The sequence below is a fragment of the Oncorhynchus gorbuscha genome, linkage group LG11 (assembly GCF_021184085.1).
Source record: "Oncorhynchus gorbuscha isolate QuinsamMale2020 ecotype Even-year linkage group LG11, OgorEven_v1.0, whole genome shotgun sequence".
In the NCBI taxonomy this organism is placed as follows: domain Eukaryota; kingdom Metazoa; phylum Chordata; class Actinopteri; order Salmoniformes; family Salmonidae; genus Oncorhynchus; species Oncorhynchus gorbuscha.
The window spans coordinates 66,801,198-66,945,376 of NC_060183.1; the positions used below are offsets into that span (position 1 = coordinate 66,801,198).

The 144,179-nt window shown below is 42.5% G+C and overlaps 3 protein-coding genes across 4 annotated transcripts in view; 2 read left to right on the top strand and 1 right to left on the bottom strand.

The window, feature by feature from the left end:
* Positions 1 to 15,222, top strand: part of LOC124049141 (5'-AMP-activated protein kinase catalytic subunit alpha-1-like) — a 19,407-nt gene extending 4,185 nt beyond the window's left edge. Inside the window, exons 3-9 of the mRNA XM_046370510.1 lie at positions 4,211 to 4,304; positions 6,155 to 6,299; positions 6,534 to 6,621; positions 8,898 to 9,122; positions 9,501 to 10,011; positions 12,379 to 12,505; positions 12,756 to 15,222. Coding sequence (XP_046226466.1) covers positions 4,211 to 4,304; positions 6,155 to 6,299; positions 6,534 to 6,621; positions 8,898 to 9,122; positions 9,501 to 10,011; positions 12,379 to 12,505; positions 12,756 to 13,084 — 1,519 coding nt within the window. The 3' untranslated portion in view covers positions 13,085 to 15,222. The remainder of the gene's footprint in view (positions 1 to 4,210; positions 4,305 to 6,154; positions 6,300 to 6,533; positions 6,622 to 8,897; positions 9,123 to 9,500; positions 10,012 to 12,378; positions 12,506 to 12,755) is intronic.
* A 2,090-nt stretch (positions 15,223 to 17,312) lies between these two features.
* LOC124049144 (tetratricopeptide repeat protein 33-like) lies at positions 17,313 to 56,653 on the top strand. Of its 2 annotated transcripts, none has more exons than XM_046370512.1 (5): positions 17,313 to 17,378; positions 17,824 to 18,042; positions 45,862 to 45,943; positions 49,328 to 49,459; positions 54,372 to 56,653. In XM_046370512.1, the coding sequence occupies exons 2-5, from the start codon at positions 17,825 to 17,827 to the stop codon at positions 54,744 to 54,746; spliced, it is 807 nt and encodes a 268-aa protein (XP_046226468.1). In that variant the 5' UTR covers positions 17,313 to 17,378; position 17,824; the 3' UTR covers positions 54,747 to 56,653. The 2 variants fall into 2 exon arrangements, with proteins under 2 accessions (XP_046226468.1, XP_046226469.1); XM_046370513.1 differs by lacking the exon at positions 17,313 to 17,378 and adding an exon at positions 17,417 to 17,743.
* A 3,042-nt stretch (positions 56,654 to 59,695) lies between these two features.
* Positions 59,696 to 66,722, bottom strand: LOC124049143 (prostaglandin E2 receptor EP4 subtype-like). Its single transcript, XM_046370511.1, has 2 exons — positions 65,534 to 66,722; positions 59,696 to 60,313 (listed from the first exon to the last, which is right to left on the bottom strand). Exons 1-2 carry the CDS (start codon positions 66,314 to 66,316, stop codon positions 59,834 to 59,836), a joined length of 1,263 nt encoding a protein of 420 aa, XP_046226467.1. The 5' UTR covers positions 66,317 to 66,722; the 3' UTR covers positions 59,696 to 59,833.
* Positions 66,723 to 144,179: the final 77,457 nt, after the last annotated feature.

Genomic DNA, 144,179 nt, shown 5'->3' on the forward strand with positions numbered 1-144,179 from the left:
CTTGTAGCCGGTATCTAGCTCTTGGAAGGCCCTGCAGGAAAAGCTAGACTAGAATAGCTTGTTGGACATGATTTTGAATGTGTTATACCTATAGTATAGGTATAGTCTTTCTTGATTAATGTTAAATCCAGCAGCCAATAGAACTCACGGGTGGTTTTGAACGCGTGATGGCAGTAGGCTATGGCAGTTATTTATTCAGACCAATAACCATTCATTGTTTGTGAAGAGAAGCGAAAGCCTTCTGCATCTAATTCTAGTCCTGATGATGAGGACAACTAAACTTATTTAATTGTTGAAAGCGAGGAAGGAATGAAGCAACAATAGGTAGGAAAATAACATTAAGGGAAATATTACAGAAGGTACAAAGCATCATGGATTGTCATTTCTCTTTGCTTATTTTAGCTGTTCCCGCCATAATATGGACTTGGTCTTTTACAAATAGGGTTGTAATTCTGTATACCAACCATACCTTTTCACAACTGATTGGCTGAAACGCATGAACCTTTCTGGCGCAGGCATTCCGCAAGCGACCCACCTCGACAACATCCAGTGAAACTGCAGAGCGTGAAATTCAATGAAGTCGACTATTTCTCTCCAAACCATTTGTATTTCATATACCTTTGACTATTGGATGTTCTAATAGGTACTTTGGTATTGCCAACCTAATCTAGGGAGTTGATAGGCTTGAAGTCATAAACAGCACTGTGATTCAAGCATTGCTAAGAGCTGCTCACAAACACAGTAAAGTGCTCTTTGAATGAATGCTTACGAGCCTGCTGCTGCCTAACACCATTCAGTCAGACTGCTCTATCAAATATCAAATCATAGACTTAATTATAATAAACACACAGAAATACAAGCCTTTGGTCATTAATATGGTCAAATCCTGAAACTATAATTTTGAAAACAAAATATTTATTCTTTCAGTGAAATACACAGTTCGCAACGAGCCAGGCGGGGACCAACCTGTTGCATATACCCTGACTCTGCTTACACAATTTCCCTTTTTAATACTGCCTGCTAACATGCATTTATTTTAACTAAATATGCAGGTTTAAAAAAAAAATATACTTCTGTGTATTGATTTAAAAAAAGGTACATTTGTGCAACGAATGTGCTTTTTTCACGAATGCGCTTTTGCTAAATCATCACCCGTTTGGCAAAGTTGAAGTAGGCTGTGATTCGATGATAAATCAACAGGCACAGCATTGATTATATGCAACGCAGGACAAGCTAGTTAACCCAGTAATATCATCAACCATGTGTAGTTAACTAGCGATTATGAATACTTTTTTTATGAGTTTAATGCTAGCTAGCAATTTACCTAAAACCTTACTTAAAAGGTCCTTTTGACACTGGACTCGCGTAATAGGTGGTCAGGCTGCCACGCAGTTTCCTCATGGATTGCAATGTAATCGTCCAAAAAGGCCGAATACCGATTTGTTATGAAACTTGAAATCGGCCACACACTTTCCCTCTTTCTCACTTTTGATGGCACATTGTAGAACAGATGTCCACAGGCAGAAAGTGTACAATGTAATAATGTGCAGTGTAGCCCAAATACAGTGGGGCAAAAAAGTATTTAGTCAGCCACCAATCGTGCATGTTCTCCCACTTAAAAAGATGAGAAGCCTGTCATTTTCATCATAGGTACACTTCAACTATGACAGACAAAATGAGAAGAAAAAAAATCCAGAAAATCACGTTGGAGGATTTTAAACAATTGATCTGCAAATTTATGGTGGAAAATAAGTATTTGGTCACCTACAAACAAGCAAGATTTCTGGCTCTCACAGACCTGTAACTTCTTCTTTAAAAGGCTCCTCTGTCCTCCACTCATTACCTGTATTGATGGCACCTGTTTGAACTTGTTATCAGTATAAAAGACACCTGTCCACAACCTCAAACAGTCACACTCCAAACTCCACTATGGCCAAGACCAAAGAGCTGTCAAAGGACACCAGAAACAAAATTGTAGACTTGCACCAGGCTGGGAAGACAATCTGCAATAGGTAAGCAGCTTGGTTTGAAGAAATCAACTGTGGGAGCAATTATTAGGAAATGGAAGACATAAAAGACCACTGATCTCCCTCGATCTGGGGCTCGACGCAAGATCTCACCCCGTGGGGTCAAAATGATCACAAGAACGGTGAGCAAAAATCCCAGAATCACACAGGGGGACCAAGTGAATGACCTGCAGAGAGCTGGGACGAAAGTAACAAAGCCTATCATCAGTAACACACTATGCCGCCAGGGACTCAAATCCTGCAAATCCTGAAATTTGCTAGAGAGCATTTGGCTTGGTAAGAAGCATTTCAAGGTCCTGGAGTGGCCTAGCCAGTCTCCAGATCTCAACCCCATAGAAAATCTTTGGAGGGAGTTGAAAGTCCGTGTTGCCCAGCAACAGCCCCAAAACATCACTGCTCTAGAGGAGATCTGCATGGAGGAATGGGCCAAAATACCAGCAACAGTGTGTGAAAACCTTGTGAATACTTACAGAAAATGTTTGACCTCTGTCATTGCCAACAAAGGGTATGGTATATAACAAAGTATTGAGAAACTTTTGTTATTGACCAAATACTTATTTTCCACCACAATTTGCAAATAAATTCATTACAAATCCTGCAATGTGATTTTCTGGAGAAATGTTTTTCTAATTTTGTCTGTCATTGTTGAAGTGTACCTATGATGAAAATTACAGGCCTCTCTCATCTTTAAGTGGGAGAACTTGCACAATTGGTGGCTGACTAAATACTTTTTTGCCCCACTCTATATAACCTTTGTGTTGAACTTGACAGTAACACGTGTGAGGGGGATTATATCATTTTTTACTCAATGTTATTTTTGCACACATGTAGCCTTGTGCTCTTGATCAATGTCTGCTATAGTGGCCACTATAATAGAGCAAAAATAGAATGAAACAAACAGACATTCTATTTCTACTTTAAGATGTTTTCTTCCCAAGTGCAATATTTCGATGTGTGTGTGGTCACAAGCGTTCTATCATAAAGGCTGTCATGGCAAACTGCAATATTAGAGTTTTTTTTTTCTTTTTCTTGTGTGTCATTTGCAGTAAGTCTAGGCAACAAATAACATTAGATTTCTTTCTTTAAATTATTAGCTGTGATTTAGGTTCACATTAACCACTTATTTTACACAGAGACTGATTCATATAGATCATAATCTTTGTTTAATTAGTCTAAACCTGCATTTTAGTGCAAAAAAGTGTCACCTTTTTGGGTCCTCACCAGTTTGCATCCCTGAACATTACATTCTCTGGCAACGGCTCTGGTGGAATTCCTGCAGTCAGCATGCCAATTGCACGCTCCTTCAACTTGAGACGTGTGGCATTGTGTTGTGACTTAAGTGGTGGGTTTTAGAGTAAGTCACACTTTCTCTTTATCTCTGCATCTATGCTACTCTCCCTACCTCTTCAAAAAGCATCTTGATTAAATGCAGTGTTTTCATGATTTATCTCATTGGTTATGAAGGGTCAGCTTTCCCCTATGTTTCTGGCAGTTTTTTAAATTATGTATAACTAGTCCTATTACTATTCACTAAATGAAAAATCCCCTTACATGAGTTGTCTTCATGACCTGGCAGTGAGCTCATTGTGTAGGCCTAGTTGGGGCATTTCTGGGGGCCTGCTCCCTTGTGACTAGACCAGAATTTTTCCACTTTAAAAGGTCACCCCCTGGAGTCAAGTTTTATACAACACTTGTGTTGATAACGTTGTTACCAATATGTGGCACATGAGTGAAGAAATGTAGCGGTTTGCTCTAGTGAAGTAGGCCTATGTTTAACATGTTGAAGTGTTCCATGGCATGTGGCCAGTCTCCCTCACACCATCTAGTCATTGAATCCAATGGTGTTTTACTGCCTCTAGGTTAAGAATTATTTATTTGCTTTTGAGAGGATTAATCTGTCCTTAAACACCTGCCTCTTATTCTCAGATGTTATATTGCAATTTTCTTCCATTTTATTGCTGTGGTAAAGCTGAAATATAGCTGTTTAAAAAACAGGTTTGTCAAAGTTAGGCGATCCTTAACTGTTTTTGTCTGGTGTTTGAGTAGGGCCCAGAATAAATTATTATTATTATTATTTTTTAAATAAATCCTGATCAGATGGGCCGATTGGTCAGGGAAATCTCTTGGTACAATCATGACAAGCCTATTTTGTGTGTGTGACTGTTTTTCCTGTGGGGCTGTAGGTACCAGGTGATCAGCACCCCAACAGACATCTTTATGGTGATGGAGTATGTGTCTGGAGGAGAGCTCTTTGACTACATCTGCAAAAATGGAAAGGTAAGCCCCCCCCCAAGGAAAACACACTCTAATGTATGCAGGCTTTGTGACAATTATGGACCCGTTTTTAGTTCAACAACAAAACAGACATTAGGGGTTATTCTACATGAAGCCTCATTAAACTTATTACGGCTGAAAGTGCAGGGCGCCAAATTCAAACAACAGAAATCTCGTAATTAAAATTCCTCAAACATAAGTATTATACATAATTTTAAAGATTGTTGTTAATCCCACCACAGTGTCCGATTTCAAAAAGGCTTTACAGCGAAAGCACACAATATGATTATGTTAGGTCAGCACCTAGTCACAGAAAAATAGCCCTTTTTCCAGCCAAAGAGGGGGGTCACAAAAAGCAGAAATAGAGATAAAATTAATCACTTACCTTTGCTGATCTTCATCAGATGACACTCATAGGACTCGATGTTACACAATACATGTATGTTTTGTTCGAAAAGTTGATATTTATATCCAAAAATCTGTTTACATTGGCGCGTTATGTTCAGTAATGTTTTGCTTCCAAAACATCCAGTGATTTTGCAAAGAGCCACATCAATTTACAGAAATACTCATCATACATGTTGATGACAATACAAGTGTTATACATGGAATTCAAGATATACTTCTTCTTAATGCAACCGCTGTGTCAGATTTCAAAAAAGCTTTACGGAAAAAGCACACCATGCAATAATCTGAGTACAGCGCTCAGAGACCAAAACAAGCCATACAGATACCCTCCATGTTGTGGAGTCAACAGAAGTCAGAAATAGCATTATAAATATTCACTTATAAATATTCATCAGAATGCACTCCCAGGAATCCCAGTTCCCCAATAAATGTTTGTTTTGTTGGATAAAGTACATTTGTCCAAATACCTCCTTTTTGTTTGCACGTTTAGTTCACAAATCCAAATTCATGAGGCGCAGACACCTAGTTCAGATGACAGTTCCATTAAAGTTCGTAGAAACATGTCAAACGATGTATAGAATCAATCTTTAGGAAGTTTTTATCAAATCTTCAATAATATTCCAACCGGACAATTCCTTTGTCTTTAGAAAGGAAAGGGAACGCAGCTAACTCTCACGGTGCGCGTGAGACTGAGCTCATGGCATTCTGCCAGACACTTGACTCTAACTGCTCTTATTCTCTCCCCCTTCACAGTAGAAGCCTGAAACAGGTTCTAAAGACTGTTGACATCTAGTGGAAGCCTTAGGAAGTGCAATCGGACCCAATTTTACACGGTATATTGGATAGGCAAAGACTTGACAACCTACAAACCCCAGATTTCCCCCTTCCTGGTTGGATTTTTTCTCTCTGTTTTTTGCCTGCCATATGAGTTCTGTTATACTCACAGACATCATTCAAACAGTTTTAGAAACTTCAGTGTTTTCTGTCCAAATCTACTAATAATATATATCTTAGCTTCTGGGCCTGAGTAGCAGGTAGTTTACTCTGGGCACCTTATTCATACAAGCTACTCAATACTGCCCCAACGCCATAATAAGTTAAACCTATCTGTTACAATTAACTGTTGTTTTGGATTGTGGGTAATCTTTTGCTCACCTGAATATTAATGGCTTAGGTAATTGGCTATCTATTGTCAGGCTAGTATAATGGTTATGTTATAACCTGCCTCTTGTTTGTATACATCCTTCTGTATACAAACATATATCACAACTCTATCTCTACACTGCATTCTTTCTAAGTGGTTTTTGAGGACTACTAAATCATTCAAGCAAAGTCGCTGACCAAATATCCAGAGTGGTTACTTACATTACTGATATAGACACTGAATGGACATATCTCACCTCGTGTGTTCTGTGTGTCTGCGTTTCGTGTGTGTGTGTCTCCAGTTGGATGAGAAGGAGAGCCGTCGTCTGTTCCAGCAGATCATCTCCGCAGTAGACTACTGCCACAGACACATGGTGGTGCACCGAGACCTGAAGCCTGAGAACGTCCTGCTGGACGCACAGATGAATGCCAAGATCGCTGACTTTGGTAAGTCACTGCCACCCTCAACCCTAACCCTACACGAACTAAGCAGCAGCTTTCTACACCTATATCTAATTTACACTTCAAAATCGAGCCACATCTAACTGTACTGGGTTGGCTTGGTTACACATCTGCCATAGTTACTGGAAAGGGTCTGAAATGACACCCCATTTCCTATATAGTGCTCTACCTTTGGACACAAACACATAATTATGTGATGTTGTCTGGTGTTTTCTGTAGGTTTGTCAAACATGATGTCCGATGGAGAGTTTCTGAGGACAAGTTGCGGTTCTCCGAACTACGCTGCCCCTGAAGTAATCTCTGGAAGGTAGTCTTGTCCTCTCCTTTTCACACTAAAACTATGGTAGACCTGATGGGGAATGTGCTAATGTATACAAAGACCGCTGTCACATTTCAATGAGGAACACCGTTCATGTTAAAAGGACTGATCAATTTCACGGTTTTGCTTTGGTGAAAGACCCTCCCGTTCTTGATAAGGCTCACTGAATATTCACCATTCGAAACGACTCTTGGTTCATGTCCATGTTTTATGCAGGTAGTTTTGTTCTCTATTCTTCTGTGTTCTCTTTGGAGTCTAGACTGTTATTCTAAACTACTTTGTGGCAACTGTTTATGTAAAGCAGGGGTGGGCAACTGGTATTCCCTGGGCCACATGTTTTGTAGGCCCGTGGACCAATTTCACACACAACGTTTAATTTAAAATTATTTATATTTCTTTTTTTAGGAACTGTCTGGGTCTCAACTTACTGTCGAGTTAGAATAATAGAATACACAAGGTGCAATAAAGAAATGTGTTTGTGCATCATCAGTCATTCAATTAGCCCATGTCAGCTAAAATGTTTTCGATTGGTAAATTAGGCTAGCGGCCAGCTAACTAAACTTGTAGTAAGCACGGTCGAATTACAGACCGGGGTGGGGCCCATTGATCATCAGTTTATCGTATAAAAACTACAAACATGGGCCACCGAATGGCGCAGCATTGTGGTTCTAGAGCAGACATGGGCAAACTACGGCCCGCGGGCCACATACGGCCCGTTAGGCTTTTTAATCCGGCCCGCCGAACTTGTCCAAATTGTAGTAAAAACCTCCTTTTTTTCCCCTTTCCCTGCAATGCCCACGTTTCCCCAATAGATGGCGCACTCAAAACACATTGACCGTTGGAGTGGCGAATATTTCTCTTTATTTCACTTTAATTTTCACTTCGTTTCACGTCACCATTAAGCCCTTATGTGAAAATGAGTGGACCAAAGAGAAGGAAAGTGGACAGCGAATGCCGAGTGTTTAATAAGGAGTGGACAACAAAATACTTCTTCACTGAAGTCCGATCAACGGCTGTATGTCTGATATGCCAAGAAGCTGTTGCGGTTTTCAAAGAGTACAATATCAGCCGTCACTTTGCCACAAAGCATGCAAACTATGCTAGCAATAGTTAAGAGCAATGCGCATTTACGCACAGCAGCGGTACAGTAGCTTAATTAACACGCCGCACATCGCTCTTAATTTAAATTTACATTTTCAGCTGCAGGTAGGATATTTAATACAGCCTATGTCTGTGTGCTTGGCAACGATACACGTGTACTGTTTGCGCGTGAAGGCGAGGGCGTCCGTGGCGAGTTTGTAGAGCGCGCGGTCAGGACAATCCATCCATGATTTTGCGGAGTTTAACACAAGTAGATATTATTGAGCTTGAGTATTTCGTTGTGTAATAATATGTTTTGAATGTTGAAAGTGATTCCATTTTTCAATAAATGTTGATTTCTTTAACTTTGCACCTTCGATTGAAACTTATTAAAAACAGACGCAATCTTGATAAATAACAGTGCGTATGTTATTTTAATCTATTTACATTTCCTCCTCCCAGTATCTGCGAAATAGTATGTAAATGCCATATCTTGCATATTCCTTGAGACAAATTTATTAACTGATAAGGGCTATTTTTCACATTTGAAAGACAGTTAATAAATTGGGTTGTAGTGTTCTTACTGTGCTATGAGGTTTGCACACACTACATTTAATGCTTTAGTATATCCGGCCCAAACACTCCCTCCAAATGCTCCTGGCCCGGCCCCTCTGTCAAATTTTAGAACCCATTGTGGCCCGCGAGTCAAAAAAGTTTGCCCGCCTCTGTTCTAGAGGCTTCACTACAGACCCAGGTTCGATACCAGGCTGGCTGTCACTGGGAGACCCAAGAGGCGGTGCACAATTGGCCAGTGTCGTCTGGGTTGGGGGGGGGGGGGGGGTGTGGCCGGCTGGGATTTGTCCCATCACGCTCTAGCGACTCCTTGTGGCGGTCTGGGCACCTACAAGCTGACGTCAGTCGCCAGCTGGACAGTGTTTCCTCCAACACATTGGTGCGGCTGGCTTCCAGGTTAAGCGAGCAGTGTGTCAAGAAGCAGTGCGTGGCTCTCGACCTTGGCTCTCGACCTTCGCCTCTCCCAAGTCCGTTGGGGTGTGGTGTTGGTACATAGATCCACTGCGGCCCCTCATGAGTTCAGTTTTTTTGTGGCTCCCCACCCCCATCAAATTTGGCCGTACTTGATCTAAAGGGATTCATCAATGTTTGATTGACCTGTTTCCTCCCAGGTTATATGCAGGTCCTGAGGTGGACATCTGGAGCAGTGGGGTGATCCTGTATGCCCTGCTGTGTGGGACGCTGCCCTTCGATGACGACCATGTGCCAACGCTCTTCAAGAAGATCTGTGACGGGATCTTCTTCACTCCTCAGTACTTGAACCCCTCTGTCGCCGCCCTGCTCAAACACATGCTGCAGGTGGATCCCATGAAGAGAGCCACCATCAAAGAAATCCGGTAAGAAGGGGCAAGTGTTCAACTTCACCTAAATGCATTCCATTCAAATACAAAGTGTATTTAAACACCTGAATACACTCTGCAGTAGAATAATGTAAGGTAAAATACATTTAAAACTCAAATTAAACTTGCTCCACATTAAACTGTAACTGAGGTTTCATGCTGTACTACCTATCATGGGTGGAAAACTCCTGTCCTGGGGAAGCTCCTGCCTTCTCTGTGCAGGCTTTAGTTCCAGCACTAACAAAGTCAACCCACCCCTTCTGGTCAACACATTATCTAGCTGCCCTGTTAAGAAAAACCTTTTTTTCCTATGGGATAAAATACTAGTTTGACCCTGACTTTAACCAACCTCTATCTTCCCTCCCCTCGCCACAGAGAGGATGAATGGTTCAAAGAGGAGCTCCCCAAGTACTTATTCCCAGAGGACCCGTCCTACAGCAACAACATGATTGATGACGAGGCCCTGAAGGAGGTGTGTGAGAAGTTTGAGTGCACTGAGGAAGAAATCCTGACTTGCTTGTACAGCCGCAACCACCATGACCCCCTGGCTGTGGCCTACCACCTCATCATCGACAACCGCCGCATCATGTCCGAGGCCAAAGACTTCTATCTGGCGTCCAGTCCCCCAGACTCCTTCTTGGACGATCAGCACCTGACCGCCTCTGCCGCAGGCCTTAAGCCCCACCCCGAGCGCATGCAGCCATTCCTGGCAGTGGAGACCCTTCCCAGGCCGAGGCACACGCTGGATGAGCTGAACCCACAGAAATCGAAGCACCAGGGGGTGAGGCGGGCTAAGTGGCACCTGGGGATCAGGAGCCAGAGCAGGCCAAATGATATTATGTCTGAGGTGTGCCGGGCCATGAAGCAGCTGGACTATGAGTGGAAGGTGAGTGGAAGGGGAGGGAGAATCATAGAGTGGGGATGAGGATGGTGGGAAGGAAGAGTAGAAAGGGAAGGGAGAGTCTGAAGGAGTTGGTAAAGACGTCAGGTAGAAGTACACAGAAAACCATCAAGGGTTACTCATGTCAAGGGGTAGTGGGGAAATAAGGTATATTGAACAAAAATGTATGAAATCTGTTATGTTGGTTTCATTAGCTGAAGTAAAAGATCACAAATGTTCCATACGCACAAAAAACCTATTTCTCTAATTTTGTGCACAAATGTGTTTACATCCCTGTTAGTAAGCATTTCTTCTTTTCCACCATAATCCATCCAGCTGACAGGTGTGGCATATCAAGAAGTTGATTAAACAGCATTATCATTACACAGGTGCACCATGTGCTGGGGACAATAAAAGGCCACTCTAAAATGTGCAGATTTGTCACACAACACAATGTAACAGATGTCTCAAGTTTTGAGGGAGTGTGCAATGTCATGCTGACTGCAGGAATGTCCACCAAAGCTGAGCATTTGTTAATTTCTCTACCGTAAGCTGTATCCAACATAGTTTTAGAGTATTTGGCAGTACGTCCAACTGGCCTCCCAACCGCAGACCATGTGTAACCATGCCAGCCCAGGACCTCCACATCTGGCTTCTTCACCTGCAGGATCGTCTGAGACCAGCCATCCGGACAGCTGATGAAACTGTGGGTTTGCACAACTGAAGAATTTCTGCACAGTCAGAAACTGTCTCAGGAAAGCTCATCTGCGTGAATTCGTCCTCACCAGGATCTTCACCTGACTGCAGTTCGACGTCGTAACTGACTTCAGTGGGCAAATGCTCACCTTTTGATGACCACTGGCACGCTGGACAAGTGTGCCAATCCCGGTTTTAGCTGTACCAGGCAGATAGCCGACAGCGTTTATGGAGTCGTGTGGGCGAGTGGTTTGCTGATGTCAATGTGCGTTGGGGTCATGGTTTGGGCAGGCATAAGCTACAGACGATGAATAAAATTGCATTTCATCAATAGCTATTTTAATTCACACCGCTACCGTGACGAGATCCTGAGCCCATTGTTATGCCATTTATCCGCCACCATCACCTCATGTTTCAGCATGATAATGCAAGACCCCATGTCACAAGGATCTGTAAACAATTCCTAGAAGCTGAAAATGTCCCAGTTCTTCCATGGCCTGCATACTCACCAGACCTGTCACCCATTGAGCATTGGGATGCTCCGTTCGTGTACAACGGCGTGTTCCAATTCCCGCCATTATCCAGCAACTTTCTAACGGCCATTTAAGAGGAATGGGACCGCTTTCCATAGGCCACAATCAATAGCCTGATCAACTGTATGCGAAGGAGATGTCGCGCTGCTTGAGGCAAATGGGGGTCACACCAGATACTGACTGACTGGTTTTCTGATCCACACCCCTACCTTTTTTGTAACGGTATCTGTGACCAACAGATTAATATCTGTAGTCCCAGTCATGTGAAATCATAGATTGGGACCTAATGAACTGATTTCAAATGACTGATTTCCTTTTTATGTTTTTTTGTTAAAGTACTTGCCGTTATTAGTATTTTTCGGCTTGGTGTGAATTACTGGTTTTGTCAGGTTTAGTTCTACCTGACCTGGAATGGAATGCGGCTATTTCCTCCTTGGGTTCTATTTTAGTATGGCACGACTTTTACACTATATCAGCTGACTGACTCAATTTAAAAATGTATCTTGAGGAAAAATGAGAGCAATTTATGAAGGAAATGCTCAGTTTCCTGTTTATCCTTCTCTTGCCCTGATAGATTGAAAGCAGCTATTTATGGTTTTATGTGTTTGGGTACACAGTAATAAAACATACTGAGCTTCATATACAGTCCCACAAAGTTAACCACTGTTCTATCTAGACTCTAAAAGTTCTGATATGGTCATAGTGCTCTTGTAACATTGTTGCTTCCGTCCCTCTCATTGCCCCAACCTGGGACCCTCTGCACAAATGGACAATGTTCACCTCGGAAGCATCGTTACCTGTCGCACCCCAAAAGCTATGGACCTTGCAGAGCAAGGGAAAAAACTACTTCTAATAACTGATTGAAACATACTAGTGCACACCGCTAACTAGCTAGCCCTTTCACAGCGGCTACACACTTCGTATCCTTTTTGCTGTTATTCAGAAGTTATCATTTTGATGACAAGAGGCAACATGTTCTAAACGGTCACTGAAGTCACTTAAATACAGATCACCGCTGAAGCAGCTACTGGAGCCATATTTAAAAATGTAATGTTCTGTGCTGTATGTTATATCAAAAACATACTATACCCAGCTTCTGACATCCAGTTGAATGCATCACTAATCTCCATATCCTCTTCCCCAGGTGGTGAATCCGTACTACCTGCGTGTAAAGAGGAAGAACCCAGTGACGGGCATGCAGACCAAGATGAGCCTTCAGCTCTACCAGGTGGACAGCAGGACCTACCTCCTGGACTTCCGTAGCATAGACAGTACGTCAATCTGGACTTAATGAGAACATGTCTAGAACTTGGAAGTGGTTTTCTACACTGCTGACTATGCCATCACAGAAAATTGCCTATAAAATATGAGGCTGAGTGGAATGCAAATCAACTCGTCAGACTTCAAAATTGTTCATGTTTTTTTGATCACCTTAGACATGTCACAGGTCTGTCTAGTGGCTTTTGGTTGTTGGTTGTAACCACCTGTGTGTTTTAACATTCTCTTCCCTTCTCTCTGTAGATGACATGTTGGAGGCTAAATCTGGGACCGCCACTCCTCACCGGTCTGGGTCAGTGGGAAACTACCGCATGGCCCTTAAGAACGACACTGCTGAAGAGGGGGGGTCCCAAACCGAGGAGGCTAAGGACGACGCTACCCTGACCCCTGCCACCTCCATCCCTCCCACCCCCACCAAGGCCTCGGAGAGCTCCCTGGCCTCCTCGCTCACCTCCTCTGTTGACTCAACAGGAGGTGACCTCGCTCCGACGACAGTCTACCCGCGGCCCGGCAGCCACACCATTGAGTTTTTTGAGATGTGCGCCAATCTCATCAAGCTACTTGCACGATAGCTCACAATCAAGTCAAAACATTAGCCTTTTTTTCTCTCAGAGTGTCCTTATAAGCAATAAGCATACAACCGATTCATGGCTCAATTCATCCCCACCTCGGGAGGTTGAGCTGGCTAGGGTTGTTCCATGGCACTGATGATGCAGATTTGGTTTGCACCTACCCTGACTCACAGGGGGGTTGTCAGAGCAGAGGTGCGGGCGGGGCTTAGAGAACGTTGAATGACAGACCAAGCCACTTTATTATATTCATGATGACAGAATACTATTTTAGAGATGGTTTTACATTTTCACGATCATTTTATTTGGCAGACGATGATTTCTTCCTCCTTTTAGATCACATTCCACCCTTACATATATAGGCTAAGTCTGAATGATACACTGAATTTGCTTTACTGTACTCAGTGGGCTTTGCTGTCCTTTTTCCAGTAGAGAAAACAAAACCTAAGTTTTTGTGTGCAGAAAGGAGAGCTATAGGGGGGGGGTAGGGTGGCTGAGGGGAAGGAGGCACTTTTGCTAAGTAGTTTTCTTATTTCTGTCCTGCTCTGTCTGTTTCTCTACAGTAGATGTCTAAGAACGTGTGCAGAAAGACAGGCAGCTGAACTGCAGGCCTTTCAGGGTTAGCTGCACTGACCATAACAAGGGTTGTCGTGCCAACGATGCCCGCTGACTCACTGAGGAAGTGCAATGACCCTGTATATTTCTTACTCGATCGCGTCAGGTGGAAGAAAGAAGTTAGCACTTAATCCACATTTTGGATTAAAATTTAATCCAAGTTTTTTGTTAATTGAATTAAGACGTCCATGTTTTTTCTCCATTATTGTAAAAAAAATGTTTGGATTTGTTTGTCCTCTACATTTTATATAGAAATAAAAAATACATTTGGATATATTTATCAGTGCTTTAACTGGGAATTGTAGATTATATTGAGAAATGATTATGGAGTGAAATCTTTCTTGAATTTTTGCATTACGACTATTGCTGGATGACATTTTATTCCTTTTACTGCTTTCTTAAAATCAATTTCACCATTTTTAATCAGTTATTATATACACAGTTTTTCCTCACTATTGCCCAAGAGTTCTTTGCTGTTAGTCATAATGAGACGTACACTATCCTTTACTTAATTCAAAAGTACTTTTTTTATTTTACTAATTTATCTTTGAGGTTGAGGGCTATATACATTCATACATCTGAATATCTCTTGACTGAGTGACATGCCTTTTAGCAGGATTTGATCAACATTCAGTTTGTACACATGCCTATTCATCAAGTTACACATTGAGAAATTGGGACCATTGAGTGGTGATTTGATAATGTAAATTGATAAAAGAAACAATCACAACAATCATTTCACTTTTCTTGGCCCACAATAGATAACTTTGGATGTAAGTTTACATATTTTCCCAAACCTTACATTTATTTAATGTGCTCCAGGAGAATTTTTTTTTTTCTACATTTTATCTTGAGTGTCAAGACTGAGATTGAATGAGAGTTATTGTCACTTCGATTGCATCGTTATTGTCACTTCGATTGCATCGTTCTGTTTGCTGCCTTATCATTATCAGTACTGTTGATCAGTTTTATATCAGTGAATATAAAAACATCTATCTACTTCTATCCTCTTATGTGGGGCTGGTTTTGGTCTGAATAAAGGACGCGATTGGATTGTGACTGCAAGGTCTAATTTGTAGACCAAATTATCATTAAAACATTTGTAGGACTAAACTTTTTTTAGTTTTCAAAGACCGTTGCAAGTTCTATTCCAAATAATGCATACGGTGAATTGTGGGGATGTTTGAAATAAGTTAGTGTGAGACCATGTTCTTCTAATGGCTTACTGAGGAAGTGCAATTGCCCTGTGTCTTTCTCTCTCAACAATGTTCTAACGGCTTATGATGTAAGTTGCACATTTGGTGAGTAGTTTTTCACCTTTTGAGTGGGAGTGTTAAGAGCTGACTATTTGCAGGAGAAATATCTTTCATTGTATTTGTATTAACTGCTTTAATTAAGAAATCTTGTTTTAATTTTATTTGGTGTGTAAAGGGACCTTACTACTATAATGACCGTGTATCAAATGGACAGTCTGTTTAAATCATTTGTACACACAACTGCCTAATAAACAGCAAAATTGCACAGGTTTTCATGTCTTCCCTTGTTTCTGTTGGCATTGGCAAATGTGTAAAATAAAAAGTTAACAATACTATGTTGCATGGCGGAAAATATAAAACTGTTCCAGATTTAAAGAGTAGCAAAAGACCTGGAAGCATGTAAAGAATGTAGCTATGTAAAAAAAAAAATGTATTGGTCACACACATTTAGCTAGTTATCAACAGTGTAGTAATATCTAACAATTCACAATAGACACATCTAAAAGTAAAAGAATGGAATTAAGTACTATATAAATATTAGGACGAGTAATGTCAGAGTGGCATTGACTAAAAGTAGAATAGAAAACAGTATATACATATGAGACGTGAAAAGCAGAATACAGTATATACAGTTGAAGTCGGAAGTTTGCATACACTTAGGTTGGAGTCATTAAAACTCCACCTATTCCACAAATTTCTTGTTAACAAACTATAGTTTTGGCAAGTCGGTTAGGACATCTACTTTGTGCATGACACAAGTAATTTACAACAATTGTTTACAGACAGATTATTTCACTTATAATTCATTGTATCACAATTCCAGTGGGTCAGAAGTTTACATACACTAAGTTGACTGTGCCTTTAAACAGCTTGGAAAATTCCAGAAAATGATGTCATGGCTTTAGAAGCTTCTGATAGGCTAATTGACATAATTTGAGTCAATTGGAGGTGTACCTGTGGATGTATTTCAAGGCCTACCTCTGACCTCAGTGCCTCTGCTTGACATCAAAAGAAATCAACCTCAGAATGTTTGTTTTTTCAAAACGCCTGAAGGTACCACACAGCTGTCATACCGCTCAGGAAGGTGATGCGTTCTGTCTCCTAGAGATGAAAGAACTTTGGTGCAAAAAGTGCAAATCAATCCCAGAAAAACCGCAAAGGATCTCGTGAAGATGCTGGAGGAAACCGGTACAAAAGTATCTATATCTACAGTAAAAAGAGTCCCATACAACATAACCTGAAAGGCTGCTCAGCAAGGAAGAAGCCACTGCTCCAAAACCTCCATTAAAAAAAGCCAGACTACGGTTTGCAACTGCACATGGGGGACAAAGATCATACTTTTTGGAGAAATGTCCTCTGGTCTGATGAAACAAATAGAACTATTTGGCCATAATGACCATTGTTATGTTTGGAGGGGAAAGGGGGAGGCTTACAAGCCGGCACGGGGGTGACAGCATCATGTTGTAGGGGTGCTTTGCTGCAGCAGGGACTGGTGCACTTCACAAAATAATGGCATCTAGGGAGGAGAATTATGTGGATATATTGAAGCATCATCTCATGACATCAGTCAGGAAGTTAAAGTTTGGTCGCAAATGAGTCTTGCAAATGGACAATGACCCCAAGCATACTTCCAAAGTTGTGGCAAAATGACTTTTAGGACAACAAAGTTAAGGTATTGGAGTGGCCATCACAAAGCTCTGACCTCAATCCTATAGAACATTTGTGGGCAGAACTGAAAAGGTGTGTGCGAGCAAGGAGGCCTACAAACCTGACTCAGTTATACCACCTCTGTCAGGAGGAATGGACCAAAATTCACCCAACTTATTGTGGCAAGCTTGTGGAAGACTACCCAAAATGTTTGTCCCAAGTTAAACAATTTAAAGGCAATGCTACCAAATACTAATTGAGTGTATGTAAACTTCTGACCAATTGGGAATGTGATAAAATAAATAACAGCTGAACTAAATAATTCTCTAATATTATTCTGACATTTAATTCTTAAAATAGTGGTGATCCTAACAGACATAAAACAGGGTATTTTTAGGAATTGTGAAAAACTGAGTATAAATGTATTTGGCTAAGGTATATGTAAACGTCCGACTTCAACTGTACATATGGGATGAGTATAGCAGTATGTAAACAAAGTGCCTAGTGTTCCATTATTAAAAAGTGGCCAGTGATTCCATGTCTACAACTGCAGATGTATGTTTGAGAAGCAGAGCTATCTACTTATAACTGACAAAAGAGGAAGATTGCCAAAAACATATCTAGACCAGACTTTTCGAAATAGCTGTGCTGTTCCTATCATACACCTTACAAATGACTTCAAAATATCCGTACTGTCCCTTTACATTTGTGTTTACAATCACAAGAGCTTCCGGGTTAATTAGAAAGTTGAAAGCGTAGCAATAGCCACAGCAGCATAGGTAATTGCGTTTTAACCAAATATATACAGCCACATGTTAAATCAAATGCATTTGGTCAACAATTAGTTAGTTATCCAGGTTAACAAACGTTAGCGCTTGTACCTATTTTCTAGCCAGCGTATAGCTAGCTAACGTTAGCATGCTAGCTATGACACTCCTGACGTGCAAACCGATATTTAACGTTATTTTCAGGATTTGTTCAAATTATTTAGGTTAGGGTCAGGGTTAATGGTTTTGGCTAGTTGGTTTGCACGTAAGAGTATCCGTATAGCCCTTCACTTTCAACGTACATGCTTGCTAGCTACCTAATTCAACGTCAAGAAACCTGACTGTCATCCCAAACTTCAGGTTTACAAGTCTCAAGTGTATGTTAGCAGAAGTAGCGGGCTATTTGCATGCTGAGGTTTCACAAGCCTACAGCTCATTTACTGTCATTTATGTACAGGATGGCTTCGTTCGGCTGGAAGAGGAAAGTGGGCGAGCGGGTGTGCAAAGCAGCGGTGCAGCAGTTTGAAGCCGCGGCGGAAAAGCCAGAGGAGGATGGAGTGGACGAGGTGGACTGGCTACATGCTATCAAGCGGCGCCGTGAAGCCCTCCTGGAGGACTGCGCTGCGAAGGGAAACAGGCTGAAGGAGGAAGGGACGGTGCTGGCACAAGAGGGCAGGTGAGGGTGACGGCTTTGTCCAAGGTCCTGATGGTCTTGTTTCATTTTTGGCAAGAGTACCAACTCAAGATAGGCATAATAGACAGTTGTCTATAGACAGTTGTCGCAGTGACATCATGAACATTCTATTCTCGTCCGACATCAAACTTTTTATCGTTATGATAAAGTAATAACAGAAAAACTACAGGCTGCAAAACATCAGCAGCCTGGTGGTCAAAAATAGTAGCACCAATAAACCCATCCGTTTTAAAAATGAATTTAGCGTTTAACATTTTTTTAACTAGGCAAGTCAGTTAAGAAAATATTATTATTTTACAATCACGGCCAAAACCGGACAACGCTGGGCCAATTGTGCGCCGACTCCAAATCACCGCCGGATGTGATACAGCCTCGATTCGAACCAGGGTCTGTAGTGACGCGTCTTGCACAGAGATGCAGTGCCTTAGACCGCTGCATCGCTCTGGAGCGTATGTCAATCTAGCAAACCAGACAACTTCCTAAGCAAGGTTTTGGTTCGTTTCTAGCTTGTTAGTTAGCTAGCTAGCGGGCTAGTCAGTTCAAATAACTTAAGCTAATTTGTGTTTATTATTCCAGGAAATAAACTCACAACAAGATCGTTATTTACAAGTTAATGGCGAGCTAATTACAGAAAATAACTTACGGTTGTGAGTGTGACGAAATAAAAGCAGGGCATTCTACCTGAGAATTTTAGAACGTGGACACTCTCGTTGGCCTAGTTTGAAGAGACAGGTGTTTTGTACAATGCCAGAATTATCTCCTTAGCACTCATACTCTGCTTTCACCAGGCATTCCACTGATTTCAAAACTCTGACCTCCAGAAAAGGAGAGCAACACTTTTGCAGTTCTTTGTGATATCTTTTTTTTTTTTAAGCTGCATGAGAAATAATGTATGCACACATGACTGTAAGTCGCTTTGGATAAAAGCGTCTGCTAAATGGCATATATTATATTATTATTATAATTACCTACAAATACTGAGCAGCTCATGTTATAGACAGAAGCGTGCTACGTGGCAGACCAATCCGAACTCATCTCTCCATCCATTATCTCAGCCAATCATGGCTAGCGGGAAGGTTCATCTCTTTTCTGTGGCTAAACCAACTGCTCATAATTTTAAAATTGTATTCATATGTACAGATGGCATACAAGTTTGTTATTAAGGCACATGAAAGTTCACATGTTCCAGAAGGCATTTCTGCATGTTTACATTCAAATGCCTCGCCCGTGAAGTAGTGACGCGTGACATGCGCTTAGTTTCCTGAAACAAGTCACATTTGACCGGTCATGCTTATCAGTATATAGGTTCATTTGCATATTGTAGTGGAATTAAATTGCAGTGTGTATTTTCGCTGTTCATCATGTATCTTGCACTTGTGGATCAGAAAATCAGTCGGTATCTGGTGTGACCACCATTTGGCTCATGCAGCGTGACACATCTCCCTTGATCAGGCTGTTGGTTGTGGCCTGTGGAATTGTGTCCCACTTTTCAATGGGAATTTGCTGGGTTTGGGCAGGAACTGAAACACACTGTCATACACGTTGATCCAGAGCATCCCATACATGCTCAATGGGTGACATGTCTGCTGAGTATGCAGGCCATGGAAGAACTGGGACCTTTTCAGCTTCCAGGAATTGTGTACTGATCCTTGCGACATGGGGCTGTGCATTGTCATGCTGAAAAATGAGGTGATGGCGCCGGATGAATGGCATGACATGGGCCTCAGGATCTCATCACTGCATCTCTGTGCATTCATATTGCCATCAATAAAATGCAATTGTATTCGTTGTCCGTAGCTTATTCCTGCCCATACCATAATCCCACCAAAACCATGGGGAACTCTGTTCACAACAATGACATCAGCAAATCATTCGCCCACATGACGCCATACACACTGTCTGCCATCTGCCCAGTACAGTTGAAACCTGGATTCATCCGGGTGAATCTGAACACTTCTCCAGCGTGCCAGTAGCCATCAAAGGTGAGCATTTGCCCACTGAAATCGGTTACGACGCCGAACTGCCGTCAGGCCAAGTCCCTTGTGAGGACAATGAGCACACAGATGAACTTCCCGGAGACCGTTTCTGACCATTTGTGCAGCATGTGGAGGTGCTATGCTGACGTGGTTACATGTGGTGTGTGATTGTGAGGCCAGTTGGACATACTGCCAAATTCTCTAAAATGATGTTGGAAGAGGCTTATGGTAGAGAAATTAACATTAAATTCTCTGGCAACCGCTCTGGTGGACATTCCTGCAGTCAGCATGCCATTTGCACGCTCCCTCAACTTGAGACATATGTGGCATTGTGTTGTGTGACAACTGCCCATTTTAGAGTTGCCTTTTATTGTTCCCAGCACAAGGTGCACCTGTGTAATGATTATGCTGTTTAATCAGCTTTTTGATATGCCACCTGTCGGGTGGATGGATTATCTTGGCAAAGGAGAAATGCTCACTAACAAGGATGTAAACAAATTTGTGCACAGATTTTGAGAGAAATAAGCTTTTTGTGCGTATAGAAAAGGTCTGATCTTTTGCGTTTTATATTTTTGTTCAATATATTTATCACACACGCACAGCATACATAGGCTATTCTGCTCTTCAAACTAGGCTGTCATAGTGAGCAGCTCCTCAAAACATGTAATTTTTATAAGCCCATTCTAAATCCAATCATGTGTTAAAACTGTTCATTTCACCGATTTATAAAGAGATCATGTTTTTTTGTCATTCGAGTGCATAGGCTATAGGCAATGGTAGGCAGGCAGGCAGGCTTCAGCTCATCACGCACCACTTTGCAATGTGAGCTTGAGACAGTACAATTGTTTGAAACCTAAACATTTTACATTACTTCAAATAATGAGGCATGTTTTATGTTGCTTCAGAGTAGCCAAAATCCAACCTTAGAAACGTGGAGGCAATTATTTTATAAAGACCAGCATTTCTCTATATTGATTATATATTATATATTGATTTCTCTATATTGATTATATTATATCTATATTGATTTTCATATCAACTTTATTTTTTTGCCCAGAAGCCAAAGTCACAATCCTAGTCATATTAACAACCCATCCTAGATGCTATTAGATTCACCTTCTTTCTAAGTTTCTAAAGGAGATTTTTTGTCTCTGTCATACAGTGGGGCAAAAAAAGTATTTAGTCAGCCACCAATTGTGCAAGTTCTCCCACTTAAAAAGATGAGAGAGGCCTGTCATTTTCATCATAGGTACACTTCAACTATGACAGACAAAATGAGAGAAAAAAATCCAGAAAATCACATTGTAGGATTTTTTAAATGAATTTATTTGCAAATTATGGTGGAAAATAAGTATTTGTTCAATAACAAAAGTTTATCTCAATACTTTGTTATATACCCTTTGTTGGCAATGACAGAGGTCAAACATTTTCTGTAAGTCTTCACAAGGTTTTCACACACTGTTGCTGGTATTTTGGCCCAGTCCTCCATGCAGATCTCCTCTAGAGCAGTGATGTTTTGGGGCTGTTGCTGGGCAACACGGACTTTCAACTCCCTCCAAAGATTTTCTATGGGGTTGAGATCTGGAGACTGGCTAGGCCACTCCAGGAACTTGAAATGCTTCTTATGAAGCCACTCCTTTGTTGCCCCGGCGGTGTGTTTGGGATCATTGTCATGCTGAAAGACCCAGCCATGTTTCATCTTCAATGCCCTCGCTGATGGAAGGAGGATTTCACTCAAAATCTCACGATACATGGCCCCATTCGTTCTTTCCGTTACACGGATCAGTCGTCCTGGTCCCTTTGCAGAAAAACAGCCCCAAAGCATGATGTTTCCACCCCCATGCTTCACAGTAGGTATGGTGTTCTTTGGATGCAACTCAGCATTCTTTGTCCTCCAAACACGACGAGTTGAGTTTTTACCAAAAAGTTATATTTTGGTTTCATCTGACCATATGACATTCTCCCAATCTTCTTCTGGATCATCCAAATGCTCTCTAGCTAACTTCAGACGGGCCTCAACATGTACTGGCTTAAGCAGGGGGACACGTCTGGCACTGCAGGATTTGAGTCCCTGGCGGTGTAGTGTTTTACTGATGGTAGACTTTGTTACTTTGGTCCCAGCTCTCTGTAGGTCATTCACTAGGTCACCCCGTGTGGTTCTAGGATTTTTGCTCACCGTTCTTGTGATCATTTTGACCCCACAGGGTGAGATCTTGCATCGAGCCCCAGATCGAGGGAGATTATCAGTGGTCTTGTATGTCTTCCATTTCCTAATAATTGCTCCCACAGTTGATTTTTTTCAAGCCAAGCTGCTTACCTATTGCAGATTCAGTTTTCCCAGCCTGGTGCAGGTCTACAATTTTGTTTCTGGTGTCCTTTGACAGCTCTTTGGTCTTGGTCATAGTGGAGTTTGGAGTGTGACTGTTTGAGGTTGTAGACAGGTGTCTTTTGTACTGATAACAAATTCAAACAGGTGCCATTAATACAGGCAACGAGTGGAGGACAGAGGAGCCTCTTAAAGAAGAAGTTACAGGTCTGTGAGAGCTAGTTTGTAGGTGACCAAATATTTATTTCCCACCATAATTTGCAAATTCATTAAAAATCCTACAATGTGATTTTCTGGATTTTTTTATTCTAATTTTGTCTGTTATAGTTGAAGTGTACCTATGATGATAATTACAGGCCTCTCATCTTTTTAAGTGGGAGAACTTGCACAATTGGTGGCTGACTAAATACTTTTTTGCCCCACTGTATATGGAACCGCTCGCAATAGGTAGGCTCATTAGAACTGTGTTTTCCCACAAATTGATTTTTGACTAATGTTTGAAAATTATGTTTAAGTAGCTGCTTCATTACTGGAGTTGCATGTTCAATAATAGGTTATACAGCTTTGACTGTAAGACGAAAGGCTTGCTATTGTTGCATGCTTTCATTAAAAGGTAGGGAAAAATTTTATAATTTTTTTTTACTACCAAACAACAACAGTATGGTCAAAGACTCAGTAACTTAGTTCTAGTCTGGTCTGGTTATCTTTAACCACAAACACAGTTATGTTTTAGTGTTTTTACATATTTATTAACTTATTTCCGGATATCTTTGGAACTACCCACAATGCCCTACGTCTCGACTTCATATGGAGAATCGGTGCTATCTAGCTAGTTCCAGCTGGCTAACGTTGCCAACTACTTTAATTATTTTTTTAATTGGCAAGATTAGCTAATTTATGCATGACATTCCCACAACAAATTCTGAACCTACATATCCATGCATAACTGACAAAATTATGAAAGACAAGCATTGTAATGTTTTATTCCGTAAAGTGAGTGTGGAAGAGATGATAGACTATCATCTTTATAAAAAATTACAAGCCACCTGGGTCTGACAACTTGGATGGAAAATTAATGAGGATTATAGCTGAAGATATTGCCACTCCTATTTGCCATCTTTTCAATCTAAGCCTACAGGAATGTGTGCCTGCTCTAGTGCTGAGGGATAAATCGTTTTTTTAAGCAACTAATTGACCGACATTGGTTAAAATATTTCAGTTCCATTTTGTGCAGTTATTTGAATTCAATTATTAAAATAAATAATAATATAATTTCTGCGGGCTTAATGCACACATTTTACTACAGTTTCTCTAGATATAAATCAGATCCAGCTTGAACTGTGCAATGTACTAGGGAGTTGTCGTTTCCAGCAGGCCAATGTGCTACATAGTTTAGTGCAGAAAAGGTGATAATTAACAACAATGAGCATAATCCACTGCACAGTTACGAGTCCGGTATGTGTCTCTTTTATGCCTGCTACATAAGAGACCAGAAGAATGCACTGTCAACAAGGTATTTTTTTACCAGAAAAGACATGATCTTAGTGATTCAGAGACAGTTGGTATTCAGCAGTAATAAAAGTATGCCTTATTTACTTTGAAGAACTAGGCCTATTAAAATAGTGATTTTGTCAGACAGCATAAGCAGCAGCAGCTCTATAGAGATGAGATGATGACTTGGAATTAAATTATAAAGTCATCAAATAAAACAAATTTAAAATAGACAACTGAAATATTTCATGAAAGTAATGTTATTATTTTAGAATAAAAGTGAAGACATCAAAACTATGAAATAACACACATGGAATCATGTTGTAACCAAAAAAGTGTTAAACAAATCTAAGTATATTTTATATTTCAGATTCTTTGAAGTAGCCACACTTTGCCTTGATGACAACTTTGCACACTCGTGGCATTTTCTCAACCAGGTTCATGAGGTAGTCACCTTGAATGCATTTCAATTAACAGGTGTGCCTTGTTAATTTGTGTCATTAGTTTCCTTCTTAATGGATTTGAGCCAATCAGTTGTGTTGTGACAAGGTAGGGGTGATATACAGAAGACAGCCCTATTTGGTAAAAGACCCAAGTCCATATTTTGGCAAGAACAGCTCAAATAAGCAAAGAGAAATGACAGTCCATCATTACTTTAATTAAATTTTTTAATATATATTTTTTTAATTTTACCTTTATTTAACCAGGCAAGTCAGTTAAGAACACATTCTTATTTTCAATGACGGCCTGGGAACAGTGGGTTAACTGCCTGTTCAGGGGCAGAACGACAGATTTGTACCTTGTCAGCTCGGGGGTTTGAACTCACAACCTTCCGGTTACTAGTCCAACGCTCTAACTACTAGGCTATGCTGCCGCCCCAAGAAGACATGAAGGTCAGTCAATCTGTAAAATGTCAAGAACTTTGAAAGTTTCTTCAAGTGCAGTCGAAAAAACCTTCAAGTGTTATAATGAAACTGGCTCTCATGAGGACCGCCACAGGAAAATATGACCGAGAGTTACTTCTGCTGCAGAGGATAAGTTCATTAGAGTTACCAGCATCAGAAATTTCAACCCAAATAAATGCTTCAGACATCTCAACATCAACTGTTCAGAGGAGACTGCATGAATCAGGCCTTCATGGTTAAATTGCTGCAAAGAAACCACTATTAAAGGACACCAATAATAAGAAGAGACTTGCTTGGGCCAAGAAACATGATCAATGGACATTAGAATGGTGGAAATCTGTTCTTTGGTCTGATGAGTTCAAATTTGAGATTTTTGGTTCTAACCGCTGTGTCTTTGTGGGACGCAGTGTCGGTGAACAGATGATCTCTGCATGTGTGGTTCCCATCGCAAAGTATTAAGGAGGAGGTGTTATGGTGTGGGGATGCTTTGCTGGTGACACTGTCTGTGATTTATTTAGAATTCAAGGCACACTTGACCATCATGGGTACCACAGCATTCTGCAGCGTGCGCCATCAAATCTGGTTTGCGCTTAGTGGGACTACCATTTGTTTTTCAACAGAACAATGACCCAACACACCTCCAGGCTGTGTAAGGGCTATTTGACCAAGAAGGAGAGTGATGGAGTGCTGCATCAGATGACCTGGCCTCCACAATCCCCCGACATCAACAAAATTGAGAGGGTTTGGGAAGAGTTAGACCACAGAGTGAAGGAAAAGCAGCCAACAAGTGCTCACCATATGTGGGAACACTTAGAAAAGTATTCCAGATAAAGCTGGTTGAGAGAATGCCAAGAGAGTGCAAAGCTGTTATCAAGTGGCTACTTTGAAGAATCAACACCATTTTCAACACCATTTTGGTTACAACATGATTCCATATGTGTTATTTCATAGTTTTGATGTCTTCCCTATTGTTCTACAATGTAGTAAATAGTTTTTAAAAAACATATATTTATTAACTAGAATGAGTAGGTTTGTTCAAACTTTTGGCTGATACTGTAATTCCAAAACCTTTTTGGTTTACTTTAATTTAGCTGTAACTTAGGTGTTGATAGTAACTGGCTGAATCTCGCTGTGCATACGTAAGGTTAGCAGGCTTGTAGAGCTAACATTAGCAGGCTGGTTGGCTAGCAACCTTGCAAGCTGATTTGTAAAATTTTATTTATAAAGTAATTTTCTTGTAAGTTGGCAGAAAATGTTATTGAAACCAGTAGTCATAAGTTGAAACGATTTGTTTAAATTTGAAGTCTTTCATTTGAAGTTATGGCTGGTTTGACGGGCCCTCCATATTACGTAACACCCTGCAAATGTTTTTTGCCATTCTTTGGATTTCTGAATAGTTTTATGGAATAACTGGAATAACACAAAAGTGAGGTAACTTTGCATTGGGAGTTTTGATGTGTGTTCTATTGCAAATCCATATGTTACATTTGGTTAAGTTTATGCTTCCTACCCTTTAAGCTCTTAATGAGATATGTCCGTTACTTGTATGCATGCATAGTATTTCCTGTTGGTCATGTATTTTACTGTTTGGGCATTTTTTTTACCGTTTGTTGACCGGTTAATGAGTTCGGTTAGTCAGCAGCAAAATTTACCAATATGTTCATCGCAAGTTGTGTCCATGTCAAGGCAATGTTCCATGAGATCGGACATTCACTCATCAGATTGTTTGACAAGCTCAAGCCCAGATGCTGCAGAGTAATCCTCCATCAACATGCTGGCCAGACACACAAACACACAGTCACTCTGACTGCTCTGACATTCCCTTTGGCTGGGACCCATTTTGCATCTACCATTTTGGAACCGCTGCAGGAGTGCCTGTAAGTGACGCAGGCAGGGATTCGGGCTCCCAGCAGACTGGTGCCAGGGCCTGTGAGTGACGCAGACAGGGGTCTAGACTCTCAGCAGACTGGTGCTAGTGGTCGATGTTCCCAGCAGACTGGTGCCAGCGGTCGAGGCTCCCAGCAGACTGGTGCCAGGGCCTGTGAAGAATGGCTCTATAAAGGAAGAGCTCTCTGCCATGGATGGATCTCTCATTTAGTTAGACTGGATCTGCGCAAACATCTAAACCTGAGACCAATCCAGGAAATTTACTGTGATCCTCATTAATGCTCTTGTCCCTGTTCCCTGAAATGTCAGCGAGCAGCAGCTTCTGGAAGTAATCAATTCTGGCCTTATGAGCGTGGCCTTTTTTAAATTATCCTTCTATTAGAATGTTATTTTCTTTGAACAGGGGTTACACAGACAACCAAACAAAGTGCACCACACAGACCAAGTACAATAAAATGAATAAGGATACAGCAAAACATTATACAAAAAGGCAGTCATAAAAACAATATGCGAACTTCACAATTATAACATGGGGCATTTATGGGAGGTTTTCTACATAGGACCACAATGGAGACCAGCTTTTCCAAAATGTGTCAAACTTCTGGTGTAAATCAAAGTTAAGTTTCTCTAGAGGTAGGATAGCAGTAGCTTGAGGAAGCCACATTCTCGCAGATGGTACTTCAGGTTTGGAACATAACAATATGCATTTTTTGGCTAAAAAAACAAGGGTATCAAACAGATGTTCAGAGTCTAGATCTAACACAATGTTACAATCAAAGTAGAACACATATACATTTGGTGAAAAAGCTAATTGTCTACTCAAGATCTTCTAGATGTGTAAATGAATATCATTCCAATAAGACTGGATTCTGCTACAATACCAAAAAACATGCATGAATCAAATCAAATAATTGTATTGGTCACATACACATGGTAAGCAGATGTTAATGCGAGTTTAGTGAAATGCTGGTGTAACACAGGTCCACTAATGTTGAATACTTATCATTACTAGTGAGATTCCAATAACAATCATATTATACTATATTGCTATTGATATGTTTAAGTTCACAGCTATTACATATCAGCTGTCAGAATCTGCATGATGAGCAGCTTCTTTTGAGCCAATCAAAACTCAATATTCTCTTAGTCCCTCTCCTAACCTCACGTTATACACCAGTCGGCGCCAATGTGCTGAAAAAGAGCTACCGCCATTGCATGAAATAAAAACTTTGTTTCAAATCGTTGAAGTAGTATAAAACTGAACTAAAAAGAGAACTGGATATTAACACTCACTTATCTATATGAACGTGCTCTGAAGGGATTGAGAGAAAGATTGACGCCAGGATTTGGTTAGGTTTTTTAGTATGGATTCAGTTCCACCAAGGATGGTGAGCCACCCGAACCCAGGACATTGATAGGAAGATTTGCATGCAAGATTTATTTTCCTGAGAACACTGAATTTGCACTACCATACTACGGTGTGGTAGGATTTCTTGCAAGACATCATTGCATTATACTTTGCAGTGGGATTGTTATAAGCACATGCTACACTTAAACACCTTACAGTGTTTGATAGGCAGTCACTCACATTTGATTCTAATGTATAGTGGTTTATAAGTCAGTATTTGTGAATTGTGTTGTTTTTCTGTGGATTCATGTTTATTGTACTGCTATTGAACTTTGAACATTGAAATCTGAGAGACCCTCAGATTAAGATAGTTTGGTGCACCCTAGTAAACTATAGGCAGGATATATGACCGATATCAAGTCTATTTTGCTATTGATGTATTTCATTCATATTGAGCTCATTGTACAAATATCACATATCAATATTTACTCAAGGTGATTCATTTTTTGTAAGTATTTTTATTTACAAAATACAAGCCTGCATTATTTTCCTAAATTATTCAGTTGTGTGGTTTTCATTTCCCTAACTGGTCCAATAGAGTTTAAGCTTAAGCATACAATAGCCTATAGCATACAGTAGCCTAAAGCTATTGTTGCTTGTTACACTTGTGCTTCTAGTTCCGACAGTGCCGTAATATTTAACAAGTAATCTAACAATTCCCCAACAACTACCTAATGAACACAAATCTAAAGGGGTGAATGAGAATATGTACATTTAAGTATATAGATGAGCAATGGCCGAGTGGCATAGGCAAGGTGCAATAGATGGTATAAAATACAGTATATGTAGTCGTGGCCAAAAGTTTTGAGAATGACACAAATATTAATTTCCACAAAGTTTGCTGTTCAGTGTATTTAGATATTTTTGTCAGATGTTACTATGGAATACTGAAGTATAATTACAAGCATTTCATAAGTGTCAAAGGCTTTTATTGACAATTACATGAAGTTGATGCAGAGTGTCAATACTTGCAGTGTTGACCCTTCTTTTTTAAGACCTCTGCAATCCGCGTGGGTATGCTGTCAATTCACTTCTGGGTTTTGTTTGTCCACCCACCTCTTGAGAATTGACCACAAGTTTTCAATGGGATTAAGGTCTGGGGAGATATATGTTGGAATGATTTAAGAATGTCCTGAGAAAATAAAGTCATACGGTCAGCAATACCCTTCGTCTTCCAATCCAGAAGTCCAATACTCCTTATTTGTGGGGGGGAAATCTGGATTAAGGGCAATCGGTGACCGGAGTGAGAGAGGGTCTGGAATCTTCAAGTACCTCCTTGCAGCTTTCCAAGCTAAGAGTGTATTATAAGACTGTAAAATGAAGGCCTGGATCTTTTCAAAGCTATTAATAAATGGTAAGGAAGCTAATGCTCTTGGATGACATGCTATTGATTTCATTCCAACCCAAAGTGAGTGGTGTCTTTCTAGGCACCAACTAATCATGTGCTTGATCAGCCATCTGTATGCGGTGCATTGACTTCCCAGCTAGGGCAAATAAAAGTTACTCTTGTTCATGTCCATACACCAACCTTCACCGATCTGGGTTCTGTGCTGCTGTAGAGTGGATAGTGAGCACAGACTGGGGGTCGTCAAATGTGTGGCTAGCCCTCTAGAAAGTAAACTTCAGTTTAGCCGGTTGTATCAGGCCAAATCGGACTCCTGCCTTGTGAAGGTGGGTTTCACGTCTTTGTATGCAGCTCTGCGTCTTGCCAGGTCTGCCAAGTAATCCACTTGCCATTGTAGTTCAGTTGTCCTCTTCGCGGGATGTCCAAAGAATTGTCTCTTTTGTCTGGAAGTAATGTAGGCAGACCAGCATTGCTCTGGGAGGGCGACCAGGCTGTGGTTTTGCTGCTAGAGTTCGGCCATCTGTCGATGACTGACTGGGGGCCTGTCAGAGGGCCTGTCAGACATCTCTCCCCCGAAGACGTCTTGCAGGAAAGAGGCCATGAACTCAGTAGGATTGCGCCCTTCCAGCCCCTCTGCGATTCCAACCACACGTATGTTCTTTCTCGGGGAACGGTTTACCTGTTCATCTAGACTAACCTTTAGCTTCACGTTCTCGAAGGTAAGCTCTTATTTTTGTTCTCCAACTCGGTAAGCCGGTCAGCGACGTTTCCATATCCTTTATTTTGGGGGTTTGTGTCGCGATAGTTGTTTGTAGTGTTGCCATAGTTGACTGGACTTGAGTCATAATTTCAGCTTCTAGATTTGACACCGAGGAGCAAGGTTCGGTCATGAAATCAGAGCGTAGTGTAGCCATTTCTGGGCAGATGGTAACTAGCATGTCCATAACTTTAGCATCTGCCATCTTGTTGCTGGTCTTTGTTGTCTTCTTGTTTACCGTTTTCGTTTTCCCGGTTCCAGACCTATCCAATAATGCCATACGAATTTGGCTGGAGTCAGTAAGTGTGGAAAATGTATTCTTGTTTTGATAGTTAAAACATTAAAAGTATCATCCCTTTGTGGAGAGGCCTCGGAACGCGTCTTTACATAGCCATGTTGAAACCGCACCCGAGCGTTGCCTTTTGAGGCCCAACCAAAGTGCTGCGTTTCCAAATATGTCCAGAAGAGGGAGCCATTCTACTGGGAAGGCTCTCAACTACTTTATAATGGAAAAGTTGGCAGAAATGAATATACAGCGCCTTTGGAAAGTATTCAGAACCCTTCACTTTTCCCACATTATGTTACATTACAGTCTTATTCTAAAATGGATCCCAAAAAATTCTGCAAGCTACACACAATACCCCATAATTACAAAGCAAAAAGTGTTTTTTTTTAGAAATGTTTGCAAATTTATGAATGGAGTCCACCTGTGGTAAAGCCTCTTCCTAGAGCTGGACGCCCAGCCTTGGTCAGGTAGGTAACCAAGAACCCGATGGTCACTCTGACAGAGCTCTAGAGTTCCTCTGTTGAGATGGGAGAACCTTCCAGAAAGACAATACCATTATGCAGTATTGTGTGTAGATTGATGAAAAAAAAAATTTAATCAATTTTTTAATAAGGCTGTAACGTAACAAAATGTGGAAAAGGTCGAGGGGTCTGAATACTTTACGAATGCACTGTATAACTCATATTGAATGTGTCCCAGTGGCATCCTAAATCATACGCTTTTGACGTCAATAACATGTTTTTCATATTTGCTCCATTAACCTTTTTTTTTACCATACAGTAGGCTACCAAAAGTTTGAGTGGGATTGGTTGGTTGGGCTATTTACAGATGGGCTGTGTACAGCTGCAGCGATCAGTAAGCTGCTCTGACAGCCGACGCTTAAAGTTAGCGAGGGAAATAAAATCAGTGATTTTTGCAATACGTTCCAGTCATTAGCAGCAGACAACTGGAAGGAAAGGCGGCCAAAAGAGGTGTTGGCTTTGGGGATGATCAGTGAAATATACCTGCTGGAACATGTGCTACAGCGAGTGTTGCTATGGTGACCAGTGAGCTGGATATTAACCCCCCAAAATATATGGGGGATTGGAAATGATGCATTACATTACATTACATTTAAGTCATTTAGCAGACGCTCTTATCCAGAGCGACTTAAAAAATATATGGGGGATTGGAAATGATGCAGACAATTACATTGATGGAAGCAACAATCCTTCCACAATATTAAGCTGATCCACCCCTAATAAAATAAGCTTAATATTGTGGAAAGATTGTTGCTTCCATCAATGTAATTGTCTGCATCATTTCCAATCCCCCATATATTTTGGGGGGTTAATATCCATATACATACACGTGTATATACCCATACATATGCATGCATAAACATTCATATATATACACACACACCTACCTACCTACCTATATAGATATGCATACTTTTTTTAGAATATACCTTTATTATTCCCTGGAAACCCTACCACCCTTCCCCCAATTGGAGTCAACTAATAAACAATAACACTTCAGTTTATACATATTATACACATTTTACAGACACAATATGTTACAATAGTTATATTTAGTTTGTTCTTAGTCCTTCCTCTATTTCTGATGTCCATTCTATTTGTAACTACTGTGCTATTTCACAAAATTTCTGAACCTATATATGTTTTACAGACCCCGTATGTTTTACATTGGTTATCTTGTATCTTGTTATTAGTCCCACCCTTCAGCTCCATTCAACCCCTCCCATCTATCTCTTAACACCATCCAGTCCCAGCCTTCAGCTCCATTCAACCCATCCAGTCCCAGCCTTCAGCTCCATTCAACCCCTCCCATCTATCTCTTAACACCATCCAGTCCCACCCTTCAGCTCCATTCAACCCCTCCCATCTATCTCTTAACACCATCCAGTCCCACCCTTCAGCTCCATTCAACCCCTCCCATCTATCTCTTAACACCATCCAGTCCCAGCCTTCAGCTCCATTCAACCCCTCCCATCTATCTCTTAACACCATCCAGTCCCACCCTTCAGCTCCATTCAACCCCTCCCATCTATCTCTTAACACCATCCAGTCCCACCCTTCAGCTCCATTCAACCCCTCCCATCTATCTCTTAACACCATCCAGTCCCACCCTTCAGCTCCATTCAACCCCTCCCATCTATCTCTTAACACCATCCAGTCCCAGCCTTCAGCTCCATTCAACCCTCCCATCTATCTCTTAACACCATCCAGTCCCAGCCTTCAGCTCCATTCAACCCCTCCCATCTATCTCTTAACACCATCCAGTCCCACCCTTCAGCTCCATTCAACCCCTCCCATCTATCTCTTAACACCATCCAGTCCCACCCTTCAGCTCCATTCAACCCCTCCCATCTATCTCTTAACACCATCCAGTCCCAGCCTTCAGCTCCATTCAACCCCTCCCATCTATCTCTTAACACCATCCAGTCCCAGCCTTCAGCTCCATTCAACCCCTCCCATCTATCTCTTAACACCATCCAGTCCCAGCCTTCAGCTCCATTCAACCCCTCCCATCTATCTCTTAACACCATCCAGTCCCAGCCTTCAGCTCCATTCAACCCCTCCCATCTATCTCTTAACACCATCCAGTCCCAGCCTTCAGCTCCATTCAACCCCTCCCATCTATCTCTTAACACCATCCAGTCCCACCCTTCAGCTCCATTCAACCCCTCCCATCTATCTCTTAACACCATCCAGTCCCAGCCTTCAGCTCCATTCAACCCCTCCCATCTATCTCTTAACACTGTCCGTTTTGGATTTCTATTTGCCATATATTTTTCAACTGTGCTGTGATGCTGAACCTTTCTAATCTCATAGCTTCTACAGATTGTAAATTAAATAAATTATTATATTATTGATAGATTGACTATGGCTCTTCAAATCACCCACTATTGCTATCTGCAGCGTTAGTTCTAGGCAAATGTTGCAGTTCTTCAGCCATTCCTGGACCTGTGACCAAACACGAGCTACATATGGACAGTACCAAAATAAATTATCTAATGACTCTGCCTCCTCGCAGCAAAATCTGCAGAGCTGGGAAGATTGTAGCCCCCATATAAAAAATATTTAAAAAAAAATATATATATATATATACTGCTCAAACAAATAAAGGGAACACTTAAACAACACAATGTAACTCCAAGTCAATCACACCTCTGTGAAATCAAACTGTCCACTTAGGAAGCAACACTGATTGGCAATAAATGTCACATGCTGTTGTGCAAATGGAATAGACAACAGGTGGAAATTATAGGCAATTAGCAAGACACCCCCAATAAAGGAGTGGTTCTGCAGGTGGTGACTACAGACCACTTCTCAGTTCCTATGCTTCCTGGCTGATGTTTTGAATGCTGGCGGTGCTTTCACTCTAGTGGTAGCATGAGTCGGAGTCTACAACCCACACAAGTGGCTCAGGTATAGCAGCTCATCCAGGATGACACATCAATGCGAGCTGTGGCAAGAAGGTTTGCTGTGTCTGTCAGTCTAGTGTCCAGAGCATGGAGGCGCTACCAGGAGACAGGCCAGTACATCAGGAGATGTGGAGGAGGCCGTAGGAGGGCAACAACCCAGAAGCAGAACCGCTATCTCCGCCTTTGTGCAAGGAGGAGCACTGCCAGAGCCCTGCAAAATGACCTCCAGCAGGCCACAAATGTGCATGTGTCTGCTCAAACGGTCAGAAACAGACTCCATGAGGGTGGTATGAGGGCCCGACGTCCACAGGTGGGGGTTGTGCTTACAGCCCAACACCGTGCAGGATGTTTTTCATTTGCCAGAGAACACCAAGATTGGCAAATTCGCCACTGGTGATAGCAGGTTCACACTGAGCATGTGTGACAGACGTGACAGTCTGGAGACGCCGTGGAGAACGTTCTGCTGCCTGCAACATCCTCCAGCATGACCGGTTTGGCGGTGGGTCAGTCATGGTGTGGGGTGGCAGTTCTTTGGGGGGCCGCACAGCCCTCCATGTGCTCGCCAGAGGTAGCCTGACTGCCATTAGGTACCGAGATGAGATCTTCAGACCCCTTGTGAGACCATATGCTGGTGCGGTTGGCCCTGGGTTCCTCCTAATGCAAGACAATGCTAGACCTCATGTGGCTGGAGTGTGTCAGCATTTCCTACAAGAGGAAGGCATTGATGCTATGGACTGGCCCACCCGTTCCCCAGACATGAATCCAATTGAGCACACCTGGGACATCATGTCTCGCTCCATCAACCAACGCCACGTTGCACCACAGACTGTCCAGGAGTTGGCGGATGATTTAGTCCAGGTCTGGGAGGAGATCCATCAGGAGACCATCCGCCACCTCATCAGGAGCATGCCCAGGCGTTGTAGGGAGGTCAAACAGGCACGTGGAGGCCACACACACTACTGAGCCTCATTTTGACTTGTTTTAAGGACATTACATCAAAGTTGGATCAGCCTGTAGTGTGGTTTTCCACTTTAATTTTGAGTGTGACTCCAAATCCAGACCTACATGGGTTGATAAATTTGATTTCCATTGATCATTTTTTGTGTGATTTTGTTGTCAGCACATTCAACTATGTAAAGAAAAAATTATTTAATAAGAATATTTCATTCAGATCTAGGATGTTTTTTTTGTTTTGCTATCTATATATATATATATTTATGTATTTATTTATTTATTTATTAAATTTGACCTTTTTAACTAGGCAAGTCAGTTAAGAACAAATTCTTATTTACAATAACAGCCGAACCCGGACACCCTATGGGGACTCCCAATCACGGCCTTATGTGATACCTTATGTGATACAGCCTGGATCCAAACCAGGAACTGTAGTGATGCCTCTTGCCCTGAGATGCAGTGCCTTAGACCACTGCACCACTCGGGAGCCCAGGCAGGAATCAGAAGGATAGAACTATGGTCAAATTTGCCAAATAGAGGTTGAGGGAGAACTTTGTATGTGTCTCTGTGTGTGGAGTAATGGTGGTCTAGAGTTGTTTTCCTTCTGGTTGCACATGTGACATGTCGGTAGAAATTAGGTCAAAAGGATTTAAGTTTGCCTGCATTAAAGTCCCCGGCCACTAGGAGCGCCACTTCTGGATGAGCATTTTCTTGTTTGCTTATGGCCTTGTACAGCTTTTTGAGTGCGGTCTTAGTGCCTGCATCGGTTTTAGGTATTAAATAGACGGCTATGAAAGCTATAGATACAAATTATCTTGGTAGATAGTGTAGTTCACAGCTTATCATAAGGTACTCTACCTCAAGCAAGCAATACCTGGAAACTTCTTTAATATTAGACATCGCGCACCAGCTGTTATTGACAAATAGACACACACCCCCACCCCTCGTCTTACCAGGTGTAGCTGTTCTGTCCTGCCTGATGAATAGAAAACCCAGCCAGCTGTATATTATCAGTAAGTGTGGATTCTAGATTAATTGAATCCCTTTTTGATTTGAACGAAACCTTCCATGCATGTTTGCCCATGGTAGAAGGGGTCAGAAAGGGCTCAAAGATGACCCATTTTGCATACCCCACCCTACTATGACATATCCATGCTCACCTGCATGTTTATACTGTATGTCTGTGGTATGTCACACGTGTGCTTGTGAGAGGGAGAGAAAGAGGGAGAATTCTGTAGCATGCCTCACTCTCCATTGATTATACTGCGTAATACACTCTAGGAGTGTGTGTGATTGTGAGTTTGAGTGGTTTTCTTATATATATATATATATTGGTCCAGACAATGATCAATATCTTAACATGTTTAAGATCAGAGAAAAAACTGTAATATGACTCAGTCGCCATTGAATTGGCTTATACTGCATGTGCTCTAGGGATGTGTGTGGATTTTTAGATATTGTTTTTATAAATGTCAGTCAAGGCAATAATACACAGTGTACAAAACATTAGGAACACCTTCCTACTGTCAAGTTGCACCGCCTTTTCCCCCCAGGACAGCCTCAATTCGTCGGGGGATGGACTCTACAAGGTGTCAAGCGTTCCACAGGGATGCTGGCCGATGTTGACTCCAGTGCTTCCCACAGTTGTCAAGTTGGCTGGATGTTCTTTGGGTGGTGGACCATACTTGATACACACAGGAAACTGTTGAGTGTGAAAAACCCAGCAGCGTTAGTTTCATGTCACACTCAAATGGGTGTGACTGGCACCCAAATACCATACCCCGTTCAAAGGCACTTAAATATTTTGTCTTGCCCATTCACCCTCTGAATAGCACACATACACAATCCATGTCTAAATTGTCTTAAGGCTTAAAAATCCTTATTTTAACCTGTCTTCTCTTCATCTACACTGATTTGAAGTGGATTTAACAAGTTACATCAATAAGGGATCATAGTTTTCACCAGGATTCACCTGGTCAATCTATGTCATGGAAAGAGCAGGTTTTCCTAATGTTTTGTACACTCGGTGTGTATACCAGCAGTTATTCAGATCTGAACATGTTTAATATGAGAAAAGGGAAAAAACGCTGTGAAATGACTCGCTTTCCAGTCTCCATTGACATGCATATGATTTGCTTATAATGCATATATACTCTGTGTGTGTATGTGTATTCCTTTTATATATATATATATATACACCAAACATTTTTAAGATCTGGGCCTGTATCCACAAAGTGTCTCAGAGTAGAAAATTGTTTGTAAGTGGTGAGAATATAGACATTTTACTCCTACTCTTAAGGGTAAAAATAAAAGCTTTGCGTGAAGCCTCTTTAGTCAAGAGTCCCACCTAGTCAACAGATATTTAAGACACCTCATGAGATGTCCTAACCAGTTAAGAGTTACCAGCAGGTGTCTTGATAATTGAAAAATGTAGCGAATCCATGGTTCCTGCTCCGCATGCAATTATTTTGGACTTGTTAAAATAATTTTATGATATTTCGATATGATCTATCCATAATTAATCTAGACCTGGGTAGTTGACATGACGCCCCTTTGTTTTTATCCATGATGGCAAACAATACCTTAAATTGACAACTTGGGTGTCTATATTTCAACAGAAAAGTTAGATAAGTTTATAAAATAGGGCCTTGTAAACAAAATGGGAGTAATGTATAGATCTACGGGTCTTTACCGAATTCCAGCCAACCTTTTGATACAGGGATGCAGTGATGAATATCACAACTGTAACATAACGAAGGGCATTATGGTAGATGGCATCCAAAGAGTAGTTGCAGCTGCACTTTGATAAATAATGTCACCGTATTCAAGGACAGATAAAAATGTTCATTGAATAATCTGCTTCCCATTGTTTAGAGAAAGTCACTATCTGTTTCTGTAGAAAACGACAACTTTAAATCTTAGCTTCTTAACCAGCTCATCTCTATGTTTTCTAAACGTCAAATCCACATCAATCCAAATGCCTAAGTATTTATATGCAGGAACACGTTATATTGGAGAATCATCTCATGAGTGAACATGTAGTTCATCTGAAACATTCTTACAAGAGTTTAAAATAAAAATGTTAAGTTAAATTAAGCACACGTTTTAAATCAGCAAGGGATTCCTGTATAGGTATTACATCTTACTGTAATTTTGACACAGAACAACAGTCAGGGCAATAGGATACATAATAGTATCATCTGAATATAAATGAAGTTTACCATTTTTAACAGATTGACCAATAGTGTTTATATAAATAGTGAAGAGAACCGATCCTGAAATCATCCCTGTTGTACACCTTTATCTACTTCAAGAAATTCAGACTTAACCTCATCAATCATGATGGCTTGAGTTCTGTCACTAAGATAATCATGAGACCATGAGCAGGCATCAGAGCTCAGGCTTATCAAGGACAATTTATTCAATAAAATAGCATGATCAACAGGTCCACAAACAAAGCTGCACATTTAATTTGAGTGTCTAAAGCATTGACAGGATCATTAACAACTAAAGTTGTTGCTGTAATAGTACTATGCCCAGGCCTGAACCCAGATTGGTTTACATTCTAAATATATTTCTCAGATAAATAAAGAGCAAAGTTATACATTTACCAAGGATTCGAGAATCTTTGCTAGAAAAGGAAGCATTGAAATGGGGCGATGATGATTAAGATCTCTACTGTCCCCGTCCTTATGAAGTGGCAGCACAAGATGATTTCCATACTTTTGGAATATTTCCTGATAAAGTTAAATAATAAATGTGGGTTTTGAACTAACAATGATGGGCGCTGCACACTTAAGCAGACCAGGATCCAATTGGTCGGCCCCTGGGGATTTCTTGTTGTCTATTGCTAGCAAAGCATCCAGGACGACTTTTTCTGTAAATAGCCTAAAAGAAAAGCTTTGACTAATTTCTCTGATCATCTAGCAAGTTTCCCTTAACCAACATGTAATAGTGAGACACTTGGTTATCATTATACATGGAAATTGTGTTTTTTGTTTCTGGAAATTCCAGAATTTGATTACTGATTTTAAGGACTGAAGTAACTAAACCATATGAATACAAATATTTGTTTTGTCTATTTGAGGATCATTCAACCTTTTTAGAACAAATGTAATTGTAATGTCACACCAGAATACAAATTCAAGGTACTATTTTATTTATTTCAAAGTACTATTTTAATTATGACAAATGTTAAGAAAATGTTGAGCAATGTAATAAAGTTCTAACTTTTCAAATAATAAATTACTTTACGCGATATGTTGGCTGACAATTTGTTAGCTACGCTGTCCTATTGCATAGCATTACAGTGGCTACTCATACATTGAACTTGCTAACAAACTAACCAACGTTTATTTACTTGATTGTTCACGTCATTCTTAGCTAAGCGGTATAGTCGTTAAAACCACTAAATTTTTATTTCGATTATTTAATTACCTAAATCATGTTATCAATTTGGTGCGCCGCAACATGTTAAAATATGTCTAAATTGGGCATGCCTATAAGTTGGGCAATTGAAGACATCTAGGGCTTATGTTAACTTTGATTGTGTTCGATAAAAATGATAGGCCTTTCAAACGTTTGAATGTGAAATTGTATGCAGAATTATCGGCATGTGATTTGATTGATGCCTAGGGTGTCATTTTGCAACAAAAGAATGTTTACTCCAGACGAAAAAAGCAAACGAGAGTTTATTGGACAAATGCAGGTAGGTCTCTCCCCGTTTTTGTTCAGGTAGATCGGTTTTTGTTGCAAAACATTTACCACTGCAATTTTTCATGTACAGTCACATTGACGGTGTTTGTCTGAAGCGTGTTACGTATATAATTCACAGATGGCGATGCCTCATTGCGATTGTTAACTCCCCATCATTTGCAACAATGGCAATGATTATCATCACTATCTTTCCTTTGAAGTACCTCAAACTGTCGTGATTACCAGCTGAGATTAAATTTTTATGAGTCATATTTGATTTGAGTTGATTTTACTCCTAGCTCAGAGTTCGTCTGGGCAGTGTCTTAAAACCTACTCTGAGCTGGGAGTTTTTTGTGTTAAAACTGGTTTTAACAGTATTCCTATGACCTTCTCTGAGATGCTCTTTGGATGCGGACCCTGATCTGATTATTTGAACATGACTTGATTCTTGAAATGTACCCGTTGAGTCCAGAGACTAAATATAGTGCGGTACAGAAACGGCTGTAGTTCACAAATTACAATGTGTTGAATCATATATTTGGCGTATTTGTGCTTTGAACAGGTCAAGTAGCAATACCTATATATCCTTTTAAACCATTTTTATTCTGAAATGTATTTCAAAATACATATGATGAATGATTCGAATGATTTATTTCACATTTTCTCAAAATCCCAAACTTGACACTGGAAGTATGATACACAATGACAATTGTAAAATTTCCATGTGGTTTGTGTGAACATTTTTGCACCAAATGTAATGTATTTACAGCAACCAGAATGTGTGAGGAATGAGGATGTGAATGGGTTAAAGATGTGTTCTGGAACCTTGGCAAATAGTCTTTTTTCTTTTTGTTACCTCCTGCTTTGGGCTGGATTTGTGAATGTGTAGTTCATACATGCATAGTCTATGATCAGAATGGCTGTTTTACCTCAATTAGCCACATAATCCCTCGTTTCAAAGCGACTATTTACTGGAAGCTGTTCAATGCCATTTTCCCCCATGTGGGCCAGCCCCTTAGCAATTGTAATTCAAGCCAATGAGCTTCAGCCCCTTGCCATTTGAGTGACTGCTAGCAAGATGCACACACAGCATCATTCTTGTTTGAGTTTTTCAAGGCTTGTTTGGAGCCTAATCCGTAATATTATTTTATGATAACAGAAAACTGTATATATTTCTGTGACTCATCATATCTACTATTCAGTCCTTTCCAAGACCCAGCTACTCTGTCATATCCAAACTCTCCAACCCACCCATCCTCTCTTTCTTGCTCGTTCTCTCACTCTTTCTTGCTCTCTTTCTATCTCTCTCCCTATCTCTCCCTCCCTCCCTCTCTTCCCCCGAGTTTGTCTTTCATCAGATTTTCAGCATCAGATATTCATAAGCTTTTTATCCATGCCAGAGAAATTAATATGATCAATCGTTCTTTGTCTTCAACCGCATAAGTGTTTAGCTGGAGGGAGCTGACAGTCAACGGCTGTCTGAAATGGCACCCTTTTTACTAATGAGGGCCCATAGGGCTATGGTCAAATGTAGTGTACTATATAGTGAATAGAGGGCCATTTGGGACGCATATACATAGTATTTACTAGACCGCTATGTCAGTGTATCATTCTGTTCTCTGCGCCATAGTTGTCCTTAAGTGGGATGATGATAGTAACAAATGCAGCTCTCAACACTGTTTTACATCATTTAATTGTAATAAGATATTCAGAAGTTGGTGTACTCAATGCTAAGTCAGATGCTGAGCTATATTCAACCTCAATGCTTTTTGTCATCGTGTGTACATTGTGGTTATAAAGTAGACCGACTGCATGCAGAATTACCCTATAATGTAGTCATCCAGCCATTTGAACTGCATGTCTTTGCTCCTTTGCACCCCAGTATCTCTACTTGCACATTCATCTTTTGCACATCTATCACTCCAGTGTTTATTTGCGGAATTGTAATTATTTTGCCACTACGGCCTATTTATTGCCTTACCTCAATCTTACTTCTTTTGCACATGCTGTATATAGACTGTGTTGTTGACTGTACGTTTGTTTATTCCATGTGTAACTGTGTTTGTCCCACTGCTTTGCTTTATCTTGGCCAGGTCACCGTTGTAAATGACAACTTTTTCTCAACTGGCCTACCTGGTTAAATAAAGGTGAAATAATCATTTAAAAAAATATATATATATATTTTTTGTCTTTTTAAGCAGTTTTCAATGACATGATGAAGACAATCCAATTTGACTCGTTAGTCATTAGTCACTGAAATTGAATAATCAGTTGATTCTCAGTGCAAGAGGCGTCATTACAGTCCCTGGTTCGAATCCAGGCTGTATCACAATCCGGCCGTGATTGGGAGTCCCATAAGGCGGTGCACAATTGACCCAGCATCGTAGTTGTAAATAAGAATTGGTTCTTAACTGACTTGCCTAGTTAAATAAAGGTTAAATATATATAGTTTTATTTACATTTACATTTAAGTCATTTAGCAGACGCTCTTATCCAGAGCGACTTACAAATTGATTTGAGCTGGACATAATATTTACAAAAATATCAGGCTTATAATGGGTTTCGAATTAGATTTGACTCACATGATCACACATATTAGGCTAGATATGAAATATGTCTGCCATCGTGCTTGTACAGTATGTGACCTTTTGTATATAACAATTTACCTTTCAGCCAATGAATACCCATATATCTGACGTTAGTTGATATTGCTCCTCTTACTTTAACAGACACATGTTGCCAGGGGTGACCAAGTGTAGAAAGATGTTTAGTCAGAAGTAACTGGATTCTGCTTAGGAAACGATGTCTCTTGATTTCTCTGGTTCAGTGTAGCTGGCCAGGGGTTTGGCGGTGCCATTCATTGGGGCATGCAAATCAAACTTTATTTGTCACATGCGCCGAATTCAACACGTGTAGACCTTACTGTGAAATGCTTACTTTCAAGCCCTTAACCAACAGTGCAATTCAAGAACAGTTAAGGAAATATTTACCAAATAAACTGAAGTAAAAAATAGTAAAAAGTAACACAATAATGAGGCTATATACAGGGGGTGCCGTTACTGAGTCAGTGTGCGGGGGTACAGGTTAGAGGTCATTTGTAAATGTAGGTAGGGGGAAGTGATAAAGTGATAGATAATAAACAGGGTAGCAGCAGTGTGCAAAACAAATTGGGGGGGTCAATGTAATAGTCCGGTGGCCATTTGCAGGGAATCAGTTTTAAAATGTTTCGCAAAAGATTTTTTTCCCCACCTTTTTATTTATACAGGTAAGTCAATTAAGAACAAATTATTATTTACAATGATGACCTCATTGGAACTGTAAGTCCACGTAGGCCTCTCCGTTTCAGTCCAATTTCTGGTTTGATGCCTAATGAACTGGACACTGAATCTGGCCGGGAAGGGAATGGATATGGTTTAGGGTTTTCCCCCACCTCTAAACACATTGACCCTGATGTCAGCCTCTCATTAATGAGGGTTAGATCCCCCTGATGTAATTGGACATCTCCCTGTTATTAGCTAACTACTTGTTTGTGAGCGGAGGCCTTTTGCAGTTTACACACTCGTGTGCGCGATTGTATGGCCATCTGGGTGAGTCAGCCAGAAGAAAATGGATCTGATTTTAAATCCTGCACACAAATTCTATGAGCTTAACTTCCTCTTTTGCTGTTTCGGACTAAATCACTCACTCAGTCACACTGACTTAGGGTAAACAATAATATAAAACATTTTCAGGTACATCATCTTCTGAGTTTACACTTTAACAAAGAATGCCCTATTTGTTTTTAGCTGACGTCATGGGTATGTGTTTGTGTGTTGCAATAATAAGCACAGCAGGTATTAACATCATCATTCGAATATGACATTTTCACATGATGGCCTAGTTGTTGAGCTTATTGCGTTCTTCCTGAAGTACATATGGCTAGGCTAGTTGGTGTGGTTTGATCCCATTTGATCATTACATCTTAGCCCATCATGATTGACATCTTAGTCCATAACCTGAGTTACTCACGGCAGAGGTATGCTTCTAGGTATTAGGTGTAATCCTTTTGTTTGGATATGTCTGTATGGTATTATCTAGGGCTTGAAATTGCCAGGGACCTCACAATATATTATCACGATACTTAGGTGCCAATACGATATGTATTGCGATTCTCCCTGTTTTTTAGGTATTGTGATTCGATACTGTGATTTTATTGCAATTTGATATTCCAAACATGTTGCCCACTATATGTCTGCTGCAGAGAGCTGACTAAGAGCATGGGAAAACATTTTGATCAGTCAGGGAAATAACATGTTTTCAGCCCTTTTAACTCACTATTTAAAAATAATAGTTTTCTATATACTTCAAATATAATATTGATATGTCACTATCTATTGCCCCCTCCACCCCATCACTAGTGTAACTAAATTATTATTAATATTGACATAGCTGAGACAGGGAGAGCTTATTAGCCTGACCTTACAAAACATTATGGTGTGTACTTAGTCTGCAGCAAACAAACTCAGAGACCATTTTTATTTTACCTTTATTTAACTAGGCAAGTCAGTTAAGAACAATTTCTTATTTTCAATGACTGCCTAGGAACAGTGGGTTAACTGTCTGTTCAGGGGCAGAACGGCAGATTTGTACCTTGTCAGCTCGGGGATTTGAACTTGCAACCTTGCGGTTACTAGTCCAACGCTCTAACCACTAGGCTACCCTTATTTCAGTCCTGTACACTACACTACCTCTGGGTATGTTTTCTGTGGCTAGAATAGAGAAGGGACATGTGCAACTGGCTTGGATACATATTCACATCCATTGTTTCTAAGCAGGTTCAAAAGATAACCTCGAAAAATGTATCGATCACAGTGGAAAAACTTGAATCACTTTGGAATAACAGCCGATTGTAGTCATCTCGATTGCTAGAACCATTTCCTTTCAGAGACCTAGTTCAATTAATCTTTATTTAACCAGGCATGTTGGTTAAGAACAAATTTGTATTTTCAACGACGGCCTAGGAACAGTGAGTTAACTGCCTTGTTCAGGGGCAGAACGACAGATTTGTACCTTGTCAGCTCGGGGATTCGATCTTGCAACCTTTCGGTTACTAGTCCAATGCTCTAACCACGAGGCTACCTGCTGGTTACTAGTTGCTCTAACAATGCTGGTTAACCAATGCAAGGCTACCTACTGGTTACTAGTCCAATGCTCTAACCACTAGGCTACCTGCTGGTTACTAGTTCAATGCTCTAACCACAAGGCTACCTACTGGTTACTAGTCCAATGCTCTAACCACTAGGCTACCTGCTGGTTACTAGTCCAATGCTCTAACCACTAGGCTACCTGCCACCCCACCTGACGGGTGACGAAGAAGACAGGTTGATTTGAATGTATTTTTTTATTTAACCTTTATTTAACTAGGCAAGTCAGTTAAGAAAAAAAACTGCCTACACCGACCGACGCTGGGACAATTGTGCGCCGACCTATGGGACTCCCAATCACGGCCAGTTGTGATACATCATGGATATGAACCAGGGTGTCTGTAGTGAGTGACGCCTCAAGCACTGAGATGTAGTGACTTAGACCGCTGTGCCACTCGGGATCCCACTTGATAGCCACATGGACAATACAGCAGACAATAAGTATAGCTGAAGTAACTCATATTGATCCATAGATTACCACTGATATCATATGGTATTTAATAAGCTAACAATCCCTTCAATAATACATGTAATATTCCCAGATGAGGAACAACCACACAGGGAGTGTCTGATTCCATAACTTTATTGGATTTTCTATCAACCGTAAGCTGTTCATACAGTGTGTGCGTGTGTTTGCATTCCACAATGAAGGTTAATAAAACCGATGGCCATCTGTGGGCGTTGGTGTCGTGTTACAGCATCAGTCTGTTGGCTGATCCTCGTCTGTCTGTCCATCTGTCTGTCAGTAGTGGGTCATTCAGCCTCCCAGACAGACGTCAGACTATGGCCTTGCGTAATTGAGCTCTTAACCAGAGGCGCTTAACAATAATTCTTATGAAAACTTTAAAACAACAGTGAGTCTGATGTTCTGCTGTTTGTCACGGCTCCATGTAGCTCCGTCTGCTCACACTGGTGGGGCATCAAACAGGTGAGGCACGTAGAGAGATCAACACCACTAAGCTAAACAGTGATTCTATGCTTTGTGGTCTTTGTAATGTTCTCTTTCCTGTACTCCCTCGTCTTCTGTAAGCCCAGTATAGCCACAGTACAGTAGTTGAGATTTTCCCAGATTGCTTGTATGCAACATGTTTGTGTGTGAGTACAGTTTGTAACCCTGACGGTGATAATGGAAGGCCGTTTTATGTGTGTTCTCCTCAGACACTGGGAGGCCATTAAGAGGTGGGATGAAGCCATCCAGCTGACTCCAGACAACCCTCTACTGTATGAGATGAAGTCCCAGGTACATTACAATACTACAGCTCTCAGCCACTTATCCTCCTCCTGCTGCTCTCCCTCCTCCTCTTGCCCCTTCTAAGCCTCTACTGTACGGAATGAAGTACATTACATGACGTACATTACAGTACTGCAGGTCTCAGACACTTAACCTGCTTTCCTTCCTTCTCTCCAGTCCTCAGACCACAGCCAGCATGTTAGGGCCAGGTACGTCCACTTGGGACCGGGTTAGGGTACGTCCACTTGGGATCGGGTTAGGGTACGTCCACTTGGGATCGGGTTAGGGTACGTCCACTTGGGATCGGGTTAGGGTACGTCCACTTGGGATCGGGTTAGGGTACGTCCACTTGGGACCGGTTAGGGTACGTCCACTTGGGATCGGGTTAGGGTACGTCCACTTGGGATCGGGTTAGGGTACGTCCACTTGGGATCGGGTTAGGGTACGTCCACTTGGGACCGGTTAGGGTACGTCCACTTGGGACCGGTTAGGGTACGTCCACTTGGGATCGGGTTAGGGTACGTCCACTTGGGATCGGGTTAGGGTACGTCCACTTGGGATCGGGTTAGGGTACGTCCACTTGGGATCGGGTTAGGGTACGTCCACTTGGGATCGGGTTAGGGTACGTCCACTTGGGACCGGTTAGGGTACGTCCACTTGGGACCGGGTTAGGGTACGTCCACTTGGGACCGGGTTAGGGTACGTCCACTTGGGACCGGGTTAGGGTACGTCCACTTGGGACCGGGTTAGGGTATGTCCACTTGGGACCGGGTTAGGGTACGTCCACTTGGGACCGGGTTAGGGTACGTCCACTTGGGACCGGGTTAGGGTACGTCCACTTGGGACCGGGTTAGGGTACGTCCACTTGGGACCGGGTTAGGGTACGTCCACTTGGGACCGGGTTAGGGTACGTCCACTTGGGACCGGGTTAGGGTACGTCCACTTGGGACCGGGTAGGGTACGTCCACTTGGGACCGGGTTAGGGTACGTCCACTTGGGACCGGGTTAGGGTACGTGGACTTGGGACCGGTTAGGGTACGTCCACTTGGGACCGTGTACGGCCACTTGGGACCGGGTACAGTGTCTGTCTCTGCTACACACAGAACATTTTGTTTTGTATGATCCCTTTTTTCTCTTGTTCTCTGTGCTGGTACAGTACAAATATAGTGTGTCTTTCAAAGATTTCAAAGTGAATCTCTTCATACAGGGATAGTAAGTAGAGGATAGACATGGTTTGTTCTAGATTGTCAAAGATTGTGTGTGCAGTGTGCATGTTGACGTGTTCATGATCCCATGTCATCAGGATGTTCTCAGTTCTCACCTAACCCTCTCCCGGCTGGAAACCATCCAACCTGGGCTCCACTGGGACTATCAGTGTGGGAACCATCTCATTTTGTGGGCAGTGTGCACATAGCCTGTCTTCTCTTGAGAAGGCAGGCCTCTCTCAATAGCAAGGCCATGCTCACTGAGTCTGTACATTAGTCAAAGCTTTCCTTGTGTCAGTCACAGTGGCCAGGTATTCTGCCACTGTGTACTCTCTGTTTAGGGCCAAACAGCATTCCAGTTTGCTCAGTTTTGGGGTTAATTCTTTCCAATGTGTCAGGTAATTCTTTTTGTTTTCTCATGATTTGGCTGGGTCTTCCTCCCTATCTTCCTTCTTCCCTCCCTCCCCTGACACTCAGGTGTCAATGAGATTAGGATAGCTAGCCAACAGAGATGTGATTGGGGGGGGAATCATAGGGCAGAGCAGTTGGCTATCCCTGACTGTGATCTATAGTCACACCACGTGTCCCCACACCACTTCCAATGGTATCTGTACCACAATTAACTTTCTCCTTATATATAGCCTTAACCTTTCCAAGCAGCATTTTCCCTCCCCACTTTTAATGGCTGACATTATCAACCATGATATGAAATCTGAGAAGAATTGAATTACGTGTCCTCATTTAGCCAAGTTCTCAAATACTCTACTGTATTTTGGGCTGCTAAGTAACTTTATTGGTCATGTTTTAGAAGGGACACATAAAAAGGGGTCACAAACACGCAGAACTCTTATGTTCTGTAGCAGGGGAGACATTTCCCTCCCTCATGAACTTTATTCTGATGTGTTTCATTACACAGTTTTAACACTGTCTGACCGGTGCAATAAAAATATCTGTCCCCATTAGTCCAGTCTCTTTCAGTTGGGCGTTCTCCACATGCTGCACGACGAGCTCTAGGAGTCTCTTATCAGACGTTACACAGCTCTCTCGGCGCCAGAAGACTGAGACAGATACAACTCAGACATTTGCCATTCACTTTCTCTTATCACCTTCCTCCCTCAATCCCTCAATTAGCCGCTCTATGACATGCACTGTCCTCTTTGTGTCTGTCCATCACTCTCCTTTGAATGCCTAGTCCTTCTGTGTTCGTCACTTTCTCCTTTGAGCGTTTTGATTGGCGTGAGATCCCATTGCAGCTTAGTCATCACTGATGTCTTTCTGTAAAGCTGCATGAGGCATGAATGTTGAGGACTAACTTTATTGTCCGTTGAATATAATGTTTACCCTAGAATAACAGTCAAAAACAGAATATGAGAGCGAGGGGTGTTTCAAAGACTGTTTGTTATTTCCCCACACATTTCAACATATATCATCTCTGATAAACCACATGTATTATTCTCATGTCTTAAACAATCACTTCTTGAGTCATCTTTCTCTCTTGGTTAAACGAAAGCAGTGTCTCAGTATGCTGGTTCCGTCCTCTCTACCTCAGTACAGCATAGTGCTACGGTAGCTCCTGTGGTCTGCAGTCCAGAGACCATTGATTAGCATTATATCACTAAAGGGCCCTGTGTATCATGGCCTTGAACCTCCCAGTACTCTATCCTCATTGTAATTTAATAGCAGGTTATTTACCAGGATCCTGCCCCTAGTTTGTCTGGCATTGCTAATTATAATACATAACGTAGACAATAAGACTGCACTATAACGTCACGACCAGCACATTTTCCACGTCAGAGGATGACTGGCTTCACATGCATAGTGATCAGTCCTCTGGTGCCGGGTGCTGTGATCTAATTTCCTACTGACTGCTGAATTGACAAACAGGCCTCAGTTATCTCTGTCACTGATGCTGGGATGGTGGAGGAGTGCGACTGGCTTATAAGTGACGTTAACCATCCTCACCATTTTGTGAGTTACTCTGTGTTGCCTGTGTCACCATATCTGTTTATTTATCTGTTGCTAAAGTTGAATAGAATGGTCCTTTATTATCATTTTATTCAGGATGCAAATATGACTTTTCCCCTAATCCTAGAGACGACACACATACAGTTTAATTCCGTGATGGTGCAAAATATGACCCTTGATGCAGTCTGTTTGACCCTTGCCCTCTGACCCTTGACCTCTGCAGGTGCTGACCATTCTGCAGGAGGTGTTCCCAGCAGTGCAGGCAGCAGAGATGGCTGTGAAGCTCCGCCCCCTGTGGTGGGAGGGCTGGCAGACACTAGGCCGTGCCCAGCTCAGTCTGGGTGAGGTGGAACTGGTCAGTTTTACCACCTACACATTTTTCACACTGTCGTGCCAACCCTAAACAAACTGTGCTGTCTCGGATATTTTCTTTTCACATGGTCCTGTTGAGCACAGTTCCAGCAACTTTGGAGGATGTGTAATCAGGCCAGCTTGGTACAGCTTGGTTGGCTCTGCTAGGATTGGCTCTGCGAGGTTTGGCTCTCTAGTGTGAAAAGCAGGTAACCTAACTTGTGATCCATGAACAGAAAAACTAAGATTTTAGTGCATAATGCATTTCTCCCTCTGACATCACTACAAGGTTAGCAGGTGGCAGAGTTGTACGTGTCTCACATGTTACTGTGTGAAGGTGAGACTGTTAGGAACTGAGACTGTAGGGAAGGGGCCCTAGCTTGTCTGTCATCCCCACAGACACCAAAATGTCAGTCATTACCCTGAGCTCTTATTTTTAACTTTTCCCTGTCTCGCTGGGATAAAGTTGCTCTTCTTCTAAAGCACACCCAAGTGCCTGGGGCATGGAAGATCACTTAAGGTGTCCCACAGTGCACGCCTGAACCTGTATGAAACCTGGCAGGATCACAGTTGGACTGCTGCTCTGCCTCTTAGACAGGAGAGAAAAAACACCTAGCTGAACTGAGAACCCCTATGGCTAATGGCCCTGTGTGTACATCTCTAATGTCCCAGGGCAACTTAACTGTCAGAAGTTTACCCAAAACAACAATGGGAAGTGTTGAAAGTTACCTGAGCTACAGCCCGCCAAATATATACACGCTTACATATATAATGGAGAGGAGAAAATGCCAGTCTATTTTTAGAGGGCCTTGTTCAGTCTCGTTTCAGGACGTTGTGTGCATCGACATGTTTGAGTAGCGCCCTGTTTGCACAAAGACGGGCGCAGTGATCTCTGGCTTCACATACACATGTGTCTCTCTCTCTCATCTCTCTGTCCATTTCTCTCTCATCTCTCTGTCCATTTCTCTCTCATCTCTCTGTCCATTTCTCTCTCATCTCTCTGTCCATTTCTCTCTCATCTCTCTGTCCATTTCTCTCTCTTTCTCTGTCCATTTCTCTCTCTCTCTGTCCATTTCTCTCTCTTTCTCTGTCCATTTCTCTCTTTTCTCTGTCCATTTCTCTCTCTTTCTCTGTCCATTTCTCTCTCTTTCTCTGTCCATTTCTCTCTCTTTCTCTGTCCATTTCTCTCTCATCTCTCTGTCCATTTCTCTCTCTCTCTGTCCATTTCTCTCTCTCTCTGTCCATTTCTCTCTCTCTCTGTCCATTTCTCTCTCTCTCTGTCCATTTCTCTCTCTCTCTGTCCATTTCTCTCTCTTTCTCTGTCCATTTCTCTCTTGGTCACTTGTTTTTTTCTTGTTCACTGTTCTCTCTGTCCATTTCTCACTATTTTCAATCTCCTGTTTTCTCTTGTTCTGTTTCTCCCTCTCTCTGTACTTCCTCCTATGGATCTTTCTTTCTCTATGTATGTACCTAGTGCCCTGATTGACTCTGAATGGAATATGTGCTATTATAATAAAACATCACATTTTTATATGTAGTGTATGACAAAAGTAGGCTATCAGATCTAAGGGGTGGTTTTGTCATATGGTTGGGGGATCGTTGTTGAAATGAGAGAAAGAAGGAGCACAGAAGACCTAATTCCATCTTTGAAAGATCTGTGCTTTTGAAAGAACTGTGTGAATACAAAACCATTTATCCTATGAGTCTTGACTTGCCAGAGTGCATTTGTCAAAACCTTTTTTTTCTTGACAGTTTCGCTTGACTTAGCCCTTATAGTAGTTTTGTTTGCATACTTGTTCCAGTTGGGCACACCAAACCAGTCCATTTCAGGAACGTTGGCCTAATAAGAGCTGAGGTCTCCTTTAAGACTGCTATTTGAGGAGATTAGAGAGACAGAAAGTTGTTTAAATCCCATCCTTTTAACATCGAGATACAGGCCATAATAGTCCAGGTGTGATTGCCGAGTCCTGTAATGGTGGCTAGTACAATCTCTTCACCATTCTGTCAATCATATCGTGTTCTCATTCGGACCCTGAGGAGAATAAGAGGAGGTAGAGAGAAAGCAGGAGAGGGAGAGACCAGGAGAAAGAGTGTGCAGGAGAGATGGCGATTGAGAGCGAGCAAGAGGATGCATCGTCACCACCCATGGGATAAGGAGTGTACAACTAAATAATCAGGGCCTGGAGTTTTCCCTGGTAGCTAGAAAAAGATCCTGGCACTACCCATAGTATTAGTAATAAATAATAATATATTGAATGTGTAATGTGCTTTTTGTTGAAAAATAATGTCGACGCGCTACAGTTAGTGAGTTAAAATAATTAATAACAAGGGACATAAACAAATAAGGACTCAACTAGACCGGCCCATTGACACAAAGAACACTGCTGACGCTACAAGGCCAACAAGGAACACAGCAATAACTAACTAACAGAAGGCCTTCCCAAAGAGGATGTTTTTTAGGCCAATTTTAAAGGAGCCCAGAGTCTGTGGTGCCTTCAGGTGGTCAGGGCGTGCGTCCCAGAGGGGGTGGAGCCCAATCCCCCCATGGAGCGGAGCTTGGTCCGGGCGTACGTCCCAGAGGGGGTGGAGCCCAATTCCCCCATGGAGCGGAGCTTGGTCCGGGCGTGCGTCCCAGAGGGGCTGGAGCCCAATCCGCCCATGGAGCGGAGCTTGGTCCGGGCTTTCGTCCCAGAGGGGCTGGAGCCCAATCCGCCCATGGAGCGGAGCTTGGTCCGGGCTTTTGTCCCAGAGGGGGTGGAGCCCAATCCCCCTATGGAGCAGAGCTTGGTCCGGGCTTGCGTCCCAGAGGGGGTGGAGCCCAATCCCCCCATGGAGCGGAGATTGGTCCGGGCTTGCGTCCCAGAGGGGGTGGAGCCCAATCCCCCCATGGAGCGGAGCTTGGTCCGGGCGTGCGTCCCAGAGGGGGTGGAGCTTGGTCCGGGCGTGCGTCCCAGAGGGGGGGGTTGAGCCCAATCCCCCCCCCCATGGAGCGGAGCTTGGTTCCGGGCGTGCTTCCCAGAGGGGGTGTAGCCCAATCCCCTCCCATGGAGCGGCACATGGTCCGGGCGGACGTGGAGGAGCTGGTTATTGCTCGACCCAAGGTTGCGGGCAGGGTAAAGGGATAAGAGCAATTATCTGATTGTGAGATTTATTATCTAACAATCTTATTTCCCAAGGGGATAAATAAAGTTGTATATCTTATTAATCTACTGATGTGTAAACACTGATGCTGATCAGTGCCTTTAGGTTAGAATGAGGGGGATGAGGTGATTCTTGGTCATTACTGAACCTGCATCAGCCCCATCTTAGAATGAATCACCTAACAAAAGCTTGAGTCATTTGAGTTTGGTCTGTCTGAGATACTTTGTTATTAATTTAAGCTCTGACAGAGATAGCTGGAAGCTTCTAATGGTATTCAACTGATTTCGGTCACAATCAGATGTAATTTGCGAACTCAACAATTATCATGAAAAGTACTTAGTGTGAGATTAAATTCATAATTCCACCGGCAGGGCAATGGTTTGATTTATTAGCCCATTAGAATGTGAAGTATGATTTGCCCTCCTCCAGAGTTAGACAATTATGTGTAAATCTATGTACTTATGACTGGTCAGGTGAATGATGGATGGAGGCTGTAGTAATGATGCGGTGAATCTCTCTATAAATTAAACTAATGTGACAGGAATGAGGTTTTGTTGTAGCTGACATTCTGAAGAGAGACGAGAACTACCGCTTCACATTGTTGCTAGTCTCACGCTTCCTCACATCAAATTAGAGGAATTATTATGCAGAAACGGCAGACCTACATACGGATCCTTTTGAACGTATTTCTTCCGGAACATAGGGATCCTAGGAAACGTATCTATGACAACTTTAACTGTTCACCCTTTACAGATGGTGGGACTGAACATAGGGATTCTAGGAAACGTATCTATGACAACTTTAACTGTTCACCCTTTACAGATGGTGGGACTGAACATAGGGATCCTAGGAAACGTATCTATGACAACTTAACTGTTCACCCTTTACAGATGGTGGGACTGAACATAGGGATCCTAGGAAACGTATCTATGACAACTTTAACTGTTCACCCTTTACAGATGGTGGGACTGAAAAGAGAGTGCTATAGATTCTTTGACGTCCTTTGGCTTTTAGATGTACAGCATTTTTGACATGATTACTGTAGACCGTCTAGTAGAGTGATCTTTGATTGTAATATGAACGAACCGTCAACATATGACATATTCTCTGTAGCATTGGAGTTGTTTTCTGGTTCTTCTCAGCAGGCATATTGTGACCAACAACACCCACTACTCCTTTTAGTCTCAGTGCAGATCTAAATCAACTGAATTGAATACATTTGTGTCTGATTTCAAAACAAAGCCCTGAATGTTTTCCAGATAATAGTATAAAAAAGCACAAACCACCCCGTTTGAAAACATAAATGTACATTAGAGACCTTCCCTTAACTTTATTCATTTCCATGATTCCTATTTCAAGACAATTGCACCCCATTCCCAGTGAAAGGGTCTGATTACCATACACTAGCAATGTACATAGAAACAGGACCCCTGGGGACAACCATAACACTACAGTTGTTTTTACTCATCAAACTTCTCCAATGGTCATATCACGTCAATGCTTTGGTATTTTATTAGGATCCCCACTAGGCTGTTGTGAAAGCAGCAGCTACTCTTCCTGGGTTCAATATAAAACATGCCATTGTACAGAACACCAATAGGCAAGAATAGCTCAAGGACAGAACTACACAACATCTATACACCTTTCCTTTCAAAGCCTTAGATCTTCCCCAATAAATATTTGTCCTTAATACCAGTCATTTGTGTTAATCTTAAATCTATAAAAAGATGTTAACAGAAAGGAAAATAGCACAAAGATCTTCGTCTTGTCAACAGGCGGTGAGGTCCTTCCAGGTAGCGGTCCACCTGTGTCCGTCAGAGCGCCCCCTCTGGTCGGATGACCTGGCGTGGGCGCGGCAGCTGCTGCAGCAGAGACGGACGGCCCAGAACCAGACCCAGCGGGAGGAGGAGGCCCAACGGGATGTCCTGAACCCTCCAGAGCTCCAGCAGGACTACGACTTTGAGTCAGACGAGGTGGTGGTGGCCTGCGCTGCCGTAGCTGAGAGACAGAGACGCTATGAGGAACTGAAGAGGACAGTCGTGGTTGTCGACGCTGAGGGGAATTCTAGGGAGGTACCTGTGGAGGAGGCGGGGTCAGGGGACACACCCTCTTCATCACAGGATCAGTTGGTCAAAGCACGGGGACAATGATCGGTCTCTAAGGACTTATGGGCTAGAATGGATCTTATGGACTGAAATGGGTCTTTTTTGTTTGTTTTTGTTGTTTTGAGTCTTTAGTCTTATGCATGTCATTATGTTTTTTTGCTTTAGTCTACAACAGACTGTGGGTGATAGGTAGATTTAATCAAATAGAGTTTTGTTTTACTGTGTTATGTTTTCACTATTTATCAATTCTCTCATATTACTGCCATTTAAAAGACTGAATTTGAGCGTAGCCAAAAATAATTCTCATCATCATTTGGCACTCAAGAGGTCAATTGTCATTCATGTTGATTAATCCTCCTCCTGAAAAGAGGATCCTGTTGTGTTTTGGAATATGTCTGTCAGTCCCATTTCTTAGACACATTCATTTCCCCAGACACAGATTGAACCTAGTCCTGGACTAAAAAGCTTTTCACTGGAGACTCTCTATTGAGCTTGCTTTTCCATCCAGGACCAGGCTTACTCTGTGTCTGTAAAATGGAGTCCTTTCAAATGTCCAAGAGAACATTCGGAATGTCTTTGTCAGATGACCAGAAAATATCTCTCTGGAAAACTCCTCTCACTTGAGTCTATCAGTCAAGCTGTTATTTAAAAAAGTTTTCGAATTGCAGTTTCATGCAACATAAAGTCGCAGTTGAAAGTGTTATTTCATAATGACTAACGGACTGGTCTTATCGGTTGGGAAACTCTGTCTCCACGGTAACTCAGAGAAATAAACCCCACAGAGAAATAATATTGCATGAGTATTCCCAGAATTCCAGCTGAGTGTTAGGATGTGTGTGTCATATGACCCTCCATAGGGGACAGGTGAGCTGCTAAAACAATATATCCACCTTGGCCCTGAAATCTAGCAGCTGGATAGCGCTGAAATCTAGCAGCTGGATAGCGCTGAAAGCTCTGCAGTCAACCTGGACTGGCCATGCTGAAAAGCCTAGAAGCTTGAACAGTCATTGAATTTGAATGGCATCTTCTAATAGCAAGATTGTTTTCATGGGACACTCAAGGGGTTTTGTATGACTAAAACAGGCTATCGGATTTAGGAGTTTATTATTGGCGATATTAAAGAGACGCTGTGAAAGAGGAGACAGGTTTTTGAGAGGATGCATGTATCCTCCTCGTCTTTATTAAAATCATATTAAGACCATTTCGTCATCGGTATCTCTCAAATATATTTCCTAGTAGTACAGTGTTAAAAGGAGTTTTCTGACAGAGGGAACTGGCCTCGTTCTAGAACATGAACGTCCGGGGATGCTTTAGGATTTAAATAGGGCATTACACGTCAGGAACATTTTGTCAATCGAAATCATTAGACAATTAATTGTTATTGGTAAAGAACTACAAATAGTGCCTATATCATTGTAACTGGTATTTGGTAGGATATGTGTTTTGGTCATCATCACTACGATGGAAGTAGGCAAAAAAGCAGCAACTATGGGTAAAAGCAGACCTGGTTCTCTCAACAAGTCAACCACACTGAGGGTACGTGTTGTGTTTACAGTGCAAACATCTGGTGATGTTGCCAAAGCCATTCAAATCATTTAAACACCTGGCACAAAAATTCTCAAAACAAGTCTGGAGCATAAGATTGTGGTAGCGTCTCAAAATGGGGCCTGAATGTGTTGGTAACAATAATTCATTTTATACGACTGAGTTCATTCACTGGTAATGTGGGGGACGATAGGAGCTGTAAACAAATAGTGGGAGAGGGAACAACTGTTTAGACCAGGAGAATGCTCATGTATAATGTGAGTTATATTGATATTTCTATAACTGACCCAGCTGATGTAGTAATACTTTGTTCTGTAAATAATGAGAAAATGGATCCGTTTTACCTGTAATGTGTCAATTGAAAATAAATCAATTGGTTACAAGTAACATTACAAATTGAATTGGCCTTTTATTTGCTATATGCTATATTTTCACTATTGTATTCACTCCCCCAGCATAAGTCATGGAAAAGATTGAACAAAACTTGCTATGCTACAAATATTAACTAGTGGATGTACAGTACAAAAGCCTATGTTATACATCATTTAAAGTGTAAATAATTTGCCACCCTCACATGTTTTGTCATAAAGGTGCTGTAGTTGAGAAATTACATTTCTTTATTATTGATTATAGGCATATTAACTGTAACACATCTGAAAATGCTGCTTCCTTCTGGATAAAATGCAGCAAAGCATATGCAGCCAACTTAAACCAGTCTTTACGACTGACCTGATGAACCACATAAGGAGGAAGGATGGTGACTGTTATTGATCAATGATCTGTAGCCTGCGTCAGATCAATCCTGTAATCAGTATTTATGTTTATTTTTAGTGCCATCAGTGGGCTGGACTGATTGATAACTTATTTGTTTAGAGGCTTTGATCAGGTAGTCAGGTTACCAGGTCAGTGGTAAAGACTGGGTCAGGTTGGCTGCATGTGTTTTCCTGTGGCCTGCTTACGACCTTCCCCATCGAGCTCTGCTTATGCAAATACTGCTTATTGATAATAATGTCAGTCAAAGTTGTTGTGAGTTTAGGTCATCAATAAAAGGCTGGTTCGGGTTGATTGTATTTTGCTCAGTCCAATATGACCCTCCTTCACCATCAAGCCCTGAGGGAGTTTCTCTACTTCAGAAGGAGTGTGGACAGGACTTGAAACATGGAGGTGTCGAGGGGCAGCCAGAGTTTCAATCTAGCGTACTTCTCATGGCCATATAGTAGCTTGATGCAATGTTTGGTTAGCCTAGTAGTAATGAGATGTCAGTCAAATTTGTCGTGAGGGGGTGCAATCATAGGAGTGCAATATCGTAATGTTGCTCAGTGTCTGAACAGATAGATTTGTGTGAGCTGGTTCATTTTAAACTTTGAAATCCTTAATTTAATATTTTAAACTTAGAAACATACTGTATCTATTTTCTTTAGCCACATTAAAAGCAAACCATCCAAAAGCACATTTCAGTTCACTGATATCATTTAATTGGGGGAAAGTAATGCCATGCACCAATAGTGTCATTTGAACAAAAGACAACAGCAATGTAAATCCCCTTTGTTATTTCAACCATACAAGCTGTAGGATCTTAATTTGATCACTCTTTTGCGCTGCAGGAAATGCATAGAATCTTTGTGATTTACATCAATTCACTAAACACGCACACTAACACATGGTTATATTAATAATATTCCACTTTTCATGTAGCCTCATTTTGACCAACTAATAGCCTAACCATCGATTAGGCAACATTATGGACTAAACATTCAAATGCTGTTGCTGCAGGATTATTTTGCTGCGACAATACAGGTCAAAGGAAGATCCTATCTGTACAAGCTCAGTACAAGTAACAGAGTGAAATGCATGGAATTATATGCTCAATAGTCTTGCTGGATTTTTATACTTCATCTTCCCCACAACAATTATTGTCCTTCATTACCAGTCATTTGTGTTAATCTTAAATCAATAAAAAGATGTTAACAGAAAGGAAAATAGCACAAAGGTCTTCGTCTTGTCGACAGGCGGTGAGGTCCTTCCAGGTAGCGGTCCACCTGTGTCCATCAGAGCGCCCCCTCTGGTCGGATGACCTGGTGTGGGCGCGGCAGCTGCTACAGCCGAGACGGACGGCCCAGAACCAGACCCAGCGGGAGGAGGAGGCCCAACGGGATGTCCTGAACCCTCCAGAGCTCCAGCAGGACTACGACTTTGAGTCAGACGAGGTGGTGGTGGCCTGCGCTGCCGTAGCCGAGAGACAGAGACGCTATGAGGAACTGAAGAGGACAGTCGTGGTTGTCGACGCTGAGGGGAATTCTAGGGAGGTACCTGTGGAGGCGGGGTCAGGGGACACACCCTCTTCATCACAGGATCAGTTGGTCAAAGCACAGGGACTATGATCTGTCTCTAAGGATTTATGGACTAGAATGGATCTTATGGACTAGAATGGATCTTATGGACTAGAATGGATCTTATGGACTAGAATGGATCTTATGGACTAGAATGGATCTTTTGTTTGTTTTTGTTGTTTTGAGTCTTTATTTTGCATGGGATTATATGCTCAATAGTTTTGCTGTATTTTTATACTTCAGGCATTGTTTTGAAACTGCCAAGTCAACCAATATGATACAATTGTTTGCAAATGTTGAAATTTAACATTCAATTTCAATCCATTTTGTAGCAATTTGACATGGATACAAACTAGCTAGACCTTCTCACAGAGAAGAAACATTTATTTTTTCTTTCTGAAATAAATTGATGTTATGGGACACAATTCACATTGTAGCCTCAGGATTATACAGTGTATCACAACAATTGTATTGGTGGAGGCCAGTGGTAAGTAGTGGTCCTCGCTATCTGGGATTGTTGGGATGTCCCTACCCCTTTGTAGTTTAAAATGTTTAAAATGTTACGGTCATGATTAGGTAAATGTTCTGGTTTAGTTAGGGTTTAGGGGGTGGGGACGTCCCAAGGATCTCAGATAGCACTATGATAGCATGGTAGCATTTAGTGCCTTTCAGTGGGTTTGAGTTTTTGAAAAGTTCAATGAAACCTCCTTATTGTCTTTATAAAGGTGAAATTACATTTTATGTTCATTATTGATGTGTGTGCTGGTATATGTATATATATTATATTGGTATTCTTGTAATAAGAATGTGACATATATAATAGATCCAATATATGATCTATGTAAATAGATCCAATCTCATACAATCCACATTGGCACCATGTGACATTTTGACTGAACCCTAAACATGACATCATGCTTCAGCTAGGAGCTTATTTGCTTCATGTAGTTGTTTTTATAAGAGTACAAACATGACACAGGGAAACATTTTCCTTATGAGTTTAACCCTTCAGAAGTCCCAACCTTTTAGGCTATTAGACGTCCTTTTTCCCCTCTGTGACTTTTCTGTGTTATCCGCCACTCTAGCTAAGTTTGTGTCCGTCAGATGCATTTCTCCTGTAAGTTCAGTGTCTCGTCTGTAAACGTCACATGTAGAGTCTTGTCTTTTCTGACCGATGGCACCCTGTTCAGAGGTGAAGGATCAACTGTCCCATCTGTCCTCATTGATATACTGGGGCCTAAAGTGCCCTTTTTGGAATCATTTTGCATCCCCTTCCCCCCCTGGTGTCTGTTGGTCCTGTAGCAGGGAGCACTCCACAGCCGAGGGGCTGGGTCTTCCCTCTCCCCCTGTCCCTGTCCCTCTAGACCCCCCCCCCCCGGTCCCCTCCGGCAAATAAAGAAACGTCTGTGAAGTACTGATGACCTCCCTCAGCTCGCGGGACACCAGCGATGGCGAATCCCGGGATACAATGGACGAATTCGGATGACCTTCACCTCCGCAGCGAAATTGACCCCTGACCCCTGAGCCCCGCCCCCGGCAGCCCATACGGCAGAACAGACACTTGATCTTCTCCACCAGCTTCAGCAGGACAGTCTTCCTCAGCAGGATGTAGATCCAGGGATCCAGGATAGGGTTGATGGAGGCAATGCGGATGGCGTGGAGATCTGGGTTCTTCTCCAGGGGAGTTGAATGGGCGTCGAACGCAACCATAGACAGCTGGTTCACAAACACCCGCAGCTGAGGTAGGAAAGAAGGGATAGGGACAGGGATGGAGGGTTATTGGTTATTCAGTGTATTTTTGAGGATGGTGTACCTTTAAAGCTTCAATAGGTGTGTTCAATAGGATTCCCATATTGAATCCTGCTGTACTATCCTAATTGAATCCTATTGAAGTAGCTTTCCAACCTGCTTATATCTGCACACGTGAATATCATTAGCCTAAACCTACATAGCAGTTATTTGTTATAATTATTGTTGCGCAAGAAAAACCTACATAAATACATGACAAACTATCATGGTTGCTATGAAAGCAAAGGTATTTGACTATGGCGTTATGCGTGTTGGCATAAGATGAGCATGTCATGGGCAGTAGAGCGTACTGTAGCTAGCAGCACTAGTATCTGCCCGGCAGACAGTGGCACAGAAGCCTGGGCAGAGAGCTAATGAAAACACAACCCCACCCCCAGATTAATCATCAATCATATGAATGTCTCTGGCTATTGGCTATCACCAAGGTCCAATCAACAACCTATCTCAGACAACGTCAAAGTAAGTGAAGTGAAATAACTGTCAGGCACATGGTTAGTTATGACTATATGATAAGATAAGATTATATGGGTGACTCCCTGGGGTTGTTCCTGGAAAATACAGTGGGAGAGAGAACTCTGTTACACTGATTATAGAACAGCAGTCTTCTTCAAATATAAATGTCTGCCTTTCAGTTCATGTTTTTGAAGCTTGCAGGATGAACTCTCTAGTGACTCTGTCCTTAGCTCTCAGTCAAAGCATGGGGACGACATTTAGAACTCAATATCTCATTATAGACTACAGGTTCTTCTTCAGACCTTAAGCCCTCAGTTCATCTTTTCAGTGTTTTTGAAGCTTGCCGGACGAAATGTACTGTCTCCAGTGGGTATGTCTTTACATGTAACTAACTCTCAAATGTGGCACGGGGACGGTTTATAGAACACTATATATCATTGATCCTTTTCAGTGCCTTGCTGTTAATTTGTTCATTTTCTCTGTGGAGTGTTTTTGAGCTTGCAGGATGTACTGTCTCTAGTCACTGTCCTTACAGTATCCTCTTGTAACTACCATGCAGTGCATGGGAACAGGATGGCTTATAGGACTCTGTACAGAGGACAGAGCTCAGTGGAAATGTTTGACACTGGCCGAGCAGCAGACGGACAGGTTTTTGCTCTTACTATGTCCGTATGTCCAGTTGATCTTGTCTCCATGGGACAGCTTTTAACTAATAAACTCCATATCTGTTTCCCTGTATAACAAGTATACACAGACAGAATAATCCACTGATGACATCTGGGGCCAGTTGAACCAGTTGGACGTGACAATCAGGGATATCGTTTAAGATTGATGTCGAAATTGGACATCTATCCATGTCTTGAGGATGACGCAAAATGCCTCCAAAACCGTCCATATAGGGGAACAGTGAGCGCTATTACCATCAAGAAGGATTAAAGGGGTCATCCACACCCAGAAATAAAATCCTGTCAATTTGGTGAAAGCCTATGTTCTATCAGTAGGTAAAATAACAATTTTCACCCATGATTTAACTTCTAAGTGGTTCGCTTGTGAAAATCAGGAAATTGTATTGGAACGTGTCATAGATACATAATTCTAGTCACTGGGGATAGGGGATAACACACGATCACATTTCATAACGCTTTTAAAACAATTACCTGCACTCCAAATCAGCCAATATATGGTATAGGCATACTGTCTAAAACACGTCCATCCGTATATATCGTCATGACTAAGTATCGATTTTGCTGATATGTGCTCATGCTAAACAGTGCACCTAATTATTCAACTAGGTTTCTCCTTCAAGTACCATGTTGCAATGTGCCATGTCTATGGGACGAGGGCGGCAGCGTTGCCTAGTGGTTAGAGCATTGGACTAGTAACCGGAAGGTTGCGAGTTCAAACCCCCGAGCTGACAAAGTGCAAATCTGTCGTTCTGCCCCTGAACAGGCAGTTAACCCACTGTTCCCAGGCCATCATTGAAAATAAGAATGTGTTCTTAACTGACTTGCCTGTTTAAATAAAGGTAAAATAAATCAAAATAAATGGGAAACAAATTTTACAGAATTAATGGAGAAACACCCCACCCAACTGACTGTCGACCCATGGCATTCACGCTGTCATGCTGCGTCACGTGGTCGCTAAGCTAATCACCACGTGGTTGCTAAGCTAATCATCACGTGGTTGCTAAGCTAATCATCACGTGGTTTTCCATCTCCTCAAAATGATCTCTGTGGAAAAGCAACACAACTCAGAAACGTTGTTTTTAGCTCAGTAGCAGAGACGAACTGCAAGTTGAACTCAGTGAGATAGATTCCAAAATTGACAGTGCAATTTGTTTAAGCGATTTTACATCTATTTAGCTACTTCACATGCTGATATTGACTTTGGTATTATTGTGTTTAGCTATGTTTTCTAGCTAGCTACTTAGCCAGCCAGCCCAGAGAGAGAGAAAGAGAGAGAACATTGCATTGTGAGTTTTGTAGTAAAATATTTTGCATATGTTTCTACAAACCTTGTTGTAACAACAAAATTAAACATTTGTTCACAACAAATATTGTTTTCACATATTAGTGTTGTTTAACACTGTTAATAACAAGAATTAGTGGTTTTGGGTGGATTATACCTTTAAGGTTTTACTAGGGTATTTTGGATGGTTGTGGACACTGTTTTTTTGGTTTTAGTTTTAAAACCGTATCCAAAACCTTAACCCTTACCTTAACCATCCGGAATGAGTGTCTAAACTTAACCCTTAAAACCCTCTTCGATGTAAAGTCCCCTGTTTTGTGGACCTACATGGTTCTGGTACCGGTTCTGACCGTCATTTTCACGTTTAAATCGATATGTGGACACCATAGATCGAACTGGCTGGCATTGAGCGGTAGCCCTGATTCTCATGGACACAGTATTTTCTGCCTGTGTAAAGCAGGATGTGAAATCTGACACCACTTGATGCTGGGATATCCCGCCTACATTTAATTCGCTCTTCCAACAATCCCTACATCACAGCCACTAACAATACATATGCATGGAATCCTTACATCGTAACATATGCCTGGAATCCTTACGTCGTAACACAGCAGGACAGTGGTTTTATCGCTGTAGCACATTGAGATCATTTTATAGCCAATAATCTAAAATAATTAATAGATTTTAAACAAAAAACACTTTCTGTTTGTTATAGATCAACATGATTAATATGAAATGGAAGGTGAGTTCCTAACGAGTTCAGGAAGCCAAGCTAGAGTTCAGGAAGCCAAGCTAGAGTTCAGGAAGCCAAGCTAGAGCTCTGTGAGACATTCGCAGCGATGGGGGCAGACATTTTGATTGAGAGAGACGTTTCGAAAATATGCACATTTTCTCTAACATTAAACATACAAATATGTATTTTACAGTTATAAGGAAGGTTACATCTTATAGTTAGTTGCTTTATAAATTGATTATACTATATTTTGAAAAAATACAACTAATTCTGAGCCTCATTCTTAATATTTAAAAAAATATATATATATTATTTTCTACCCTTTCTTGAAGTATGCAGCATTACTAGTTAATGTTTATGGTCCTCTCATAATAAATTATTATTTTGGGGGATTACATAGATTACATTTTCGATTACATTTGGTTGACATTTAGAGAAATGGAACAATACAGGACCAACAAAACCCTTTGAAAATGTACGTTTGGAGACACTTCTACGTTTGACATTTGGAGAACGTGGATGAATGTCTATTTCTGCAGTGAGACTGTGAGAGCTTGTTGGTCATTTTTTAAAAATGTATCTTAAGGTTGGTCGTAGCTACGTCTGACTTTGTGATCACAATTTACACCTGTTGCACGTCATCCAACCATTATAATAAATGTAAAGCAATGTAGGTGTGTGTGGTCAACTAGATGATCATTTTAGCACCATTTTCATTAGGACAGTGCCATCGCGCAGCTTTGAGACCAACATGGGGACTCATCTGGATAAATACATCAGATTTTTGTTTTTACAAAATCTCTATCTACTACTATTTTCTATAAGTATCATGGTGAAAATACTCCCAATTTAACACCCTACAGTGGTATTCAAAGTCGGGGAACTGCACTGCCACATTTTTTGGAACCAAGAATTAAGAGAACAGATGATTCTGGCCCTAGTTAAAATGTGGAATATCACCACTACCTTACGCACTTCCCACATAGAAGGGCTTACGCCTAGGTGGTGCAACGGTATACTTCTTAGGTCCATTTGCATTTCTCAAGGTGTTTAGAGGTGTGGTTATGCACGCACCCACACGCGGGTGCACATACGCACGTACACGCACAAAAAGCATGTATTAGCCTGTCTTTCTTATATTTGTGCTAAATCACCCCATAGAGGGCTGAAGTATTTGCATAGCCTACCTGTTATATATTCTCTAATATTAGATCTTATTAACCCAAGGGCTTCTCTTTCTTATAGTCAGTCCTTATATTTTTGGTGACTGGCTTCTAAAGAGAAAAGCAACAACAACAAAAATCTAATGGTGGAATGAGCCCCTGAGGCAGAGTCCCTGCCAATCTAAAAAAAAAGCGCTGACTTTGCGGATAACTTCTTTATTGAGAGAAAATGTACTATTGTGATATGTGGTTGTCTCACCTAGCTATCCGAATGCACTAACTGTAAGTCACTCTGGATAAGAGTGTCTGCTAAATGACTAAAATTGAAATGGAGAAGGTAGATGAATAGATCAATTATATTTATTTGTTCTTATTTTTCTCAAAGTAAGGAAATATTTATAACGCAAGTGTGCCAGAAATTGACCGAGTTAATATTCTGAATAGGCCTACAACACCTCAGCAGACAACTGGCTGAACAATAACAGCAATAACACTTTAATAACACAATAATTAAGCCTATTCAATTCCTTCATTAGATTGGGAGGGCATTTAGGATCTCATTTTGGGCATATTCCCTCCAATTATCAATGCATATGCTGATGCGTAAAGGTGTTACAACAAATAATGACGTCACATAAACCAGAACGCACTGTGCTTTGCATTAACGTTTGCATTTATTAGACAACCCATACTTGCACGGTACCAGGTTATCCATTCCTGCACAGTTCGCACACACAACGAGAGATACAAAAGTGAGACCAAAATGTTTGCGCAACTTCAAATCAATCAAAATATTGCAATAGTTATTCGGCAAGGCGTCAAATCACTTACCACTAAAGGTATGGAGCAGATGAGAACCACCACGGAGGTAGCGATGAGCAGAATGACCATCTGGATCTCTGCGCCGGCCATGCGTTGGAAGCTCCGTCTGCGCCTGAGGACAGCTATGCGACCTCCCTGTTCCGTACCCAGCGATGTCCTGCGGATGAACCGCTTGTGCATCATAATCAGCGCCCCGCACACCAGCACGTTGCATATGACCGTGGTGAGGATGAGGAAAGAGCTCACCCCGGCATACATATAGGAGAAGGCGGCGTGCGTGGAGTCGTTAGTCCGCCAGTCGATGAAGCACCAGGTCTCTGGGAACTGCTTTTTCACCTTACCGAGTCCCATGGCAGGCAGCGCGCAGAACAGCACGTTGGAGATGTAGATTCCCGCAAGCGTCAACGCAGCAAGTCTTTGGTCCACGTAATGGTTGTAGAAATATGCATGATTTATGGCCAAGTATCTCTCTATGGACATGGCACAGATAATGCTGAGGCCGACCAGAAAGAAGAAGAGAAGGATGAAGCCGGAGTACTGACACAGTGACTCTCCTCCCGGCCACTTCCCTTGCACACGGGTGGCGATGGTGACGGGGCTGGCCAGCAGCGTGCCCAAAAGGTCGGTCACTGCAAGCCCGCACACCAGCGTGTAGAAGGTGGTCTCCTTCTGTTCTTTCCGAGACTTTCGGAGCACCACGATGGCGATGACATTCCCCACCACTCCTAAAATAAACATAATCACCGGAATAGTGGGCTCTCGGGGCCCATCTTTTATCGTGCCGTTATTCATACCTGTCACAATTCTCTCACAATTTCTTTGTGGAATTAAATAGTCACTTCTTCACCAGTGTCCTCCTCTCCCAATCCGTTTGCATGTGGTTACCCTTTCCGTAGGTGCGCGCTCTCCAAGTCGTTCAATAACACGCAAAACCATACTTCCCCAATTTCCATTATTTTAACTAACCGTTACAGACTTGAATAACAGCTCAAAAGAATGTCTCCGTGTTTGAATGTACATGCTCCTCTCTTTAGTTAGTCACAAACTTTAGTTTATTTTTACAATCCGAAGTGTTTCTGTCCCAGACGTGCTGCACACCGCGAGGCCCACATAGACATTGACAAGGGAAGTTTTTGCTGGGAGCTTGTGTTCAACTCCTCCTTCGTCTTCGCTGCCCTCACTGTGCGTTTGAATTAGAAGCTTCACACTGTGGTGTAGCCTTGCACCCTATGCAATGCAGCAGACGTCTCTACGTCAGAAATGTATTTGAAACCAGGAAACCACACCATGCGTATTTTTCCCCCCGTCAACAGGTGACTTCAAATAGGCATAATGACTAAGTGTTAGCACTATTTCATTTAGGGGTTATTTTCTGACATTATTGCATTCCCAACCATTGATCTTGATTACACAGGAGCCCATTCTTATACAATGGAGCAGTTTTCTAAAATGGTTCTTGTTCCTCTTATTTGCATTGCGCACACCCATAATAAATCATGTTATAAATGCCTGCAACGTTTGCAGTTTCCATGTGAGTTATTAGAGGTAGGCCATAGAGTAAAACAATAAACGTGTTTTAAGTTACCCTTAACATGCCACTCCTGAACTGTAAAAGGAGTAAGAATGTGAATGCATGAAGCGGGTCAGATAAAATCAAAAGTCATCCAATGGGATCTTAGCCTTCACTATCTGGTTACACATCTACCTGTTTATTAGCTTATTATTTTTAATATATAACATCAGCTATAAGGTGATGAACTGACTCTGACTTGGTACTTAATGTTGAAAGTTATGTCTGAAAACAAGAGTGGAAGAGTTAATGCACAATAATTGTCCCATGACGAAAACACGGTGTTTAATTGAGGTTCATGATTTCGATCGTCCATCACGGCCCGAGGAACCTCAGTTTTTATGATGGATGGTTGAAGGTGCGGGTATAACCTGTAACCGCTCCGTTCTATCACCTGCTCATGTAACAGTATAACTTTAGACCGTCCCCTCGCCCATACCCGGGCGCGAACCAGGGACCCTCTGCACACAACAACAGTCACCCACGAAGCATCGTTACCCATCGCTCCACAAAAGCCGCGGCCCATGCAGAGCAAGTTAGCGCACCACCGCTAACTAAACTAGCGTTTCACATCCGTTACACTCATCGCCTGCTCTATCAGCACCAGAGAGCAGAACACCCGGAAATCTGCTTCAAATGTACACAATTTTTTATCCGGCTAATTATTTGCAACACAGACTGTAACGGGAATTATATAATCCTGTAAACGTTCAGATACTCGCTCTGTTGATTTTGTTAATACGTTTCTGTCTGACAGGTTAAAGGGGAGTGAAGGGGGAGAGGGAGAGAGAAGCTTAATCCCAAATCACCCCCTTCGCTTCGCCACTCCATTTGCGCGTTCACGAGCGCCTCCGCCATTTGTACAAGTGTCCAAAAGCAGAGGGAATATTTGTATTTTGATTTATTATGGATCGCCATTAGCTGTTGCCAAAAAAGCAGGAACTCTTCCTGGGGCGCAGCAAAAAATTAAGTCAGTAATACACATTATAATAACATTTTTAAACATTAAAATAGATTTCACAACAGATTTCAGTCTCTACTACTACACAAAATGCAGGTGTACATGTGTATAGTTTGTATGTTATGTGTGTTTGTATGTGTGTGTTTGTGTTTGTATGTGTGTGTTTGTACCTGTGTGTGTGACTCTTCACAGTCCTCCCTGTTCCACAAGGTGTATTTTTATCATAAAAAAAAATAGATTTATTGCCTGCGTGAGTTACTTGATGTGGAATAGAGTTCCATGTAGCCATGGCTCTATGTAGTACTGTGCGCCTCCCATACTCTGTTCTGGACTTAGAGACTGTGAAGAGACCTCTGGTGACATGTCTTGGGGGGTGTGCATAGGAATCCGAGCTGTGTGCTAGTAGTTTAAACAGACAGCTTAGTGCATTCAACATGTCCATACTTCTCTACTTTGAGCCATGAGAGATCGACATGCATATAATGTTAGCTCTACGTGTACATTTAAGGGACAGCCGTCCCTCTTTGTGGCACCTGTCCACATGACTGGGCCGTGGTCCAGGTGTGACAAAACTAGGGCCTGTAGTACCTGCCTTGTTGATATTGTTGTTAAGAAGGCAGAGTAGCGCATGATTATGGACAGAGTTCTACCCATCTTAGCTACTGTTGCATCGTTATGTTTTGACCATAACAGTTTTACAATCCAGGGTTACTCCAAACTCCTCAACTTGCTCTAATTCCACATTATTTATTACATGATTTGGTTGAGGTTTAGGGTTTAGTGAATAATTTGTCCCAAACACAATGCTTTTAGTTTTTGAAATATTTAGGACTAACTTATTTCTTGCTAACCATTCTGAAACGGACTGCAGCTCTTTTGTTAAGTGTTGCAGTGATTTTTAAATGTATTTTTTTACCCTCTTTTTCTCCCCAATTTTGTGATATCCAATTGTAAGTTTGTCTCATTGCTGCAACTCTCCAATGGGCTCGGGAGAGGCGAAGGTCGAGTCATGCGTCCTCCCAAAACATGACCCGCCAAACTGCAACACCCGACTGCTTAAGCCAGCTGCACCAATGTGTTGGAGGAAACACTGTTCAACTGACAACCGAAGTCAGGCTGCAGGCGCCCGGCCTGCCACAAGGAATTTCTAGAGCGCGATGAGCCAAGTAAAGTCCCCTGGCCAAATCCTCCCCTAACCCGGACAACGCTAGCCCAATTGTGCTTCACCCTATGGGTCTCCAGGTCACGACTGGTTGTGACACAGCCTGGGTTTGAACCTGGGAGAACCAGTGTTGCATTTATTTCACTCGCTGTAATAGCTGACGTGTATAATGTTCAGTCATCAGCATACATAAACACACAGACTTTACTCAGAACCAGTGGCAGGTCATTAGTAAGGATTTTTTAAAGAAAGGGGCCTAGACAGCTGCCCTGGGGAATGCCTGATTCTACCTGGATTATGTTGGAGAGGCTACCATTAAGAAACACCCTCTGTGTTATGTTAGACTCTCAATCCACAACATAGCAGGCAGTGTAAAGCTATACTATTTTCCAGCAGCATGCAATGATCAAAAGATCAAAAGTCTAACAAAACCACTCCCACAATCTTTTTATTATAATTTTCTCTCTGCCAATCAACATTTATTTGTGTAAGTGCAGAGCATGTTGGACGTCTGTTGTTAATGAATTTCCTGTAAAATAGCATTGTATCTGGTCAAACATAATTTTTTTCAAAAGTTTACTAAGGGTTGGTAACAGGCTGATTGGTCCGCTATTTGAGCAAGTAAAGGGTGCTTTACTATTCTTGGGTAGTGACTTTTGCTTCCCTCCAGGCCTGAGGGCACACACTTTAAAAAAATCTTATATTGAAGAGATGGCAAAAAGAAGTGGCAATATCGTCCGCTATCATCCTCAGTATTTCCCATCCAAGTTGTCAGAACCAGGTGGCTTGTCATTGTTGATAGACAACAATACCTTTTTATCCTCTTCCACACTCACTACAGAATTCAATATTTACAATGCTTGGTCTTTCATAATTTGGTCAGTTATACTTCTATGTGTAGGTTCGGCGTTTGTTGCTGGCATGTCATGCCTAAATTTGCTAATCTTGTCAATTTAAAAAATCATTAACCTCTAGTGACACCCCATTCCGTGAACGGGACCGTTGTCATCATCTGACACTAATTAGCATAACGCAACGGACATAAATCTTCCTAGAAAATCTTCCTATTTATGAAAATCACAAGTGAAATATATTGGAACACAGCTTAGCCTTTTGTTAATCACCCTGTCATCACAGATTTTCAAAATATGCTTTACAGCCAAAGCTAGACAAGCATTTGTGTAAGTTTATCGATAGCCTAGCATAGCATTATGCCCTGCTAGCAGCAGGCAACCTTGTCACCAAAATCAGAAAAGCAATCAAATTAAATTGTTTACCTTTGATGAACTTCGGATGTTTTCACTCACGACACACCCAGGTAGATAGCCAAAGTTCATTTTTTCCCAAAATATTATTTTTGTAGGCGAAATAGCTCCGTTTGTTCTTCACGTTTGGCTGAGAAATCGACCGGAAATTGCGGTCACGACAACGACAAAAATTATTCCAAATTAGCTCCATAATATCGACAGAAAAATGGCAAACGTTGTTTTGAATCAATCCTCAAGGTGTTTTTCAAATATCTATTCGATAATGTATCCACCGGGACAATTGGTTTCTCAGTAGAAGCGATTGGAATAATGGCTATCTCTGTACTTTACGGAGATTTTCTCTGGGAGCATCATGTGACCACTTGCCCCCTACAGGTATTCTTCAATATAAATGTGTAAAACTACGTCACAATGCTGTAGACACCTTGGGGAATACGTAGAAAGCATAAGCTGGTTGATGGCACATTCACAGCTCAATAGGGACTCATTGGAACGCAGCGCTTTCAAAATATGGGGCACTTCCGGATTGGATTTTTCTCAGGCTTTCGTCTGCAACATCAGTTCTGTTATACTCGCAGACAATATCTTTACAGTTTTGGAAACGTCAATTATATGCATATTCTAGCATCTTGTCCTGACAAAATATCCCGTTTAAAACGGGAACGTTTTTTCCCAAAAATGAAAATTCTGCCCCGAGAGATGCAACAGGTTTTAAAGTAGTTCGCAATATCCGTGGGTTTTGTGATGAATGAGCCATCTGATTCAATGAATGATGCAGCTGAGTTGACCTTTTTGCCCAAAATGTTATTTAAGGTGCTCCAAAGGTTTTTACTATCATTCTTTTTTATCATTTATCTTTGTTTCATATGTATAGTTTCTTCTTCTTTTTGTTCTGTTTAGTCACATGGTTTCTCAATTTGCAGTAGCCAATCGGTTGTGCAGTCAAACTTATTTGCCATTCCTTTTTTCCTCATCTCTCTCAACTTTAACATTTTTCAATTGCTTATCAATCCATGGGGATTCAACAGTTTTTACAGTACTTTTCTTAACGGGTGCATGTTTATTAGTAACTGGATTATACAATTTCATAAATGTGTCAAGCGCGGCATCTGGTTGCTCCTCATTACACACCACAGACCTCAAATATTCTTTACATAGCCAACATAGGAATCACCACAAAACCTCTTGTAGGACCTCTAATACACTATATTGTCTAGCCTTTAGAACTTTGGTTTTCCTAGATACAGTGGGGCAAGAAATATTTAGTCAGCCACCAATTGTGCAAGTTCTCCCACTTAAAAAGATGAGAGAGGCCTGTAATTTTCATCATAGGTACACTTCAACTAAGACAGACAATATGAGAAAAAAAAATCAGAAAATCACATTGTAGGATTTTTAATTTATTTATTTGTAAATTATGGTGGAAAATAAATATTTGGTCACCTACAAACAAGCAAAATGTCTGGCTCTCACAGACCTGTAACTTCTTCTTTAAGAGGCTCCTCTGTCCTCCACTCGTTACCTGTATTAATGGCACCTGTTTGAACTTGTTATCAGTATAAAAGACACCTGTCCACAACCTCAAACAGTCACATTCCAAACTCCACTATGACCAAGACCAAAGAGCTGTCAAAGGACACCAGAAACAAAATTGTAGACCTGCACCAGGTTGGGAAGACTGAATCTGCAATAGGTAAGCAGCTTGGAAATCAACTGTGAGAGCAAATATTAGGAAATGGAAGACATACAAGACCACTGATAATCTCCCTCGATCTAGGGCTCCACGCAAGATCTCACCCCGTGGGGTCAAAATGCTCACAAGAACGGTGAGCAAAAATCCCAGAACCAGACGGGGGGACCTAGTGAATGACCTGCAGAGAGCTGGGACCAAAGTAACAAAGCCTACCATCAGTAACACACTACGCCGCCAGGGACTCAAATCCTGCAGTGCCAGACGTGTCCCCCTGCTTAAAACTGGTTGAGGATAGGGGGCAGTATTTTCACTTTGGATGAATTCTGTGCCCATAGTGAACTGCATCCTACTCTGTCCTAGATTGCTAATATATGCATATTATATTATATGCATAATTACTATTGGATAGAAAACACTCTGAAGTTTCTAAAACGGTTTGAATTATGTCTGTGAGTATAACAGAACTCATAAGGCAAGCAATCTTACAAACAAGAAGTGAAATTCTGAATGTGGGTCAACTTTGATGTCATCGCCCCTTCCTTTCCCAACAAGATATGGATCTGGTAGCACTTCCTACGCCTCCCACTAGATGTCCTCATTCAGTAGAACGTGGAATGCAGCTTTTGGTGTGAACTTTGACCGAATGGGAGGGGAAATAGTCACTGTCTGGACAGAATGCCATTTTCCTGTGGCGCATTTCTCTGCGGGTGCCACCGTCGTTCCATTTGGCTGCAGCTGAAAACATATGATCCGGTTGGAACGTTATTGGATATATATGATAATAACATCCTGAAGATTGATTCTCTACTTAGTTTGACCAGTTTATTCGACCTGGAATATATCTTTTTGAAGTTTTCGTGCGAGTTGTCCTGGACCAGCTTCAGCTTTTGGGCACGTGAGCTGAAAGTGGTAGCAAATGCAGCTAATTGGACACTAGTATTGGACATTATGGAACAAAACAACAATTTATTGTGGAACTAGGACTCCTTGCACTGCATTCTGATGAAAGATCATCAAAGGTAAGGGAATATTTATGATGTAATTTCGTATTTCTGTTGACTCCAACATGGCGGAGAAATACTTTTACGTCTGAGCGCTGTCTCAGATTATTGCATGGTAGGCTTTTTCCGTAACATTTCAATTTTTTTTGACACAGAACCAGTGTATCTTTAATTATATGTAGAACATATATCTTTAGTCAAAGTTCATGATGAGTATTTCTGTTATCTGGCGTAGCTTTCTATAATTCCTCCGGATATTTTGGAGGCATTTTTGGAGGCAGAACTCATAAGGCAGGCAATCTTCCAAACAAGAAGTGAAATTCTGAATGTGGGTCAACTTTGATGTCATCGCCCCTTCCTTTCCCAACAAGATATGGATCTGGTAGCACTTCCTACGCCTTCCACTAGATGTCCTCAATGGTTAGAGCGTTGGACTAGTAACGGGAAGGTTGCGAGTTCAAACCCCCGAGCTGACAAGGTACAAATCTGTCATTCTGCCCCTGAACAGGCAGTTAACCCACTGTTCCTAGGCCGTCATTGAAAATAAGAATTTGTTCTTAACCTCTTGCTTCTACCTGGCACGCAGGCGTCCCATCTAGAGCTCTGGAAATGCAAATGCACTATGCTAAATGCTAATAGTATTAGTTAAAACTCAAACGTTCATTAAAATACACATGCAGGGTATTGAATTAAACCTACACTCGTTGTGAAACCAGGCAACAAGTCAGATTTTTAAAATGCTTTTCGGCGAAAGCATGAGAAGCTATTATCTGATAGCATGTAACACCCCAAAAGACCCGCAGGGGACGTAAACAAAATAATTAGCATATTCGGCGCTACACAAACCGCACAATAAAATATAAAACATTCATTACCTTTGACCATCTTCTTTGTTGGCACTCCTAGATGTCCCATAATCACTATTGGGTCTTTTTTTCGATTAAATCGGTCCATATATAGCCTAGATATCGTTCTATGTAGACTGTGTAATAAATGAAAAAAAATAGCGTTTCATAACGTAACGTCATTTTTTTAAATTCAAAAAGTCGACGATAAACTTTCACAAAACACTTCGAAATACTTTTGTAATGCAACTTTAGGTATTAGTAAACGTTAATAAGCGATCAAATTAATCACGAGACGTAGTGTTTTCTATAGGGATCCATCTTGAAATACTGTCCGTCTATTTCTCAACCAAAATATCCGGTCGGAGACCAGAAGAAATGGGCTGTCTCTTGTTCGTTTGACCAAGAAACAAATCCTAGGCAAATGACAAGACTGTTGACATCGTGTGGAAGCTGTAGGTACTGCAACCTCAGCCATATTTAATGTCTTTCGCCCATAACAATGGGTTGAAGCGGCGGATGGATATATTTTTCCACTTTCAGTGATCAGATTTTCCTGCACTTTGCAATGAAACGCACGTTATGTTAAAGCCACAGCCGTGATTTAACCAGTTTTATAAACGTCTGAGTGTTTTCTATCCACACATATACTAATCATATGCATATACTATATTCCTGGCATGAGTAGCAGGGTGCTGAAATGTTGCGAGATTTTTAACAGAATGTTCGAAAAAGTAGGGGGTAAGCTTAACAGGTTAACTGACTTGCCTGGTAAAATAAAGGTTAAAAAAAAATATAAAAAAAAAAAATCTGAACATGGCATCAATGTAAACCGAGATTTGTGGATATAAATATGTATATTATCGAACAAAACATAAATCTATTGTGTAACATGTCATATGAGTGTCTGATGAAGATTTTCAAAAGGTTAGTGATTAATTTTTATCTCTAATCCTGCTTTTGTGACTCTATCTTTGGCTGGAAAAAATGGCTGCGTTTTTTCTTTAATTTGGTGGTGGTCTAACATAAATATATGTTGTGTTTCCGCTGTAAAATATTTTAAAAATCGGACATGATGGGTAGATGAACAAGATGTTTATCTTTCATTTGAGGTATTGGACTTGTTAATGTGTGAAAGTTAAATATTTCTAAAGAATATTTTAGAATTCCCTGCGCCACCTTTTCAGCTGAAAGGGGGGGGGGTTCCCCTTCGGGGAACGCCTTGCCATATTAAGCCAGTACATGTCCAGGCCCGTCTGAAGTTTGCTAGAGAGCATTTGGATGATCCAGAAGAAGATTGGGAGAATGTCATATGGTCAGATGAAAACAAAATATAACTTTCTGGTAAAACTCAACTCGTCGTGTTTGGAGGACAAAGAATGCTGAGTTGCATCCAAAGAACACCATACCTATTGTGAAGCATGGGGGTGGAAACATCATGCTTTGGGGCTGTTTTTCTGCAAAGGGACCAGGACGACTGATCCTTGTAAAGGAAAGAATGAATGGGGCCATGTATTGTAAGATTGAGTGAAAACCTCCTTCCATCAGCAAGGGCATTGAAGATGAAACGTGGCTGGGTCTTTCAGCATGACAATGATCCCAAACACACCACCCGGGCAACAAAGGAGTGGCTTCGTAAGAAGCATTTCAAGGTCCTGGAGTGGCCTAGCCAGTCTCCAGATCTCAATCCCATAGAAAATCTTTGGAGGGAGTTGAAAGTCCATGTTGCCCAGCAACAGCCCCAAAACCACTGCTCTAGAGGAGATCTGCATGGAGGAATGGGCCAAAATACCAGCAACAGTGTGTGAAAACCTTGTGAAGACTTACAGACAACATTTGACCTCTGTCATTGCCAACAAAGGGTATATTACAAAGTATTGAGATAAACTTTTGTTATTGACCAAATACTTATTTTCCACCATAATTTGCAAATAAATAAATAAAAATCCTACAATGTGATTTTCTAGATGTTTTTTTTTTCATTTTGTCTGTAATGGTTGAAGTGTACCTATGATGAAAATTACAGGCCTCTCTCATATTTTTAAGTGGGAGAACTTGCACAATTGGTGACTGACTAAATACTTTTTTGCCCCACTGTATATATTGTATTCTATGCCATTCTACGGTATCTTAATCACTTAATAATGTTTACGTATCTGGCATTACTCATCTCATATGTATATATTTTATCTATACTATTCTATGGAATCTCATTCATTTAATAATGTTTACGTATCCGGCATTACTCATCTCATATGTATAGATTTTTTCTATACTATTCTATGGAATATCATTCATTTAATAATGTTTACGTATCTGGCATTACTCATCTCATATGTATATATTTTTTCTATACTATTCTATGGAATCTCATTCATTTAATAATGTTTACATATCTTGCATTACAAATCTCATATGTATATGCTGTATTCTATACTATTCTTCTGTATCTTAGCCACTTAATGTTTACATATCTTGCATTTCTCATCTCATATGGATATACTGTTTTCTATACTATTCTACTGTATCTTAGTCCATTCCGCTCTGAGTCCGTTCGCTCATCTATATGTATTTTGTCTTATTTCATTCCAACTTAGATTTATGTGTATTGGGTATATGTTGTGCAATTTGTTAGATATTACTGCACTGTCGGAGCTAGAAGCACAAGCATTTAGCTACACCCGCAATAACATCTGATCTGTTAATATGTATGTGACCAATACAATTTGATTTCATTTGAATTAGTGGACTGAACTTGGGATCCACACACACACACACACACACACACACACACACACACACACACACACACACACACACACACACACACACACACACACACACACACACACACACACACACACACACACACACACACACACACACACACACACACACACACACACACACACACACACACACACACACACACACACACACACACACACACACACACACACACACACACACGCACACAGTAGGTGTAGAATTCCCATTAGAGTTATTATTGTGAGCAGCATTAACCTTAACTGTCCTGCAGCACCATCGTCTATCTCTTTAGCTACATAGTAAATGTACCGTACAGACAGCAGCTCATTTCCTCATTCTACACAGCATGCCTATTTAGCAACATTAGATACCTCTTACATGATTCACTATTATGAGCAATGAGTAAGGGTGCCATTAGAAATTATTTATAAATTCCCATATTCAAAGCATTTCCATCCAAGGGTTAGTGTATAGAGGTTTCATTATAATGGTTGTCGTTTGCCTTTTCTGAGTCACAATGTCAACCTTAGTTCAGCACTGTAGATTTTGATCATTGAGGAACATCTAAGACAACTGTTCATAAAATGTATACTTTTTGGTATGATGTTCAAGCTCATATTGTGGTATAGGATGCTGTATAAAGATTACGGAAAGAGCACAGTCTAGATATGTTTCACAAAACATTGTGTTTACTCTATGTGTGGCAACAATGGAATGGTTTTTCTAAGGATTAGTGGGGAATGTTGAGTGCAAATTTCTCAATATCATGACAAAGCAAGAAAAACAAGATCATAAGACCTGAGTCTGTATATTTAACTAGTGACTGTTCAACACACATTGAGGGCCAGATTTAAGTTTCAAAGATTGCATAGTTGTTCCCCAGTGGGGATAAAATAACCAAAAATAAACCTTGAACATTACACTGTTTTCATTCAAACCTTACCTTACATAATCCTCCTCTTATCCTTTTTGTGACCCTTTAGTAATCTGTTTAATTTCCTCTGGAAAAAACAAGTGCAAACTTTGCATCCAATTATTAGTCAATCTGACCCTACCTCGTCTGACTTGACAGGATATGTCATCTGATGTAAAAGTGTCATATGAGAGTTTCCCAAAAATGTAAAAGTGCACTAGCACTAAGATCATCTGTCCATTGGTAGGCAATGAACCAAACAATGAACATAATGCTAAATATCATCTTTAAGTTTCGAGGAATTAGTCACAGTTCAGTTAATTATCTGTGTTGTCTCAAAGAGCATACACAAACCTATTTACAGTGTGAACGGTAAGCAACCACTGTCATCGACAGATATGTCCAGTTTTGGTTTCTGTGGTAAAACATCATTGTAACGTCATTGTAAATAAGATTATTTTTGATTGACGTATGACTACGTAGTTGAGGTGAATAAAACAAGCTATTTAATGTATTACACTATTGAAAAACCTGAAAAAATGTTCTAGATGAACCATTGAATGTACTTCCCGAAACGGAATCGAAACCTGTGTGGTTTAAACTGAAGACACAGTTTCCAGCAGCACTCTGGTTCAGTCTCAGTCTCAATTGTAGATATACAATAGATAGATGGGACATCCCCATCTGAAGCACTATTTGTCTGAAAATCTAACTGCCAGTTTTTATTAGCAACTTTTTATTTTAAGCACAATTAGCATAGCATCCGTCAAAATAGAAGCTATATCATACTGTGATAAAATACAAAATATAGACGTGTGTTTCTGTATGCTATATATCTATAATGTCAAAGAGCGAACCGCAGCAGCACTCAGTGTCAACGGGAAGTTCACTGGAGTGATAAACATCTCGACTTGTGTCCCAAATGGCACCCTATTCCCTTTATATGACTTTTCACCAGGGCCCATAGTGAATAGGGTGTTAGTTGGGATGCTACCCATAAGCTGGGTTTTACCACATAAAGCACAAATACTTTTATAGAGTGTTGCAACCTTTCCTGTACTGTATGACACTGTTTCCACATGATTTCCTGTATGTCACTACTGAATGTCTACTGTATTTCTTTATTTATTTATACACATAACAGGTGTTTGATGCTTTGCATGGTGTTTTACTGCAAACAGAAGAATAACATGGTTATAGGCCTACTGTCACGCCCTGACCTTTATTCGTTTTGGTTAGGTCAGGGTGTGACGAGGGTGGTTTGTTTAGTTTTGTATTGTCTAGGGGTTTTCGTATGTCTAGGTGTTTATATGTCTATGGTTGACTAGATTGGTTCTCAATTAGAGGCAGCTGTTTATCGTTGTCTCTGATTGGGGATCATATTTAGGTAGCGATATTTCTTGGGTAGTTTGTGGGTTCTTATTCTATGTTTAGTTGCCTGTCTGCACTAGCCATATTAGTTTCACGGTTCGTTTTGTTGTTTTGTATAGTTTGTTCAGTGTTCTTTCTTTATTAAAGAAGTATGTACGCTTACCACGCTGCACCTTGGTCTCCTCCATATGACGACCGTGACACCTACTGACGAAGCACCTTCTCTCTTACAAAAACATCTGTCTTTCTGAGTGGAAACAAGGATGTGATTTGTAAAACGCAATTCTCTGTGGTGTGTTTGAATTTAACAGAACGTTGTTTTCCTCAATATAACATATAGCTGATATCTAATGGGAACCCAGGTTATTGGAAATAATCCTCTGTTTCATTGTCTTCACTCTCCGTTTCAATCCGTAGGCCTATAACACTGTGTGAACTTTATGCTCAAAGGATGTTAGTCACTGTGCAAGTATGGTACACTCTGTTTGAATCAAATAAAGTTCCATTTTGTTTTTAACAAAAAACAGCTGCAAGAGGGACAATATTTAGATGTTTGTTTCAGCCTTGGTCAGGATGTTGACAGTGCGTTGGTAAGGAACAAATAAAACAAACATACTAATATCCTATTCGGTCAAGTTTATTTATTTAAGATTATTGGTATTTTAGGGTGGATGTGTAGGTAAATTGGCATAGAGACGTGACCAAAACTATTACACGCAGAGAAGGCAATGAGTAAGTAATGAGAATTATTACAATATGTGAAGGAAAATACAGTACATTATAACAACTTCCTCTCCAACACGCTCAGTGACCTGTCCTCTTCCTCTTTTTCTCATGTAAGACATCCTGTCACTGAAGTTAATGGCTAGAGACGAAATCAATGAACAGTGTCAAGTGTTAGCAAAGTGATTGATGGTGGTCCTCTGTAGCTCAGTTGGTAGAGCATGGCACTTGCAACACCAACATAGTGGGGCGGCAGGTAGCCTAGTGGTTAGAGTGTTGGGCCAGTAACCGATCAAATCCCTGAGCCGACAAGGTGAAAATCTGTCATTCGGCCCCAGAACAAGACTGTTAACCCACTGTTCCCAGGCCGTCATTGTAAATAACAATTTGTTCTTAACCTCTCCTCTCTGACTTGCCTAGTTAAATAAAGGTTAAATAACAAATAATAAAGAAATAGTGGGTTCAATTCCCGGGACCACCCATACATAAAGAAAATTGCATGCGTAAGTCACTTTGAATAAAAGTGTCTGCTAAATGGTATATATAATGTCAAATAGTGTACATCCATTACAACACATTCATCTTCTCAGTGTTACTATTTATGAACAAGCTACAGTAGAATGGCAATTACTAATTTATGAATGACCAGCCAATGTAATTAGAGGCTTCTTACTCATCAAACTCGTGTATAGCCAAGGTCTTATTATAATATTCTCATCAGTGATAGAAGCTTTCGATATAGAAATCAACCATAATGTGTCGTAATCTACAGTTACAGTTGAAATACTTTGGGGGCTATTCTATTCCTGATGACTAGCAGACACTAACTCTCCATGAAACTTTGAAATGGGTTTTAAAGAATCTTACCAGCTTGAGAGGGATGGAATGGTCCAAGCTAAGGCCACATGAGTCATCGCAACACAGTGGTGTAGAACCAACCCAACCACACTCCCAATCACTCACAAAGCATGGCAAACTACTTGTCTGTTGCAGCATTCTTCCGCTCAAAGGATGTTTGTGTAGTCCCTGATGCAGAATTAGAAGATAATCCAATAATTAGGGATGTTTTAAGGATGTCACAAGAGTTCTTAAACATGCTGTGAGTTAGTTTGAACTGTGTCCATTTAGTTAGGGAGCGATCCAAAGCATTTGGAAGCTGTTATATCCAACATTTCCTCATGGTTTAAAAGTGATATTCTATTTATTGGTGTTTTCAATTTGTATATAGTTGTTAGAAGTGAAAGAGTTGTGTTACAATACCTCTATCATCACAGCACAACATAAAAACCATGGAATGGAATGTGACATGTATGAAGTTCCCCTGATTAGGTTTCCAGGGCACACATTATGCAGATCCAAGACAAACGTGACTTGAGTGATCGAACACGGAAGATTGAATTAGTGAAGAAATGCTGTTAGACTATAAAATAAGAAAATGATTCAGAACGCCCCAATCCGAGCCTGGGAAAGTCTGAGAAATTGTTTAAATCCCCAGGGAGCTTTCCACAGTAATCCCCCTCTCGGTTCTCCACACCGGTTGGTCCCGTTGGTGTCACCCAGGTCATGTGACAAAGGCGCTGACCTCAGTTTCTCTGAGCTGGTCTGACCCGCCTCCAGATAGAATCTTATTGGTTGTTGAAGGACACACACCTTTCCTGTAATGACTGTCCTCAGACTGTTCAGATTTGTCCCTTCCCTGGTAGATAGATTACTTGTATTAGGGGAACCCCAAGGGCCACTAACACAAAGTTTAAAAATGCCTGTCTATACTCAATTTTCCATTTGTGTATGTGTGCGTCTGTAAATGTGTACAGGCTTGTGTTTGTGTGTGTGAGTGTGTGCGTGTGTGCGTGTGCATGTGTGTGTGCATGCCTGTGGGTACGTTGATGTGTATGTTTTTGCGTATTGTGTGTGAATTAATCTCTCTATGTGGTTTTTAGCTGTATAAGTGTGTATTTCTGTTTTTGTTTGGATGTGTTTAAGGTTTGTGAGTGTGCATTGTGACAGTTTGAGTGGGGCTATCTTCCCTGCCAAGTCTTTGAAGTGGATGTAAAACCATAAAGACCCTCTTGTTCCCAGTCTCTTCAAAGATGGAAGGGAGTAGTCAGAGAAGAACAGATTTGTACACTATTTACTTTTAAATTTCTGCATTCCTTCAATCACTGAAATTAAAGAATCCATAAAACACAGCTCAGTGTTCACTGCAAGTTGATGAAACTGTAACAAATGTGAGAGTGAGATGTCAGATATGCCTGAATAGGATAAAATAGTGGGTAAGTCTGAATAGGATCATATACTGTGTAAACCTGAATAGGATCATATACTGTGTAAACCTGACTAGGATAAAATTGTGGGTAAGCCTGAATAGGATCATATACTGTGTAAACCTGAATAGGATCATATACTGTGTAAACCTGACTAGGATAAAATAATGGGTAAGCCTGAATAGGATCATATACTGTGTAAACCTGAATAGGATAAAATAGTGGGTAAGCCTGAATAGGATCATATACTGTGTAAACCTGAATAGGATAAAATAGTGGGTAAGCCTGAATAGGAACATATACTGTGTAAACCTGAATAGGATCATATACTGTGTAAACCTGAATAGGATAAAATAGTGGGTAAGCCTGAGTAGGATCATATACTGTGTAAACCTGAATAGGATCATATACTGTGTAAACCTGAATAGGATAAAATTGTGGGTAAGCCTGAATAGGATCATATACTGTGTAAACCTGAATAGGATAAAATAGTGGGTAAGCCTGAATAGGATCATATACTGTGTAAACCTGAATAGGGTAAAATAGTGGGTAAGCCTGAATAGGATACAATAGTGGGTAAGCCTGAATAGGATCATATACTGTGTAAACCTGAATAGGATCATATACTGTGTAAACCTGAATAGGATCATATACTGTGTAAACCTGAATATGATCATATACTGTGTAAACCTGAATAGGGTAAAATAGTGGGTAAGCCTGAATAGGATCATATACTGTGTAAACCTGAATAGGGTAAAATAGTGGGTAAGCCTGAATAGGATACAATAGTGGGTAAGCCTGAATAGGATCATATACTGTGTAAACCTGAATAGGATCATATACTGTGTAAACCTGACTAGGATACAATAGTGGGTAAGCCTGAATAGGATCATATACTGTGTAAACCTGAATAGGATAAAATAGTGGGTAAACCTGAATAGGATCATATACTGTGTAAACCTGAATAGGATCATATACTGTGTAAACCTGAATAGGATCATATACTGTGTAAACCTGAATAGGATACAATAGTGGGTAAACCTGAATAGGATCATATACTGTGTAAACCTGAATAGGATCATATTCTGTGAAAACCTGAATAGGATCATATACTGTGTAAACCTGAATTCCTCGGGTAGCTGGAGTCTTAGAAACATTTTAGGTCCTTCCCCTGACTCCGCCTGGTATTGAAGTCCTGATTGGCAGGGATCTCGGTCCAAGTGATGGACTGGGCAATTCACACTACACTCTGTAGCGCCTTGCGGTCAGAAGCCAAGCAGTTGCCATACCAAGTGATGATGCAGCCAGTCAAGATGCACTCAATGGTGCAGCTGTAGAACTTTTTGACGATCTGAGGGCTCATGAAACATTATTTCAGTCTCCTGGCGGGGAAAGGCTTTGTCACGCCTTCTTCACGATTGTGTGTGTGGACCATGTTAATTCCTTAGTGATGTGAACAGCGAGGAACTTGAAGCTCTCGACCCGCTCCACTAAAGCCCTGTCGATGTGAATGGGGGCATGATCGGCCCTCTGTTTCCTGTAGTCCACGATCAGCTACATTGTCTTGCTGATGTTGAGGGAGAGGTTGTTGTCCTGTCACCACACTGCCAGGCCACTGACCTTCTCCCTATAAACTTTCTCATCGTCATCTGTGATCAGCCCTACCACAGTCGTGTAAAAATATTCCATTGTCTTTGTCAGGTCTACATTGGGTAGACATCAATAGAAGAATAGGAAATTACTATAGAAAAAAACAATATTTCAGTTGTGTATATTACTTAGCTTTTATTTTATGACTTAATCATTTTTAAATCCTTAAAGTCACCATCTCATCTCTGCTCAGGCAGACTCATGGTGTATTCATAACAACATACAGGAACTCAAGTCCTTCTGTTCACCTGTCCTAGAATTTCTTACAATCAAATGCCAACCATATTATCTCCCCCCTCAAGCAGATTCCACGACGGCCCTCTAGGAACATCACTGGGCTCTATGTAAATCCGGAAACCAAATATCCTGAGGCTGCATTTATTGTAGCTGGGGATTTTAGCCAAGCAAATTTGAAAACAAGGCCACCTAAATTCTATCAACATATCTATTGCAGCACTCGCACGGGCAATACACTGGACCACTGCTCCTCTAGCTTCTGCGAGTCGTTAATCATGAAGCATACACCCCCGCCCTTATTCTTCACAGAGAGATGTTTGTTTCTGTCAGCGCAACGTATGAAGAAACCCGGTGGCTGTACCGACTCTGACAACATATCCCGAGAGAGCCATGTTTCCGTGAAACCGTGAGAAAATCTCTGATGTCTCTCTGGAAGGTAACCCTTACCCTAATTTTGTCCTCCTTGTTGTCTAGAGACTGGACATTGACGAGTAATATACTCGAAAGCGGTGGATGGTTTGCACGCCTTTGAAGTCTGACAAGGAGGCCACTCTGTCTACCTCTTTTGCGGCGACATTGTTTTGGGTCAGTCTCTGGGATTAGATCCAATGTGGTGGTGGTCCAAACAAAGGATCCGCTTCGGGAAAGTTGTATTCCTGGTCATAATGTTGGTAAGTTGACGTCGCTCTTCGATCCAATAGTTCTTCCCAGCGAATTTGGACTCATCAGACCAGAGGACAGATTTTTACCGGTGTAATGTCCATTGCTCTTGTTTCTTGGCCCAAGCAAGTCTCTCCTTCTTATTGGTGTCCTTTAGTAGTATTTTCTTTGCAGCAAGCCAACCATGAAGGCCTGATTCACACAGTCTCCTCTGAACAGTTGATGTTGAGATGTCTGCTACTGGAACTCTGTGAAGCACTTATTTGGGCTGCAATCCGAAGTGCAGTTAACTCTAATGAACTTATCTTCTGCAGCAGAGGTAACTCTGGGTCTTCCTTTCCTGTGGCAGTCCTCATGAGAGGAAATGTCATCATTGCGCTTGATGGTTTGTGTGACTGCACTTGAAGAAACTTTAAAAGTACTTGTAACGTTCTACATCGACTGACCTTCATGCCTTTGCTTATTTGATCTGTCCTTCCATAATATGGACTTGTTCTTTTGCCAAATAGGACTATCTTCTGTATACCAACCCTACCTTGTCACGACAAAACTGATTGGCTCAAATGCATTAAGAAGGAAACTTTTAACAAGGCACCTGTTAATTGAAGTGCATTCCAGGTGACTACCTCATCAAGCTGCTTGAGACAATGCCAAGCGTGTGCAAAGGGTGGCTATTTTGAAGAATTTGTTAACACTTTTTGGGTTACTACATGATTCCATATGTGTTATTTCATAGTTTAAGTCATAGTTTTTTTTAGTTCATAGTTTTTGTCTTCATTATTATTCTACAATGTAGAAAATAGTAAAGAAAAATCTTGGAATGAGTAGGTGTGTCCAAAACTTGGACTGGTACTGTATATAAAAAAAGATACAGCCATGTAATAGAAATATCTTTTAAAAGAAGTAGGAACTGTAGCAGGACTAAAATGATCTCCAAAAGTAATGGTACAGTGACACTTTGGATTTGAATTGAAACAATGACTATGAGGTTAAAGTGCATAGTGTCCTCTATAATTTGAGGGTATTTTCATCCATATCAGGTAAACCGTTTAGAAATAACAGCGCTTTTGTATTTAGTCCTCCTTTTAGGGGACCAAAGGTATTGGGACAAATTATCTTGTATTTGGTCCTCCTTTTAGGGGACCAAAGGTATTGGGACAAATTCTCTTGTATTTAGTCCTCCTTTTAGGGGACCAAAGGTATTGGGACAAATTCTCTTGTATTTAGTCCTCCTTTTAGGGGACCAAAGGTATTGGGACAAATTCTCTTGTATTTGGTCCTCCTTTTAGGGGACCAAAGGTATTGGGACAAATTCTCTTGTATTTAGTCCTCCTTTTAGGGGACCAAAGGTATTGGGACAAATTCTCTTGTATTTAGTCCTCCTTTTAGGGGACCAAAGGTATTGGGACAAATTATATTGTATTTAGTCCTCCCTTTAGGGGACCAAAGGTATTGGGACAAATTCTCTTGTATTTAGTCCTCCTTTTAGGGGACCAAAGGTATTGGGACAGATTCTCTTGTATTTAGTCCTCCTTTTAGGGGACCAAAGGTATTGGGACAAATTCTCTTGTATTTGGTCCTCCTTTTAGGGGACCAAAGGTATTGGGACAAATTCTCTTGTATTTAGTCCTCCTTTTAGGGGACCAAAGGTATTGGGACAAATTCTCTTGTATTTGGTCCTCCTTTTAGGGGACCAAAGGTATTGGGACAAATTCTCTTGTATTTAGTCCTCCTTTTAGGGAACCAAAGGTATTGGGACAAATTCTCTTGTATTTAGTCCTCCTTTTAGGGGACCAAAGGTATTGGGACAAATTATCTTGTATTTAGTCCTCCCTTTAGGGGACCAAAGGTATTGGGACAAATTCTCTTGTATTTAGTCCTCCTTTTAGGGGACCAAAGGTATTGGGACAGATTCTCTTGTATTTAGTCCTCCTTTTAGGGGACCAAAGGTATTGGGACAAATTCTCTTGTATTTGGTCCCATATTCATAGCATGCAATGATTACATCAAGCTTGTGACTCTACAAACTTGTTTGATGCCTTTTATGTTTGTTTTGGTTTTGTTTCAGATTATTTTGTGCCAAATAGACATGAATAGTAAATAACATACAGCTGAAGTCGAAAGTTTACATACAATTATGTTGGAGTCATTAAAACTCGTTTTTCAACCACTCCGCAAATTTCTTGTTCAACAAACTATAGTTTTGGCAAGTCGGTTAGGACATATACTTTGTGCATGACAGAAGTCATTTTTCCAACAATTGTTCACAGATAGATTATTTCACTTATAATTCACTGTATCACAATTCCAGTGGGTCAGAAGTTTACATACACTAAGTTGACTGTGCCTTTAAACAGCTTGGAAAATTCCAGAAAATGTTGTCATGGCTTTAGAAGTTTCTGATAGGCTAATTGACATAATTTGAGTCAATTGGAGGTGTACCTGTGGATGTATTTCAAGGACTACCTTCAAACTCAGTGCTTCTTTGCTTGACATCATGGGAAAATCAAAGAAATCAGCTAAGACCTCAGAAAAATAATTGTAGACCTCCACAAGTCTGGTTCATCCTTGGGAGCAATTTCCAAATGCCTGAAGGTACCACTTTCAATCTGTACAAACAATAGTATGCTAGTATAAACAACATGGGACCACGCAGCCAGCATACCGCTCAGGAAGGTGATGCGTTCTGTCTCCTAGAGATTAATGTACTTTGGTATGAAAGGTGCAAATCAATTCCAGAACAACAGCGAAGGACCTTGTGAAGATGCTGGAGGAAACAGGTACAAAAGTTTCTATATCCACAGTAAAACGAGTCCTATATTGACATAACCTGAAAGTCCGCTCAGCAAGGAAGAAGCCACTGCTCCAAAAGAAAAAAAAAACCTGTCTACGGTTTGCAACTGCACATGGGGACAAATATCATACTTTTTGGAGAAATGTCCTCTGGTCTGATGAAACAAAAATAGAACTGTTTGGCCATAATGACCTTCATTATGTTTGGAGGAAAAAGGGGGAGTCTTGCAAGCCGAAGAACATCATCCCAACCGTTAAGCACGGGGTGGCAGCATCATGTTGTGGGGGTGCTTTGCTGCTGGAGGGACTGGTGCACTTCACAAAATAGATAGAATCATGTGGAGAGAAAATTATTATTGTTATTATTTTATTTCACCTTTATTTAATTAGGTAAACCAGTTGAGAACAAGTTCTCATGTACAACTTCGACCTTGCCAAGATAAAGAAAAGCAGTGCGACACAAACAACAACACAGAGTTACACATGGAATAAACAAGCGTACAGTCAATAACACAATAGAAAAAAAGAAATTCTATATACAGTGTGTGCAAATGGCGTGAGGAGGTAAGGCAATAAAAAGGCCCTAGTAGCGAAGTAATAACAATTTAGCAAATTAACACTGGAGTGATAGATGAGCAGATGGTGATGTGCTAGTAGAAATACTGGTGTTCAAAAGAGCAGAAAAGTAAATAAGGTAGGTAGATTGGGTGGGCTATTTACAGATGGGCTATGTACAGCTTCAGCAATCGGTTAGCTGCTCAGATAGCTGATGTTTTAAAGTTAGTGAGGGAAATATAAGTCTCCAGCTTCAGTGATTTTTGCAATTCGTTCCAGTCACTGGCAGCAGAGAACTTGAAGGGAAGTGGGCCAAAGTAGGTGTTTACTTTGGGGATGACCAGTGAGATTTTCCTGCTGGAGCACATGCTACGGGTGGGTGTTGTTTTCGTGATTATGTGGATATATTGAAGCAACATCTCAAGACATCAGAAAGGATGTTAAAGCTTGGTCGCAAATGGGTTTTCCAAATGGACAATGACCCCAAGCATACTTCCAAAGTTGTGGCAAAATGGCTTAAGGACAACAAAGTCAAGGTATTGGAGAGGCCATCACAAAGCTCTGACCTCAATCCTATAGAAAATTTGCGGGCAGAACTGAAAAAGCATGTGCGAGCAAGGAGGTCTACAAACCTGACTCAGTTACACCAGCTCTGTCAGGAGGAATGGGCCAAAATTCACCCAACTTATTGTGGCAAGCTTGTGGAGGGCTACCCGAAATGTTTGAACCAAGTTAAACAATTTAAAGGCAATGCTACCAAATACTAATCGAATGTATGTAAACTTCTGACCCACTAGGAATGTGATGAAAGAAATAAAGGCTGAAATAAATTATTCTTTCTACTATTACTCTGACATTTCACATTCTTAAAATAAAGTGGTGAATCTAACTGACCTAAAACAGGGAATTTTTACTAAGATGAAATGTCAGAAATTGTGTTAAACTGAGTTTAAATGTATTTGGCTGAGGTGTATGTAAACTTCCGACTTCAACTGTAACGTCATTTTGGAGTCACTTTTTGTAAATATATTTCTACACACTGTCACGCCTTGGTCATAGTGTTTTGTGTTTTCGTTATATATTTGGTCAGGCCAGGGTGTGACATGGGTTTAATGTTGTGTTTTGTATTGGGGGTTTTGTAGGTATTGGGATTGCGGCTGAGTAGGGGTGTAGCATAGGTTGGCTGCCTGAGGCGGTTCTCAATCAGAGTCAGGTGATTCTCGTTGTCTCTGATTGGGAACCGTATTTAGGTAGCCTGGGTTTCGCTTTGTATTTCGTGGGTGATTTTTCCTGTCTCTGTGTAGTGTTCACCAGATAGGCTGTAATTAGGTTTCACGTTCCGTTTGTTGTTTTTGTATTTATTAGTTATTTCATGTATCATTCCGTTTTTCTTCATTAAAGACATGAGTAACCACCACGCTGCATTTCGGTCCGACTCTCTTTCAACAAACGAAGAACGCCGTTACAGAATCACCCACCACACACGGACTGAGCAGCGTGTTAACAGGCAGCGAAAGCATTAACAGCGAAGGGAGGACGTTATGGACAGCAGAAGCATGGAGTATACTACGTGGGAAGAAATAGACAGGTGGGCGGTCAACCCAGAGAGAGTGCCGGAGCCCGTCTGGGATTCGCTGGAGCAGTGCGAAGAGGGCTATAGGAGAATGGAGTCGAAGAGAAAGACACGGCGGCGCAGAGCGAAACCCGAAAGTCACCCCCAAATATTTATTGGGGGAGGGCTCAGAGGGAGAGTGGCTGAGTCAGGAGTCAGACCTGAGCCAACTCTCCCTGTTAATCGTGAGGAGCAGCTGCAGTGGGAGAGGCTGCACCACTTGGAGAATTGGACATGGGAGGAAGAACTGGATGGAAAAGGACCCTGGGCTCAGCCTGGTGAATATCGCCGCCTCAAGGAGGAACTAGAGGGGGAAAAGCGGAGAGGCGCTGGAATGAGGAGGCAGCACGGCGACACGGATGGAAGCCCGAAAAGCAGCCCCAAAAAATTATTGGGGGGGGGGGCTTACAGGGAGTATGGCTATGCCAGGTAGGAGACCTGTGCAAACTCCCTGTGCTTACCGGGGGGCTAGAGAGACCGGGCAGGCACCGTGTTATGCTATGGAGCGCACAGTGTTTCCAGTGCGGGTGCATAGCATGGTGCGGTTCATACCAGCCCTTCGTATTGGCCGGGCTAGAGTGGGCATCGAGCCAGGTAAGGTTGGGCAGGCTCGGTGCTCAAGAGCTCCAGTGCGCCTGCACGGTCCGGTCTATACAGAGCCACCTCCACACACCAGTCCTCCGGTAGCAGCTCCCCGCACCAGGCTTCCTGTGCGTGTCCTTGCTCCAGTATCACCAGTGCCAGCACCACGCATCAGGCCTACAGTGCGCCTCGCCTCTCCTGTGCTGTCGGAGTCTCCTGTCTGTTCAGCGCAATCAGAGCCTTCCTTCCCTCCTGCGCTGTCGGAGTCTCCCGCCTGTTCAGCGCTATCAGAGCCTTCCTCCTCTACAGCGCTGCTGGAGTCTTCTGTCTGTTCAGCGCTATCAGAGCCTTTCTCCTCTCCTGCTCTGTCGGAGTCTCCTGTCTGTTCAGCGCAATCAGAGCCTTCCTTCCCTCCTGCGCTGTCGGAGTCTCCCGCCTGTTCAGCGCTATCAGAGCCTTCCTCCTCTACAGCGCTGCTGGAGTCTTCTGTCTGTTCAGCGCTATCAGAGCCTTTCTCCTCTCCTGCTCTGTCGGAGTCTCCCGCCTGTTCAGCGCTATCAGAGCCTTCCTCCTCTACAGCGCTGCCGGAGCCTCCTGCCTGTTCGGAGCAGCCTGAGCTGTCAGTCTGCATGAAGCAGCCAGAGCTGTCAGTCTGCATGAAGCAGCCAGAGCTGTCAGTCTGCATGAAGCAGCCAGAGCTGTCAGTCTGCAAGGAGCTATCAGTCTGCAAGGAGCTGTCAGTCTGCAAGGAGCTGTCAGTCTGCAAGGAGCTGTCAGTCTGCAGGGTGCTGTCAGCCTGCATGGAGCAGTCAGAGCTGTCAGTCTGTAATGAAGCAGCCAGAGCTATCAGTCTGCATGAAGCAGCCAGAGCTGTCAGTCTGCATGGAGCAGCCAGAGCTGTCAGTCTGTATTAAGCAGCCAGAGCTGTCAGTCTGCATGAAGCAGCCAGAGCTCTCAGTCTGCAAAGATCTGCCAGTCTGCAAGGAGCTGTCACTCTGCAAGGAGCTGTCAGCCTGCATAGAGCAGCTAGATCCGCCAGTCAGCCATGATCTTCTAGATCTGCCAGTCAATCAGATTCTTCCAGATCTGCCAGTCAACCAGTCTCTTCCAGATCTGCCAGTCAACCAGATTCTTCCAGATCTGCCAGTCAACCAGAATCTTCCAGATCTGCCAGTCAACCAGAATCTTCCAGATCTGCTAGTCAACCAGAATCTTCCAGATCCACCAGCCAGCCAGGATCTACCGGAGCCTACTACCTGCCCGAGCTTCATCTCAGTACTGGGCTTCCTCTCAGTACTGGGCTTCCTCTCAGTACTGGGCTTTCTCTCAGTACTGGGCTTCCCCTGAGTTCCGGGCTGCCCCTCAGTCCCGAGCTGCCCCTCAGTCCCGAGCTATCCCTCAGTCCCGAGCTGCCCCTCAGTCCCGAGCTGCCCCTGAGTCCCGAGCTGCCCCTCAGTCCCGAGCTGCCCCTCAGTCCCGAGCTGCCTTAGTCCCGAGCTGCCCCTCAGTCACGAGCTGCTCCTCAGTTCAGTGTGGTTCTGGATGAGGACTATTAGGCCATGGTCGGCGGCGAGGGTGGATTATCTCAGGACGCGAAGGGGAGGAACTAGGACATTAATGGAGTGGGGTCCACGTCCCGAGCCGGAACCGCCACCATGGACAGACGCCCACCCGGACCCTCCCCATGGTTTTGAGGTGCGTCCGGGAGTCCACACCTTAGGGGGAGGGGGGGGGGTTCTGTCACGCCTTGGTCATAGTGTTTTGTGTTTTCGTTATATATTTGGTCAGGCCAGGGTGTGACATGGGTTTAATGTTGTGTTTTGTATTGGGGGTTTTGTAGGTATTGGGATTGCGGCTGAGTAGGGGTGTAGCATAGGTTGGCTGCCTGAGGCGGTTCTCAATCAGTGTCAGGTGATTCTCGTTGTCTCTGATTGGGAACCGTATTTAGGTAGCCTGGGTTTCGCTTTGTATTTTGTGGGTGATTGTTGCTGTCTCTGTGTAGTGTTCACCAGATAGGCTGTAATAGGTTTCACGTTCCGTCTGTTGTTTTTGTATTTATTAGTTATTTCATGTATCATTACGTTTTTCTTCATTAAAGACATGAGTAACCACCACGGTGCATTTCGGTCCGACTCTCTTTTAACAAACGAAGAACGCCGTTACACACACCTCTACATTAATGTAGATGCTACCATGATTACGCATAGTTCTGAATGAATCATGACTAATGATATGTGAGAAATTACAGATACACAAATATCACACCCCCAAAAATTTTGGGGGGTCTCACTAACTTTTTCGGGCACCACCTTATTTTTTTAAAAGATCCATGATCTTCTGTTCTGACTGAGTGACTGACAGAGAGTCAGAGAGGGTCTCACTCTGTTCGATGGTGCGTGTTTGACTTCGAATGTGAATTTGCGCCACCTCAGCTCAGAAAACTGGGCCGGCGCCTCTTGGTAAGGGGACCTGCCGTTGCCCATTGATCAGCCAAAAACTCAATATAGATTATTATGACAACAGAGATTAAGTAAAAGCTGTCCATGTTAGTTATTCCAGTCTGTGCTAGCGAAACAGTCCTGTAACTTAGTATCTGCTTTATCGGACCAGTTCCGTATTGAGCTCCTCACTGCTGGAGTGAAGGAGACCTAGAGTTTTGTATACATCTCCGTGTGTGGAGTGAAGCTGCCCTAGAGTTTTTTATACATCTCCGTGTGTGGAGTGAAGCTGCCCTAGAGTTTTGTATGCGTCTGTGTGTGGAGTGAGGGTGCCCTAGAGTTTTGTATGCGTCTGTGTGTGGAGTGAAGCTGCCCTAGAGTTTTGTATGCGACTGTGTGTGGAGTGAGGGTGCCCTAGAGTTTTGTATGCGTCTGTGTGTGGAGTGAGGGTGCCCTAGAGTTTTGTATGCGTCTGTGTGTGGAGTGAGGGTGCCCTAGAGTTTTGTATGCGTCTGTGTGTGGAGTGAGGGTGCCCTAGAGTTTTGTTGCCTATAGCGGCACAGGTGACATGCTGGTAAAAAATGAGGTAAAATGGATTTCAGTTTCCCAGCATTAAAATCACCGGCCACAAGAAGCGCCGCCTCTGGATGTGCATTTTCTTGTTTGCTTATGGCCGTATACATCTCGTTAAGTGCGGTCTTAGTGCCAGCATCGGATTGTGATGGTAAATTGACAGCTATGAAAAGTATAGATGAATAATCTCTTGGTAAATATTAGGCGAGCAAAAACTTGATAATTTCTTAACATTAGAGGTCACTGACCAGCTGTTGTTAACAAAGAGACACACCTCTCCTACCCAAGGCTGCAGTCCAGGCTTGATGATGCATGGAAAAACCAGCAAGATGTATATCATAGGAAATTATGGCGGAGACATTATGTACAAAACACTGTAAAAAAACACACAAAATAACGAGTAACTGCTATACACTGCAGCGCTATCTCACCATCTCGTCTGGTGATTGTGCAAATTCAACATGTGCAAATCATCATTTGAGCTAAGCTCTCTGATTCGTATCGAGGAATTTCCGCTACCAACCGTTGAGATTTTATAGTTGAGTATTTACCGATAATGGTGAACTTTTTCAATGAAGTGACGACAGAGGATGTGTATATTCAGGTTTCTTCTCAATGATAAGTAAACACAATTGAAGGTTGAAAGGATGATGAGGCACAGAAGGCCAATTCAGACCCTCCCTCGTTCTCCCCAAAGTGCGCTCTCTTTCATTCCCCTCATGTATTTAAAAAGCATTTGATTGTTCTAATAATATATCCCATTAAGCAGACATTTTTAAACAAAGCAACTTACAGTCATGTGTGCATGCATGTTTTGCAAATGGATGGTCCCTGGAATCAAACCTACTCTCCTGGTGTTGCAAGCACCATGCTCTACCAATTGAGCTATAAAGGTCTAGACTGAGTATGGAGCATAGAGTACACCAATCCAATTTCTCTAAATCCTTGGGTGGTGAAAGAGTGGACAATTTGGAGAGGAGGAGAATCCCCTAGGCCAGAGCCACTTCCCTCTCTGTTCCCTAAGGGGACAACTGTCATTACAACCTCTGGAACAGGTGTCTAGGGGTCTCTGAGCACAACCAGGGAGTGTGACCACAGCAGGCCTGTGTGTGTGTGTGGGTGTGTGTGTGTGCATGTGCGCGTGTGCGTATATGTGCATGCATGCATGCTTGTGTGTGTGTGTGCATGTGCGTGCATGTGCATGTGTGCGTATACGTGCATGTGTGCGTGTTTGTGTGTGTGTGTGTGTGCATGCGTGTGTTTTTGTGTCTACCCACAGACTCCCATAGACAAATATTTCCCATGTTGTCTGATCTGGGAGTGATTCCTCTTGAGGTCATGTCCAGATGGAGTTCTAGAACTGTGTCAGTGTTCCGGGAACACTGGGGTGGGAGGTGATTCCACTTTCAGACCCTATAAAAATTCCATAAGATTCATATCAGCAATGGGATCACTGAGAAAAATGCTCTTCTGTCAAGTCATGTAACATCTAAAAAGGCACAAAAAAGCTGTTCTATTTTAGTCCTATGACCTGACATATGGATGTTATTACCGCTGAGACCCAAGCTATATAGCTTGTTACGACATGTTATAAAAGAACAGTGATAGATCTCTCAGATTAACAAAGACCTTGCATTGTTTAGTAAGTCAGACACTATTGATTACCAACACCCTAGTTACAGCTCTGATATAGAAGTTACAGAAACAGAAACATGTTTGAATTTGGACAGAAAATCATAATCGCGCAAATTTTAAACATCAAACATGTGAAACGATCAATCAAACAATTATCTTCCGACCTCAGACAGTAAGGTATGGAACGTCACGTAATGCTTTACGAATCTGTGTAAATAGCCTAGGAATTGCCTAATATACTGTGTGTAAACTGTGAGTACTGTGGAATCTCCCCCAACAGCATGTGCTTTAAAAACTAGGACAGCCATCATTTATCTAATCAATTTGTGCGGGGAAATGAGGGAAAAACAATGCGCACATGTGTGTGACTGTATACGTGTGTGTGTGAGTGTGTGCATGCTTGTGTGTGTGTGTGTGCTTGTGTATGTGTATGTGTGTGTGTGTGTGTGTGTGTGTGTGTGTGTGTGTGTGTGTGTGTGTGTGTGAGTGTGTGCATGCTTGTGTGTGTGTGTGCTTGTGTATGTGTGTGTGTGTGTGAGTGTGTGCCTGTGCGTATATGTGTGTATGTTTCAGAGATAAGATGCACAGGCATTTCTCTGACGCCTCAGGCATTCAACCCTTTCACTCGTCCAAGAGAAGACAACATTTCCTGTTTCTGAGTCAGAAGAGGCCGAAGAGGCGTTTTACTGTTTGTACACATGTTCATCAGGCTCCCTATAGGAGTTACTACACGTTTGGAATGGACGAGTGCTTGAGATTCTATAGCAATTGAGATAACTCAATATTACACAAGTTAGAAAAGGCTACAAAAAGGTGAGACTGCAGTTGTCTTTCCTCTTTCTTTGTCTTCTCACATGTTTCTGTGCATGCATGCTCATGTGTGTGGGTGTATGTGCATGAGAGCTCTTTCATTTGAGGTGCCATATTGTTTAGGACATGAAGTTTAATCTAGGACAACCCTTTGGGAACAGTCATAAAGAGGCAGAGACATTTATGGCTGAAATGATGCTCATAATCATCTTTATGCTTTGATGTGCAGTATTAACATAAGCTTTAGAGGAACAAGTCTCAACAATGTTAAGGTATTCCCCTCCGGCAGCTCAGAGAACACATTATGAGTTTTACATCCCTCTGCCTTCCTTCAGTGAGAGAGCGAGAGTGTGTGTGTGCGGGGGTGTGAGTGCATGCTTGTGTGGTCTACACTGTGCATGTGTGTACATTGTAAGGTTCATCACCAATCTAAACCATGCCTTGTTGGCCCTTCTCCAGGCTGTTCTAGCTACAAAGCTCAGTGACTAAAAGTACTGTATGTATGAGCCCAACTATTTGCTCTGTTTCAGTACTGACTCTGGCTGACAACACGTTCATATTTACATTTGGTTGTTGAAACCTTTTGGGAGGTTGGGATTTTACTTTGCATGCTGACAGTGTAAAAGAGAACAGCATTACTCAGTAAATATATGTACAGTTCCCTTGATTGTCAGGGATTCAGAAAACCTGATACACAAGACACAGTCGAAATCTACCAAAGCATCAATTGCATTCTTTCAGCGTTCAACACCATAGCGCCCACAAAGCTCATCACAAAGTAAAGGACCCTGGGACTAAACACACCCCTCTGCAACTGGAAACTGGAATTCCTGATGGGCTGCCCCCACATGTGGTAAGGATAGGCAACAACACGTCTGCCACGCTGATCCTCAACACGGGAGCCCCTCAGGGGTGCGTGCTCAGACCCCTCCTGTACTCCCTGTTCACCCACGATTGCGTGGCCAAGCACGAATCCAACACCATCATTAAGTTTGCAGACGATCACCGACAACGAGGAGCCATCCTATAGGGAGAAGGTCAGAGACCTGGCAGTGTGGTGCCAGGACAACAACCTCCCACACAACTTGATCAAGACAAAGGAGCTGATCGTGGACTACAGGAATAAGAGGGCCGAACACGCCCCAATTCACATCGACAGGGCTGTAGTGGAGCGGATCGAGAGTTTCAAGTTCCTTGGTGTCCACATCGCTAACATACTATCATGGTCCATGACAGTTGTGAAGAGGGCACGACAACGCCTTTTCCCCCCTCAGGAGACTGAAAAGATTTGTCATGGGTCCCCAGATCCTCAAAATGTTCTACAGCTGCACCATCGAGAGCATCTTGGCCGGTTGCATCACATCCTGGTATGGCAACTGTTCTGCATCCTGAAGCCTTCTTCACAACAATTGAACCGGAAGGCGCTACAGAGGGTAGTGCGTTCTACCCAGTACATCACTAGGGCCAAGCTTCCTTCCAATCGTGACCTCTATACCAGTCGGTGTCAGAGGAAGACCCCAAAACATGTCAAAGACTCCAGTCACCCAAGTCATAGACTGTTCTCTCTGCTACCACATGGCACAATTAATCAAAGTCAAACATGTACAGTCATAGCCAAAAGGTTTGAGAAGGATACAAATATTAATTTTCACAAAGTCTGCTGCCTCAGTTTGTATGATGGCAATTTGCATATACTCCAGAATGTTATGAAGAGTGATCAGACGAATTGCAATTAATTGCAAAGTCCCTCTTTGCCATGCAAATGAACTGAATCCCCCAAAAACATTTCCACTGCATTTCAGCCCTGCCACAAAAGGACCAGCTGACATCATGTCAGTGATTATCTCGTTAACACAGGTGTGAGTGTTGATGAGGACAAGGCTGGAGATCACTCTGTCATGCTGATTGAGTTCGAATAACAGACTGGAAGCTTCAAAAGGAGGGTGGTGCTTGGAATCATTGTTCTTCCTCTGTCATCCATGGTTACCTGCAAGGAAACATCATAATCATAATTGCTTTGCACAAAAAGGGCTTCAGAGACAAGGATATTGTTGCCAGTAAGATTGCACCTAAATCAACCATTTATCGGATCATCAAGAACTTCAAGGAGAGCGGCTCAATTGTTGTGAAGAAGGCGTCAGAGTGCCCAAGAAAGTCCAGCAAGCACCAGGACCATCTCCTAAAGTTGATTCAGCTGCCGGATCGTGGTACCACCAGTACAGAGCTTGCTCAGGAATGGTAGCAGGCAGGTGTGAGTGCATCTGCACGCACAGTGAGGCAAAGACTTTTGGAGCATGGCCTGGTGTCTAGAAGGGCAGCAAAGAAGCCACTTCTCTCCAGGAAAAACATCAGGGACAGACTGATATTCTGCAAAAAGTACAGGGATTGGACTGCTGAGGACTGGGCAAAGTCATTTTCTCTGACGAATCCCCTTTCCAATTGTTTGGGGCATCCGGAAAAAAGCTTGTCCTGAGAAGACAAGGTGACCGCTACCATCAGTCCTGTGTCATGCCAACAGTAAAGCATCCTGAGACCATTCATGTGTGAAGTTGCTTCTCGGCCAAGGGAATGGGCTCATTCACAAATTTGCCTAAGAACACAGCCATGAATAAAGAATGGTACCACACACATCCTCCGAGAGCAACTGTTCCCAACCAATCTGGAACAGTTTGGTGACAAACAATGCCTTTTCCAGCATGATGGAGCACCTTGCCATAAGGGAAAAGTGATAACTAAGTGGTTCGGGGAACAAAACATCGATATTTTGGGTCCGTGGCCAGGAAACTCCCCAGACCTTAATTCCATTGAGAACTTGTGGTCAATCCTCAAGAGGCGGGTGTACAAACAAACACCCACAAATGCTGACAAACTCCAAGCATTGATTATGCAAGAATGGGCTGCCATCAGTCAGGATGTGGCCCAGAAGTTAATTGACTGCATGCCAGGGCAGATTGCAGAGGTCTTGAAAAAGAAGGGTCAACACTGCAAATATTGACTCTTTGTGTTATGTAGGTGAATGAGGACCCAAAAGCGATTTAACGAAAACAGAGTCTTTATTCCAGTAAAACTCAAGACGAAAACAAAACATGAAAAAACTTAAATCCACTCGTAGTGACAAGGACAGACTGGAGACTCGACCATTGACTGCAGGTTGCCTCGGGAAGGCACCGACCGTAGCAGACCAAGACACCTGCTACACGCAGGATCTGAAGGAGACAAGACACGACAGGGCGAGACAACGACACAGCACAGCGAACATCATACAAGGATCCGACAGGACAGAAACGGAAAACAAGGGGAGAAATAGGGACTCTAATCAGAGGACAAGATAGGGGACAGGTGTGAAAAGACTAAATGAGTGAGTAGGAGAATGAGGAACAGCTGGGAGCAGGAACGGAACGATAGAGAGAGGAGAGAGAGGGAGGGGGAGAGAGAGGGATAGAAAAAGGGAACGAACCTAATAAGACCAGCAGGGGGAAACGAACAGAAGGGAAAGCATAATGACAAGACAATATAAGACAAAACATGACAGTACCCCCCCACTCACCGAGCGCCTCCTGGCGCACTCGAGGAGGAATCCTGGCGGCAACGGAGGAAATCATCAATCAGCGAACGGTCCAGCACGTCCCGAGATGGAACCCAACTCCTCTCCTCAGGACAGTAACCCTCCCAATCCACTAAGTATTGGTGACCACGTCCCCGAGAACGCATGTCCATGATCCTACGTACCTTGTAAATAGGTGCGCCCTCGACAAGGACGGGGGGGGGAAGACGAACGGGGTGCGAAGAAAGGGCTTGACACAGGAGACATGGAAGACAGGATGGACGCGACGAAGATGTCGCGGAAGAAGCAGTCGCACAGCGACAGGATTGACGATCTGGGAGACACGGAACGGACCAATGAACCGCGGAGTCAACTTACGAGAAGCTGTCGTAAGGGGAAGGTTACGAGTGGAAAGCCACACTCTCTGGCCGCAACAATACCTAGGACTCTTAATCCTACGTTTATTGGTGGCTCTCACAGTCTGCGCCCTGTAACGGCAAAGTGCAGACCTCACCCTCCTCCAGGTGCGCTCACAACGTTGGACAAACGCCTGAGCGGAGGGAACGCTGGACTCGGCGAGCTGGGATGAGAACAGAGGAGGCTGGTAACCCAGACTACTCTGAAACGGAGATAGCCCGGTAGCAGACGAAGGAAGCGAGTTGTGAGCGTATTCTGCCCAGGGGAGCTGTTCTGCCCAAGACGCAGGGTTTCTAAAAGAAAGGCTGCGTAGTATGCGACCAATCGTCTGATTGGCCCTTTCTGCTTGACCGTTAGACTGGGGATGAAAACCGGAAGAGAGACTGACGGAAGCACCAATCAAACGACAGAACTCCCTCCAAAACTGTGACGTGAATTGCGGACCTCTGTCTGAAACGGCGTCTAACGGGAGGCCATGAATTCTGAACACATTCTCGATGATGATTTGTGCCGTCTCCTTAGCGGAAGGAAGCTTAGCAAGGGGAATGAAATGTGCCGCCTTAGAGAACCTATCGACAACCGTAAGAATCACAGTCTTCCCCGCAGACGAAGGCAGACCGGTAATGAAGTCTAAGGCGATGTGAGACCATGGTCGAGAAGGAATGGGAAGCGGTCTGAGACGACCGGCAGGGGGAGAGTTACCTGACTTAGTCTGCGCGCAGTCCGAACAAGCAGCCACGAAACGGCGCGTGTCACGCTCCTGAGTAGGCCACCAAAAGCGCTGGCGAATAGAAGCAAGAGTACCTCGAACGCCGGGATGGCCAGCTAACTTGGCAGAGTGAGCCCACTGAAGAACAGCCAGACGAGTAGAAACAGGAACGAAAAGAAGGTTACTAGGACAAGCGCGCGGCGACGCAGTGTGAGTGAGTGCTTGCTTAACCTGTCTCTCAATTCCCCAGACTGTCAACCCGACAACACGCCCATAAGGAAGAATCCCCTCGGGATCAGTAGAAGCCACAGAAGAACTAAAGAGACGGGATAAGGCATCAGGCTTGGTGTTCTTATTACCCGGGCGATAAGAAATCACAAACTCGAAACGAGCGAAAAACAACGCCCAACGAGCTTGACGTGCATTAAGTCGTTTGGCAGAACGGATGTACTCAAGGTTCTTATGGTCAGTCCAAACGACAAAAGGAACGGTCGCCCCCTCCAACCACTGTCGCCATTCGCCTAGGGCTAAGCGGATGGCGAGCAGTTCGCGGTTACCCACATCATAGTTGCGTTCCGATGGCGACAGGCGATGAGAAAAATAAGCGCAAGGATGAACCTTATCCTCAGACTGGAAGCGCTGGGATAGAATGGCTCCCACGCCCACCTCTGAAGCGTCAACCTCGACAATGAATTGTTTAGTGACGTCAGGAGTAACGAGGATAGGAGCGGACGTAAAACGCTTCTTGAGGAGATCAAAAGCTCCCTGGGCGGAACCGGACCACTTAAAGCACGTCTTGACAGAAGTGAGAGCTGTGAGAGGGGCAGCAACTTGACCGAAATTACGAATGAAACGCAGATAGAAATTAGCGAAACCTAGAAAGCGCTGCAACTCGACACGTGACCTTGGAACGGGCCAATCACTGACAGCCTGGACCTTAGCGGGATCCATCTGAATCCCTTCAGCGGAAATAACAGAACCAAGAAAAGTGACGGAGGAGACATGAAAGGCGCACTTCTCAGCCTTCACGTAGAGACAATTCTCTAAAAGGCGCTGGAGTACACGTCGAACGTGCTGAACATGAATCTCGAGTGACGGTGAAAAAATCAGGATATCGTCAAGGTAGACAAAAACAAAGATGTTCAGCATGTCTCTCAGTACATCATTAACTAATGCCTGAAAAACAGCTGGAGCATTAGCGAGACCAAACGGCAGAACCCGGTACTCAAAATGCCCTAACGGAGTGTTAAACGCCGTTTTCCACTCGTCCCCCTCTCTGATGCGCACGAGATGGTAAGCATTACGAAGGTCCAACTTAGTAAAGAACCTGGCTCCCTGCAGGATCTCGAAGGCTGATGACATAAGGGGAAGCGGATAACGATTCTTAACCGTTATGTCATTCAGCCCTCGATAATCCACGCAGGGGCGCAGAGTACCGTCTTTCTTCTTAACAAAAAAAACCCCGCCCCGGCAGGAGAGGAATAAGGCACTACGGTGCCGGCGTCAAGAGAAACAGACAAATAATCCTCGAGAGCCTTACGTTCGGGAGCCGACAGAGAGTATAGTCTACCCCGAGGGGGAGTGGTCCCCGGAAGGAGATCAATACTACAATCATACGACCGGTGAGGAGGAAGGGAGTTGGCTCTGGACCGACTGAAGACCGTGCGCAGATCATGATATTCCTCCGGCACTCCTGTCAAATCACCAGGTTCCTCCTGAGAAGAGGGGACAGAAGAAACAGGAGGGATAGCAGACATTAAACACTTCACATGACAAGAAACGTTCCAGGATAGGATAGAATTACTAGACCAATTAATAGAAGGATTATGACATACTAGCCAGGGATGACCCAAAACAACAGGTGTAAAAGGTGAACGAAAAATCAAAAAGGAAATAGTCTCACTGTGGTTACCAGATACTGTGAGGGTTAAAGGTAGTGTCTCATATCTGATACTGGGGAGATGACTACCATCTAAGGCGAACATGGGCGTGGGCTTCCATAACTCTCTGAGAGGAATGTCATGTTTCCGAGCCCATGCTTCGTCCATAAAACAACCCTCAGCCCCAGAGTCTATCAAGGCACTGCATGAAGCAGCCGAACCGGTCCAGCGTAGATGGACCGACATAGTAGTACAGGATCTTGATGGAGAGACCTGAGTAGTAGTGCTCACCAGTAGCCCTCCGCTTACTGATGAGCTCTGGCCTTTTACTGGACATGAATTGACAAAATGTCCAGAAAAACCGCAATAGAGGCACAGGCGGTTGGTGATCCTCCGTTCCCTCTCCTTAGTCGAGATGCGAATACCTCCCAGCTGCATGGGCTCAGTCTCTGAGCCGGAGGGAGGAGATGGTTGTGATGCGGAGAGGGGGAACACCGTTAACGCGAGCTCTCCTCCACGAGCTCGGTGACGAAGATCTACCCGTCGTTCTATGCGGATGGCGAGTGCAATCAAAGAGTCCACACTGGAAGGAACCTCCCGGGAGAGAATCTCATCCTTAACCTCTGTGTGGAGTCCCTCCAGAAAACGAGCGAGCAGCGCCGGCTCGTTCCAGTCACTAGAGGCAGCAAGAGTGCGAAACTCTATAGAGTAATCCGTTATGGATCGATCACCTTGACATAGGGAAGCCAGGGCCCTAGAAGCCTCCCTACCAAAAACTGAACGATCAAAAACCCGTATCATCTCCTCTTTAAAGTTCAGGTAATTGTTAGAACAATCAGCCCTTGCCTCCCAGATAGCTGTGCCCCACTCTCGAGCCCGGCCAGTAAGGAGTGATATGACGTAAGCAACCCGAGCTCTCTCTCTTGAGTATGTGTTGGGTTGGAGAGAGAACACAATATCACACTGGGTGATAAAGGAGCGGCACTCAGTGGGCTGCCCGGAGTAACAAGGTGGGTTATTAACCCTAGGTTCCGGAGACTCGGCAGACCAGGAAGTAGCTGGTGGCACGAGACGATGACTCTGGAACTGTCCAGAGAGGTCGGAAACCTGAGCGGCCAGGGTCTCAACGGCATGACGAGCAGCAGACAATTCCTGCTCGTGTCTGCCGAGCATAGCTCCCTGGATCTCGACGGCAGTGTTACGAGAATCCGTAGTCGCTGGGTCCATTCTTGGTCGGATCCTTCTGTTATGCAGGTGAATGAGGACCCAAAAGCGATTTAGCGAAAACAGAGTCTTTATTCCAGTAAAACTCAAGACGAAAACAAAACATGAAAAAACTTAAATCCACTCGTAGTGACGAGGACAGACTGGAGACTCGACCATTGACTGCAGGTTGCCTCGGGAAGGCACCGACCGTAGCAGACCAAGACACCTGCTACACGCAGGATCTGAAGGAGACAAGACACGACAGGGCGAGACAACGACACAGCACAGCGAACATCATACAAGGATCCGACAGGACAGAAACGGAAAACAAGGGGAGAAATAGGGACTCTAATCAGAGGACAAGATAGGGGACAGGTGTGAAAAGACTAAATGAGTGAGTAGGAGAATGAGGAACAGCTGGGAGCAGGAACGGAACGATAGAGAGAGGAGAGAGAGGGAGGGGGAGAGAGAGGGATAGAAAAAGGGAACGAACCTAATAAGACCAGCAGGGGGAAACGAACAGAAGGGAAAGCATAATGACAAGACAATATAAGACAAAACATGACACTTTGCATCAACTTCATGTAATTGTCAATAAAAGCCTTTGACATTTATGAAATGGTTGTAATTATACTTCAGTATTCCATAGTAGCATCTGACAAAAATATCTGAAGTCACTTAAGCAGCAAACTTTGTGAAAATTAATATTTGTGTCAGTCTCAAAACTTTTGGCCAATATTGTAGAGCTATTAAACATCAGACTGGTTTAATAGATATGTGTATCACAATACAGAATTTGAGTGTTGTCTTTGGTATACAGTGTGTGTATGAGTGTGGTTTCTTGCGCTCATGTGTGTTTACACTACCTGCACTGACATAAAGCTATCACCTCCCTGTGCATTTAATGGACCATATCTATGTATCCTGTTATCAATCTGTAGAAAGAAAATTAGATAAAGATTGAAATAAAAAATGAATTAACTATCTTTCTGCACCACAAACTTGGCACAGAACATCCAAAACACCTCCTCCAACTCTCTCTATCTCCATCTCTCTCTATCTCCATTTCGCCCACATATCGCTCTCTCCCTCTTTCTCTCGCTCTTCTTAATCTTCTTCTTCTCTCTCTCTCTCTCGCATCTCTCTCTCGTTCTCTGTCTTTCTTAATCTTCTTCTTCTGGTAACAACTTCTTCTACTTCTCTCTCTGTTCATATCTCGCTCCCCCATCTCTCTCTCCCCCCCATCTCTCTCTCTTTCTCTCTCTCTCTCTCTCTCTCTCTCTCTCTCTCTCTCTCTCTCTCTCTCTCTCTCTCTCTCTCTCTCTCTCTCTCGTTCTTCTTTCAGTCACCTGTCTTTCGTCTTCTCTGATGCTTCCATTTTGGCTGTCATTTCCACCCACGGCCATTCAACACTTGAATAAATCAAAACAAAAGAACAAACAGCTACCTACAAGGACACTGTTAAAACATTGTTCAAAAAAACGAGATGCCTAGTGTCAAAAATAATAGTTGCAATTTTATCTTTCTTTTTGCCTCTCTTTCTGATTGCTTCAGGCACTCATCTGGTACACACATTCATTATCCAGCAAAAATATAAATGAAAGCTGGGGATCTTGTATGTGGTAAAACATCGCTTTTCTTATAGCATAATGAAAAAATACCTCAGATGGGATTCAATGACAGTGCACTTTGTCGACAATGCATCTTTTAAAAGGCAATGTGCCTGCGTTTGCGGAGACCACATTCACGGTAAATGCTGCATAATTTGGCTCAATCGGAAATGACCTTTAAATGGCGCTATCGACAAAGTGCTATAGATTGAATCCCGGCCCTTGACTCAATAGATCTATGTTTGTATCTCTTTTTATCTGTTTCTATCTGATTTGATCTATTACGTAAGAGGAAGAGTGGAGGATGTGTGGCTGTGTAGAAAGAGGAGAGTTGTGTACTGTACAGTATGTCTCAGCTGTACTGATCAATCATCAGTGTTCGGTGGAACCAATTTCTAGGGCCGGCTCTAGCTTTTTGGAGATAAAGATGAAAACAACAAACTAACTTCATAGGATCACTTTATGTCATACTCTCCACAGAGCTGGGCTTTACGGAAGAGTGGCCAGGAAAAAGCCATTGCTTAAAGAAAACAATATGCAAACACGGTTGGTGTTCGCCAAAAGACATGTGGGAGACTCCACAAACATATGGAAGAAGGTACTCTGGTCAGATTAGGCTAAAATTGATTTTTTTGGCCATCAAGGAAAGCGCTACGTCTGCCGCAAACCTAACACCTCTCATCACCCCGAGAACAGTGAAGCATGGTGGTGGCAGCATCATGCTGTGGGGATGTGTTTCATCGGCAGTGGGAAACTGACCAGAATTGATGGAATGATGGATGCCGCTAAATACAGGGAAATTATTGAGGGAAACCTTTTTCAGTCTTCCTGAGATTTGAGACTGGGACGGAGTTTCACCTTCCAGCAGGACAATAACCCTAAGCATACTGCTAAAGCAACTCTCGAGTTGTTTAATGGGAAACATTTAAATGTCTTGGAATGGCCTAGTCAAATCCCAGACCTCAATCCAATTGAGAATCTGTGGTATTCCTGAAAGATTACTGTACAGCAGTGGAACCCATCCAACTTGAAGGAACTGGAGCAGTTATGCCTTAAAGAATGGTAAAAAATCTTAGTGGCTAGATGTGCCAAGCCTATAGAGACATACCCCAAGAGACTTGCATCTGTAATTTCTGCAAAAAGTGGCTCTACAAAGTATTGACTTTGTAGGGTGAATAGTTATGCACGCTCAAGTTTTCTGGGGTGCTTCACAAAAAAAAAAATTGCATCTTCAAAGTGGTAGGCATGTTGTGTAAATCAAATGATACAAACCCCCCAAAAAATCTATTTTAATTCCAGGTTGTAAGGCAACAAAATAGGAAAAATGCCAAGGGTGAATATTTTCGCAAGCCACTGTATTGTGACAGATTTTCAGTATAGGCTTTAGATTGTAAGTAACAAGAATATAATAGAGAACTGTTCAACATAATACAAACATTAAACATCAACAAACATTGTAGCCTACCAGGAAACAAGAACTAAATTAAGAAGCAGTCCTATATCATATATGTTTTTATTAAACAATCATTATTATTATTATTAATAATGAATAAAGATGATGAATAATTAATTCTATGTAGAATGCTTCTGCTCTATAAGGAATATCATATTTAGAGAGTGGGTGCATTTATATGTCTGCATCTTGCTGATCAGTAATGTTGTTCTCCTATAATCATATTACTACAGGCTAGCCAGCCCTATGGCTGTCATTGCATTTCATGGTAACCTAGTGGTTAGAGTGTTGGACTACTAACTGAAAGATTGAAAGATCAAATCCCCAAGCTGACAAGGTAGAAATCTGTCGTTCTGCCCCTAAACAAGGCAGTTAACCCACTGTTCCTAGGCCATCATTGAAAATAAGATTTTTGTCTTAACTGACTTGCCTAGTTAAATAAAGGTAAAATAAAAAATGTATCAGCCTTTTTGTAACGTACAATTCAATTAGATTAACTGAAAACCATTAAAAAGCCATTCCACTATAGATTAAACAGATTACATATACTCGTCACGATCGATTTACATACAGCAGAAGGCACAGAATGTAATTTGAAATATTTCCAGTGTCACTCATCCAAGAAATTGCCTTTTAATAATCATGAGGTAGCAATTATCTATGAAATATACACAGGGCCGAATCCAGGCATAAGCGACATAAGCGGTCGCTTAGGGTCCCCGGCCGCTAAAGGGGTTCCCGACCAAAAACGAAGTTGGGGTCCAAACTTACTGTTGAGAGTTAGAATAGTAGAATACACAAGGTACAAAACAAGTTCGAAATGTGGATGTGTATCGGCAGTTTTTCTCTTATTTTGTCAGTCATTCAATTAGCCATGTCAGCTAACAATTTTTTGATTGGTAAGTTAGTGTAGCCAGTTATCTAAATGTGTAGTAATCATAGTCGAATACCGATGTGCCCAGGGGCTCTGACCTCCAGTGGGGCCCCAGTTGATTTTGTTAGTCATTCTCACTCAGATATCATTAACATGGCATAAGTCATGGCAAACTGTGTGGAATTACAGGAAATGTGCTTTAAAACGGCAAAATATGATATGCCCCATGGCAAAATTAGTAAAATTGAATGAAATGTGTCATAAAATTGCCACATTTTCTCTCCGACCAATAACAAAATGGGTAGAATTGCAGGAAATTACCTAATTAAAAATGTCTCTTCCACATGGCAAAATTTGTAAAATTGCATGACATTTGTTACATAATTGCAAAAACAATTCTCCACCTACTGGCAAAATATGTAGAAATGCAGAAAACCTGCTTTAAAACTGCAACTAAACCTTGCTTAGGGCCCCCAAAATGCTAGAGCTGGCCCTTCAAATACACCACATCAACTCAGAGGATTTCTTACTCAAAGACAACCCTAAATATAAACAGAAAAACATGAAACAAATGTTGCTAATTATCTATTGCACATGTGGACTATGACTGGATTCACTGGGAAAAGGGTGTGTGTGAGTGAGAGTGTGTGCAGTTATGTGCATGTGTGTGCATGCGTGTGCATGCGTATGCTCGTGTGTCGGAGAGAATGTCTGTCTCTTCTCTTTGTTTGATCTTTGACGCTGTGTTTGCTCTGGACAGAAGGGGTATGTTCTGCCCCACTTCCTCCATCATACACTGACCTCATTTCCTGTGGAAACAGGTGAGCTTCCTGTCCCTTCGGGTAATGCTACGATCCACATCCTTGCAAAACACAATATTCATCTTTCACTGCCTACTAAAAGTAGGGAAACTAGAATTGGAATAGCGTAAAACTTTATTGGTTTGTCATGAATAGCAATAGAAACACAGACCACTCTGGTGATAACGATACAGAGAGAGAGAAACAGACAGACAGACAGACAGACAGACAGACAGACAGACAGACAGACAGACAGACAGACAGACAGACAGACAGACAGACAGACAGACAGACAGACAGACAGACAGACAGACAGACAGACAGACAGACAGACAGACAGACAGACAGACAGACAGACAGACAGACAGACAGACAGACAGACAGACAGACAGACAGACAGACAGAAAGAAAGAGAGAAGGCCAAGAGAAAAATATATCTGCTCACATCTGTCAGACTTTTACTGGGCTTTGCAATAAAAGCAAAACAGAAATCATTTAATTTGGACCAAAAAGAAACATTGCTCAAGCAGCCCTCTGTGTTGATATACCACAGGCCATTGGAACTGCAGTCGGGAACCTTAAAGGGCCAGTAGCGATTCTCTGTCCCTATAATCCTGGTTCTCATTATCAATGAAATGACTGTAACAGATCCAAAAACAGCCCACTGTGAAGAACAGTGAAGTTATGAAACATTATTCCTTCAGATTTTTTATCCCAGTAGATTACTGTTTCTAATGACATCTAATGAACATTCAACCATGCAGGCTTTTGTTTGTTTGGTTATGTTACATCATGCAAGGAGATACATAATCACCTGGCCTGCTGAATGAGTGTGTGAGTGTTTTACCTATACAAGGGGCTATTAGGACCTGCTGCAGAGTGATGAAATATTTGCAGAGAGAAACAAAGCACTTCCTGTTTGAGTAGAGCCACATGCACTGCCAGTTTCCTGTGTCAGACCAAAGTGGCTCTGGTCCAGGGTGAACTCTAAGCTGACAGGAAAGCAAACCGCTCTATTGGGTCACTGTAAAGCCAGGGTCAAAGGTCAGAGGTCAAGAAGAATGTCACCCATCTTCGTTAAAATCGATGAAAGTGAGGCTAAAGAAAACAAGCATTCCATTAATCAAAACAAATGGGATATTGTGGCGCTGTCATAGCTGCTGCTTATCGCGTTGTGTATTACCGCTAGCTAGGCATCTATGTGTGTCCAGCCCTGGCTACAGAGCCATGGTCTTTCATGGTCCATCTCCAAGAGTGTGAGCGAATTGGAATGGCTTTAACAATCTCAACAATCACTCACAGTAAGTTGATTATTTTTGATTTATGCTGTTCTGGTGTTCTTGTACAAGATGCTGTATGCTGTATTCAGTTGATAATGCAATCACTAATAACATGAAAGAAATTGATGTTATGCCTGAATAAGATGGAACCATAGAGTTATGTTCAGTAAAAGATGATTCCTCCTTATAAATCTCATATCCAAAGCAGCTTGGTTGATCCCCTCAAAAGCATCCCTACATCTCTACTTGACCAGTCTGAGAGTGTAGGCCTTAGTTCCCCTTCAGTAAAGCTTTGCACGTACAGTATATTATCTAACCTTACCAGAATAGTATGATCGTAAAGCTTATGTGTTTTAGGTCTAGGAAGTACCTGACATCAATGCAGGAACAATGTTATTTTATTTTCACCCACCTAATCACTTAAACATGCCAACACACACACACACACGCGCGCGCACACGCACGCACGCACGCACGCACGCGCGCGCACGCACACACACACACACACACACACACACACACACACACACACACACACACACACACACACACACACACACACACACACACACACACACACACACACACACACACACACACACACACACACACACAGACATTTGGAGAGCTCAAAGTGAAAAAAGCCCCTGTTAGAACTCTATCTGTGCATGTGTCTGCACAAACACACACACACACACACACGGAAAAAAACACATGGACAAACACACACGGACAAACACACACACACACACATGCCGTGTGAGGGAATGCAGACCCTGGTCTGATTCATGTGTTAGGGGTCAGAGGTTAATGTGAGATGAATGTGAGGAAGACAGTAGCTGCCTCAGCTCAGCCTATCTCTCTCTTTATCTCCCTCTCTATTCTTTCCTTTCTCTAGCACTCCCACGCTGTCTGTATGTGTTGTGGAGGTGGCATTGTGGGGGTACACGCAACTCTGTCTGTAACTCAGTGGTGCTCGAATCAAGCTCACAGTAGCAGCGTTCGCTGTCAGAATGTTGGAATCAGAATGTAGGAATGTTGGAGTCTAAGGTTAGAGTACTGATCCACAATCCTCAGGCCTGTAGGAGGTTGAACGTGAGTTTCCCTTGGCAAAAAGTATTACTTTCTGGTCTCTGATCTTCTATTGACGTGTTGTAAATAAACACTGGCAAGGACCACCCAGTGACAGAGGCCATTGTTCCTCTGTGTTCCTGTTGTCATAATATCCTTGTTTATTAACAAGTGTGTGCTGTGGAAACTATTTACTTCTGAATGGATGATAAACATATACATTGATGAGTCAGGGACTAGTAAAAACAACAAATATATTAGCTAACTATCATCGCAACCATTTGAGTTGTATGTATCACACTGTTATCGCACCAGATGCGTGACAATTCTCTTTGTTGTGAAATCTAGTTGGATGTATATTGACCATAGAGCAAATTGTTCAACAGGAAATTGAGATTGACACAGTTTAACAACCATCTAGTATTATTGTTATAAAAAGTGACAGTTAATACCATCACAATTTAAGCAATGCAGAATCTTCCTCATGTGGATGTGTTACATAAATGACATTTTTAGCATTACGTTTGAAGTGGACCCTTATCAGACATTGTGTTCGGATGTTTAGCAACATTTATTCATTAGAACTGGATTTCATATGAACTGGATTTGCATTCTTGGCATGTGTTTATCATCCAGCAGCCAACAGGAGAGGTGCACCCCTCCAGATTAGATGATACATTTAACATTGGTGTCTTTTAAGATGAGACTCCCAGCTCCTTGTAATATTACAGCAGAACGTATTGGCTAGCAAATTGCATTGTGACACCACCAGATAAAAAAAATTGCGCAACAAATCCTGGTTCTTTATCTTGCTGCGTGGTTGCTTTTTCAGTAGCTCATTCACATAAATGGCCAGGTTTGAGACCCTGATAGTTTATCATACCTTTACAACATTTTCATTTTCCAGAGTGCACGGTTGTAAAAACAAAGTAGCTATTGCCAAACAACAATGGAGATAGGTTACATCTCTTACAGTTCTTTACAATCCCTTTGGCACTAATTTCAGAACCTTGGGGTCATTTTTCAAAACTCGAGACACAAAACTCAAAACGGTCATCACTTGTAACACAGGCTGTCCAATGTTCAAAACATTGCATTCTGCATTCATATCTTTAAAGAAACTTTGCACTTGCAGAATCATTGGTTCAAATAACTCATTAATCTTGAAATACCATAAGTGTCAGGACCCGGTTACGAACCCGGGTCTCCGGAGTGAGAAACAGTCACTAAACCAACTGAGCCACGAATAGTAAGCAGAACCCAGAAGATGAGGCAGACACAGCAGTACTTGAGATGGTGTATTCCACTGGGATTCTCTGCCTCTAACCCTGTTACGGGGGGCTGAGTCACTGGCTTGCTGGGGCTCTCTCGTGCCGTCCCTGGGGGGGGGTGCGTCACCTGGGTGGGTTGATTCACTGTTGTGGTCGGCCTGTCTGGGTCCCCCCCCCCCCCCCCCTTGGGTTGTACCGTGTCGGAGATCTTTGTGGGCTATACTCGGCCTTGTCTCAGGATGGTAAGTTGGTGGTTGAAGATTTCCCTCTAGTGGTGTGGGGGCTGTGCTTTGGCAAAGTGGGTGGGGTTATATCCTTCCTGTTTGGCCCTGTCCGGGGGGTGTCCTCGGATGGGGCCACAGTGTCTCCTGACCCCTCCTGTCTCAGCCTCCAGTATTTATGCTGCAGTAGTTTATGTGTCGGGGGGCTAGGGTCAGTTTGTTTATCTGGAGTACTTCTCCTGTCCTATTCGGTGTCCTGTGTGAATCTAAGTGTGCGTTCTCTAATTCTCTCCTTCTCTCTTTCTTTCTCTCTCTCGGAGGACCTGAGCCCTAGGACCATGCCCCAGGACTACCTGACATGAGGACTCCTTGCTGTCCCCAGTCCACCTGGCCATGCTCCTGCTCCAGTTTCAACTGTTCTGCCTTACTATTATTCAACCATGCTGGTCATTTATGAACATTTGAACATCTTGGCCACGTTCTGTTATAATCTCCACCCGGCACAGCCAGAAGAGGACTGGCCACCCCACATATGCTCTCTCTAATTCTCTCTTTCTTTCTCTCTCTCGGAGGACCTGAGCCCTAGGACCGTGCCCCAGGACTACCTGACATGATGGCTCCTTGCTGTCCCCAGTCCACCTGACTGTGCTGCTGCTCCAGTTTCAACTGTTCTGCCTTATTATTATTTGACCATGCTGGTCATTTATGAACATTTGAACATCTTGGTCATGTTCTGTTATAATCTCTACCCGGCACAGCCAGAAGAGGACTGGCCACCCCACATAGCCCGGTTCCTCTCTAGGTTTCTTCCTAGGTTTTGGCCTTTCTAGGGAGTTTTTCCTAGCCACCATGCTTTTACACCTGCATTGTTTGCTGTTTGGGGTTTTAGGCTGGGTTTCTGTACAGCACTTTGAGATATCAGCTGATGTACGAAGGGCTATATAAATAAATTTGATTTGATTTGTATTTAATGAAGTAAAAAGTGAAGTTCTTCAGGAAAACATGTAATTCCACAACCTCAAAAGGAATTCCACAAGAACAAAGGCAATCCTCCAAGACAAAAAGGCAAATCCACAAGGTGGAAGGCACAGCACAAAAAGCCTCAAAAGATACTCAAAAACTAACAAACAAGAACAAAAAAACAGAATTCCACAAGAGAGTCCACCGGGATCAACAAGAGCTCACAGAGTACTAGGGCTGGGTGCTAACATACAAACACAGAGCAAAGAACTGAGTAAAACAAAGGGTTTAAATACAATCAGGGAAAACGAGGCACAGGTGCAAATAATAATGGGGATCAAGGGAAAACAAAAGGTCAAAAGGCACAATGGGGGCATCTAGTGACCAAAAACCGGAACAACCCTGGCCAAATCCTGACAATAAGAACATTTATTTAGATCACCCACACACAAGATACCGATAGTTTCACTGTGTAGTTGTTCATCATTAAATATTGTAGTACAAAATATGTGATACATGTTTCATTATGGTACTACACGTAAATACATCACTGTAAAGGGACTCGTTGTCAGAATCTCCCTAGGAGAGGTGGCTGTGGAGTCAGGCGCAGGAGAGCAAGAATTCCAAGAAGGGCGTTTTATTACTCGTCAACCAACACAACAGGTACAGGACCACAAAAGCAGCCACAAGAAAACAGGAATGTAGTCTAGTCGAAAACAGAGGAAACACACTCCTCTACTAAACTAACCTGCAGTAAACACAGTCCCGAAAATAAACCTGCTTAACAGTAAAAAAACGCAACCCAAACCAAATACAGTAACACAAACGTTCCCACACAAAACCTAGCGGGTACGGCGAGATTAAATACCCCACTGATTAGCTAAACGAAACACAGGTGAACACAAGACAGACAAAACCAAACGAAAAAGAAAAGGGATCGGTGGCAGCTGGGAGACCGGCGACGACGACCGCCGAGCGCCGCCTGAACAGGAGAGGAGCCGCCTTTGGTGGAAGTCGTGACACTAGTAAAGAGAATACTACAGATACAGTTGAATCATTGAACAAAATCTGAAATGTATTGATGAAATACAATAAAATCACTCATAGGTTTCTTTGAATCAAAGCAAAAATAATTAGCTACAAAAAAATATAAAAAATACTGTACTTCTATATTTCCATCAACCCTGTCTTGTGGATTTGACCACAGGTTCTCATCCACATCACAATGGATGTTTTCATTTGCCAAACATCTTGGGAAGAATCTTCGGGCGAATCCAGGCCTGACACTGGTCTGCTGTGATTTCATTGCATGCATCATCCATGGCCTGGAGAAGGGTGGCTTGTTCGTGAGGGCGCCTATCATATACCTTCCACCTCCATGTGGAGAAATATTCTTCAATTGGGTTTTAAGAAAGGAAAGTACGGGGGTAAGTACAGGGTAGTAAATTGTGGTTGGGCCTGAAACCATGCTTGCACCATTTGAGCATGGTGAACCTGACATTATCCCACACAATGACATAGGTCATGCCATCACCTCTACAGATCTGATTTAGCCCATCAAAGAAGGTTACATTCGAACAGCGAATCATGTGGTTGCCTGCAACTCAATATATAGAGTATATAGAGTAGAGAGCTTTAGATGTTGTTCGACCTAACAATAGAACGGGCAAGGTGCGTAATCTAAGCAACTTTGACCGTGGTATGATTGTTGATGCCACACATGGTGATTCCAGCATCTCAGAAACAGCTGCCTTCCTGGGATTTTTATGCACTATGCACTACAGTCTCTAGAGTTTACAGAGAATGGTGTGATAAACAGAACACATTCAGTGAGCGGCAGTTCTGTGGGCAAAAACACCTTGTAAATGAGAGAGGTCAGAGGAGAATGTCCAGACTCATTCAAGCTAACAGAAAGGCCACAAATGCTCAAATAACAGCTGTTTAAAACAGTAATGTGCAGAAGGGCATCTCTTAACGTACAACACCGTAATTAATTCAGTCTGTTCTGGACACCGTAATTAATTCAGTCTGTTCTGGAAACATGGCAAAAGGGGTCCATTACATTACATTTAAGTCATTTAGCAGTACTAGATACAGTAGGTGAACCTAATAAAATGGCCGGTGAGAGTACAGTAATGTCAAATCTGAAAACATGGTCTGGAAAAGTGGTACATGGGACCAAAGGAACAGTGTCTGATAAAGAATGATGATGAAATATTACATCCATAGATAATGTTTTTCAATTGGTTCATTTCACCTTATGGTGGGAATGTGCATCTAAAAACTTAGGGGTGGGGTGATCTTAACCTATCCTAGGTATTCCTTAAAAGGTGGGGTTTCAGGTGTAAGAGGAAGGTGGTGATTGACTCCGCTGTCCTGGCGTCGTGAGGGAGTTTGTTCCACCATTTTGAGCAGTTTTGACTGATTAGCTGTACTTCCTCAGTGGTAGGGAGGCGAGCAGGCCAGAGGTGGATGAACGAGTGCCCTTGTTTGGGTGTAGGGCCTGATCAGAGCCTGGAGGTACTGAGGTGCCGTTCCCCTCACAGCTCCGTAGGCAAGCACCATGGTCTTGTAGCGGATGCTGAGCTTCAACTGGAAGCCAGTGGAGAGAACGGAGGAGCGGGGTGACGTGAGAGAACTTGGGAAGGTTGAACACCAGACGGGCTGCGGCGTTCTGGATGAGTTGAAGGGGTTTAATGGCACAGGCAGGGAGCCCAGCCAACAGCGAGTTGCAGTAATCCAGACGGGAGATGACAAGTGCCTGGATTAGGACCTGCGCCGCTTCCTGTGTGAGGCAGGGTCGTACTCTGCGGATGTTGTAGAGCATGAACCTACAGGAACGGGCCACCGCCTTGATGTTAGTTGAGAACGACAGGGTGTTGTCCAGGATCACACCAAGGTTCTTGGCGCTCTGGGAGGAGGACACAGTGGAGTTGTCAACCGTGATGGCGAGATCATGGAACGGGCAGTCCTTCCCGGGAGGAAGAGCAGCTCCGTCTTGCCGAGGTTCAGCTTGAGGTGGTGATCCGTCATCCACACTGATATGTCTGCCAGATGTGTGTGTGTGTGTGTGTGTGTGTGTGTGTGTGTGTGAGAGATGCGATTCGCCACCTGGTCATCAGAAGGGGGAAAGGAGAAGATTAATTGTGTGTCGTCTGCATAGCAATGATAAGAGAGACCATGTGAGGTTATGACAGAGCCAAGTGACTTGGTGTATAGCGAGAATAGGAGAGGGCCAAGAACAGAGCCCTGGGGACACCAGTGGTGAGAGCGCGTGGTGAGGAGACAGATTCTCGCCACGCCACCTGGTAGGAGCGACCTGTCAGGTAGGACGCAATCCAAGCGTGGGCCGCGCCGGAGATGCCCAACTCGGAGAGGGTGGAGAGGAGGATCTGATGGTTCACAGTATCGAAGGCAGCCGATAGATCTAGAAGGATGAGAGCAGAGGAGAGAGAGTTAGCTTTAGCAGTGCGGAGCGCCTCCGTGATACAGAGGAGAGCAGTCTCAGTTGAATGACTAGTCTTGAAACCTGACTGATTTGGATCAAGAAGGTCATTCAGAGAGAGATAGCGGGAGAGCTGGCCAAGGACGGCACGTTCAAGAGTTTTGGAGATGGGACCAAAGGAACAGTGTCTGATAAAGAATGATGATGAAATATTACATCCATAGATAATGTTTTTCAATTGGTTCATGTTCCACGGTAATTGGTGTCAATGGATCTCGTTATCCTAAAACCTTCATGATCTTAACATGGAATCTTTTTCGGCAGTTTCCATAAAACTATGCATTAAGAGTAATTCAACAGTTACTTATCATTTTGAGCAGTTGTATGTGATTAGGGTTATTCAGCTGTCCCCATAAGAGAACCCTTTGAAGAACCCTTTTGGTTCCAAGTAGAACTATTTGGGGTTCCATGTAATTCTGTCTCTTTGCCACTGACATGTGCTGTTTTCTCCTGTTCCGATATCAGTTCCATATGTTATACACATACTCTGTATATCTCTGTTTACTCCCATCCCCCTGTCATAACACATCAGGTCCAACATTTAAACACATAGTACAGTGTTGTAGTGGTGTATTGCTTCAATTTCTTTCCCTAATGACTCATACACCAATTTGGTTGAGTTGACTTGTACATTGAGTCACTGTTACTCTGAGAGGAACACATTCCGCCCTGGGGCAAACACAGGCGAGACATCACCATCAGAGGGTGTCCTCCGCGTTATGAAGTAATAACCTCACATTGAGGTGGGGTAACACTTCACACTCAGGTATTCATGGTGTGTGTGTGTGTGTGTGTTTGTGTGTGTGTGTGTGTGTGTGTGTGTGTGTGTGTGTGTGTGTGTGTGTGTGTGTGTGTGTGTGTGTGTGTGTGTGTGTGTGTGTGTGTGTGTGTGTGTGTGTGTGTGTGTGTGTGTGTGTGTGTGTGTGTGTTTGAGAGAGAGAGAGAGAGAGAGAGAGAGAGACAGAGAGACTCAGAGACAGAGAGAGAGAGAGAGAGAGAGAGAGACAGAGAGAGAGAGAGAGAGAGAGAGAGAGAGAGAGAGAGAGACAGAGAGAGACACAGAGAGAGAGAGAGAGAGAGAAGAGAGAGAGAGAGAGAGAGAGAGAGACAGAGAGACAGAGAGAGAGAGAGAGAACAGAGACAGAGAGAGAGAGAGAGAGAGAGAGAGAGAGAGAGAGAGAGAGAGAAGAGACAAAGAGAGAGAGAGAGACAGAGAGAGAGAGAGAGAGAGAGAGAGAGAGAGAGAGAGAGACAGAGAGAGAGAGAGAGAGAGACAGAGAGAGAGAGACAGAGAGACAGAGAGAGAGAGAGAGAGACAGAGAGAGAGAGACAGAGAGAGAGAGAGAGAGAGAGAGAGAGAGAGAGAGAGAGAGAGAGAGAGAGAGAGAGAGAGAGAGAGAGAATTGCACCTCACTAAAGTTCCATTTCATGTCCTGTTGGAGCAAGTGGAAGCATTTCATATTTATCTCTTGGCTTTGACGCTTAGATACCATTTTACCCAGGGTAGTGATTTGATCGTTATCTGACCACATTCTTTTAGTTACACAGAAATATTCAAAGGCCAAAACATGTGGGAACCGTCTAGCTAAAATACCGTAAGTTCTTCACCTCAACCAATTAAAGGTTAAGGTTAAGTTTACTAGGCTCACTTGTCATCAAATCAAAATGTGTGGGAGTTTTCTGAACTCATTCGAATTGATGAAATCTGACAGAAATCTGTGTTGGTCAGCACAAGTGGCATTAATTCATGGATGCCAAGGGAAGCCAAGCTTCCCCAAATATTTGACAAAAAAAATAAATAATAATAATTAAATAACTGATCTTCTCTCTGTGTTTTCATGATTTCCCGTCAATTCGCAAGTCTCGCAAGTCTCACCGGAGAAATCATCTGAGCGAGGGAAACAGCGTCCTTCTGTCTCAGTATGCGTTGCCCATGTATCTGATTCTGTTTAGAACAAAAGAGTATGTTCCGCCGTAGAATTTGATTGATTGATGCCAGCAAGCATTTGGCCTCCCTTGATAAAGAAATGATAAAACAATGAGTTAATCTGCGTTGAGCTGAGCTGGTCCATTTTGGATTTAGCCTCCCCAATCAAATCACATCCTGAGCAAATGTCATCATGGTCAGAAAAACGTGTCTGTTTCTGGTCTACTTGTGTTGATGTCCTGCGGTAGCCAGTTTGCTAAATCGGGAATTTCCTAAGCCATGGATGGAGATGGAGATTTGGACTTGTGGTTTTGACTTCATTCTCTGTACAGACGAATGATTATGACAGTGATTCTGATCTCACCATAAATTCAAATATTCAATATGTAGTTGTTTAGAAAACCTGTTGAAAACATTGACTTGCTTGACCATGATGCAGGTCATATAACCGTTTGCTTTGTGGACTTCACTGGACAGATGTTGCTCTCCGGTTTTGTGATGAAACAAACACGTGTAGTTGAATTTATTCTGCCACTGTGTGACTGTTGTCTTCTTGTTGTCACGGCCTTATTGAATATCACAGTCTCATATGAACAAATGGGTTATAGAGCAACAAATGCAAATATCACAACATAGGTTGTAATATGACTTTTTTACTGTCTTGTCTGGGCTTCCTAGCAACGCTACTGGTCAGCCCATTGCAACCTCTGCCTCTATCCCAACCTCTAATTTAACCCCTGCCAAGGATGAGTGTGTGACCTAGAGTGTGTGAGGAATGAGCTACACCTGTTTCTCAGAGGCTTCTATGATTCCATTCACGACTCATAGGGGAAATACGGAGGAATGGAATGTATGTGTTTATTAGATTGATGTGATCTATGGAGAGATAAAACAATGATGTATGAAGGGCATGGTCACTGTGTGTGTGCCCTTACAATAACAATAAAAACATGTCAAATTTGCAGTTTCACATGTGAAATGTGTGGTTTCACATGTTAAAAGCTTTCTTCACCTGAGAATAGGATATGCCATTTCACCTGTAAAAAAATGGAATAGCATTTTCACATGTTTATTTATTTATATAACCTTTATTTTATCAGGGACTCACACTGAGACCAAGGTCTCTTTTACAGATGAGGCCTGAATTACATAAATGATAGAAAATACACACATCAAAATGCAAAGCCGAAATAAAAACATGGTCAGAAAAAACAAAAACATTCATCATAATAAGGTCCTCAATCAGCTTTCTGAATGGACCTAGAGGCACCAGAACATCACATTCATCAGTAATGAGGTCCTCAATCAGCTTTCTGAATGGACCTAGAGGCACCAGAACATCACATTCATCAGTAATAAGGTCCTCAATCAGCTTTCTGAATGGACCTAGAGGCACCAGAACATCACATTCATCAGTAATACGGTCCTCAATCAGCTTTCTGAATGGACCTAGAGGCACCAGAACATCACATTCATCAGTAATAAGGTCCTCAATCAGCTTTCTGAATGGACCTAGAGGCACCAGAACATCACATTCATCATAATAAGGTCCTCAATCAGCTTTCTGAATTGCCCTAGAGGCACCAGAACATCACATTTAAGAATATTTTGAAGATTGTTCCACAAATAAGGTGCAAGAAAACTAAAAACTGATTTACCTAACTCAGTAGAGACCAAAGGCATTTCCAGAGTTATGTAACGGCGTTCTTCGTTTGTAGAAAGAGAGTCGGACCGAAATGCAGCGTGGTGGTTACTCATGACTTTAATGAAAAAACCGACACATGAAATAACTATACAAATACAAAAACAACAAACGGAACGTGAAACCTAATTACAGCCTATCTGGTGAAACTACACAGAGACAGGAACAATCACCCACGAAATACACAGAGAAACCCCGGCTACCTAAATACGGTTCCCAATCAGAAACAACGAGAATCACCTGACTCTGATTGAGAACCGCCTCAGGCAGCCAAGCCTATACAACACCCCTACTCAGCCGCAATCCCAAATACTACAAACCCCAATACGAAAATACAATATATAAACCCATGTCACACCCTGGCCTGACCAAATATATAACGAAAACACAAAATACAATGACCAAGGCGTGACAAGTTAGCCATCTCTGAGACCTCTTGGCATTCTCTCAAGCAACTTCGTGAGGTAGTCATGAAGGAACTCAGTCCGGCCTTAAACGTACTCTCTAAAGCTGTAATAGTAGAATGCAATATTAGGTGCAATTTTGATATTGGATAGTGCATCATCAGTTTCTCTTGTCATGTTAGTCATTGCATACCTTAGAGAGCTGTTTATAACTTGTCAGAATTGTCCAGAAAAACTAGCCGGTGTCAGCTAACGTTTTCTTATTTAAGTTTTTTAGCCCATAGATATTATTGTATTTTTTTTGTCACTCAAATGTCACATGAATACACATAAGAGATGGCAAAATATATAGAATTGAAAGAAAATTGGCTTTAAAACTGAAAAATGTTCTTTGCACCCCATGACAAAATGTGTAGAATTGCATGAAATAAGCTTTAAACCTGCAAAATTCTCTCCACCAACAAGAGTGTTGTGAACAGTGCTTGTGCTCATAGACATGGCACATGCCTGCGCATGTGCAGTGGGAAGGGACAACATTTACCTGCATTTAGTACTAATTTCAGGTCAATAAAGTTTTTCTGTAATACAATGAAGGCAGACTAGTTCAGATAGAACCTGGTGAACCATGGGGGCAATAGCATTAACAACAGTATCATTGACAAACAAGTGCAGATTAAACATTTTTACAGACACATTGATATTGTTAATGTAAACAGTAAAAGGTACAGGACCCAGAATCCACCCCCCTTTGAAAATATGCAGGAAACCTGATTTAACACCATCAGTAGAAATGTGTCTATCTGTCAATTATTTTTTTTATTAGTTACATGAATTAGCAGTGAGTGATCAATATCAAAAGCCTTTGACAGGTCTAGGAAAATCTCACTTACACAGGGAATTTCAAGTTCAAATTTAAAAAACAATGACATGTAAAAATCTAATTAGAAGTTTCATATGCGAAAAATTAGATATAATTTGCAGGTCAAAATCACATTCTAGCTGTTTAGCTGATTGAACAGCTTACATTTCACATGATACCATATTTGTAACTCGTTTCAGGAAATCAGGTGTATGTTGCACGTCACTACTTCAAACTTTTGATTTTTAAATCTAAATGTGTTTTTTGGCAGAAATGCTTTCTGGAACATGGGAACTTTCATGTGCCTTAATAACAGACTTGTATGCCATCTGTAAATACAACTAAAATGGTTCAATTATGAGCCTAATTGGTTTAGCCATGGAAAAAGGAAGAAACCTCTTGCTAGCCATGATTGGCTGAGATAATGGATGGGCTGGACATGCTGAGAGATGAGTTCGGATTGGTCTGCCATGTAGCACGCTTCTGTCCATAACATGAGCTGGTTAGTATGTGTAGGTAATCCTATATAACGCTGCTTTTTAAAAATATATCACATAGTAGAACTGCAAAAGTGTTGCTCTCCACCTTCTGGAGGACCGGGTTTTGAAATCAGTGGTATGCCCGGTGGAATTGGAATATGGTAGCTAAGGAGATGGAGAAAATTCTGACGTTTGATTGCAAATATGCAGAGGGAGTCGAAAATACAACACACAAAAGGCTGCTGTATAAAACACCTGTCTCCGGATTACATCTTTAAACTAAGGGCAACCATGGTATCCATGACAGAGATGGTATAAGGGTAAGATAGTCTAGCTAGCTACATTTTCAGATATTCACGTTTCTAATTTTGTCAGAAAGTTATTTTCATTTAAACTTAAAGCGTACTGTTAGCTACCTAGCTAGCTACATGTCTAAACAAAAGACTCCACTATGCAAGTAACCATTTCAATAGAATGTTAATGATGTCACTGTGACAACTGGTCACTGGTAAATTTGCTCTGGCTATCTACTCCGATTTCAGAGCACACTCGTCTGCGTGTGCCAGAGCGTCAAATAACTGATGAATTTATGAATGCTCAACATCCATTGAACATGGCCGGTGTCAGAAAGTGTTGTCAAAAAAGTGTAATTAAACTCAGAAAAAAAGAAATGTCCTCTCACTGTCAACTGCGTTTCTTTTCAGCAAACTTAACAAGTGTAAATATTTGTATGAACATAACAAGATTCAACAACTGAGCCATAAACTGAACAAGTTCCACAGACATATGACTACTAGAAATGGAACAATGTGTCCCTGAACAAAGGGAGGGGGTCTAAAACAAAAATTAAATAGTCAGTATCTGGTGTGGCCACCAGCTGCATTAAGTACTGCAGTGCATCTCCTCCTCATGCACTACACCAGATTTGCCAGTTCTTGCTGTGAGATGTTACCCCACTCTTCCACCAAGGCACCTGCAAGTTCCCGGACATTTCTGGGGGGAATGGCCCTCACCCTCACCCTCCAATCCAACAGGTCCCAGACGTGCTCAATGGGATTAAGATCCGGGCTCTTCGCTGGCCATGGCAGAACACTGGCATTCCTGTCCTGCAGGAAATCACTCACAGAACGAGCAGTATGGCTTATGGCATTGTCATGCTGGAGAGTCATGTCAGGATGAGCCTGCAGGAAGGGTGCCACATGAGGGAGGTAGATGTCTTCCCTGTAACGCACAACGTTGAGATTGCCTACAATGGCAACAAATTCAGTCCGATGATACTGTGACACACCGCCCCATACCATGACGGACCCTCCACCTCCAAATCGATCCCGCTCCAGAGTACAGACTTTGGTGTAACGCTCATTCCTTCGATGATAAACGCAAATCCTACCATCACCCCTGGTGAGACAAAACCACGACTCATCAGTGAAGAGTACTTTTTGCCAGTCATATCTGGTCCAGCGACGGTGGTTTTGTGCCCATAGGCGACGTTGTTGCCGGTGATGTCTGGTGAGGACCTGCCTTACAACAGGCCTACTAGCCCTTAGTCCAGCCTCTCTCAGCCTATTGTGGACAGTCTCAGCACTGATGGAGGGATTGTGTGTTCCTGGTGTAACTCTGGCATTTGTTGTTGCCATCCAGTACCTGTCCCGCTGGTATGATACACATGGTCTACCAATGTGAGGATGATCAGCTGTCTGTCCTGTCTCCCTGTAGCGTTGTCTTAGGCGTCTCACAGTACGAACATTGCAATTTATTGGCCTGGCCACATCTGCAGTCCTTATGCCTCCTTGCAGCATGCCTAAGGCATGTTCACGCAGATGAGCAAGGACCCTGGGCATCTTTCTTTGGTGTTTTTCAGAGTCAGTAGAAAGGCCTCTTTAGTGTCCTACATTTTCAGAACTGTGACCTTAATTGCCTACCGTCTATAAGCTGTTAGTGTCTTAACAACCAATCCACAGGTGAATGTTCAATAATTGTTTATGGTTCATTGAACAAGCATGGGAAACTGTTATGCAGGTGAGTGAGGACCCAAAAGCGACTTAACAGAAACTCAGTTTATTAAAGTCCAAACAGAGAAAACATAATCCTCAATCCCTTACAGGAAATGTCCAAACAGGGAAAACATAAGTCCTCCTTAGTTGTTGAGGAGAATTGCAGGATAAGCGGCAACAGACTGCAGGTCCCTTCGGGTAGGTGCGGGCCGTAGCGGACAGAGACACCTGCTCACACGCAGCATCTGATGAAAAGGCAAAACACGACAGGACGGAACAAGGACACAGCAAACAGCAAACAAGAATCCGACAAGGACAGAGGCAGAAACCGAGAGAGAAATAGGGACCTAATCAGAGGGCAAAATAGGGGACAGGTGTGAGAGAGTAAACGAGGTCGTTAGGAGAATGAGGAACAGCTGGGAGCATGAACGGAACGATAGAGAGGGAGAGAGGGATAGAGAGAGAGAAAGAAACCTAATACGACAGCAGGGGGAAACGAAGAGAAGAGAAAGCACAGGGACAAGACATGACAATACATGACAATACATGACAGAAACAGTGTTTAAACCCTTTACAATGAAGATCTGTGAAGTGATTTGGATTTTTTCCAATTATCTTTGAAAGACAGGGTCCTGAAAAAGATACGTTTATTTTTTTGCTGAGTTTATATGGGTTCACATTAACTAACTACAGTTGAAGTCGGAAGTTTATATACACCTAAGCCAAATATATTTAAACTCAGTTTTTCACAATTCCTGACATTTAATCCTAGTAAAAATTCCCTGCCTTAGGTCAGTTAGGATCACCACTTTAATTTAAGAATGTGAAATGTCAGAATAGTAGTAGAGAGAATGATTTATTTCAGTTTTTATTTCTTTCATCACATTCCCAATGGGTCAGAAGTTTACATACACTCAATTAGTATTTGGTAGCATTGCCTTTAAATTGCAGCGATCAACAAAACGGTAGCTCTGAATTGCCATAGTCATGTGAAGATTAAGAACATTAACGGCCCACAAAAAAGGGAACCGCTTCTTTTGTTTTTCAGGGCTCAAGTTCCTTGTTTCCGTGGGAATGGATAACGGAACCACAGAGCACAGTGTATGACCCCCCCCCCCATTACTCATGGCTGCAGGGCTGACTCCCTGGTCTCCCCTACTGAGCACGCGGTCCAGGCGTTTACATGACACACAGTGGCAGGGATAGAGTTCCCAAGAAAATTGAAGGGTATAATGTCTCTAGGAATACAAGATTCTAGGAATACAAGATTCAGCTATGAAAAAGGACTGTTTCTTGGCTCTATGAATTTCTTTACAGTATTCCCCAGTAGCTAACAAATTCCACCGTAGCCCAAGGTGAGTGGACCAATTCGGTTGAGTTTGTCTGTGATTGTGCATCTGTAGAAGTTTGTGAGTGCTTTTGGTGACAAGAGACTTTGTTGTGCTTTGTCCCAGTGATATTGAGAGTATGTGAGTGCCCCTGTATGCCCCTGTGTGTATGTGCTGTGTGCATGTTTGCGTTTGTGCGCGTGTGTGCATTTCTCCTATGACCTACAGATTTCTCCAGTCCTCTACAGCTGTTGGTGTTCCAGCGCCATTTGCAATGCCCCAACACTCCCTGTCACTGGACAGCTGTCTAACGTAGTTCGTAGCTGCCACTTCTCAGGCACAAGTAACCAATTATTTCCACATTATACCAGTTTTCTCTAATTGATTTGGCTCTCTATCAACTGTGGGCTTTCAAACCTTCCCAAACCTCCCTTCAGTACCCAAAGACTAGCATTCTTGACCATTAGTGACAAATGTGTATTCAATCTGCCCATCTCTGTAAATGACAGTGAAAGACAGGTGTTTGGTAATAGATGGTGAGAGACAGGTGTTTGGTAATAGATGGTGAGAGACAGGTGTTTGGTAATAGATGGTGAGAGACAGGTGTTTGGTAATAGATGGTGAGAGACAGCTCTTTTACGAGGCATTGGGTCTGGCCAGCCAAACACTTTCCCTGAAATCTCTTCAGAATCAGAATCTAAGAGGCTCCGGAATACTGAAACCTGTTTGTTCCAACCTCTAACGCTATATCCTTTTCTGTGTTGACACTGTTCCTGCAAACATTACTTAGCACAACAGTGCCCTGTGGATGCACAACAATGCCAAGATGGACATATAAACTAATACAATTTGGTGATAGGGTATTGGCACATTTGATTATAAACATACAGTACACAGACTAATAACTACATTTTTAGCCAATGTGATCATAGTTATAAGAACCCTATTTGCTGTTATACACTGAGTGTATAAAACATTAGGAACACATTCCTAATATTGAAGAGTGTGTTTGTGTGTGTGTGTGTGCGCGTACGTGTGTTTGTGTGTGTGTATGCCTGTGCATGCACGCGTGTGTGGGGAATGGGGAACTTGATTAGCTGGGTCTGTCTGCGGATGAAAGCAGAAACCTTCTGTCCCTGAAAACTCCCTCAGCCATCTCTATGCTCAAGCATGACTGAGCCAGCTCCCATGCTACGATGCTGTGGTTCTTCATATTCTTCTGTCTGGTCACTTCAAAAACATTCCCATGGAGTGGTCCCATGGACTTTTAAAGCTGACCTTCTTGGCTTTCATAAGCAGAATGTGTGCTTTGAAATCAGCGACAGCATGGCATCTTTGTTGGCAGAGACGGGTAACATCGGCCAGACATGGCCACTACTATGGAAAATTAACATACAAGAAGCTCCTTGTGAAATACCATTCAGGGAAGGGCTCTGGTAGTCAAACATGCTGTTTGAGAGGGAGAGAAAGCAGACAGACAGACGGAGACGGACGGACGGACGGACGGACGGACGGACGGACGGACGGACGGACGGACAGACAGACAGTAAGTATTTGGTCACCTACAAACAAGCAATATTTCTGGCTCTCACAGACCTGTAACTTCTTCTTTAAGAGGCTCCTCTGTCCTCCACTCGTTACCTGTATTAATGGCACCTGTTTGAACTTGTTATCAGTATAAAAGACACCTGTCCACAACCTCAAACAGTCACATTCCAAACTCCACTATGACCAAGACCAAAGAGCTGTCAAAGGACACCAGAAACAAAATTGTAGACCTGCACCAGGCTGGGAAGACTGAATCTGCAATAGATAAGCAGCTTGATTTGAAGAAATCAACTGTGAGAGCAATTATTAGGAAATGCAAAAATTCCAGAACCACACTGGGGGATCTAGTGAATGAGAGCAGAGAGCTGGGACCAAAGTAACAAAGCCTACCATCAGTAACGCACTACGCCGCCAGGGACTCAAGTCCTGCAGTGCCAGACGTGTCCCCCTGCTTAAGCCAGTACATGTCCAGTCCCGTCTGAAGTTTGCTAGAAAGCATTTGGATGATCCAGAAGAAGATTGGGAGAATGTCATATGGTCAGATGAAACCAAAATATAACTTTCTGGTAAAACTCAACTCGTCGTGTTTGGAGGACAAAGAATGCTGAGTTGCATCCAAAGAACACCATACCTACTGTGAAGCATGGGGGTGGAAACATCATACTTTGGTGCTGTTTTTCAGCAAAGGGACCAGGACGACTGATCCGTGTAAAGGAAAGAATGAATGGGGCCATGTATCGTGAGATTTTGAGTGAAAATCTCCTTCCATCAGCAAGGGCATTGAAGATGAAACGTGGCTGGGTCTTTCAGCATGAAAATTATGATCCAAAACACACCATCCGGGCAACAAAGGAGTGGCTTCGTACGAAGCATTTCAAGGTCCTGGAGTGGCCTAGCCAGTCTCCAGATCTCAACCCAATAGAAAATCTTTGGAGGGAGTTGAAAGTCCGTGTTGACCAGCAACAGCCCTAAAACATCACTGCTCTAGAGGAGATCTGCATGGAGGACTGGGCCAAAATACCAGCAACAGTGTGTGAAAACCTTGTGAAGACTTACAGAAAACGTTTGACCTCTGTCATTGCCAACAAAGGATATATAACAAAGTATTGAGATAAACTTTTGTTATTGACCAAATACTTATTTTCCAACATAATTTGCAAATAAATTCATAAAAAATCCTACAATGTGATTTCCGTAATTTTTTCCCCTCATTTTTTCTGACATGGTTGAAGTGTACCTATGATGAAAATTACAGGCCTCTCTCATCTTTTTAAGTGGGAGAACTTGCACAATTGGTGGCTGACTAAATACTTTTTTGCCCCACTGTATAGCCACCTCACAAGTCATACAATGAGTTTCAACTTGCACCCAGCTCTTTGTTGAATTCCATAGAATTTTCTGACTTTTTTAGTCGTGTAGTATCTCAGCATAAAACATGCTCTTTTGCAAGCTAACTTTTAAGGTTAAACTATTGAAAAAAAATCATTAGTCTTGTTTGTTTTGTTGGCGCCTCGACGGGAGAGTTTCCAGGTGTTGTGTGTGTATGTGTGCATAAGTCTGGACCATTTGTAAGGAGAGAAAGTCCCCAGAAAAGGAGAAGTTAGACAGACTTCCCTTCATTCTGCTCGCGGAGAATACTTCACGCTCCATATCACCTAGCCCTGCCATGACAGATCTGAATGAGACATAGGCACTAACCATGATATCACTACATAAACAACACTTGAACATACAGTCTGAAACCAGACTCGTTGTATACGCTGAAAGGTTGATTGGGAACAACGTATAGTGAGTGTGTGGGCTCGTGCATGGGAGGTAACACATGGGTGCCTTTGTATTCTTATATGCACATATGTGTAGGTCTGTGTGTTAGTGTCTGTGTGTTAGTGTCTGTGTGTTAGTGTCTGTGTGTTAGTGTCTGTGTGTTAGTGTCTGTGTGTTAGTGTCTGTGTGTTAGTGTTTGTGTGTTAGTGTCTGTGTGTTAGTGTCTGTGTGTAAGGTCTGTGTGTTAGTGTCTGTGTGTTAGTGTCTGTGTGTTAGTGTCTGTGTGTTAGTATCTGTGTGTTAGTGTCTGTGTGTTAGTGTCTGTGTGTTAGTGTGTGTGTGTTAGTGTCTGTGTGTTAGTGTCTGTGTGTTAGTGTCTGTGTGTTAGTGTATGTGTGTTAGTGTCTGTGTGTTAGTGTCTGTGTGTTAGTGTCTGTGTGTCTCAATTTGAGTGGACATGGTCCGTTGAGAAAATGCTTAGGAAGAACATCAGCCGGTCAGTCAGTAGTAGATAAGCAAGAGTTAAGAGGCAGATAAGATAAGATATGATTGAGGCCTGGACTGACATAAACTAGAACAGAGAGCTACAGTATGTACACAACCACAATGTCAGAGTTCTCTTTGTATGGAACATGACTGTACAGCACTGACTAACATGTCTTGAAATAGTAGTTTGGATTGCAAACATTTTCAAAGCACTGAACCAGACAGACAGCAAGATTGGGGTGGGGAGAGAGGGAGAGAGAGAGAGAGAGAGAGAGAGAGAGAGAGAGAGAGAGAGAGAGAGAGAGAGAGAGAGAGAGAGAGAGAGAGAGAGAGAGAGAGAGAGAGAGAGAGAGAGAGAGAGAGAGAGAGAGAGAGAGAGAGAGAGATGATTTGATAGTGATTTTTGTCTTTTATGGGCAGGTCCCCATTAGTAGCAAATGGAGCATTAGTTTTTGATAAATCAAATATTTGAAATACCTGAAAAATTCCAACTATATTTTCTACTTCTTCTGGCTTATAGTTAAATACTGTAGTTATCCCGCTACATTAATAAGCCAATGACACATACTAATGGTGCCCGACTAAAAGCATAAATCATATTACATAATCAGATGTTGTTTTATCAAATGGCGGTTGGATCTTTTTTCGAGAGAGTTATGAGAAATGAAATCTCTCCTTATATGTTCTTGGGTGTCCTCCAAAGGTCTGTTTAAGCTGGGGTGAGGTTTGAGAGACACTCAATCACACTGCATGAGGTCATGAGAGCCAATGTGGGGTCTTCGGCAGTAATGCACAACACAAACCACATTTCTCTAAAGGTCCTTGCAACTAGCAACGTCTGCAGATATTCTCCACCATCTATAATTTAATAAAGAGATGCTCTGCTTTTTTGACACCACACTCCAAAAAGCAAGTCCTGCAGGCTCCAGATGTGTCTTATCTTGATTGTTGTCCAGTAGAGTGCTGCGAGGACAGACCTAGTTAAGCTGCAGCTGGCCCCGAACAGAGCGGCACGCTTGGCTCTTCATTGTAATCAGAGGGCTGATATAAATACTATGCTGCCAGTCTCTCTTGGTTAAGAGTTGAGAGACTGACTGCATCACTTCTTCTTTTTATAAGAAACAATGTGTTGAAATTCCCAAACACACACTTACCCCAACAGAACATATTCAAGAAAGTGTACAGTATTATACAGAGCCATTATTGCATGGAACTGCTCAAACCTGGTTCCAAAAAAACAGATCAAGTAACACCTCAAGGCACAACACCTCTCCCCTATTTGACCTACATCATTTACGTGTCTGTATTGATATGAAGGCAATGTGTGCTTTTTGTAAAATATAAAATAAAATTTAAAAAAATAATGTTTCATGTGGACCCCAGGAAGAGTAGCTGCTGCTTTTGCAACAGCTAATGGGGATCCTAATAAAATATACCAAATACCATAGCTAGCCTAATGCCCAGTAGTGACAGATAGCGAATGGTTTCTTCAGTCGGGTCTTCTCAAGGCTTCTCCTCCTGCTGTTACAACAGCCCCACAGCACCACTCTCTGGACACAGTGTGTAAATAATCTACAAACAGACTGACCGAAGCCCTGTGATACATACATCTGGTAATAGTGCCATACTGTTGTTTTGCTATTAACTTCATTTAAAGACTATACAAATTCCTTTGTTAAGTTGTGACAGAAACAACAATCGTCCTGCTAGCCGAGTTATCAAGGCGAAGTGGTTTGAACACACTTCTTCAATTGTATGAAAACAAAACAAAAAAATACTGCCTCAGTAAATACTGCAAAGTTGTAACTTGCCTGATGTCTTTGGAAGGGGACAAAAAGCTATTGCTCATCGTTCCTCTATTTAAGTCTCAGGTAATGACATGTTGATGTTGTGGTTAATGGATGGGGTAGGAAGGAGCAAGTACATCTTGTAATATACAGGATTTGTAGATAAGCTCTGTCAGAAGTCAGTGATGTCATCCTGAGTTGGAGTGCTGATAAGGAAATTGCCGGTTTGTGGCTGGCCACGTCATGTTGATCTGTGAACACGCACACACACACACATCAGTGAGGGTGGGTGGTGTTATGTTGCATGGGAGAGGAATGTACAGTTTATTTAACGTCCTGTCATTCAACAGGATGTTCTCAGCGGGGTCACTGTGTTCTAAAGAGATGGAACCTGTAGAAAGTGGGAAAGGTAACAATGACTAAACTTTGTTTTGCTTAGTCAATTAAATGAATAGTGACGTGTGTCTGCGTTTTCGTGTCTGCGGAGTATGAAGTAGACGGAGATACACTTATTTTTGAGGCTCTTTGGTCCACTTTAGAATACTAAAAAACAAATATTAGTTATAGTATTTATTTATATGTGTGTAGCTGTATGTTTGTTGTGTGAAAATATGTTGTATTTATGGTGCAAAATAAATGGACCCTTAACACCACCAGAGGATGTTATCACTCAGGTTGTAAAATTGGATTTGATTTGATTTAGAAAAGCTCCCTGGACTGCTCTCTCTATCATTTAAAAACCCATCCTCTCATTCAGCTTATTATTAAAAGAGGACATCATTTTGCCTCTAATCGTGATTTCACAGCATCCCTTTACCTCATTGGTCGTAATGAGAGACGCACACAAACACTGATTATTATGGGATGGAATGAAGCAGTCAGGGCTTCGGGTTCGGGGCTCAGCTCTACCTCCCTAAATCAGTTCTGCGAACTCATGGATACCATTTTCATGTGTCTGTGTGCAGTATGAAGGAAGTTAGAGGTAGTGTCGCAAGCCAATGCTAACTAGACTAGAGCAATGTGCTAGCAGATACACATAGACTTCCTGTCATCTGACCATGAGGAAGTAGATAAAGGGCATCATTGCCAAAATCCCTTTAAGCAGCATAAGAGCTCCAGTGCAGTGTCTATAGAGGCTATTGACATTTCAGGGAAAGAGAGAGAGACCGCCATGCCACCCTGAGCCTGCCAAGTTTCCTTTCCTCAGCATCACTGTTATGTCCTGTCCTCTAAACTAATAACTAATCTCCATCCCGATCTGTAATGGAAACGGGGATTTTTTAAAACTGAAAACAGTGGCTGTTAGTGGTCGCCATAGTTGGTGGAAAGATGCTATAGGCTACCTCACCTGTCAACATATATAAAGTTCAGTGACGGTAATCATTGACGGGAAAGGAAATGGTTGTGTTTTGAGACATTCAAATGTCATGGCTTACATAAGTAGAGAACATGAAAGAGTCATAGATATCGTAGCTCTGAGGGTATAGCTGTGCTCTGTCTTTTTCCAGAGTCAGTGTCAGCTGAGGTTAGAGAACTAGAACAACCTCCCAGCCAGTCAGTCCATCTCTGCCCATACCCCCGCAAGCCCAGTCAGTCCATCTCTGCCCATACCCCCGCAAGCCCAGTCAGTCCATCTCTGCCCATACCCCCGCAAGCCCAGTCAGTCCATCTCTGCCCATACCCCGCAAGCCCAGTCAGTCCATCTCTGCCCATACCCCCGACAGCCCAGTCAGTCCATCTCTGCCCATACCCCCGCCAGCCCAGTCAGTCCATCTCTGCCCATGCCCCCGCAAGCCCAGTCAGTCCATCTCTGCCCATACCCCCGCCAGCCCAGTCAGTCCATCTCTGCCCATACCCCCGCCAGCCCAGTCAGTCCATCTCTGCCCATGCCCCTGCAAGCCCAGTCAGTCCATCTCTGCCCATACCCCCGCCAGCCCAGTCAGTCCATCTCTGCCCATACCCCCGCAAGCCCAGTCAGTCCATCTCTGCCCATACCCCCGCAAGCCCAGTCAGTCCATCTCTGCCCATACCCCCGCAAGCCCAGTCAGTCCATCTCTGCCCATACCCCCGCAAGCCCAGTCAGTCCATCTCTGCCCATACCCCCGACAGCCCAGTCAGTCCATCTCTGCCCATACCCCCGCCAGCCCAGTCAGTCCATCTCTGCCCATACCCCCGCAAGCCCAGTCAGTCCATCTCTGCCCATACCCCCGACAGCCCAGTCAGTCCATCTCTGCCCATACCCCCGCCAGCCCAGTCAGTCCATCTCTGCCCATGCCCCCGCAAGCCCAGTCAGTCCATCTCTGCCCATACCCCCGCCAGCCCAGTCAGTCCATCTCTGCCCATACCCCCGCAAGCCCAGTCAGTCCATCTCTGCCCATGCCCCTGCAAGCCCAGTCAGTCCATCTCTGCCCATACCCCCGCCAGCCCAGTCAGTCCATCTCTGCCCATACCCCCGCAAGCCCAGTCAGTCCATCTCTGCCCATACCCCCGCAAGCCCAGTCAGTCCATCTCTGCCCATACCCCGCAAGCCCAGTCAGTCCATCTCTGCCCATACCCCGCAAGCCCAGTCAGTCCATCTCTGCCCATACCCCGACAGCCCAGTCAGTCCATCTCTGCCCATACCCCCGCCAGCCCAGTCAGTCCATCTCTGCCCATACCCCCGCAAGCCCAGTCAGTCCATCTCTGCCCATACCCCCGACAGCCCAGTCAGTCCATCTCTGCCCATACCCCCGCCAGCCCAGTCAGTCCATCTCTGCCCATGCCCCCGCAAGCCCAGTCAGTCCATCTCTGCCCATACCCCCGCCAGCCCAGTCAGTCCATCTCTGCCCATACCCCCGCAAGCCCAGTCAGTCCAACTCTGCCCATACCCCCGCCAGCCCAGTCAGTCCATCTCTGCCCATACCCCCGCAAGCCCAGTCAGTCCATCTCTGCCCATACCCCCGCCAGCCCAGTCAGTCCATCTCTGCCCAAACCCCCGCCAGCCCAGTCAGTCTATCTCTGCTCATACCCCCGCCAGCCCAGTCAGTCCATCTTTGCCCACACCCCCGCCAGTCCATCTCTGCCCATACCCCCGACCAGCCCAGTCAATCCACCCTAACATGGCTCTGTGTAATGGAAACATGTCTACAGCACAGAGCTGCACACACAACACTGAGTTCAGCAGAAGGGAAGACAGTCAAAGAGGGGATGCCTTCAACACACGCGTGCATCCCACACACACATACTGAAGGGCATGCATAGCGCGGTGCCTGTGACTAATGTCCTGATAAAACAGCTCTGACAGTGTTTGCCTGCCTATACACTCTTAAAAATAAAGCTTAAAGTTGGAACCAAATAAGGTTCTTCAGAGTGAGGCCATAGGGGAACCATTTTAGGTTCTCTGAAGAACCTTAAATGGGATGGTTATTTCTTCTTTGAAGAACCATACACACTCAACATATTATTAGCATATTTCCCAGGGTGCCTTTCAAGTGGATTTTAGAGTTACCAGTACCACCCATGACTGTGTTTGCAAGTGACAGAGATATTGACGTTCCATTCATACATTTTCAGTTGTGTGTCCTTTATCAATTGAAAGCCTAAGTGAATGTGTTGTCATTCTAAGTAAATTATTCAAGACAAATCAATACATATTTCACAAGGCCTTATTTGGAGGGCCTAGTTTTACCCTATTACAGTGGCCTGAAACTCATGGTTTACAGGCCACATCTGGCTGGAAAGTCACATTATGCTGGCTTGCAAAGTGATGTGTAATTCCTATTGGAATCCAGCCAGAGCGGGGATATCCAACATTTTCTCTTTTTATTCACCTTTATTCACCCTTTTTATTCACCAGAATGACTGCCAGGGTAGGGAAGACTAAGATATGAGACTTCCTAAAGCATCTCAACTGGAACAACCATTTCAGTAGCGGGTAAATTAAGTCCAAGTAACAGATTGGTTTAGTTTAAAAATCTTATTTTATTCTAGTAGCATAACATTAATTTGTCAATCAATGTACATGAAAAAGAAACTGATATTGAAACAAACATGAAAAAAACTACCTGGAATAGAGCATGCTGAAAAATATTAAATTGATGTGTGTAGTTTTTGTTCAACCCTGATTTATATACACCAAACATAGGGTTATTTTATACCACTGACTGTTAATTTAACTATTTACCGCGTTTTAAATGCCCAATGCAATCAAAAATAGATTTTACTTTGTTTAATTTGTATTTCCACACTATAAGGCACTTTCAGTGAAGGAGCTTTTTGAAAAGACCTGCCTAAAATTTCAGCCTGTTTTGATGGCCTGCTTGGTGACATTAGGTGTGGAACTCTTTCTTATTGGTCTATTAATTAATTTACCCCACCTGGTGATGAAAAAGTTATCCAAGGAACCTTAAGAGCTGAGGAAGAACCTTTTAAGAACTTTCCTTTTTTTGTGTAGGTCACAGTCTGCATAGCTTAACCGTATATTATGAGGTAGGTCGGCACAAATTAGTGGTGTAAAGTACTTGTGTAAAAATACTTTAAAGTACTATTTAAGTAGTTTTTGGGGAACAAATTACATTTATGTTTTTGACAACTTTTCCAATTCATGCACTTATCATGATAACAATCCTGGTCATCCCTACAGCCTCTGATCTGGTGGACTCACTAAACACAAATGCTTCCTTTGTAAATTATGTCTGTGTGTTGGAGTGAGCCCCTGGCTATCCGTAAAACAAGAAAATTGTGCTGTCTGGTTTGCTAAATATAAGGAATGTGAAATGAGTTATACTTTTACTTTTGATACTTAAGTCTATTTTAGCAATTACATTTACTTTTTATACTTAAGTATATATAACTCAAGTATAATTTTACTGGGTGACTTTCACTTTTACTTCAGTCATTTTCTATTAATAAGGTATCTTTACTTTAACTCAAGTATGACAATTCTGTACTTTTCCCACAACTGGCATAAATTAATGTACTGTATAATAATTTGGCCCTGTAAAGAGATGACCACTAACTACAACTTTCTTTGATAATTTGTTTTTGTCTTTAGAGACCTTGGGGTGACAAGCCATGTTTTCCTTCTAACCACACGCACTCAGTCTCTATCCTCATATGAACTATACAGATAGAGACAAGTAGCTAGCCTCCCCATCCTTAACCTCCCCCTCCGCTCCATCGCTTGGAAGACACATCAGTTTTGTAAGCTCCATGGGGGCGCAGGCGGGCACTCTTTGCTGTGCTGTTGTGACCCACATCGTGCACAGGGAGATGCCAGTATCAGGAAGATGGGCGTCCCATGTACCATCCCATGCCCAGTCCCTCAGCCCACGCTGCCTGCTTTAGTGCTTTCATCTTAAAGCTAGTTTTATCTCTATCCTAAAGTCTGATTCAGGACTGATTCACATTGGCTGCTCTCCTACAGTGCTGCAGTGCTTTAAGTACAGTGGCAAGAAAAGTATGTGAACCCTTTGGAAATACCTGGATTTCTGCATAAATTGGTCATAAAATTTGGTCGGATCTTCATTTAGGTCACAACAATAGACAAACACATTCTGCTAAAACTAATAACACACAAACATTTATATGTTTTCATGTCTTTATTGAACACTGTGTGAACAGTCACAGTGCAGGGTGGGAAAAGTATGTGAACCTTTGGATTTAATAACTGGTTGACCCTCCTTTGGCAGCAATAACCTCAACCAAACGTTTTCTGTAGTTGCGGATCAGACCTGCACAACTGTCAGAAGGAATTTTGGACCATTCCTCTTTACAAAACTGTTCAGTTCAGCAATATTCTTGGGATGTCTGGTGTGAACCTCTCTCTTGAGGTCATGCCACAGCATCTCAATCGGGTTGAGGTCAGGACTCACTTCAGTGACTATGCCACTTCAGAAGGCGTATTGTCTTCTGTTGAAGCCATTCTGTTGTTGATTTACTTCTGTGTTTTGGGTCCTTGTCCTGTTGCATCACCCAACTTCTGTTGAGCTTCAATTGGCGGACAGATAGTCTTACATTGTCCTGCAAAATGTCTTCATTAACTTGAGAATTCATTTTTTTGTCGATGACAGCAAGCTGTCCAGGTCCTGAGGCAGCAAAGCAGCCCCAAACCATGATGCTCCCTCCACCATACTTTACAGTTGAGATGGGGTTTATGATGTTGGTGTGCTGTGCCTTTTTTTCTCCACATATAGTGTTGTGTGTTCCTTCCAAACAACTCAACTGTAGTTTCATCTGTCCACAGAATATTTGCCACTATGCCAGTAGCGCTGTGTCACGGTTTTCATGTGGTGAAGGAGAGTCGGACCAAACTGCAGTGTGTATATTGCGATCCATGTTTAATCACACAACGTAACACGAATCCAAAACACAAACTCTACAAAACAATAAACGTAGTGAAAACTGAAACAGCCTTAACTGGTGCAAACTAACACAGACTAAGGACATCAAGACACTCAGGACAATCACCCACAATACAACCAAAGAATATGGCTGCCTAAATATGGTTCCCAATCAGAGACAACGATAAACACCTGCCTCTGATTGAGAACCACTTCAGACAGCTATAGACTCTCCTAGAACACCCTACTAAGCTACAATCCCACTAAGCTACAATCCCACTAAGCTACACACCACATACAAAAACCCATGTCACACCCTGGCCTGACCAAATACATGAAGAAAAACACAAAATACTTCGACCAGGGCGTGACACGCTGTGGAACATCCAGGTGCACTTTTGCCAAATTTGGACATGCAGCAATGTTTTTTTTGGACAGCAGTCGCTTCTTCCGTGGTGTCCTCCCATGAACACCATTCTTGTTTAGTGTTTTACGTATCGTAGAATCGTCAACAGAGACGTGAGCATGTTCCAGAGATTTCTGTAAGTATTTATCTGACACTCTAGGATTCTTCTTAACCTCATTGAGCCTTCTGCGCTGTGCTCTTGCAGTCATCTTTGCAGGACGGCCACTTCTAGGGAAAGTAGCAACAGTGCTGATCTTTCTCCATTTATAGATCATTTGTAGAGATACTTTGTAACCCTTTCCAAGTGTAAGACCCTTTCCAATGTGTTCTGCAACCTCATAAAACATGAAGAGAAAAAGGCTCATTGCTGTTATCCTTGCAAGGTGATGTATTGAATGGTCTTGAGAACTTTGACCCCTACCTTTTTGAGAATTTGTCTTAACTTGAACAAAATCACTTTCTCTATGCAATTGTATTAACAATTGTAACTCTGTGTTGTTGTATGTCTCAAACTGCTTTGCTTTATTCTTGGCCAGGTTGCAGTTGTAAACGAGAACATGTTGTCAACTAGCCAACCTGGTTAAATAAAGGTGGAAAAAAATATATAGTATAAAATGATATACTTTTGTGGAGCGTAGAATATAATTCTTTATTTTATACAGTATTTTTTGCTCATCTTTATCAAGGGTGTGAATCATTTCAGACCCCACTGTATATTTACTCCTCTACACTGCACAGTCCTTGTGCTATGTGAGCTACAGTGGCAAGGAAACGTATGTGAACCCTGGAATTATCTGGACAAATTTGATCTGATCTTCATGTAAGTCACATCATTTCGCAGTATCCTCAAAACCGTGTCCTTTTGACACAACTGCTGACAGCTACAGGGATATAAACACAAAAAATGCTGCTTGGAGACAAGTGTCCACGATAGTAGTGTTGTCAGTTAGGTTTAGTAGTGAGCTTGTGCTAGATGTGGCTAGTTAGCTAACCTAGCCAATGAGGTGTGTGTGTGTGTGTGTGTGTGTGTGTGTGTGTGTGTGTGTGTGTGTGTGTGTGTGTGTGTGTGTGTGTGTGTGTGTGTGTGTGTGTGTGTGTGTGTGTGTGTGTGTGTGTGTGTGTGTGTGTGTGTGTGTGTGTGTGTGTGTGTGTGTGTGTGTGAAATAGTCATACAGTGGAACTCATTGTATGACTTGTGAGGTGGCTATACAGTGGGGCAAAAAAGTATTTAGTCAGCCACCAATTGTGCAAGTTCTCCCACTTAAAAATATGAGAGAAGCCTGTAATTTTCATCATAGGTACACTTCAACTATGACAGAAAAAATGAGGGGGAAAATCCAGGAAAATCACATTATAGGATTTTTAATGAATTTATTTGCAAATTATGGTGGAAAATAAGTATTTGGTCAATAACAAACAAGCAAGATTTCTGGCTCTCACAGACCTGTAACTTCTTCTTTAAGAGGCTCCTCTGTCCTCCACTCGTTACCTGTATTAATGGCACCTGTTTGAACTTGTTATCAGTATAAAAGAAACCTGTCCACAACCTCAAACAGTCACACTCCAAACTCCACTATGGCCAAGACCAAAGAGTTGACAAAGGACACCAGAAACAGAATTGTAGACCTGCACCAGGCTGGAAAGACTGAATCTGCAATAGGTAAGCAGCTTGGTTTGAAGAAATCAACTGTGGGAGCAATTATTAGGAAATGGAAGACATACAAGACCACTGATAATCTCCCTTCATCTGGGGCTCCACGCAATATCTCACCCCGTGGGGTCAAAATGATCACAAGAACGGTGAGCAAAAATCCCAGAACCACACGGGGGGACCTAGTGAATGACCTGCAGAGAGCTGGGACCAAAGTAACAAAGCCTACCATCAGTAACACACTACGCCGCCAGGGACTCAAATCCTGCAGTGCCAGACGTGTTCCACTGCTTAAGCTAGTACATGTTGAGGCCCGTCTGAAGTTTGCTAGAGAGAATTTGGATGATCCAGAAGAAGATTGGGAGAATGTCATATGGTCAGATGAAACCAAAATATAACTTTTTGGTAAAAACTCAACTCGTCGTGTTTGGAAGACAAAGAATGCTGAGTTGCATCCAAAGAACACCATACCTACTGTGAAGCATGGTGGTGGAAACATCATGATTTGGGGCTGTTTTTCTGCAAAGGGACCAGGACGACTGATCCGTGTAAAGGAAAGAATGAATGGGGCCATGTATCGTGAAATTTTGAGTGAAAACCTCCTTCCATCAGCAAGGGCATTGAAGATGAAACGTGGCTGGGTCTTTCAGCATGACAATGATCCCAAACACACCGCCCGGGCAACAAAGGAGTAGCTTCGTAAGAAGCATTTCAAGCTCCTGGAGTGGCCTCGCCAGTCTCCAGATCTCAACCCCATAGAAAATCTTTGGAGGGAGTTGAAAGTCTGTGTTGCCCAGCAACAGCCCCAAAACATCACTGCTCTAGAGGAGATCTGCATGGAGGAATGGGCCAAAATACCAGCAACAGTGTGTGAAAACCTTGTGAAGACTTACAGAAAACGTTTGACCTCTGTCATTGCCATCAAAGGGTATATAACAAAGTATTGAGATAAACTTTTGTTATTGACCAAATACTTATTTTCCACCACAATTTGCAAATAAATTCATAAAAAATCCTACAATGTGATTTTCTGGATTTATTTTCTTCATTTTGTCTGTCATAGTTGAAGTGTACCTATGATGAAAATTACAGGCCTCTCATCTTTTTAAGTAGGAGAACTTGCACAATTGGTGGCTGACTAAATACTTTTTTGCCCCACTGTGTAAGTGATGTTAGTTAATACCCCTGAAAACGTTCCCAAATAATCATGTTTGAAAGAGCGTAAGTGTGTATGTCAGGTAAATAGTAATAGAAATGGTAGATACTACTGTACCCCTTGATAATTTGGTCAGATAACCGTGTGTGTGTGTGTGTCTATGTGTACAGTAGGTGACATGTCCATGATAGCTATCTAATAACTATAGTTATGCTAGGTAATGGTTTGGCTTATCATGTTCATGTCTATGTAGAAGAAGACTGTAGGAGGAAGTGGTGAGGACTCAGGGACAGGTATCAGAGAGAGAGAAGGGCAGAGAAAGAGAAGAAGAAGTCCAGGTCAGCAGCTTCAGGCCAGCAGCCTTGAAACCCTCTACAACGTCTACATCCTCCACAAGTATGACCACCATGGAAGATGATGAAATGGAGGAAGCACCTCTGAATCTAAGACCACCTGAGATAATTATGAACCTCACGGAAGTGACCACTGAGGACTTCGTTGAACAGGATGTGGCCATGGAGGCAAACGAGGAGAGAAACAGAGAGAGAAACGAAGAGGAACAACGTCACACCAGGCGTCATCGGAGGTACCAGCCCCCAGATCCACTCAGTTAATTTCAACAGAGGCACCTCCAAGCCGTCGAGAGGGATGCAGCCCAACCTGATGCTCACAGGAAGGAGGATGAAGAGACCCTCTTTGCCATGAGCCTGGTGCCAACACTGAAGAGGCTGCCTCAGCAAAGAAAAGCAGCGGTCAAGGTTCAAATGTATCAGCTGATTTTCGAAGCTGAGTTCAATGGTACGTTTTTTTTTCTCTCCGTATCACAGGTAGTGTCATAAGTGATGCGACAGTGAAGTAACTTTTTACAGTATACTCATGTAGGCTAATTGGTATTTCAGATCAAAGTATTAATATGAGGCAAATGTATAGTTGTTTTTTCTGTGTTAGAAACAACAGTTTGCTGTCTAAATATTTGACTGTCATATTCATCTTTTGATCTGAAATTCCATGAGTAAACAGCAAGTATTACCAACTTTACCACACTGTTCCAATATTTATGCCACTAACTACACTATACAAGCAGTATTTAGTTAACATAAATCTCACCTTTTATGGTGTTATATTATGTAATTCTTGTATGTGTTGTTTTTCTCTTCCCTTCCAGAGATGGTGGAGTCCATTTAGCCGACCAGCTCACAGGAAGGACAGGAAGAGGAGAGGAGTTGCTCAGGCCGACCAGCTCACAGGAAGGACAGGAAGAGGAGAGGAGTTGCCGGGGCCGACCAGCCCACAGGAAGGACAGGAAGAGGAGAGGAGTTGCCGGGGCCGACCAGCTCACAGGAAGGACAGGAAGAGGAGAGGAGTTGCCAGGGCCGACCAGCTCAAAGGAAGGACAGGAAGAGGAGAGTAGTTGCTGGGGCCGACCAGCTCACAGGAAAGACAGGAAGAGGAGAGGAGTTGCCGGTGCCGACCAGCTCACAGGAAGGAAAGGAAGAGGAGAGGAGTTGCCGGGGCCGACCAGCCCACAGGAAGGACAGGAAGAGGATAGGAGTTGCCGGGGCCGACCAGCCCACAGGAAGGACAGGAAGAGAAGAGGAGTTGCCGGGACCGACCAACTCACAGGAAGGACAGGAAGAGGAGAGGAGTTGTCGGGGCCGACCAGCTCACAGGAAGGACAGGAAGAGGAGTTGTCTGGTTGTTGTTTTGACCTCCCTCGTTGTACCTTTCTTTTCACACACGTCAGATCCCTTTAAATTCAGTCAATTCATAAAGTTTATAAAGTCTTAGGATAGCATTCATTATTCGTGTTACATAGATTTGTGAATTGACATAATTGAAACTCATACACCAGATAATTCACATATGCTCTTGTTGGTCTCTTACAAGACTAAAGGTGAATATATTTCATTAATTTAAAACCACTTGAAAACCAGGGTGTTGAAACTGTTTGTGAAGTTATGTTCCATCGACTGGTCCATGAAGTCCAGGGGCCATTTGTTTGTTTAGCTGTGTTTTGTCTACACATGATCTTCTGTTTTCAGAGACAGACACACACACACACACCTCTCCTCCACTCCTCTCTGTCCCTCAGATCTCCAGTGCCCTGCCCTCTCTCTCTTTATGGCCATGTCTGAAGTTCCCCTACTACGTCTAGGCTTTATGAGGTGTCCCTGTATCTGTCTGCAGTTGTGCCAAAAATACATGCTCTTGTTGTTCTCTTACAGATTACAGGCTACACATTCATTTATTTTTTATTTTTACACACACAATAGTTGTATTTTTTAAACATTTTTACAACACACATACCTTTCATGTTCTTTCCTGTACTTGAATACTTATTCAATTATACTGTTTTCATAGTCAGTTGTTACATTTGTTTATTAATATCTAATTTTGTTTATTTCTTCCATACACCTTTGCAGACTAAGACAAGATGAAAGTAAAAACATTCTCTTCCTAATTCGTTTTTTTTCCACCTGTATTTTGTCAGGCCAGTGAACATGGTGGTAAACTGTACTATTTGTATGGACCTTAGGTTACCTAGGTTACCCTTTCCCTTTGTTATCATACTAACTGTATGTCGTATAACCTTAATTAGTGCTCCTGCTCACCTGGTGTACCATGCCAGGTGTGTATAATACTGACGTTAATGGGAGAGGGAAGGGGTTAAGGTGTGGTGGTCTTTACTCCCAAATTTCACTTAAATATAACTTCCAAATGAAGAGAGACAATGATACATAAAGTATTATGGGGAAAAATACAATTTGATTGACAAGGTGGATGGTTCTTAAAATAACCTTTGTTTTTAGGGGGCTCTTAAAAGAGCTGTTTCACTCCACGGCATGTGGCCATGGGACTTCACCTGCTGGCAATGAGAAGTAGGGGATCAGCTTCTCCCTCACCTGGAGTGCCTGTCTGGGGGCGTGGTTGGCACCTGCCCTGGTGACATCAGGTAGGTGACCACTTGGGGTGCCCATCTCCATTTGGAGTGGCTCCTGGAATGACCTCCGCAAGTAGTTGTGGAGAACACATGTGGCCTTCACGCAGGCATCAACATTTGAGGGGCTGAGACCAAGCACTCTCCGATACATTCTCCACCGGACTGCCAGAATCCCAAAGGCGCATTCAACTACTAACTTTTTCCTGGACAGTTGTTTGTTAAAGATCCTTACAGGCTTTGGCAATGGCAGCTGGCGTCCAGCGTAGGGCCTCATGAGGTTGGGTCTTAAAGAGAAGGCCTTGTTACCGACAAAGACGTGAGGAACAGGTCCCAGATCTTCAGCCCCAGGTAGCGATGCAGGTGGTGGAATCTCCAGGGTGCCATCCTGAAGTCCTTGGCCGAAGGCAGAGTCCCCGGAGGGTCCCGCCATCACTTCCCTTGCGGTATGCACCAACATCGACAACACGGAAACAGTAGATGGCATCTACTACAGCCAAGAGTACAATTGAATATGTACCCTTGTAGTTGTAGAACTGCGAACCTGAGCAGAACTCAGCAGCGATAGCCCTCCAGTCTTCCTCCTTGGGGACAGGAATGTATTCACCAACCAGACAGTCCCAAATGGCTTGTTCCACAGAGGGGACAATGCCTGCCACTGTGGACCATCTACATCTGCATTCTCTGTGAGAGCTTCCCATGTCTGGAATACACTGCCATCAGACACACATAACTGCACCACATATCACACTTTCACAAAATGCTTGAAGACCTGGCTAAAGGTCAATCAGATTTGTGAACATGGTCCCTAGCTGTGTGTTGCCGCTTTCCATGTTGTCTGTTGTCTGTAGCTTGTGAGGTGTGGAAACACTTTGTTGCTTTTATGAATTTTGTTTTGCTGCTTTTTGTTCTATGTTGCTCTGTCTGTATGCTATGTCTTGCTTGTCCTATGTTGCTCTGTCTGTATGCTATGTCTTGCTTGTCCTATGTTGCTATGTCTTGCTTGTTCTATGGTGCTAT

What these genes read in the sequence shown, in the direction of transcription:
- LOC124049144 (XM_046370512.1), top strand. Translation starts at nt 17,825, where the DNA reads ATGGCTTCGTTCGGCTGGAAGAGGAAAGTGGGCGAGCGGGTGTGCAAA. An exon ending in TGTATGAGATGAAGTCCCAG is followed by an intron (nt 45,944 to 49,327) that starts GTACATTACAAT and finishes TGACCTCTGCAG; the next exon opens with GTGCTGACCATTCTGCAGGA. An exon ending in GTCTGGGTGAGGTGGAACTG is followed by an intron (nt 49,460 to 54,371) that starts GTCAGTTTTACC and finishes TCTTGTCAACAG; the next exon opens with GCGGTGAGGTCCTTCCAGGT.
- LOC124049143 (XM_046370511.1), bottom strand. Translation starts at nt 66,316, where the DNA reads ATGAATAACGGCACGATAAAAGATGGGCCCCGAGAGCCCACTATTCCG. An exon ending in TCTGCTCCATACCTTTAGTG is followed by an intron (nt 60,314 to 65,533) that starts GTAAGTGATTTG and finishes TTCCTACCTCAG; the next exon opens with CTGCGGGTGTTTGTGAACCA.